The 144,179-nt window shown below is 35.6% G+C and overlaps 1 pseudogene; it reads right to left on the reverse strand.

Annotated features, from left to right (window-relative positions):
* Positions 1-12,317: 12,317 nt before the first annotated feature.
* Positions 12,318-113,364, reverse strand: LOC149544383 (uncharacterized; annotated as a pseudogene).
* Between the last annotated feature and the right edge of the window lie 30,815 nt (positions 113,365-144,179).

Consider the following 144,179-nt stretch of genomic DNA (forward strand, 5'->3'; position numbering starts at 1 on the left):
CATAGGGATATGTATATATATAAATTTATATTTAAATAATAATCTAATAAATACATGAAAATCAAAAGAAAATGAGAGCAAAGAAAGAGAGAGAGGAACAAAACAAAATCTAAGCTACGAGTGTAGGATTATCTTGGAGGAGATGCATCATTTCTAAAGAGCAAGGAATTGACTCCATCTACCCCCAAGTTTACTAAGCGGTCCACTATTTGGTTACCTTCCCTAAAAATATGACAAATCCTATAGTCTTCAAGCTTATCTAGTAAAATGAGGACTTCTTCTACTTGAGAATTGAGAACCTAATTAGGGGTAGATCATTTTCTGATAGCATTTAAAATAATTTGTGAGTCTCCTACAATTACAACTTTATATAATTTAAGCATGAGGCATAGTTGAAGACATTGATACAGAGCTTCAAGTTCTACTAGATTGTTAGAAGTTGGCTTGATATCCATAGCTTTTTTAGCTATCTAATGTCCAAAATCATCATTAATGATACATCTAATACCGACTACACTTGGATTGCCATAAGCAACTCCATCAAAATTTAATTTGACCCAGCCATTTGGTGGCAGTGCCCATGTGCAATTCTTTCTCGCCTCTTTATTATTTTTAATATAGAACAGTGGAAGATTGATCAAATTGGACCAATGCTTCTTCATTAGCCTATCCCAACTTGAAAAGGATCCTTCCTCTAATCATACATTCCTAAGGTACAAATTGGTCATTTTAGTAATACTAGCTTCTATTTTTGGGATTAAATCTTTAGATTTCATTTCCAAGTTGCAAAAAATGCAACGATTCCTTTCCTTCCAGATTTCCCAGGCCACAATGGATGGAGAAATATTCCATAACTTCTTTTATACATCCTTAACCAAATTCAAGGGCCTACCTTTTAAATAGATTAGATAGGGATTTTGGGAAAGGGGTAGACCAACCCAACATGCACTTGAGCCATTCACAGTAATTTTGGGAAAAAGGATAGCTAAATAGAATGTGATCCGCATCTTTGAAATATTTTTTACATAAAACACGCCTGGGAGGACCCTAAATACCAAGTTTAAATAACCTATCCATGGTTAGGATCCAATTTTGGATAGCTAACCATAAAAAGAATCCAACTTTTGGAATGCATAAAGTATCCCAGCAGAGCTTTAATGGGATATCCACTTTCTCCAATTTTTGGGATTCTAAAATAACCCTATATCCATTTTTAACATTATACTTACCATCATTAGATTAATACATCTCTCTTATCTAATTTTTTAGGCTTCCTATCTTCTAGTAACTTCTTAAAGCTTTGACCATCTCAACATCCAAGCCCAAACCTTCCAAAGATTTCCACATCCATCTAGGGGTCCCATCTATATACCCTACGGTCTTGTAATCCCTGAATTTTGTTACCCCATAGATTAATCAACTTTTTTTTGAAGTCTAAAGGGATATTGCTTTGAATAAGGGGAGGTTGTCCATCCCAAGAACCCTCTCAGAAGAGGGCCTCATCAGCCTTGCCTACAACCCAAGTTAAATATTTTCTAATCAACTTATGACATCTTATCATAAAGTTTCAACTTTTTGATCCCTTAGGTGGGTTGATTACTCTAAAAATTGAGAGAGGATCATAAGGATTAATATATTTATTGTAAAGAATCTTAGCCCATTTGTGCTCTCTTTCATTATATAGGTGCCAAATAAGTTTCTCCCCAAGGGCTTCATTTTGCCATTGTAAGTTATTGATCCCTAGTCTGCCCAATTCCTTGGGTTTACATATTCTATCCCATTTGATAAGAGCCAACTTATTTTCCTCTTCACAATCCCTCAATAGAAAATTTTGCATTTTGGAATCGAATTTATGGAGGTTCTTCTTAGTTAAAGGAAGACAAGATAAAGGGAAGGTTGGAATGGCAAATAAAATTAATCAAATCTTGGTACATTTACTAGTCTTTGTTAGCCATTTATCCTTCCAAGAACTGAGCTTAGAACCCAACTTTTCTAGAGTATTATCCTAAACCTTACTTGATTTTGTTCCTTTCTTGAGATCAATACCTAGGTATTTGCAAGGAAAGACAACTTTTTTTGTAACCCACTACCTTGCATATTTTTTGTTCTATGATTGGACTAGGATTAATGAATAAAATCTTAGATATGAGCTCATTGAGTTTTTTTCTAGAGGATTCCATATACATTTTTATGATGTTTTTTAGACTAAGAGGCTCTTTGATCGAGCTTTTCCTAGGTAAGATAGTGTCATCAGCAAATTGTTGATGAGTAATGTTTGGCACATTTCTGGTAATTACTACTCCTAAAATCCTTTTCTTTTTATACGCATCTATCATTTCTCACCCAAATACCTCTACCATGATGATGTAAAGTAAGGGTGATAATGGATCTCCATGTCTAATGCCCCTAGATATATCCAAAAAACCTTTTGGCATACCGTTAATAAGAAGAGAAATTTTAGGGGTTGATACAAATTTGAAAATGAGGTTGATCCATTGATGGGAAAACCCAAAGGCTTCTAAAGTATTACACTAGATCCTCCAATCGACCATATTGTATGCTTTTTGAATGTCCAATTTCATGAACATGTAGGCTTCTTTATTCAAGCAAACTGAATGAATAGTCTCTTGGATGGTAATAATACCATCAATAATAGATCTACAAAGCATAAATCTAGTTTGTTCCTCAGAAATAATTTTAGGTAGGATACCTTTAAGCCTATTCACTAAGACCTTGGAAAAAACTTTGTACACAATATTACATAGTGTAATTGGTCTAAAATCACTTGGGGTCTCAAGATTAGACTTCTTAGGGATCAACATAATAAAAGAAGGTTGATTTTCAATAGAAGAGCACCCCCATTTCTGGATGCTTCAATTTATTTACACATATCAGTACCTATAATATCCCAACATTTTTGGAAGAAGAATGCTTGGAATCCATCTAGACTCAGAGATTTATCTAGATTCATATCAAATACTACCATCTTAACTTCTTCCAAGCTTATGGGTTTGTTTAAACTCTTATTATCTTCATGAGTAACAATTTTAGGAATTACTTTTGGAAGATTTTCTTACACTATTCTATTCGAGCCTTCATGGTTATTTAAAATATTTTGAAAGTGTTTAATGAAGGTATCTACAATTTTACCTGGTTTATCAGTTAGAAGACCCAAATGATTTTTGACACACGTTATTCTGCTCCTTGATCTATTATATAACGTGGATTTGTGAAAAAAATTTGTGTTACGATCCCCTTCTACTAGCCATCTTTCTCTAGGTTTTTGTCTCCAAAATATCTCCTCTTTGCATAGGATATCTCCTTGCCTTGCCAACAATTCTTTTTCTAATAGATAACTATCATTATTCATGCCTTTCCTAATTACTTCAGAATTTAAATCTTTCAATTATTTTTCTATATCCAATTTTTCTTTAAACATGTTATTGAAATGTTCCTTATTCCACCTAAGAATACATTCTGTAAGCATTTTCAATTTGGTGACAAAAACAAACATCTTTGAGCCTTTGCAATAATCTTGAGCCCACCCTTCTTTGATATTATTGATGAAATTTAGATCTAAGAACCACATTTTCTCACACTTAAATGGGTTCCTAGCTAGCTTGTGGGGCTCTAAGAATTTGAATCTAACTAGGAAATGATCAGATCTAGCTATAGGCATAATAGAAGACTAAATATTTAGATTGTTAACATCTAGATCACCCTTTATCATGAACCTATCGAGATTTTCTATAATATATGCAAAATCATTTCTCCTATTATTCCATGTATATATTCCATTATTAGTTGGGGTATCAATCAAGTTATGCATCATGCACCACTCTTTGAAGTCTTTAGATGCTAGTGATAGCAACTGAATACCACCTACCTTTTCATCAATATTTAAGATTGTATTAAAGTCACTTCCTAAAACAAATAGATTTTTCTTATGTCTATTCATAAATGAGCCAATGTCCTTCCAAACTAATTTTTTCCCAAAATTGCTAATTAGACCATAAACATTGATGAGAGTAAATTTAAGATATGATTTTCAGCTTTGAATACTACCACTAATTTAGTTACTACTATTATGTAGAATTTTTATATAGACCTTCCTAGGATCCCAAAGAATACCTAAACCCCTTGAAGCCCCTATTGATTCTAGAAACATAGAAAGCCATACTCCTAGCATCTTATCTATTTTTTCTTCTTCTAACTTATTTAATTTAGTTTCTTGAATTAAAACAATATTAGAATTAAAGGATTTGAGGTTATGTTTTAATAACCTCTTTTTTCTAGGGGTGTTAAGACCCCTAGCATTCCAAATAGTGATCTTCATACCTACTTGGGAAGGCACTTCCCCTTCTCTCTACTGTGGTCATCTGCTTCCTTGAGTTCCTTTAGTTATCTTCTTCCTCTTTTTCCCTTTAATTTGCTACATATAGGAGATTTGAGCCCTTCTTGAATCATATGAATACCCAGCTAATCTAGATTAGATTCTGCCTTCTGAACAATGGTAATCTTCTTTGCTGAATTCTATTCATGTTCTTTATTTTCAGCATCTATAGAAATCTGATTTAAGGGATTGGATTTCTTTTCTAGTTCTAAGTCATTTCCCACTTTGTTGTCATTGCTATTACCACTACTCTTTAGCTCCATATCTAAACCAGACACTATCATCTGAGATTTTCTTACATAATTATCCTCCTATTCAATATTTAATATGTCTTTTTTAAAATCTTCACAAGTGTAGTTTTTCCCACCTAATTTGAGGATCCTCTATATAAATTTTTCCTTATGAGCATATGTTATTTGGTCAATACTTTCAAAACAAAACATTTGGATTAGTTCATCAGAGAGATGGTCAAGGTAAACTTCTTCTGATTTTGATATGCTCGAATCAACCATTACTGGATCCAAATTACTTTCCTTGTTTAGGAATTTGAGAAGTTCCTTAATTGGTAGCTTATTTGTTTTCTCAATATACCTTTCCCTATTCTCATGCTTGCTGTTAGGTGTAAATGGTGAGCTAATTGTGGCTGCAAGGGTTTTCCAAAACTTATTTTTTATGACCGGGGTTACATGTTACAATCTAACACTTGAGGCTAATAAGATTCTAGTTGGTCTGAATCTTTCTGAATAACTCTCTTTACTTTCCTTATTGGATATAAACAACATAAAGTTTTCAATCTCCTCTAGCTTGCTTTCTTGATTATCTCCTAGATCATTTGCTTGCTAAAATTTTGAATTCACTTCATGATTATCAATTTCACATGTATGATTTAACTTGAGCTCTATATCTTTATCATTGGGAAACTCCTCTATCTTCTTATGATTGGCTAATGTAGTATTGGGAGAAATTTTTCCTTCTTCCATAGGTACCTACTATTCTTGTGGGGACTAATCTTCTCTACCCTTGCACTTCCTTCTTTTATTTTTCCTATCTTTCTTTATCTATTTCTTGTTATCCACAATAATGCTCTAAAGCCTAGGTCTACTACTTATTTTAGGAGACTTTTCTTTATCCACAACAATATTCTCTTGTCTAGGTACTTCTTGTGGAGATGAAGTGGATTTTCCACTGATTGTAAGATTGACCCTGTCTGACTAGAGATTCCAAGCATCACATTTTGCTTATCTGACCTAGTGACACCCTTCCTTTTTCCATGTTTTGTTATCTTTCTTTTTAGTGTTTTCTTTTGGCATTTCTAAATCATGTCTTATAAATAAATCATCTAAATCATGATCTTCTCTGGTCAACCTGAGTTGCCTTCTTCTGATTAGAGGTAAAAGCCTATTTAGATCTAAAGTCTTTGATGACATGTTGAAGGAATGCCTTCTCTTATCATCAAATATGACGATATATGATATTCTACCCTTATGAACTTTTAAGTCATATTTAGATCTATTTGTGAAGATTTTTAAATATTTATGATTCATTTTATTTATTTGGCAATTGATTAAGAGATTAACATCATTTCTTCTTTCATATGCCAAATCAAAACTAATCAACTTACCTAATGATCTACCAATCCTTTTTAAAATACTAATGTGATTTAGTTTTGGAGGTAGTGATTTAACTACAAACTAGGTTGTAATTGTAAATTGTAAATTTCCTTCATTGCAATTAGGTACCCATATCAAGAAAATATACATCATGACCTCTAAACATACAAGCAGTAACCCTAAGAAATTCCTTTTTAACCAATTCATCACTACAATGAATGAAGAGAATTCTATCAGAATAGTGAGAAATGCATATTTGAGAGCCACATAAATCCTCAAAATAGTAAATCAATTTGTGCATTTTTTCTATGGGATGATTCCAAAAAGTGAAAAGACCTACCTCTTGGCATTCTTCCCATTGCCCTTCACTATCTTTATTGTTGATGATGAGGACTATGTCTTCATTTTTTGCCATAGAGTGGTGGGGAATTTTTGGGGACAAAGGATCCAAATGAGGAAGCATAGACTCTCTACAATGAGGAGGGATGTAATAGGATGGGGATAATAGTGGATGGAAATTCAACGAATGCAATTGAACATTTGTGCATGGGTAGAGAGTGAAACCTACTTGCCCTAAGTGAAGATGATTTAGGTTATGACTAGCATATTTGGTGGAGTTAAACACAAAAATTTGCTTATCCAGGTTGGATACTGAGTATATTTTGGTCAAACCCATGTCCCTACCTTCCACATATGAGCCCCAGTCAGCACCTAGTGTTGTTCTTTCCATCCTTTTAGATTGCAAATCTATGAACAAAGTGAAAAATTTGGAGGTACAAACCCCTACATTGCCCGTGTAACCTGTACCCCTCTTCCTTTTCTAAGTTTGAGGGCTTCACGACCCCTGGGAAGAATGTTTGGTGGTTTGCACTCATCCATATGCAAGCCACTCTGCATTTTTGTTTGTGAAGGGTTTAGAGAATTTTGCATGTTTTCAAAAGTTCACTTTTTCACAAATTTTCATCTGGTCACCATTTTTCCATTCTAAAGTAACATAATAAACTTTTCAATATAACAAAATTACCAAAATAAATTTAATAAAAATAAGTTTTTAATAAAAAAATGAGAATTGGGATAATACCAGGACCAAGTACTCGAACTTTGGCACCAAAACCTTCTTGAATTGACTTTATTGTTGATCCTTGCTTTCCTATTAAACTTCTAGACTATGTCCCAAGTAGCAAAATCCGAGTTGAAATTGACCCCCCAACACCTTATTGCCCTCTACCAGAATCTATAATTCCATCTATGCCCTCTATTATGTGCTTATGAACCTTAAGCATGCCATCCATAGCTGGGGAGACAACTACATCAACTTCATCCTTTGCTAAGATCATAACCTTAAATATAGCAAAAATCAACAGCATTTAATACAAATTAAGATCTGCTATTAAACATCATTTATTAGTTTTTAAAATACAAGACTACAATAGTTTAAATATTAGATTGAAATACATGCTGGAACCAAAAAAAAGCAACAGAATTCACCAAAGTTGTAGCACAAGAGCACCATTGTTTAGCTTGCATTAAAATGTGACTAATAAATAAGATAATTTAATTTTTAAAAGATTTTTTATTAAGCTAGATGAAAATTTAACTTACAACATGATCAGGGATGCCTAGCACTCCATCTATAATTTTGATGCAAGACTTGGTCTCCTCACACATTTTCTTCAGAAACTCTCCTTTGTGACTAATTATCCCACCAACCTTCCAACTAGTTATAAGCAATTAAAATACACTTTCTCCAAGCTAGCTAGGCCATATTTTATCCACACAAGATTAAGTTTGCTCATGTATTCATGTAATTAAAGATGGCTTCCAAGAAAAGTTGTTTACCATTGTATTCTAGATAACTTACCGCCAAGCATACACTGAATAAAACCCAATATGTCTTTCACAGTGCAAAGACCCCAAATAGAATTTCATTAAAAATATTCCTCAATACTATGAAGTTAATCTATTATTTATGCTTTCACATGTAGACAAGGCAATCCATAAGCTGAAACTCTAGAGTTAATGCTTCTCCTGAGTTCACAATTTCCATTAGAAAAAATAGGTTCAGTGAAAATAAATTGAAACACTAATAATTGGAAAAATTTAAACTAGTTCAGGAAGACAACATAGACACCATAGGTTATACATTGGATGTCTACTATTAGATTTATACAAGCCATTACACTTTCCTCAATCTCAAATATGGTATACTGCAAGTGAAGATGCCAAGATTGCAAATTTCAAAAGAAACTACCCATTTTATCACTACTTTGAAAGAGGGAATCAATTCTTTTATAAGAACATGAACTAGAGAAATAGGAAAATATAAAAATTAAATACAAAACAAAGATGACACGGTACAAACTTTGAACCAATAATGAAGTTAAATGTTAGGAACATGTAAATGTTGAAAAATATTCAATATCATAAACATCCCAATAATATTTAACTTTGTAATGGCACCTATGAAAGTAGAGGAATCATACTATACAAGAGAAAAAATACATCCTACCTATGGATACACTATATGATTCCTAAAGATATTACAAAATTTCAAGAATTTTAGTAGTCTTGTTGCATTGACATCAACTTGGGTAATGTGCAAATCAGTCTAAATAAGCACCCAAGCCATTTCAACTGCATTCAACATCCAAAACCTTCTCAAGGTTCCCTAAAAAAAAGAATAAATAGTCAATTTAATTTCTTCTCCATCTAATATCAATAGCTACTATAGGGAGAACCATAACCCCTAGTAGAAAGTCCAAAACTTGGACTATATCCTCTAGTTGGGGCCAAGTGACCAACACTTGGACCATAACTTCCAGTTGTATGAAAATATCTAGTACTTGGGACCATAACCTATAGTTGGGCTAGAATGCACATCACTTGGACCATAACCTCTAGTGGAATGGCCACCATGCCATGTATCTTGCCATGGGGAAGTGTACATAGAGCTTTGACTGAGATAAGAATTAGATCCTTTATCAACAATGTTAAATGGATCTGTAGGTGGCCCTAAAGCCTCTGCCATGAAGTTCTATGACAAGTATTACATAAACATTCTTAGAACTACTTTGTAACCCATATGAAAAACCAAATTATAAAATTCATTAACAAATTTGATAACATTTTTAGTACAAGTTAAAAGTATGATAAATTAAGTTGTATGCATGACTTATTACATCTTAAAAAATTGATAGCTCCAATCCATACATGGATCAATGAGTTTGACTCAAGAATTACATAGTTGAATCTTGATAGCAATATCACAATTTGACTTGTTGAGGAAATATCTCATACTTATCAACTGATGAGCATAAGGAGCTTTCTAATGATTGGTTCATAAGGCACAACACTTGGTGTAGGTTTTGCAAATGGGTTTGCAAGCATAGTGGATTTAACCATAGAGGAAACTCCATAGTATGCATGCTCAAGCTCACAAGAAATCTTGATGCTCCACCTCTATGAGCATCACCTAGACCCAATGGGTGCTAATACTTCCATTCATTCTCATGAGAGATGGGTTAGGTGTGAATTGTGAACTACTACTCATGAAACATCGATCAATGAGTTTGAATCAAACTACATAGTTGAATCCTTATAGCAATATAACAATATTAAATTTTCTAATGGGAGGATATCCAAGGGGATGACCCTATGAGATAAATAAACAAAATCCCTAGAAATATTGCATCTAAGGTATTCATGTTGTTCATGTATGATTATTTAGTGGCTTCTCTTTTTGATGTGGTTACTGTGCTTATGTTTGACATGGAACTCACTTACCCAATAAGGCACATATGCATGTTCTAATTGTTGGTGATGTTTTTATGTGGCTCTAATGAAGCTTTTTTGGTATGAAAAGTAATACTAGTTTAATGTCCACAATCAGGGGATTGCATTTTGTATATATGAAAAAATGTGACCAAAATAAGGCATGCCTATGTCCCTACATACTCTTTATTCAAATGTTGCCTAAATTTAATAAGATTGGGATTATTATCTTGTGTTGTCCATTTTACTTGTCATGGCATCAGGAATTCTACAACTACACTTTATTAGATTGTCTATAGGAACTAAGATTTTCATTAAATGTATCCATTCAAGATGGTTCATTTCTCAATCAAGTGAAGCCAAACATATGAATAATGAATGATTTTATGTTGCCAAAGAAATTTATTATGTACTTACAGATCATACTATCAAAAGATGAATTTATTGATTCATGATGTAATCTATGGTCTGAATTCCGAGAAGAAAGTTGTAAAATGTGGAAAAGAATTGACTTGTTTTGCAGTTGAACATTTTGTACTTCAAAGGCAATCCAAAAGATAGAGTCCTAATTAGACTTGGACCTGAACTAGTCATGGAAGTACTTTAGGAGTGTGTTAGCACTTTTAATGAAGTTCATTTTCTTAGTTGCTTCGATTATGCACTCTAGAAGAAATGTCTAATATAAAAGAGTTGTGATAGGTGAAGACCAACTTCACATGCTACATCCTAATCACTTTATTGAAAAATAATCAGGCCAAAGAGAAATTCTACATATTAAAAATAATTCTCTTCATTGTAGCTATGAACTCATAGTATTTGCATTCTTGATGGATAACATTGTTATAGTATTTCATTAGCTCCTTCAATGCCAATAGTGTGATAGTGAATAAAATTGGCCAAGTGCATCTATCAAAGATGCCTTTTTAAATAGGCAGACAATGTAGCCAACAAAATAGATTTCATCAATAATGTATGTGTGTTCTCAATAGTAGGAATTCATTCTATTCTTCAATGTCAATGGTGTGATGGTGACCAAAATTAACTAGGCACATCCAAGATGCCTTATTTATAGGTCAAATTGATAGATAATATAGCCAAAAAAATATATATCATCATAATGTATGTATAATCTACATGTAGAAATGAATCTCTACGCCATACAAAGTACATCTTCCTAGGTGAATAGACTACACCGTGGCATGAATTGGTTGTAACAAAAACTTTGTAGCAGGTTGAGATGACCAACTTGTCAATCTAAATCATACTAATAGAAAGTGTGTGGACAAAGGGTCCTTGGATCATCCAATAGGTCTATGCATAACTTTCTCTATTGATAGAAAATAAAATAATTTTCAATTTATGGTGCATGTTTATATTTTTTCATCTGGTAAAGCTATAGGATGAATATGAAAGACATTTATATCAATGATTTAATGGATGTGAAGTGGTCCATTTAAAAGTGTTTTAATGAATTGGCTAGGAGTTGAACCAAGGGTCTTTTTTTTTTTGCTCGGATGCTCACCACTAAGCTACCAAACCTCTTGGTGACCATTCCATCCATATGTATTGAAGGCTTTTAGTATTTCCTAGCTTTGGTTGACCTAGGCTATGATAGCATATTAAAATTTTCCTTTACCAACTAGTAGGTAACCTTAGGGCCTTTCATTTACTACTGGTGTCCTCTATAACTGTGGCGAGTCCTTTTGGTGACTAGGCCATCTTTGTTTTAGGTGTGGCTTTTTTCCAACATCCTAAACATCAAGCCCACTCAATCCTAGTCCTAAAATGACATGTAGCCATTTTTATAGATCATCAATCAATTTAGGTAAATCAAATCAATTTTTCAAAATAGAAGTCACAAAAAAAAAAGTTAACACCACCAAAATGCAGACTAACACTCAAAACCTAAATTGTAAAATTGATAATTCGACTAACCTTTAAAAAATTGGAGACAGAATCATATTGAAAAAGAAAAATCTTAATTCCAAGTTGCCCTACCATCAAAAATTTGAGAATAAAATCCAATAAATGATAATCCAATAAATATTCAAGAACTTGTAACATAAGTCTTGGGTACACCTCTATTTCTAGTTTCATTTATATTTAACCAACATGTATGATTTAATGTTTGCTATCTTAAACCCTTTTTTTTCCTTTTGTAAGGAAGACAAAAACACCTAGCACAAAGGATCAAGATAGAAGCTATGTTGAAGTTTTGGCAATTTTACTTCACATATTCATCTGGTCTAGATAAAGGGTCAAGATAGTCCAATGTTTACCTAGAATATGCCATACACCTGGATAGAGAAACTAATTATTTTTAATCAAGGTCGTGATTTTATTGAGGCTCATAACAAAAGCATTCACATGTCAGTAGTAAGATGCAAGTATCAGCATGCACTCTACCTCCAAAGAAATCTTTTACTGGGTACCTATCTTCTCAACCAAAAATCATCTGCTGCTACCATTAAAGCCTTCCACACAACCCAATTGATCAATCACAAGTCCCCTCAAATGCCCTTCCCTTATGAAATCACCAAAGTTTAGCCAAAATCACCAAATGTTGTTCTTTCTATTGCCTCTATAGCTACTCATTCTCTTTCCTCTGTAGCTGCCCTTTCCCTTGCCTCTGTAGCTATTTTCTCCATAGCTACTCGTTATGCTCTTTCTCATGCTTTAGCAACTACCCTCTTATGAGCCTCTCTAGTTTACCTCTCAACTACAACTCTTTGTGCCTTTTCACATGTGTCAATAGCTACTCTCTCACGAGTCTCCTTTGTTGCCTTCTCCATAGCTATTTTGTTTCTCTCTCTCTCCCCTTTTCTATTATGATCCTTTCTCTTTCTCATTCCTCTTTTTCTCTCTCCTCTCTCTCAATGAACCTCCCAAGATGCCCTTTCCACCCTTTCCCTTTCTTCATGCTCAACAACCTCTTCTACTACTCTTTCTTCTCTCTCTTGCTTTTCACTTTGTCTGGCCTTGACCATATCTTCTTGGTTTTCCTTCCCTCTCACTTTCCTGGCAACTTTTAGTTTTTCTTCAGCCTTGTCCATGCAATCCTTTATTGTAGCTACTGCTGAATTTCTACCAATGTCTTCTTCATATGATGATTTTTCCTCTCTTTGTTGAGCATAACCTTGAGACCTGCCCATTGCAAACTCTTCAAGTTCATCGATTGAAGATATGACATATGGTTTTCTAGAACCAAATTCTTCTCTATATGATTTTGAGGGCCCCTACTTGATCTCTAGAGGAGGAGGTAGCCTTGATGGTGGTGGGGCTGATGTAGGTTGTATAAAAAGTTGAATGTCATCTACAATAATCCATTTATCATAGACAATCTCTAACCTGTCATTAGGCTTTTTGGGAAAAGATGCCTCCTTTGATATCAAGTTACTAGAAAATATAGAGTCTTCATGCAAAGAATAGTTATTTGTATTTGAAGAAGATTTTATGGAAGCATCGACAATGCCACTTGGTATATCAAATCTACTAAAGGGTCACTTGAATATATCTTGGCATGATTTTTCTCTAGGTTATCTGATAAGACTTTCTTTAGAGATTTTCTTTCCATAGCATCTCTACTATCCCGAGTTTTAGGACTTGAGAATTGATTTTTCTTCAATGGGTTTTGGTCTTTACCAAAATTATGATAGGAGATGAGGCTGGGGGAATAGCTTGAGAAAAGCCATCAAAGATATCATCAATTTCAATAGTTCCATTGCTGGAACTTTTTCTCTCATTCATACTAGCAAACTTGGTCAGCATGCCAAATTCTTCAAGAGGGTCCTAAAATGTAGCTAATGATGCATTTGAGGAAAAAGAATCTTCTTCTAAAAATACAACAAAAGGATCAGTTGTAGGCTTCAAGGAAGAATCATTGGGCTGTTGGAGCTTAGTCTTGGATGTGGCCCTACAACAAAATGCAAGATTATTTTCCTAAAATGACTTATTCCATCAAAACATACTATGTGTCTCCTATATAGACATAAAACTAGTAGGTGTTAAATCCATGATTAGACATTTAAATAATATATATAAATGAATAAAGGAAGATCTATGTGAAAATAATTGAGGTGTTTGATTAGAGAGCCATGTAGTAAAATTTTGAAACTGAATATGTATTTGTAAAATTCACGTAATATTTGTAGATGATCAAAAACACAAATCCACTAAAGCTTTTAGTTCAAAGATTTCTGGGAGTTTGAGATTGGTGCTTGTAGTCACCGTGAAGATGAAAGATTAATTTTTTTCTTAAGAGAATAGTGATCACTATAGTATGATTTTATTGTAGCAGGAGATTGTGGAAAGCTTAGCATTTGCGACATGATTATTCATAATAAAGGTAATACCATGGATGTAGCGTAGCTAGAATATTCTTGGGTTTGGTTTGAAAGGAAGTTTAGTTTGGAGTCATAGTTCATGGGTTCAAGAAAGGTTGATCCACACAAAAAGGCAATCAAAATTGAATATCATTGTTAAAGATTTTGATGAAATATATGGAGAGGCAAAATAGAAAAGAGGTCTCATGCCATTCAAAGCTCAAAAAAATTGAAGTATTTGATGAACATGAATTCGAAGTTGTCGAAGAATACGAATGCAAATATTAAAAGAATGACTTTGCTATAAAAATTAGGTTATTTAGTTAGACATTGCAACAAAGAACAAAGGTGTTATATTTTAAACACCCACAAGTGTATAAAGATAAATCACAAGTTCTAGAAATTTGTTGTGTTTGTTTGAAGAGTCTACTCTCATGAAGCTATATATAAATTGAATTAGAATGTCCAATTTTTTCTTGGAAAGTTCTTAATAGTATGAAGGCTATAGAAAATATTTGGAGTTTGTATGAGTATGTATCTAGGTTAAGGATCATGGAAGGTTTGTGTAGGAGAGTACATTTCAAGTCTATAGATCAAAAGATGAGGAGAATAGTTGTTTGGAATTGTGAAAAATAAGTGAAATCATCAATTGATAAGGAAGGAATATGGTTGAATACCAAAAAATTATTTATGTAAGCATGTTTGAAGCTAGAAGAACACATTGGAATACCAAAATATATGTAGTGTGATTCTATGGAAGGTCTTGATAAAATAAGAGAATCACACATGAACGAACAATGTAATAGTAACCAAAAGGTGAGAGCTTTTGGGTACAACATCTTAATGGCAATGTGGGTGTAAATTTTCCCAATTAAACTCTAGTGGTGATAGTACTTTAAAAAGTACTAGAAACCCAAAACAAAAGTGACAAACAAAAGCAGCTGACAAAATATGAACCACAACAAATTTTAAATGGAAGCTGGTACATTGTTCAAATTCCCATCATAATAGTTTCATAAACACCATACAAAAAAAGAAAGGCTTAACACCTAAATAATTAACAACAATACATTATGTTTCACATTACCATTCCAAATACACATATCAAAATATTTTTTCAAGGTCCCATGACATTGTAGAAAGAAACTAACGATAACACATATTTTCAAGGTAGCATGCCATTACAACAAAGGTTTCCTATTGGTAGGAAGTAAAATTATTTATAGAACTACTCAAAATTAAGCCAAGCCTATAGAAAGTTAATATTAATAGAACTATTTATAATTTGGGCCAAGGCCTATGCTTGAGAAAGTGCTACAACTTTCCTTTGAAGCTTATCTTTCTTAGCACCAACAATCTTCCTGATTGCCTTTCCATCTTTAATGAAGATGAAAGTTGGCATTGCCTGCACTTCCCACTCTGCAGTCACATCCTGCATAACCACAAATTGTGATATATTTCATTAACCTTCCAATCCATATGTTTTCTCTGATGCCAATTAGTAATCAGAGCAAACATATGGATTGGAAAAAGGGTATGATAGAGAAATTTGACCAACAAACTCGAACACTCAAAAAAATAAATTAAAATCAACAAATATTGACAGAATGAAATCTTAAATCCCTATTAAGCTCAAATAGAAAATCAAAGCTAGCAATAAGAGGAAGGTAAAGTATTAGTGTATTTGGCTTGTCTAAACTTTGTGTCAAACTTCCAACCAATACACACTTATACCCACTTGACTGAAATATATGCCCTAAAATTTATGTTTTCTAATATTGATAATATTGCAAGTCCAACACTGTTGAGGACAAAAAAATAGAGGAAACATACCGATTAAATCTATGAAATGCACAAGTAGGATTAAAAATGGGCTTGTTTGAGTATTTACTTTAATAAAATCTAAATTGTGCTACTTATAGCGATCGATCATGACCCCAATATTACCTATGAAGCTGCAATATCACCCATGAAGCCTCAATATCACCCTCAAATTTCCATGCCTATGCAAGAATGAAAAGATAACATAAAAGTATCATGATATAACTATAAGCCTGTGCAAATATATCAATTTTAACATATGTTTTGACCAATTTACTTTTAGCATATTAAGGTTATGACATGAGTTGGTCAAAATTTCAATTAACTTAGGGAAAACAAAGGACATTTTTGACCAATACAGGGATGGAAACCAAAAAAAAAAGAAATCATACCTTTGGTTGAAAGTTTTGGTAGAAAAATGAGTCCAAATGTACTAGTGAGCATAGGGCATGGTTGAATGCATGGATATGGAGATGAGGAAGAGAATTGAGGTTTTGGAGTCTAGTAGGGGTATAAAATGATGAAATTGACCACTAATAGGCCTATAGAGTGGGTATGAGGGCCTAGGGTTTATTTTTTTGGAAGGAAGAGTAAGATGTTGTTACAAAACAAAACAAAACATTAGCATTCTCCTAAGAAGATTTTTAAAATCCTCCATTAGCCTCTACATCATGATCTCCAACACATATAAACTCCTCTAGGTCATTTGGTCATTTCCAAACCAACTTTTGCACTTGGTTGTGCATTCTTGACAACGTTTGTAAGAAATTGCAAAAATTGCACTTTGCAACTTTTTAACAAATTTTTGCACTATTATGCAATTTGAATCCCTAAAGATGACCAAAAATGATCAAATCCAACCTTGAGTCTACCTTTGAACAAATGTTGGCTATGTTTGACCAACCTAGAACAATCTAGACAAACAAACACTATGTGATTTTTCGGTCTCCAAATGAGTTCACCAACCTATCAATGCTCTTATCATGCTTTGTATAGTGCAGTTGGATGGTTAGTCACCCTTTAGGACTCTTGTTCAATGCTTTGCAACTTTCTTGCCAAAAGTTGCTCAAGAAACTTTTGAAAATTGCAAAGTTGCACCATGCAACCTTTCACCGATTTGGTCAAATCACCTTCCTATCATCTCAAACTTAAACACAAACCTTACCTAGCTATGATTAAAACCTCACCCAAACTCTTTATAGACCATATTGACCTTATCATGACATCATCATGTTTTGTGCTAATCAAAGGGCTAGTTTATGCCTAAAAAGGAGTGACATAGTGTAACAGCAAGGACATGATCCAAAACAACCCTATCCAAGATTTTCATATGTTGTCAAGAAGAAAAATGGGTATCCAAATATATAATTTATTTTCCTAATGTTTTGGGAAATTTGGGAGAAAAATGCAAGAGGACAACCATTTAAATCTATATAAGTTGAAGATAATTGAATGCTTTTTAAAGGATATCATCATACCCACAAAAAAGAGTTCAAGAGAAAAATTTATAACCAATTTATAACAATAATGTACAATATTTACATGTCTTATCAGTTTTATATACAAAATTTGGCATCTAAATATGCACATGTGACATCTCTTATCAAAATTTTATACAAAATATAGCATATAAATATGCACATGTTACATGTCTTTTCTTTTTTATATACAAAATTTGGCATCTAAATATGCATAGGTGACATATCTTATCGTAATTTTATACAAAATATGGCATATAAATATGCATATGTTACATGTCTTATCAGTTTTATATACAAAATTTGGCATCTAAATATGTATATGTGACATCTTATATTGGATTTTTACACAAAATATGGCATATAAATATGCACATGTTACATGTCTTCTCTTTTTTATATACAAAATTTGGCATCTACATATGCACATCGCTACAAAGTTGTAACATTTTGCATAACATATATACAAATTTTCAAAATTATTCTACCATATGTAGAATGATTTGGCTATATAGCACACATTCAATCAAGGAAACCTTCTAGATCAGCTATAACCCGTATTGTATCAAGTATTGTCTCATGATGAGATTCACGTACTTTTCACAACTTCTAGTTAAGAGGCCTACCATGATATGGTATCAATTGAATATTTGTTGAAACAATAAGGTTAGAGTAATGAAGAATATGTTTGTGTCTCAAAATCCTCAAATAACCACATAGTAGAATTCTTGATAGGTACCTACATTTAATTGTAAAGATAATTTAAAGAAAAAATTGATACATTATACATGAAAAATTGACTTAAAGAGATCTTCATGGTAGGGGGAAAAATATACTACCTTCTAAGCCATGTGCCTATCACAAGGACATATCCTATTGGGTACTCAACATCCTTACCATCAATGACTGTAGCTATCAATTTCTTTTCGGGCTCATTACATTGAAATAGAAAGTAATTTGTTCCTTCATCATTATTGTAATATGCAATAAATACATATACATGACCTACATTAAATAGAAGGATAAGTTAATCATAAAACTAAAAGTAATCTATTTTAACCAAGTATCAAATCAATAACTTAGTACCTGGTTCAACTAGGTTAGATACATGCTCAAAATCTATTGATGCTTCAACCTAGTTGATTTCTAGTGTTGTAGTTAGTTGATATGAATCAATTGGATGTAAAGGTATACAATACTATTGGTCAACCCACTCTTTTAATTCACATTCATTCACATAAATAATGCATACATGAAGAGCATAAGCATGCAAGCTTTCAAGTATGAATAGCTAGTAACAATGCATTTGAACTTTGAAATGAATGCATCTCACTTGATCCTATAAGTGTACAAAAATCTTGCAAATTTTCAATGTTAGGTTCATGTATGAACCAAAAATATTTTGAAACCATAGACTTACATGTATTACCTAGTCCCATTATAGAATTCCACCATTGAAAAATTGTTTCAACATTTTCTAATATTGCACCACCTTCGTACTTTATTTCCTCTCTACTAAGAGATATTTTCACACATGATCCAGCACCATCATACTCTGCCTTTCCATGCCCCACCTCAATAAAATTCCAAGAATGTTCCACTCCACTTGTCACATGCATGCTACTTAACCAATAGAACATCCTTGCATTCTTGAATTGTGTAGTACAATTGTCTGACCATATAATGTGTTGATTGTATATTTCATCTCTTTCCCTAAAATTTTTATAGAAAACTTCAAAACATCCTTGCACAAACTCTAATGAATGATTTTGATCACCACTAATATAGAAGTGATACACTCTTAATACTTTTATGTCATCCTCTATGCTATCATGTGCATGAATAAATGCTACGTGTACAAAAATTGACACTTGTATAGAGTTGTAATACATTTTTTGTACTTCATTTTGAGATTTTTGTGTATAGTTTTCAGCAAAGTAAAAAACTAACACAAATGTACCCAAGGGAAAAGTATCCTTAAACAACCTGAGTTGCTCATCTAACCATCTATCTCTATGTGTATGACCTATGTAGTCATAAACTATTTTCTCTTGAAACAATTTCATAAAATTAGCTACACATACACCACTTTTCACTAATTTGCACCTCTTTAATTTTTTTCCATCTTTAACACCATATACAACTAATTTGTACTTTCTAAGAGAAAATAGTGTCTTACCAATTTTATGTGTGCTCTCTAGATGTAGGAATCTATGCAACTTTTGCAATGCAAACCACCACATTGAGGTAAAAAACCTTTCAAACAAATGGTCTTATAATAAATGCACCCATCATCTCATTTACATAATACACTTGCAATAAATTCTCTTGGTGATTTAGGAGGTAATTATAGACCGCATTCCTGCAATATTTTGTGAGTATGCAAAGTACAACATATATAACAATAAACATCATAATGCATAGAAAACTCAATATGAACCTTACAACATGTAGTGTGTGTATGATTTTGTTGGAAATACAATAGGGAATGTAAAATCTAAGAGGGGGAATGTGAATCAATCCTTCAAAACTTTAACCATAAATTCATTCACCACACATCCATCTCATAATTTTCTTGTAAACTAAAATAGCTAGCTAAAGATATTCATCCATAGTATGAAAGAAAATAAAATTTAACACATATAAGACACAAGATATTTTATTACCTATAAATCCTTGAATGAGAAGGTAAAACTAGGGTGGGGATGACACCCACAAATTTCCACTACTGAAGTAATAAAGTGTATCCAATGAATTCTACAATGTTTGATCATAAACTATGATCTACCCTATGAAAGGTTGGCCCTATTAAAGGCTTACAAAATTGTTAGATCTTACCTTGTTAAAGGATTTCAACACCTTGTTAGAAGTGTGTTGATCTCAGATTAGTTTTGACAAGTGAGTGTCAACACACTCAAGCTATTTACTTAGTTCATGCCAAACTAGTAGTACATACAAAACACAACATGTAAATATTAGGCCATGTTGAGTCATAGTGAGTGTCAAGCCCCTCATGTGCCAAGAAGATAGACCATGCCAAGTGATTCAAGAGCTAATTAGATAGTGGATGCTAAGAAATATAGGTGCCAAGTCACAACAAAATGATTAGTGCATACTGAGCATCAAAGACTTCAGATGCCAAGTGACACATTTTTGACATATTTGTTTGTAATGACACAAACAACTATGTAAACCATTTTTTAGCTAACTTAAAGGTAAATTACATTATTTTTGAGATAAGAATGAATCTCTATTTGGATTCCCTATGTAATTACATGCAGCCAATTAGAAAGTGGGAAGGATTAAGCAAAAAAATAGATGAATCTTAGTTGTAGATTCATACCTAACCCTAAGCCACCAAATTATTCTTAAAGAGGACAAAAATCTAGACTATCTATTGAGTGTGTAAGGAATTGAAGGAGTGAAGAGGATAGTTTTCATGAGAAAATATAGCATTCATGGTGACTTAGAAGTTATAGAGAGAGAGTGAATTATAGAATTAGTTAGAGTAGAAAAGAAGATAGAGAAAATGATACAATATTGAGACATCTAATCAAGAAAGATCAAGAAGACATTGTTTAGAGGTGATCTTTTATTAGGAAAGAAGGTGCCAAATGTAGGATCTATGTTGAGACATTCTAACAAGTGATTTTAGTCAAATCTCTTAACAGGCTGTATGAAAATCCTTTAATAGGGTGGTTACTTAGTTCTAAGTTAAAGTCCTCTAACTAGAAACACTTCCAATAGGGTTTTGAAATCCTCTAACAAGGTGAGACCTGATAGCCTTTGTAAGCTTTTAATAGGGCGAACCTTTCATAGGGTGGATCAAGTTTCATGGTTAAGATATTGTAACCTTCATTGCATACACTTTATTGATGTAGTACTAAAGATTTGTGGGTGTCATACCCACTATAGTTTTACCTTCTCACTTGGAAGGTTTATGGATAATCATATTTGGTGTTATGTGTGTGAATGCTTACATGTTTACATGATTTAGATGTATATGTTTTATATGTTATTTCAGTTTACTCATTAGCTGCATGAGATAGATATGTGGTGAAAGTTTTATGGGTCCAAGTTTAAACTACTAATTCACCCCCTACCCAGAAGTTTACCTTTCCTATTGTAATTCCAACAATTAGTATCAAAGATTTGTTCTCTAAAAGAGAAGCTTTAAAACTTTGAGGAAAGATTTTGAAATGGAAGTCTACAAGTTGGGAAAGACCATTGAGAACTAGGAGATTGAAATACATCTTATACTACATCAACTAAATCAAGCAAGAGATGACCTAAAGAATTCCTTGAAGAGAAGGAAAGAAATTGCTATTGTGGAGAATGACACACAATACAAAGAGATAGAAACTACTAAGCTATTTGCATATGGAAACTCCAATGAATTTGATGTAGTAGTTGTAGATCTAATGGAAAATAATAGAGTCCAAGTTGAGGAAATCAAAAATCTCAAATTAGAGCAAGAATCACAAGCCATACTACTATGTGAAGTGGTTGAACAAAAGAAGAAAACCATGAAAGACAAAGCCAGAATTGAAGAAGACAAAAGAGTTATGGTCAACAAACTGGAAGAGAAGTCAATAGAGCTAGCCAAAATTTCCAAAATGCAATTGGATACTCTAAGTCAAATGATCAATGCCAACTATGAGTTAACTGTCAAGGACATTGAGATAACCACATTAAAGTTGTAGAATGAACAATTGCAAAGTGACCTAAAGAGAGAAAAAGAATTTTTTGAAAGTTTCAACAAACCAAATGAAGCCATCCAATACTTTGAGAAATTATTGAGATCCCCTAGATCCAATAATGATACATCTAGACTAGGATATACAAGCACTAAAGAAGGAGAATCATTATAAAATGTAGAAGAAAGGATCAACAAAGATAAGAACTCTAAACCTACTTGTCATAATTGTTGTAAGAAAGGATATACTACTACATGAGTAAGACTAGAAACTAGAATGTGATGTCGAAGAACATGGTTCACTACCATAAGTGCAACAAACAAGGTCATCAGGCACATGAATGCAAAACTAGGACCATGCATACATGAAGATTTAACGGGTATTGCTACAACTATCAGAAGTATGGACATAGAGCTTTTGAATGCAGATTCAAACCCATGTGGTCATCAAACAACCAAATAATTGTAAGGAACAATGGCAACTCTTATAACTCGGATAATAATACAAGATATAGCTATCATTATTGTCAAGAATATGGATATGTTCCTAAGAATTGTATTAGGACACACTTAAGAAGTAATTAGCAAAGGTGGTTGACTCAAACCACATGTTTTAGCTATTTGAAGATTGATCACATCAGTAGATATTATCTAACTAGGTCAAAGGCACCAAGTTGTGAATTTGATAAAAGCAAAGGCAAGGTAGATGTTAAACACATCAAAGATGAGATGAACAAGACATGGAAGAGAAAGGATTCTTACAACACATCAAATGGAGAAGGGATCGCTTCACCCAATGGGTCAGGTGATCACACCTCATTGAACTAGGAAATCAAGAGGAATGTGGGACTGATATTTAAAGGCTATATCATACATCAGTTCCAAAGGAGATAATATTGAAAAGATTACATTAGCATGAATAAAGATCCAATATGTTATTAGGAATTCAAGATAAATTTTTAAGTTTTTTTTATGTTGTTGCCGAGCATGAAATATTTCATATGTGTGTCGAGTGGAATTCTAGAAGATGTTGAGCTAGGAATCTGCCTAGTTGATGTCAAGCTCATAGTGGTTATAATGGAAATGTCAATGGATGCCAAGTGATCTTGAAATTGGTTGATGCTGACCTTATAGCTATGCAAGCACTTAGAATTTATTGCAAGGTTTTCAAAGGGTATTTGATCAATTTTAGCTCATTTTTCATCATTTCAAATTTGAGAAAGAGTGAGCAAAGTAGAAGGTGGTTTGGAAATTTGTTCAAAACTTTTGCAAAAGATTCTAGTAGTGATCTCATGTTAATTCATCAGATTTCAGATGAAGTCAAGCAGCCCATTTTTAAAGCTATTTTTGACATTGCTTACAAGCAAGACCCTTTTAGCACATTGTTGATAATTTCATCAAATGTAATAATGGTGCAAGATGTGAGAAAATGTTACAATTGTAAGATAGGAAGCATTGGGGATATGGAAAATGGGGAAGCATACAACAAACTTTTTGAAAATGGTGTTTTGAAAGAAAAGTTCAAAATTGTTGAGAGAAATAACACAAGCCCTAGATTTTCCAAATGTATTTAAGATAGAATGGATTAGAATAGTGCTTTTTTGAGTCCATGATGGTTCCTTATGGATGGAGAGTGGACCTATTAAATTACTAACAGAATAATCCATAGGGTTACTAGCTACCTAACCCTAGATCAACCTAAGACACTAAGAAGTGATTCAAAGGAAGTGATTGAGAAGAATACTAGAGCTATCTGGAATAAAAGAGGCATGACAATAGACACAATCACTAATCCTCTAATAAACTTTACTATAAGGGTTATATCACACAAGTTCTATCAATCTAGTAGATTGAATAGTTTACCTTGTATAGCTATGGATGTTGGATACAAGATTGTCAAGAAAGATCATACATATGATCTAATAGAGTTATAATTACAACAACTGATGGAGAACCATGGAGCAATCAGGTTAACTAAGAATGCAAAATGAAAATTTGGCTCTATGTTGATTTGTATATTTTTTTATGTACAAAACACATTCCCCTTATTTGGTACTATGGGATGGAAGACCAATAGATCAGTTGCAATATAGATAGGTGAGTATATTGAGTAGCTAGGAGAGAATTTTGAATCCTTAATAACTAGTTACTTTGAAGATTTCAAAAAGCCAATGAAGGAGAGACTAAGAGTACAAGTATCTTTAGTTGAAAAACATTATAATGATGTATCTTTTATTGTGGATGCTGATTATACATTTGCACAAGCTACCACACTAAGGGTAAGATGGTTGAGACCCTTAGGCTATGAGATAAATGTGGATGAAGCCTTTGTAGCTATAATAACTCTACTTGTAGAAGAGGTAGACAAAACTATAGAAGTTTTTGAAAACTATGAGATTGTTAAGTCCAAGATTACCATGGAATTAAAGACTTCCTCTACCATGAAGAAAAAGGAAAAGATAGTGAAGAAACTAAAAGCCATATTTGGAGAGGGTGTTGATGAGGAAGAGGAAGAAGAAGAAGAGGAAGAAGAGGAAGAAGAAACTCAAACATAAGCACCTCTAACTTTGACACAAGGTATGGGAGAAGATAAAGCAAAAGAAGAAACTAAAGGTGATGAGGGAGAAAAAGCTAAGGAAGCACCTACCCCTACTGAGCCAAAGAAGAGGAAGGCCAAGGCATAACCTATGGCAAGGACTAAGAAAATTGTCAAACCAAGTTAGCCAAAGCCCACTGCACCTATGAAAAGAGCCAATACATGTGCTACTACACAAAATTCTAAGGAGGAGACAAAAAAAATAGAACAAGTAAGACAAAGAAAAAGAGACCTAGAAGGAAGTATGTTGCACAACCAGATTCTAAAGAGAAGAAAATAGAGTCAGATGACAACAACCAATTTAAGGTGGTGAGTCACAACCCTCTTTTAGATCTTGAAAATTTATGTAAAAATGTTAGGAATATGCAAATCTATCAAAATTCAGTCACGTTGATTTTGATAAATTGGGTAAAGAAGAGAAAAACCAAGTGGAAGAAGCCCTATATGCCATGATGAAAAAATTCAAGACAGTAGCACTAGAATTTTCCAACTTCATACCTAAGAGTCTATATGACATAGTTGAGCAAAAATGGCATTATTTTCTAAATCTAGAAAGAAAAATTAGGGAGACCACACTAGCCCAAGTGATACCTAAATTAGCAAAGGCACAAATTGCTAAGGTTGTAAAGAAGTATGCAGTTTGGTTCACATCTAAATATAGAGCCTTTAGAATTTTACAAAATAATATTGAGGATGTTGTCAAGAAGTTAGCATAGATATGGAAACTCATTTATGGGTTAACCATAGTAAAGAAAGGAGACTTGAACCTTCTAAGGTCAAAGATGATGATGAGGAAGATAATGAAAAAGATAATATTGTTAGAGGAGGAACACAAATGAAAGAAGATGACAAGGCAATAGCTAAGCCTGAGCAACACAAAGAATAGAGTGTGCATGACACACAATTCCCGAGTGTGAGTCCTCCACATGAAACAACTAAAAGAGTAATTGTTAAGGATGTTTCTAATCTATTAGCTTAGAAAATCAATCCTCTCATTGAAGAAGATTTAAAGAAGATATTAAATCAGTCTACACTATAGGCCAAACTTTGTGGCAATCCTATTTTGGTAAGTGTAGATGAACTACAAAAGTTAGTGACTAATGTTGCAAGGGAAAAGGTGAATCCAAAAGAAACACCTTCTATCATCCCTTTAGTCACCAATGTACAACCTTTGGTCCAAATTCCAAAACCTACATCTACCAAGGTTGATACAATTGCCAAGATTGATACTATAAAGAAGAAGATAGCAAAAGAATAAGTCACCACTGCAAGACAATAGGAAATAGGTCAAATAGACTTATCTGTACATACAACACAAGGGAAAAGTGCAAGTCAAGTCATAGTGGTAGAATAGGGCAAGCCTAAAGAGAGTGAGCTGACACATAAGGTAAAGGAAAAAGTTTCCATTGAAGCTCTAGTAGTTTTACTAGCATTTGACACTCCTTCCACACAAACTCTTCAAAAGCTGAGCACAGAAGCTATTCCATTGCAAATCTTAGTGCCAAGCCCAAGTTCATCAAAGATTGAAAAGGTAATTCACTATGGAGATATAAACCTTGATGAAGAAAATTTTATACCCAAATATGACTATGACACTATGAAATTAGAACTAATAGGCATATTATAGTAGGCCCTAGAAGGAAAAAGCATCAAGAAATGCTTAAGAGAGAAGATAGGCATAAGCAAGCACTTCAAGACATTAAGAAAATCCTTCTAGATACATTTAGTCTATCAACTCTTGAAGAGACCAAGACACTAATGGAAAAATTGAGAGATATAGTGGGAAAGGTTAGTAATGAAGACCTTGATACTAATGTCAAATTATTAGAATGGTTAGAAAAAAAGTTCCAAAACAAGGTGAATGTGAAAATATCTAGTAAGATATCAATAACACAAGTTGCATTGGCAACTAAGGTTGAGGATGTGAAGAAGGTGCTTGAAAACATATTCTCATTATACATCAAATTGTGCAATCCATCACTCTTCACCCAAGAGAGTAGAAGTCACATCCTAAGTTTGGAGAGCCAAATTTTAGCATCAGGTGCAAGACTACCAACAAATCTAGTTCAAAATGAGAAGCCTTTTAGGACATTGCTTCAAACATAGAGTCAATTAGTTGTATTGACAATAGATGAGGCTTAACATAAGAGCAAAACTGACTAGCATACAAACAACCCTCACCCCACATATAGAAATATTGCACAAAGAGCTAGGCTATGCTGAAACTCTACTGAAGAAAGACCCCAATCTTTCTACTTTAGATGGTCTAGTCCACCTTGCTATCGAGCTTCCCATCCAAGTCAAGTCATTAGATGTTGCATGTGATAATTGGGATGTAGCCCTCAAGATAATATTGGATGTCCATAAATCTTTTTTGACAAACACACAATAAGTGTATAGTGCATTTGACATAAGTGTCAAAAAGGGGGAGAACGAGAAAAGGGGAGAATAAGAACCAAAGGGGGAGATACATCATTAGGGGAGATATTAGCCAAGGAAGAGCAAGTATACAAGAAGTATCAAATGAAAGAGTATTAGTAACATAGTGCATTGAAGTCAAAGTGTATCAGTAGAGACACATTTACTCAAAAGGAGCACATAATTTTGGTTATAGAATAGAGATATCAACTCAGGGGGAGTTATGAAATTTTGAGGTATACAAACTATTGTAAAATTTTGAAATTTTGAAGTTTTGTATATAAGTTGAGTCATGGGTATGTTATGCTCAAGAGATTAAGGATATTAAGGTATATTCAATTATTTTTGACACTCATGTCAAAGGGGGAGATTGTTGATCTCATATTGGTTTTGACAAGTCATGAGCATCAATAAACTTAAATTATTTACTTAGTTCATGCTAAACTAGTAGTACGTACTAAACACAACATGTAAATATTAGACCATGTTGAGTCATAGTGAGTGTTGAGCCATTCATGTTCTAAGTGATTTAGGAGTCAAGTGAATAGCGGATGTCAAGCAATACATGTGCCAAGTCACAATAGAAAGATTAGTGCATGCTGAGCATCACAGACTTCAGATGTTGAGTGACACATTTTTGACATTTTTTTGTAATGGCACAAACATCTATGTAAATCATTTTTTGAGCTGACTTAAATGTAAATTATAATATCTTGGAGATAAGAACATATCTCTAGTTGGATTCCCTATGCAATTACATGCAACCAATCAAAAAGTGGGAAGGATTAATTGATAAAATGGATGAATCTCAGATATAGATTAATACCTAACCCTAAGCTACCAAAGTCATCTTAAAGAGGATGAAACCATAAACTATATATTGAGTGTGTAAGGAATTAAAAGAGTGAAGAGGATAGTTTGTATGAGAAAATAGAGCATTCATGGTGACTTATAATTTATGAAGAGAAAGTGAATTGTAGAATCAGTTAGAGTAGAATAGAGGATAGAGAAAAGGATACAACATTGAGACATCTAATCAAGAAGGATCAAGAAGACATTGTTTAGAGTTTATCTATTATTAGGAAAGCAAGTGTCAACTACAAGATTCATGTTGAGACATTCTAATAGGTGATTTAGTCAAATATCTTAACAAAGGAGTCTTAATAGGATGTATGAAATCCTTTAATAGGGTGCTTACTTAGTTTTAAGTTAAAGTCCTCTAACTAGACACACTTCTAATAGGGTGTTGAAATCCTCTAACAAGGTGAGACCTAGCAGTCTTTTTAAGCCTTTAATAATGCAAAACTTTCATAGGGTAGATTATGTTTCATGGTCAAAACATTGTAACCTTCATTGGATACACTTTATTGTTATAGTAGTGAAGATTTGTGGGTGTCATGCCCACTCTAGTTTCACCTTATCACTTGGAGGGTTTTTGGGTATTCATATCTAGTGTTATGTGTATGAATGCTTACATGTTTACATTTAGATGTATATGCTTTATATGTTATTTTAGTTTACTCATTGAATGCATGAGATAGATATGTGGTGAGAGTTTTATGGGTCCAAGTTTAAACTACTGATTCACACCCCCCCTCCCCCCCCCCCAAGAATTTTACCTTTTCTATTGTAATTCAAAAAAAGTGTGTCTAATTAAAGGACTTAAATTTACAATGAAGTAAGCACCTACTTAAAGGATTTACAATAGCCTATCAAGACTACTCTGTTAAAAGATTTAACTGATTCACCTGTTAGAATGTATCAACAATGATCCTGTAGTTAGCACTCTACTACTAGATAACATATCACCTCTTTCTTGATGTGTACTTTATCCTCACTAATTAGATGTATCACTTCTATCCTCTAATTCCTTTCCTCTATTACCCTCTAACTCCTTTCCTCTGTCCTCCTCTAACTAATTCTATAATGTATCTCAATTCACAATTCCATAGCCACTATGAATACTTACATCTTTTAAGGTTTTCCCTCCTTAAGAAGACCTAGGTAACTAAGGGTTAGGTATGCATCAATGAATTTGATTCATCCATTTTGTCACTTAAAACATTTTTTCAACAAATTTTTTCCATTACAAATGACAATGTCCAAAACTTTTTACTCAAAACTTGAAGTGTTTGATACTTGGCATCCACTATCTCTTTAATTTTGTAACTCAGCCTTTGAATGACTTGACATCCACTGATCTCTCAATATCTACTATCTTCTTGGCACTTGAGTGACTCAACACTTACTAGTTACTCGACACATACTATATATCTCTCACTCAACATATAATATCTAGAAACTTATGCTTAGCATGAACTAAGAAAATGGCTTAAGTATATTGGCACTCATATGTCAAAACAAATCTTAGATTAACAATCTCCCCCTTTAACATGAGTGGAAAAAATATGTGGTCATGCATGAATATCCTTAGCTCTCAAGCATAACTTAGATAATATCCATTTAGTATGCATATAAAATTTCAAAAACTTCAAAATTTTGCACAACTTATGACTCATCAGTCACACCTCAAAATTCTATAATTCACCCTAAGTTGATTATTCTATTCTAATTATGAAACTAAATACTCCTAATTATATCAGTTGTGTTGGTTCTATTTCTATTTGGTCCCCCCTAAAACTTATCTCTCCTTTCATGCATTCTCCCCCTTTCTTCATTCTCTCTCCTTCTTCATTCTCCCCTTTTTAACACTTATGTCATGGGTTGTACATGAATTGTGTGTTTATCAATGAAAGATTTATGGACCTCCATCATTATCTCTAGTGATGCATCCCAATTGTCACATGCTACCTTTAGAGATTTAACCTTTATGTCTAACTATATCACCTAGTTTAGTAGTGTAACATGAATACTAGCTATTAAGGAAAGCATTAACAATACTAAAATGAGTAAACACTTAAGATAGGACTGATTTGTTATCACCACAAATGGAGGCAAACCAAGAATGGTAAGCTCCAAATGGTATAACACAATGATAAAATAGATTTTTCCCCAATTTAAGGTATGTGTGCTCACAAGTATAGCTCAAGTTTCAAATGGATGGATGGGGTGAGTGAAATAAGGTTGCAACAATGGAGTCATGGAGTGATTTTGCCATTATAATGGTATTTTGGTAGTGTGTGTGCTCTCAAAATATCATTATAACTTTGAAATGGAGGATGGATTGTTTTAGTGAAGGAGGGGGTTCAATTTATAGTTCAAGGGTTTGAAGAATGGAGGGCCAAGATGCAAGGATGGCAAGATGGTGAGGGAAGGCAAGGATGCACTCAAAGGGGAGCACATGGATTGTTCTTTTTTAGCACCAATAGGGAGGTGACACTTGTCACAAGGAGGATGAGTGTGAGAGGATAGGATAAGGGTTGGTCAAAGGCTTGATGAGGGTGGTTAAGTATGCAAGACTCATGAATGAAGTTGTAAGAGCCATTAAGAGGAGTGTAAGAGATATTTGAGGGCCATTTATGTTGGAGGGTGAGGGGAAGACATTTGTTGACTTTAGCTTGGGTTAGCAAGTCTTAACCCATCTTTATGATTGTGCACATAATTAGAAGAGGTTTAGGATTAGCTTAGAAGGGGGGTTAGGGGTTAAGTGATTTGGCTTTGATGGGATGGGTTAGTTAGGAGGCTAAGTGAGTTTAGTATGGGTGAATGGGTTGGATTAGGGGTTAGGATAAGGTTTAGGAAGGCTTTTAGGTTTTTATATATTTTATGAAATGATTTATTCGATAAAATGAGAATATGGAATTAAATTGAATAGTTTTAATGACTTATTCAATTTAATAGGGGAAGAGGGATTTAATTTATAAATTGATTTTGGGTGATCATTTGATTTTATCAATTGGACTATAGTTAATTAAATTAATTAATTAACTAGGGGATGATGATTAATTAATTAAATTGTAAATACTTAATCAATAATGTCCTAGGAGATGACTAAATATGATTACTTATTGATGTAATCAGATTTAGGTGTCTACACTAACTTAGTAGCAAGGGTGACAAAGCCTCCACATGTAGAAAGATGGGGATCTTTCTTCAACAATGTCTCTGCATAGGCTAGTTCCTTATGTAACACCTCCATGTAAGGGGTTAACCTAGATTGGATGTTTTTTAGTGTAGCCCTAATATTTGCATCTTGAGCATGTAAAGTTTCTAACTAACTTTGTGCCAATAATAAATTCCTAAAATAAGACTGGCCTTGACTAGAAGATTGTTGTAGAATGTTACTTATTTTCTTCAGATCTCCCTCTAGATGGTCAATATGTCTTTGCATTTCTTGTGTGAATGGGGTAACATCAAATAGCTTGGTATAAAGAGAGAAAATGTGTAACCTATTATAGTGCAATGGGACTAGATATCTATTCATCCTCTTTGGTTTGAAATTTCTTCTTAGACCATTCCAATAATTTGACATTGGTATTTAGGTCTTCATCATTAATCTTCTCTATTTTATTTTACAACTACTCAATGATTGGCTTGGCTTCATCAAGTGTAGGGAGGCTAAATGCATCAAGAAATATGTCCTTGATGTCATGAAATTCTTGTTTCTATGTGTGCTCCCTTCTAAGCAATTCTTGGTGTTTCTTCCTTGCTAGAGCATACTACAATATGCTTATTTTCTCTATTGTAATTTTTGTAAGATCATACTTTGGTAACTCAATCACCTCATATAAGTTAATGTCACCATAGTATTACACCTCATCAAACTTAGATGTGCTAGGACTTGGTTGTGAGACTTGCAATGGTATAGCTTCAATACTCGGCCTATAAAGTTCTTGGCTAGGAGTAGGAGTAGGAATGTTTAGTAAGGTAACCAATATCTGTATAGTTATTACTTCCTCTAGCTTCATAGTCAAGAACAAATCTTCAATCCTATCCTCCTCTTTCTCTTTCATTTCTACTCCACCTTGTGCTTATGATGTAGGTGTACGACTAGCTTCCTGACCTATTTGGACTAGTGTCCCTTGTTTCTTAATTATTATAATTGCTGGTACCTTGGTGCTGACATGTGAAGGCACAGTTTCCTTCCTGTGGTATACTAAAATAGAAATTTTAGTTTGCACCTCTATAGATTGAGTGAGGGAAATTGATAATGCTTGTGTTATCTCCCTTATAGATGCCAATTCTACCTTCTCAATCTCATCCACACTCACCAAAATAGGATGATTGCATAATTGTGCCTTAATGGTGGAATCAGTCAATATATTCTACATATCCTCCCCTATTAGGGGATTGTTGTTATGATTGGTGCTATTAGACACATCCTTAACCTTTACTATATCTTCTTGAGGACTAGCACTTGGCATGTGTACTTTTGGTACATTTTGGTCTTGTTGTTGCTCTTTCTCAATTATTGCCTCAGTAGTCTTCCCCATGTACTTCCATCACAATACATCATTTGTTGCTTCCACTATCTCTTCTTCTACTTTGTCATCACCTACTTAATTAGTTTCTTTCTCAATAGCCTTTTGAGTTGTCAACCCATAGATCACATTCCATATTTGTGTGCTTTATTGAACAATTTATTGAACAACAACTTCAACTTTTTTTGTAGAATTTTAAAGGCTTGATATTTTGGAGAAAATATTCCCTTATACTTGTTAATTACCTTTGTCAGTTTAAATTTATCCAAGTTTGGCATCACTCTTGCAAGTGTAGTCTCTCTAATATTTCTTTCAATTGTTAGACTATATTGCCACCTTTTCTCAACTCTATCTTGTAGGCTCTTGGGTAAAGATTTGGAAATATCAGTTGGAGTCTTCTTAAAAATTGCCATCATGGCATATATAGATTATTCTACTTTATTCTTTTCTATCTTCCCAAGTGTATCAAACTCAACATGTGTAAATCCACTTAAATCAACATAATTTTTAATATTTTCATACAAGTTGTCCAAATTAGAAGAGGAACTATGACTTACCACTTTGAATTGGTTTTTGTCATCTGACTCGGTCCTCTCTTCATCTAATTCAGCTAGGGCAATATGCTTCCTTCTTTACTTTTGCTTAGGTTCTTCTCCTTGTGTAGCTATACTAACTCTCTTCCCTTTAGGATTCTAAACCTCCTGAGTCTTCTTGTTAGTAGCTCTTGTGCTAGCCCTTGTAATAGAAACTATAGGCTTTGGTTTCACAACCCTTTTTTCTTTTGTTGTTGCTTTCTTCTTTTCTTTTCTCTTCTTTTCTTCTATGGTAATAGGTGCTTCATTGGCTTCTTCTCCCTCGAAACCTTCATCAATTTTAGCTTCTTGTCCTTGGTACTCACCTTGACCTTGTGTGAGAGCAAGTGGCACTTGGGAAAGTGTATCTTCATAATCTTCATTATCTTCTTTCTCTTCATTTCCTTATTCCCCTTCACCAAATTGTTCTTTGAGTTTCTTTAGAAGCTTATTCTTCTTCCTCATCACAAAAGTTTTCTTTAAGTCCATTTTGATCTTTGACTTTGATAAATCATAGTTTCCAAAAGGATTAGCATCCTTATCTACTTCTTATGCCACTAAAGAAGTGATGCTGGTGGCTACCTCATCAACATTAAACTCATAAGGCAATGGTCTAAGCCATCTCACCCTTGGAATAAAAACTTGAACATATATGAAATCAACATTAACTAGATAAAAAAAATCATTGAAATGATTCTCAACCAGAGACACTAAAATCCTAAGTCTTTGTTTCATTGAATTCTTAAAGTCTTCAAAATAGCTAGTCACCACAATCTCAAAATTATCTCCAAGTTGCTCTATAAATTCACCAATTTGTACTGCAACTAATATTTTAGTCTTCTAAGCTACTTTCCCAAATGAGGGAAAAGTGTTTTGCACATAGAAAAATATACAAAGAAATATTGAACCAAATTTTCATTTTGCACTTTTAGTTTTCCTTATGGCTCCCAAGTTCTCAGATAACTACTAGAGTTGTAACTCAGCTAGGTCATAAGAATAGTCTTTCTTCACTATCTTGTAACTAAAATCCATACCCATATATGGTACACTATTTAACCTACTAGATTGAAAGAACTTATGTGCAATAATTCTCACTACAAATGAAATTGGGGTATCAAAAATTGTGCTTATGGTCATCCCTCTCTTGTTCTATTGTGCCCCTATATTCTTCTCAATTGCCTCTTTTACATCACTCCTAATTGTCTTAGGTTTGTCTAGGGTTTGATACCCTATCACTTTATGGATGACCCTCTTTTCAATTTTTATAGGGCCACCCTCCAACCATACATAATTGTCATGAATTCTATTATGTACAATCTTAATCCATTCTATCTTGAACACGTTTGGAAAATCTACAGCCCAGGTTAACCCTCTTCTCTCTACAACCTTGTATTCTTCTTTCAATACTCCGTTTTCACATAATTTTCCATAAACATCTCTTATCTCCATGTCTCCAATGCTTCCAACCTTATAGGTGTAGCAACACCTTACATCTTGTATGGTCAAAACTTGTGGTGGTATCATAGATAACACACCAGATGGGTCTCCTTTGTATGCAATGTTAGGAATTGCCTAGAAATGCAGTTGTTTGATCTCATTACTTATCAATTAAATAATAAAAAATTTCTTTCCTTCCTTAATTGTAGTAGCAGAAGAGCTAGATGCCATAACAACTAACTAGGATTTGCATAAATTCAAATAGCATAGCTTAGCACATGATAAATACCTTGAATAATTTGATGACTAGTGTTGAATAGAAGTTGAATTTAGTTTGCAAACACTTGAATCCTTTTCTCCAATTAACCTTCACCTATTTGTGCTCTCTTCAATCTTGAATAATTGCAAATGAGTCAAAAATCAACCATATAGCCTTTAAAACTTCATAATTAATGCTCAGTGCTTACATAGCTATAAGCTCAGCTCTAATAGCAATTTTGACTCTCTCAAATTACATGTAATTTCTTCCACACTCAGCAACAACAACAAGCTCAGCCAATACTATCACCTTCAATAGCTCAACAACAACTAACTTTCACTTGACAACCACAATGAAACTTGTCATGCTTGGTAGTAAAATAAAAAAATTAGATTTCTTCTAAGTTCTAACTAATAATTTGTATCTTTCTTCATGCATATATGATATTTTTAGAACTAAATCTTTGGAACTGATGTATAATTTGAACTTTTGAAATATTAGTCCCATACATACCTCTTGATTGCCTAGTTAGGGATTGTGTGATTACCTGATCCATTGGATGAAGTGATCTCATCTAAAATTGATGTGCTACAATCTTTCCTTTTCTTCCATGTCTTTTTCATCTACACTTTTACTTCTTCAACATCAACCTTTATTTTTCCTTTATTGAATTCATTGCTATGTTCTTTTGACCTTGTTGGACAATTCCTGCTTATATGACTAGTCTTCAAATAGCTAAAACATGTAGTTTGAATCAACCATATTTTGTAGTCACTTCTAAAATGTGTTCTAATGCAATTTTCAACATGTCTATACTCTTGAAAATAGTGACAACTATACCTTGTATTATAATCCTAATTGTACGGTTTGCCAATATGCTTTACCTTGGTTTTCTTGTTTGATGACTAGTTTAGCTTTGATCTGCACTCATATGCTCTATGTCCATACTTCTTAGAGTTGTAGCAATAACCTTCAAATATTTTTATGCTTGATGTCTTTGTCTTGCATTCATGTGCTTGATGTCCTTGTTTGTTGCACTTGTGGTAGTTACCTATGAATTTCTTCATAGGGCTCTAATTTGCATTGTTGCTCCTACAAACATTTGTTGTATGACCTATCTTTCCACAATTATGAAAAGTAGGTTTGTAGTTCTTACCTTTGTTTTTCCTTTGTTCACCACTTTTGGATGATTCTCCTTATTCATTATTGGTGTAACTCAATCCAATAGTATCATTGTTAGATCTAGGAGATCTTATCAATTACTCAAAAAACTTGATGAATTCAATAGGTCTATCGAAACTTTCAATAAATTATTTTTCTCTCTTCAGATAATTTCTATATTGTTCATTCTACAATTACTATGGTGTGATTTCAATATCTTTACCATCAATTATGATTGGCAATCATCATTTGATTCAATGTTTCTAGTGGCATGTGAGCAATCTTATTCACCTCTGATTGTTTTTCTTCTAGTCTGTTGGTTAGTATCCTTTTGTCATCTTCAACTTTCTTTTTCTGAATGGTCACCTTACATAGCAATAATGATTTGACTTCTTGTTCTATCTTAATATTTCTAACCTCTTTAGTTAGGGCTCCATTCTTTGTCGTCGGATTTGTAACTATTGGATCAAATTCACTTGTGTTTTCATCTACAAACAATTTAGTAGTGTCAATCTCTTGGTAATGTGTGTCATTCTCTTTGAAAGATATACCTTTCCTTCTCTTCAATGAGAACTTCATCTCATATCTTGCTTCATTCAGCTTATGTAGGGAAAGCTAGATTTCAATTATCTGATTGTCAATAATCTTTCCTAACTTGTAAACTTCCATCTTCAAGATCTTTCCTCAAAGATGCAAAGCTTTTCTTTCCATAGAACCAACACTCTGATACCTATTTTTGCAAATACAATAGGGAAAGTAAATTCTAATAGGGGGGATGACTCATTCCTTCAAAACTTTAACCATAAATTCATTCACCACACATCCATCTCACAATTTTCATGTGAACTGAAATAGCTAGCTAAACATATTCATCCATACTATGAAAGAAAATAACATTTAACACATATATGACACAAGATATTTGGTTACCTAGAAACCCTCCAACGAGAAGGTAAAAATCAAGTGGGGATGACACCCACAAATGTCCACTAGTGCAATAATAAAGTATATTCAATGAAGGCTATAATTTTTTATCATAAAATATGATCTATCCTATGAAAGGTCTACTTTTTTAAAGGCTTACAAGATTGTTAGATCTTACCCTATTAAAGAATTTCAACACCCTATTAGAAGTGTGTCTAATTAAAGGAATTTAACTTACAATGAAGTAAGCACCCTATTAAAGGATTTACAACAGCCAGTCAAGACTACTATGTTAGAAGATTTGACTAATTCACCTCCTAGATGTATCATCAATGATCCTACAGTTAGTACTCTAGCGCTAGATAATATATCACCTTTTTCCTGATGTATACTTGATTCTCACTGATCAGATGTATCACTTCTATCCTCTAATTCCTTTCCTCTATTCTTCTTTAACTAATTCTATAATGTATCTCAAATCATAATTCCTTAGCCACCATGAATGATTTATTTGCACTTGCAAACTTCTCTCTTTTCTCCTTCCAAACTTACATCCTTTAGGATTTTTCTTGCTTAAGAAAACCGACCTGACTTAGGGTTAGGTATGAATCAATGATTACGATTCACTCATTTTACCACTTAAAACATCCCTTCAACTTATTGTTTGCATGTACTACATAGGGATTCTCAATAAATATTCATCCTTATCATCTTAGAATTTCAAAATAATCATTAAGTCACCTCAAAAATGGTTTACATAGAATTTTGTGTCATTACAAACAACTATGTCCAAAACTATTTACTCAGCACTTGAAGTGTTTGATGCTTAGAATCCACTATCTCTTCAATGATGTAACTTGGCCTTTAAATGACTCAACATCCACTAATCACTTAGCATCTACTATCTACTCAACAATTGAGTGACTTGGCACTTACTAGTTACTTAGAACTTACTATATGTCTCTCGCTCGGCATATACTATATGGCAACTTATGCTCAGCATGAACTAAGAAAATGACTTAAGTATATTGGCACTCATATCTCAAAACCAATCTAAGATTAACAGATTTATCTTAACATAGAATGGGTTTTTCATCTGAAAAAAAATTTGGTTGATTTTAATTTGAGGAAATCTTTGAAGAAACATTTCACAAAATTTTGTTTGAGTCGTATCTAAAAAATGTTTTTCATGTGGCTCATAGTTTGTTTTTCCAATTCAATCTTTTGACAACGTCTTTTTGGTTTGGTGAAGCCCTTATGTTGTCATGCCAAAATTTTTCTATTAATGTTCTTAGTGCATCAACAATAACTTTATCCTTACATGGGAGTCTATCTTGGAATGACCAAAAAGAAGTCTTATTAGAATTTTGAATTTTCTCTCACCTCATGAAGGCTTTGAGTAACATTGTTCTACTCATCCTTAATGATTTACTTATTTTTCTTACCATACAATTTTTTTCCATTTTCTTTCTCATTATGGTTCATTTGAGGACCTATTGACTTGTATTGGCATCTTTCGTATGTTCTTTTGAACTAATAGATTTACGTGCATCAAAGATATGTCTAACAATGCTTCTTTCACTACTATTTTTAGATGTTCTTAACTCCAAGATTCTTGTTGTCTCTCTAAATTTCATATTTTTAACCATTTCAACAACAAGTTGGCATCTTCCAATTTGATTTAAATTTTCAAAATAGTTATTCCAAATATTTTGAAAAATTCTCTTGTAGTTTCATTGTAACATATTATCATGCATTAGCTTCAAAATATTTTCATCAACATCAATTAGAAACTTTGGTTTTCTATGAATAATTCTAGGAGATGTTGATGTATGCACATGATCTATATTTTCATTACTTACATCATGTGCATGTATCATTTCAACTTGAGATGTTACATTATGGGCATCAGGTGATACAAGTGTTTTTATCATAATCATTTCAATTTGGGTATGTTGAACATTTTCATTTGTCAAATTAGGTGCATTTACAACATCAATATCAATAGATATATTTTCATCACTTACATTGGGGGCATTTGATGATGTACTTTCATGTAATCTCTATTGTCACAAAATTTTGCACCCTTGTCCAAAGTTGTTACCTAAGGACAACCTTGTGAAACATGGAAACAACCTCCAAGCTGTGGGACTTGGATTGTGCAGTTGAGTCTCTAGAGAAAGTTGTCTTCCTTTGCTATTAGGATGAACCTAAATACTATTGGAGAGGGAAAGGGAGAAGGAATGAATAAAAAGAAAATATACCTATTCTAACCTAAGGGGGTGATGTACCAAAATAGAGTGTTTGATCTTATCTCTACCATAAATGTACAATTAACCAGTTATAACCTCAAAGAATACAGATTCAGACTTTTCCTAATTCAACAACCACATGTAGATTAGACAACAAAAGAATGTAATAGGAAGAGACTTCACTTAATATCATTCAAATGCCAAAAGTAGATACAATCATGCAAATGAAGAATATAGACAAGAACATTAACCAAAGGCAAAGAAATCTTGCATAGTGTGTTAATGGCTAAAATAGACTCAATAGAGGATTACAATGGCTTAGAGGCATAAAAAATTATAGTAGTATGCATAAAGGCAATACTAGAGAATCAGTGAAAGATCCACCTTGAGAAAGATTACACAATCTTCCTTTATAGTTTAGGCATAATTGAGATATTTTTAAACTAAAAGTTACTCCACAACCACTACCATTAAGTGCTCAAAAAATAATCAAGATGATACAAACAATAGATTCTATTTGGTACACTTGCAGATGCATGAAAATCATGGAACCCTAACTAGAGTAAACCTATAGAAACAGTGCCAATCAATGCCAAAATTCCTCAAAATGGAAAATCAGGTAGTAGAAAGAGTGCCTCTACATCATTTCTAGCATGCAATAACTCTGGATTGGTTGAAATCAATCAAAAACATTAGATCAGACAAGAAACTCAATCTTTCTTCATTCTTGGTTCATGAATTAGAAAAGTTAGTAGATCAACCTAGTCATGCAATAGGAGAAAACCACATGGACCAACCACGCTATTTCATTTTGCCACCTCATAGAGTCTTCACAAGTTTGATCATTTAAACCAACTAAATATGCCACCTTTCTTATTACTATTTTTTAATTATGGCCAGAAAATATTAACTACTACCACTGGCATTTCATTTTAACTATTTATGACTAACCTTTTGTGAATTGTGGGCCAACTGTAGACATGGCAACACCTCGCTATGTCTCTATAACTAAAGATTCATCATCTTCCTCTAGTGAAATTATGAGAGATGTTGATCTCCCACCATCTAACAGCTCCAAAAATTTAACAAACCTATTAGTGCATTGACCAATAGGAATGATGGTCTCATGCCAACTCATCTAACACCTTGTCTGCATCACTTGCAGCCCAAAAGGAAATAGGACCCACACCCATGTGTCAACTCATTTCTATTTTGCATGAAATAACTATCTTGCAACTCCACAAAGTGACAATTGTGGATGATCCTTGATTTGACGATGAGTAAAATGCACTAAAGGAATTGTCCCACACCTTGCATAGTCATCACTTGAGCCAATGAGAAACCAACAAACTGCTAACATATTTTGACAACTGCCTGGCTACTCTGATAGGAAAGTGTCCACCAAAATCCACATGTTGACTTATCACCATGTCACATGAAATAAGTCCCTTGCATCTCTTCATAGTAACATAATGATGAACATAGATCATGAAAAGATCATATGGTGGGGAAGTTATAGGCCTGCATAAATATTAAAGTGCATAGTCACTTAGGAATTAAAATATAACCTAAGGTTTTAGTATAAATTATTTTTCTACCCTATTTTATTTGAATTTTCAAATATTTGAACATTACTATGTTTGAATTCAAATATGGCAATTTTGGCAGGAAGGTAAAAATGACCAACAATCTCCTCATACTCTCCCTTATCAAGGAAGAATAATTAGAAGGAATAATAGAATTAAATTATGGATTATTTAATCCTATAGAGAAAATTAGTAAATGATTGGCCAAATTGATTAAATGAATGCAACAGTATCCTTTGATGAAAATGTGATGATGATGGATATGGAATAAGATGATGACCAGTAGATCAAAGCCATGATTAGATTGATTGATTGAAGTTGATAACATGCCAAGGACACATGACATGAATTGGTTGATATGTAACATTTAATCAACATTGTAAATGCTACAAGATTGAAATTGATTGATAAGGTTTGATCATAATAACATCAACGGACATTGTCAATGTTATTAAAATGGTTGATGATGCTATGATCTGACATTGAAAGCCTCAACAATGTCAAAGATTGGATGACATGAATGATAGTTTGACCTAGCACTGAGAGCCATGACAGTACTAAGGTAAAATTGATAAGATTGATAGGTTGATAGGTTTCCAAGGCACTGAAAGCCACAACAATACCTAGGAGTCAGACAAATGATGATTGATTTTGGATGTTTGATATGTTTTGGGTTGATTAGGATTGATTTCGAGTGATTTCGGGTTGATTTGGGGTGATTTTGAGTTGATTTGATATGATTCCAAGTTGATATGAAATTGATGTGAAAGAGGATACAAATGACAAAATATGGTCAATCTGGCCAAAAGATCAGAGTTAGTAGAATGAGAAAATGGGACAAATTAATATGAAGAAGTGATGAAATCGTAGATGCAAACCATTTTTGAGCATCGACATTTTGCCCCTCTTTGATAAAATGTGATTTATAGCAGTGTATCAAAGAATGCTAATGAAAAAGCCACAACATGCCCCAGTAGGGATGATATGTATAGGTACAATGTGATTTAGAGCATTGTATAAAAGAACGCTAATGAAAAAGCTACAACATGCCCCAGTAGGGATGATATATATGGGTGTCCCCTTGAGAAATTGACTAAGATAAGAATATGATAAGTCAATTTGTCAACAACAAGAAGAAAAAACCATAGAAATTGACAGATCGCAAATCAAAGCTAAGATGTGAAAGTTATGAGGTCTAAAGTGCAAAACAAGGTCAATCAAGAGCCCGAGAGTGATTGCATGGGTTACCACTCAAGAAAAACAAAAAATGATGAAAATGATATTTCATGTTGTCCATAACAAAGATAAAAATCCAACACAACTGATGGATTGCAAATCCAAGCTAAAACGCAAATGTTATGGGCTCCGAAGTGCAACATAGGGGCTAAGAGAGTAGTTTTGGGTATCCTAGGTCCCCAACTACACCCAAAACTCAACCAAGTGTGTCATTTATGCACTTGGTAAGCCCAAGTGCATCAATGATGTAGTTGGGAACCCCAACTATGCCCTGAAAGTGCAGATTGCACCCTAAAAAGCTCTGAGGCCCAGAATCAACCCGATTGGACTCAGAATGACCCAAAATTGTGTGTGCATGCCCAAAATGATGGAAAGATGTCATAACATGAGGGAAATCATCAAAAATGGTTATATTTGATCAAAGATGATGAGAAAAATGTTAGACTGAGGTTGAACTAGGTGGAAAGCCACAAAAAGTTGATTGACAGTGCAAGATGATGTAGAAATGCATGAATGCGAGATGAAAATGATTTGGTGAATTGGAAGACATGATTATGGTGATGGAAAATGAGATGAAGAAGAAATATGAGATGAGGATATGTTAATATGATGGAAAGACTTTTTCTTGTAGAAAGTGCACTATATGTCAAATGGAGCTTTATTTTAATATGGAAAATGGAATGCAACGCATCATGATATAAAGGGCCAGAGCACAAATGCAAGCCTTTTGTGTAAATAAGCATGATGTAGACAGAGAATGAACTTGTCCTTTCTAAGGCATATGTACATGCCCCAGACTCTCAATGGTACATTGTAACATACAAAAATACAAAAAGATGACCATGAACCATCCTGGCCAGTCTCATAGATTAGTTCTATATCATCGAGTGGCATAGGAACATCATCAAAGAAAAACAAAGCAAAAAATAAATCACTCACTAAACAACATTAGCCAACAACTATCCTTGTCCACTATTACTTTTCTTTTTAGTGTTTTAGGTGTTGAGATGGTGTTTGACATGTTGACAGTGTGATAGTTCTGGTTGTGGATTTAGTTGATAGGTTCATAGTGATATGTTGGATTGATTGTTGGTCACGTTGTCTAGATAGGGTGATTGTCTTGAAGGTGTAGTGCTTTGGATTTCATCCTAAAAAGTGCGAGTGTCTACGCAAAAGGGGTGGTTATCCACAGTGAGTATATACAAGGTTTATTGCAAATTTTTGATGGGTTTTTGAGGATATTTGATGTTTTTGCATTTTTCAGGATCATATTTGAATGTTTAGGATTTTTTCAGGACATTATGTGATTTTTAGTGATTTTTTCAGGATCGTATTTGAATTTTTAAGGATTTTTTCAAGACATTTGGCAATTTTTAGTGATTTTTTTAGGATCGTATTTGAATGTTTAGGATTTTTTCAGAACATTATGTGATTTTTAGTGATTTTTTCAGGATCGTATTTGAATTTTTAAGGATTTTTTCAAGACATTTGGCAATTTTTAGTGATTTTTTTAGGATCGTATTTGAATGTTTAGGATTTTTTCAAGACATTATGTGATTTTTAGTGATTTTTTTAGGACATTTTATGATTTTTAGGGATTTTTTCAAGATCGTATAAGCATATACAAGTGTTATCTCCAATCCGTTATGTGATAGGTCCAATGGATAGAAAGAACTTAGGGATATGCCCCTAGTTCAAATTCAAACTCATGCACCATGTAGGTAATATGCCCCCAGACAAGATGCAAACTATGTACAAAGGCCAATGATAGAGCGGGTGTGCAGACTGGTGATGCTTAGGTAAGGTAACAAAGGACATTAACCAGTTCATGAGCCATGGTCAAGGAGCCAAGGATGCCTTGCAATATGAAGGATATGATCAAGGAATGATGGAGGGGGAAAAGACCAGATGGAATCTTGATAGATTGAGGAGCAACATTGATTACACATGGCAACTATTTGCCAGGTTTTCACCATGGTACTTGCCCAAAGCGCCTGTTTGCTAGGTTTTCACTTTTGGATAGAATTTTTCTCTTGACTCAAATTTTTGTGCCAAGACACCTGTTTGCCAAGTTTTCATCGAGGCATCCATCTTTTCATGACTTTTTTCACTCTTTTTCTTTGCTTTTTTCATGACTTTTTACTATTTTTTTGATATTTTTTCAAGACTTTTAGATGAAATCAAGAATGTCACTAAAATGTTGAGAAGATATCTATTGTTTGTGCTGCTAGCTGATGAGCTCTAGATCCATGACTGACCATAACTATATAGGAGTCATTTTGAGTCTGTAGCTAAAATCAAACCACTAGAAAGGCCTCGAGAGATACCGTCGTGTACTGTATGTGAGACAATGTCTATCTCTTGTGAATCAAGGCATTTGAGGATAATTAGGTCAATAGATGTATCATGTGGGATGTCACTAATGATGATATATGCAAAGGCTTGTTGGATAAATGATTGATTTTTGTTATTGGACAAATTAGGTAGCTGGATTTGGGGATAAACAAAGGGATATAAGGGAGGGTTGAGACCAATGACCTTATGCATGAATGCTGATTGAGAGAGCTCCAAAAGAATTTGTGGCATGTTGAAAACTAGAACACTAATATTCATGGCATCATATTTTTAATTTTGTATCATTGGGAGCTGCTTAGCTTTTGATTTTTTATGGTCTAATGGTGCTATTTGGTTTTCACCAAGAGACCTATGCTTGCTATCTTTTTCTCTTTTTGCTTTGTAACTAGAAAGTGGAGTTGGCTCCCCAAAATATGTCAATGTGTTCTCTTTAGGAGAAAATGCTTCTTTATGATCTTTAGTCATAATGCCTTCAAATTCTATTATAAGAGTATCATCATTGTTGAATCGATCAAAAATTGGTGGTCCATGTTGGTCCCAATCCAAAGGTTTAGGATAACTTGAGGATATGTCATCATCAGTGTTGAATGGGCTTTGGTTGAAGGTAGATATATGGGTAATTGATTCAATTGGGTCATTGGGGTTATGCTCAGAGGCTAGGGGATTGTTGGTTTCAAGTGGATATCCTCAGTTGCCTTTTCATCATTCGAAACATCCATAGTCTTACATGTAGGTACCGTGGTACTAGGAGGACCTATTCATAAATGTTTAAAACCAAGCCCCAAACTAGGAGGTTGTCCTTCTGTAATGATAGGTTCAATGATTCCTTGTTTTTGAGATCCAAGATCACTATAGCCATCATAGCTTTGTTTCTACATGATGGTAAACCCAAGTCCATACTTGCTAGGAGATATCAAAGTGGGTTCTCGTTTTGTTTTTGCTTTCTCAATACATATGGATGTATTCTCATTGATAGAAGTATCATTCTTTGTACTAATGGGAGAAAGTGGTGACTCCCTAATGTGAGAGACTTGAGACATAAAGTACTCTCCACACCCATTGTCTTCAATCTTCATCTTTTCCTTGGCTTTACTGAGCAGTATATTGGCATCCACATACCTACAGGGATTTGTGGATTGTGCTTCATTGTTTGTTGGGATTTGGAATGTAGTAGCATCTCTTAGATTAGCACAAAATTGGAAAGGATCTGGATCATCGGGGATGGTAACCTCTATGTTGTCATAGGAAAACTTCAAACATTGATGATATGTAGAAGGGACTGCTTTCATAGCATGAAGCCAAGGGTGTCCTAGTATCCTGTTACAGTTCATTTCTATATCTAGGACATGGAACAAAGTATTTTCAATAGTTGGACCAACTCTGATAGGTAATGTGATGATTCCCTTGGAGAAGTGTTCATCGTCATCATAAGCTTTTATTATGATTCTTCAAGAGGGATCTACATCATCTTCAGAATAACCAAAATTGTTGACAACATTAAGAGTACAGATGTTTAGTCCTGCTCCTCCATCTATTAAGACACATTTGACTTTGGCATTATGGATGAAGACTTTGAGATAAAGGGGATCATTATGGTTAGGTTTGTCCTTAGGAATATCTCAGGGTGAAAAAGTGATATGTTGTGATGCGGATAGGTTCCCAACCATGGCTTGGAACTGGGCAACATCCATGTTATCTGGGACTATTGACTCTTTAAGGGCTTGCTCCAAGATCTTTTGGTGTTGGGGGGATGCACGCAGTAGGTCCAAAATGGATATTTTCCAAGTTGTTCAACAAGGCTATAATCAGATGAAGCAGGAGTAGTAGGTCTACTTGGGGGTGCAGGACTAGTAGAAGCAGTAGGTCTTGATGGGGCTCCAGGTAGGGTGATCTTGCTACAACGTGTAGTGACAGCACAACGAGGGTCTTTAGTCTTCAATGTGAATGTGGATATGCAGAAGTCAGACTCATTAAAGCAATTGATGGTGTAGTCATAGCCTGTGTATGTGTAATTCACATTACCTTGTGAGTTTGAGTTTGAACTTGAATGTTTGTCTTTGTCATGATTACCCAAAGGATCTTTGAAAATAGTATGATCAGAGTTGGATGCTAACAGTGATGGATCAACTGTGATTACACCATCATCAATAAGGTCTTGTATTGCATGTTTCAATTGGAAGCATGATGAAGTCTTGTGTCCTTTGGTGCGATGGTAATCACAATACTTTTTGTCATCCCACCAATCTGCTATAGTTACTAGTTCATCTTTGATTGGGGATAATTGTAGGAAGTTATTACTCAGTAACTATTGCAATGCTGTCTCAAGAGGTATCCCCAATGGTGTGAATTTTCTATCCTTGGTTCTAGGATGTCTTTTGTCTTGCATGGAAGTCTTAGTTTTCTATTGTTGAGGTGTTGTTTGATTAGGAGTTTGTGAATTTGTAGGGTTTACACCTTTCAAAGTTAGTTGAGGTTGTGTTGTGCTAATCGTGCAAGTGTCCATAATACCATCATTAGTCACATTCTTGTTTTTGGAGAAAAAATTTTCCTCTTCATTAGACAAGTTGGTGTTTGTGTTTTCTTTGTTAATCTTGAGGATTCCCTTATGGATAAGAGCATCTTCAATACTAGCCCCTTTTTTCATTAGTTTAGAAATGGTGCTTGGACTCTTGATTTTGAGTTCATACATTAAGTCCGGGACTAAGTTTTCAATGCACAGGTTTACTTGTTGTTCTTCAGGAATGTCTAGTGAGCATTGACTAACTAGGCTTCTCCAACATAGTAAGAATGTGATGAATGATTCTCCTATCTTCTATTTAGTTGAGCACAAATTAGAAAGTGTCACCTCATTTGTAATGTTCAAGGCAAAGTGGGAGATAAACTTGTCTGCTAGCTCTAAACAAGATTTTATATTACCAAGAAGTTTGGAGTACCATTCAAGTGCAGGCCCACCTAGAGAACGAGGGAACAATCTCATAAGGTATGTGGGCTCATCACTGAGTTTGGTACACGAAGCACAAAATTCTTGGATGTGATCAATAGGGTTTCCTTTTCCTTGGTATTTTTCAAACCTTGGAGCCTCAAAGTGTCTTGGGAATGGAGGCATATACAAACTTTTATCGAATGGGTTAGGATGTAGGTCCCTTTCTGTATATAGAGCCTATTTCTTTTGGACTCCCAATGCCTCAACTTTTTTGGAAAGTTGTTTGAATTTTTGTAATAGTTCTTCATTGGGATTTTGCATGATGGTCTTTCCTTCAAGTCTTTTGTGTCTGTGAGTAGGCTGTTTGCAATGGCGAGAACTATGTCTACTTGGTTCTAACATTTCTATGTCTGATGAGTTTGATGAAGTGTCGCTAGGTGGTGGAGGTATGTTGGTACCTCGAAGACAAAAAGGTCCCTATTGTTGGGGAACTTGTTGTGGTATTTGATGTGGCACTTGTTGTGGGATTGATTGCGATTATTGTACCATGTGTTTTTGTTGTGCCATGTGTTGTGGTTGTTGTTGGGATACCTCTATTGGTTGTATCTGAGACCATGTGCATGCTTGTTGTTGTAGAGGTATTTGTTGAGGTTGTTGTGGCACATGTTGTTGTTGTAACAAATGTTGCTGGTATGCAATTTTTTTCTCAAGACATATTTGGTATTCCAACTGTTGCTTGAGTTGCTCTTGTTGTTTAGCAAACATTGCTTGTTGTTGTTGGAATTGCTGCTGAAATTATTGTTGATAAATTGTGTGTAAGTCAAGTGGGTTCACATGGGATTGCGTATTAGGAATGTTGGATGTTTTCCTCACTTGTGGTTTTTGTCATTGTGGTTGATGTTGTTGTTGATATGTGGGATGTGTGTCAAATGGATGTAGACTTGGTTGTGCCTTGGAAGTGTTGAGTCCTTGTACCATTGTAGGTTATTGTTGTCGTGGGGGTTAACTAAGTCCTTGAGAATTGAATGTCATGTTTGGATTGTGGTTTTGGTACCTTTGTGTGTTAGATGTTCCTATTTGTGACATCATATTGACTTGACTATGATATTTTTCCCTGTAGGGAATGGGCATAATGTCAATACGACTTTTCCTTTGTGTGTCTGTAGGGATGTTTGCACTTGATGTTTCACATGTTGTATTTATGAGAGGCTCCATAGAATTTGATGTCATAGCACTTGGTAAAGTTAGGAGCAAAGGTGTACTTTGTTGATTTACCTCCAAAGGAGGTGTGTTTGGCATCCCTAGAGCACAAGTCCCTTTAGGTGCATCTTGTTTTTGCATCATGTGACTTAAATTGAGTCTTAATGTCCTTTTGGGGTGTTTAGAGATTGGTGGTATTTTGTCAAACAAGGGATTAACATTGATGTGTTCAAATGTACTTTGGAGGATTTTGATAGTTGACTCTTGATGGGACCTTATAGGTGCCATTATTGTGTTTGAAAATTCCAAAGGTTGTTTCCCCTTGTCTAAGTCCAAATTTATCATGGGTTGTATGTTTTCAATAGTTGTGTTGGTTTGATGTTTGGACTTAGGACCTTCCAAGTTTGGGTTAAATTTGACAATTTCTTGGGCTTCCAAACGTTTGAATTTCTTGCGAAATTTTTTGTCTTGACATGCCCTAGCCATTTCTTCATTAGTGATGCCATAATCAGTGTTAGAGTCATCACTTAGGTGTATAGTACCTTGTTGTATGTTTGATGTGTTAGGTTGGCTGAATTCAAAGGAATGTGATTGTTCATCTTCAGGTGTTGTTGGTACACTTCCTCCTCCTAGTGGTATTGGCACGAATATAGGTTCAAAGTTAGGACTCCATTGAACCATCCCATGTGTGGGGGAAGTGTTTGGAGGAAATCTCATGGTAGGTGCATTGTTCAAGGTTTTTTGTGCCATAGCTTGATTATGAGGATCTTGCGGATACATGTTCAAGGGGTCTACTAGTAATGGTTGTGATGCCTTGAATTGGTCTTCATCAAAGGTTTGTTGGGTTTTCTTGCTCTTTTTCTATCTTGGGCGTGGTTTTGGTTTTTCTTGTGCCTTAGAAAAAAAAGGTTGATAGAGTTCCTTGGGTCTTTGAGCTGATTGTGTCCTAGTAAGTGCTGGCATGATACCTAAGAGTGCAAATGCAATGGAATTTTTGAGTGTTTTGGGTGATTTAGAGTGGTGGGTATGAAAGATATGAGTTTTCTTAGGATTTTTAAGTGTTTAGGAATGTTATGCAATGTGAGGAAATGCTAAATGAATTATGGTTTCAATGTAAAAAGTGAAAATGTCCTAGGGATGTAGTGCAAGTGCAAATATCATTCTTACTATCATGGCATCACTTTCCATTAGCTCTAACTAATGAGCCAATTATAGAGATGGGAATTCTAATGAAATTGGAAGCCTTTCTTCCCTAAAATATACCAACATAAAGGGTGAATTTCTAATTGCCCTCTTAGGAGTTATTCTATCAGCCCACAATGTTGTCTTCAACTTTTGATGCCAACACCTCTAATTATCCTCTATAGTCCTTCTCATAATCCTGATTAGCTTTTCGTTAGATGACTTAGCCAATCCATTTTCCTAAGGATAGTAGTTCAAGGATGTGCTCAAGTAGATATTCTAATCAACTACTAATGTAAAAATTTGTGCTCCTACAAAAGATTTTTCATTATCTAAAATAATTGTTGAAGGGGTACCAAACCTAGTAATAATTTCATCAAGGAATTCAATAACTAAAGATTTTGTGGCATACTTCAATGTTATTTCCTCTATCCATGTGGTAAACTAATCCATAGTATCTAGAATCCATCTATGACCAGAATTGGAAGGTGGATTAATACGATCTATGAAATCTAATTTCCATTGAGCAAAAGGTTGATCTACCTAAATGGGATGAAGTGGAAGAACTTTAAGCCTCTATTTACCTAAAAAGAAAGCACATTTTTCACACTTCCCTACATACTTATGACAATCATGGAACAAGGATGGCCTGTAGTAACTAGCTCTCATGATCTTCATTGCAATTGTCCTTGCTAAAAAGTGGCCACTGGTAGGACCATCATGAAGCTCTTTGATCATTTTTTCAGCTTGGTCTATATCAATGCATCCCAATAGGGCTCCATTGAAATCTCCCATAAATAAGGTACCATCAACTATAGCATAGGGGATTGACTGCAACTTGTACTATCTCCTTTTAGTTCTATTTAGTCCTTGAGGATATCCATTGCCTAAAAGGAAGGCCATCACGTCATCCATCGAATTCCTTGGATTATCATTTCTTGGTTCTTGTTGTTCTATCAATACCATAGTGACTTCCTCATTTGACTTGTGAGATGAGATTATTCAGTTTACACAATCCCTTCCCTCTTATCAAGTTGGTAATCTAGATGTCCAAATCATACTCCATTACCTTAGTGATCCAAACTGCTCTCTTCTCACTAATATATTTTTTCAAAAGAAGGCCCTTCACATTAGCATGGGATACTAACAAATAGATCTTGTTATGAGAAAAAAGGTGTTTAAATTTCTTCACAAATCTTATGACTGCAAGGGATTCCTTTTCTATATAATTGTATTTGTCTTCATATTCCTTAAGCCCTTCACTAAAGAAGGCAATAGGTTTCTCTTAATTCTTATCATTTGTTTGAATCAAGACAATAGAATTTCTTGACTCACCACCTAAGGTATAAAGAATTAAATCCTTCTCAAAATTTGGATTGACAAGAGTAGGGGTTGAGGCTATGGCTACTATGATCTCTTCAAAACTTACCTTCCCTTTCTTTGTCCATGTAAACACTGTATTCTTTTTAAGCATGGATGTAAGAGGTTTTACTATGGTAGGTAAAATAGGGATAAACCTTTCTTATGACTGAGAAGGGAGAGAGGAAGTATTGCCTTTGTTCTTTTTGATCAATGGTTGAACCATCCTTAGATACAATGTGTCGTAACAATTTTCCTTGATTAGTAGAAAAGAAACACTTTCTTGGATTCAAGGATACTCCAAACTCTCTACATCTAATGAACACTTGTCTGAGATGACTAAAATGATCTACTATATTCTTTGAGTACACTATGTTTTCATCAATATAGATCAACACAAACCTTTCAATCATGGTTTTGAAGGCCATCTCCATTGCCTTTTGAAATGTGGCACCTACATTTGTTAGCCCAAAAGGCATTTTACTATAAGCATAGGTGCCCCATTTGGTGGTGAATGCAATCTTGTATCTATCAAACTCTTTGACCAACACTTGATTGTAACTAGAGAATCCATCAAGAAATGAGAATCTCTCTATGACATAGGAGCATCTTGGGTTGCCTTGTTATCTTGATCATTTTTGTTCATTCTACATATGGATGTTGAGTTTTGTAGCTCTAATGGATGCTAAGTTACTATAGCTCTAATAGATGTCGAGTTACTATAGCTCTAGTGGATGCTAAGTCACTATAGATCTAGTGGATGTTGAGTTACTATAGCTCTAATGGATTATGAATTACTATAGCTCTAATAGATGCCAAGTTATTGTAGCAATCTAGTGTTGACTGAGTGTTCCTTCATGTGTAGAGTTACCCAATGTATGCCAAGTGACTCTTCATGTGCTTACTGAGTTACCCAATGTATGCCAAGCGATTCTTCATGTGTTGAATTACCTAGTGTATGTTGACTATCAGCATTTGGATGCGATTTGTGCAAGTCAACTTGCAAGATTTATTTTGATCACGACATTTATGTTAAATCTTTTCTTGGGATGTGTCCAAATCATTGTTGGGTTGGCCTTCCTCTTATGTATGTTCTAGAATAATCTGTAAGCCATTTTGGCAAGTATATATAGAGTGTTTAAGCTAAGAGTTAGGCAAGGTTTTGGAGAAGTAAAAGTTTTTGAGGAGAGGAATTCTAAGAGTAGAACTGAAAGTGTGAATTTGTAGTTGCATCTTGGAATGTGAATGTATTTGTATTTGGTTGTAACCTAGAAGGCCTTACAACTGGGAATGTATGAAAATATTTTGATGAATCAATAAAAGTATTTCACTCTTCTTCCTACTTTGGTTGTTGTTCTTTATGCTTGTTTCTATTGTGTTAACTCTTGTAAGGTGGTTTGGATAGTTGGGTGAGCCTTTGGCCCTAGTTATTCACCTTTTTTCTGCATCAATTGGTATCAGAGCTTGAGGTTCATCCTTGTGGATATTGGATCATGTAGAACCCTAATTTGGATTTTGTTGTAGGGTGGAAGATCTATGGATTTGACCTATAACTTGTAAAGGGTTGTGATCTTGTAAGAACTTGATTTGTAAAGATGGTTCATGGTATAAGAAATGTTAATGATGCTATATTGGATCAATTGAGACAAATTGTAGCTAGATTAGATTCTATAGAGATAGACCAAAGGAGAGGAGCACATCTTGATGATGTAAGTGATGATGAAGTAGAAACACCAAACTATAATCTAAAACCTGAAGAAGATCAAGATGAAGAAATATTGTTGCGAGTGTTGTCTAGGGTGAATTCAAATCCTACTATAGAAGTTGTTCCTTATGATGGAAAATTGGATACCAATGTTGTGTTGGATTGGATCTTTGATATGGAGAAGTTCTTTGAGTATGAAAACATTCCTAATAATAGAAATGTGAAGATTGTAGCCACTAGGTTGAAAGGTCATGCATCACTATGGTGGGAGCACTTGCAAACTGATAAACAAAGGAGAGGAAAGGAGAAGATCAAAACTTGGCCAAAGATGGTGAACAAGGTAAAGAAAAAATTCCTCCTACTAATTACTAAGTTAGCCTATTGAGAAAGATGTGAAATTTGAAACAAAAGGATATGACTGTGACAGAATATATTGAGGAATTCTATAGATTGGACATTAGATCTAGACATGTGGATGATGATGTTGAGAAAATTGCAAGGTACATTAATGGATTGAGATCTAGAATTCAAAATGAAATATGTTTTGTGAATTTGGAAAGTGTAGAAGAAGCATATCAATATACCTTGAAAGCTAAGGAGATCTTAATAAAGAAGCATGAATAAAGACAAAGAGGTAGAGGTGGTAGATTCTAGAGAGGCCAAGGTAGATCTTATGGAGAAAGTGGAAGATCTGATAGTTCTATGTAGGATTAAGACAAATTTGAATGGAAGAATGATGACAAAGGAAAGACTAAATGGAAAAGTGGTAATTCTTATCAAGGAGGAACTAATTCTTATCGAGGAAGAGGTAATTCCTATTCTAGAGGTGGATTTCATGGTAATTCTTTCAAATGTGGTAAAGAGAGACATCGATCCTTTGAATGTAGATCCTCTAAAAGTAGGCAAGGTAACAGAAATGTTGTGATTCAAGAAGATGATGAGGGTTCACCAAGTGCACTTGAGGCTGGAGAAAATTTGGTGGTGAGACGAAGCTTATGTAAAAGGGAAGTGATAAGGAACCTATTTTAAGGAGAAGTCTTTTCAAGACAAGATATAAGATGGCTGAAAAATGCTACAAAGTGATCATTGATAGTGGAGCTTCTACAAATCTAGCATTAGAATATTTGGTTACCAAGATGCAACTGTAAAGGCTAAAACATCCCAAACCTTATCATGTTTCATGGATCAAAGATAAGCATTAGATATTGGTAAGTGAGCAATGCCTTGTGAAGTTCAAAATTGAACATTACTTTGATGAAGTTTTGTGTGATATTACGCCCTGGATTGTTGTCATATTTTTTTGGGTAGACCTTGGAAATATGATAGATATGTTGTACATGATGGAAGATTGAATCAATATACTCTTTGTGTAAATGGGAAGTAACAAATAGTGTTGCCTTTGATTGAAAGTCCAAATGAGGTTAATTGTACTGCTATAAAAATTTGCATGGTTAATGGGAAATAATTTGAAAAGGAAATGAAAAGGAATCAAGTCTATTTTTCCATAGTTCCTAAAGGACCGAGTGTTGGTAGTAATGGCTAAGCAGCAAAAGCTAATAATGGCCAAGTGAAAATAGATAGTGATAGCCGAGTACCAATAGAAATTATAGAATTGTTGAATGAGTATAAAGAGATTATTGCTAATGATATTCCTAATGGTTGACCTCTAGTAAGAAGCATAAGTCATTGTATGGATTTGATTCCTAGAGCTAGTTTTCCAAACAAAGCAGCATATAGATTGATAGCTATAGAGAATGAAGAACTTAATAAACAAGTGCATGAGTTGTCACAGAAAGGTTTAATCAGAAAAATCTTGACTCCATGTGTTGTACTTTCTATATTAGCACCTAAAAAGAATGGAGAATTGAGAATGTGTAATAATTCTAGAGCCATGAACAAGATAATAGTGAAATATATATTTCCTAAGCCAAGGATGGATGACATAATAGATTCTTGGAGTGGAGCAAAGTATTTTACCAAGATTGATTTGAAGAAGTGGAGACATTATTTGATTCCTAAAGAGTTTGTACTATATACTAATCATAAAGCTTTACAATACTTGGGAAGTCAACATAAATTGAATCAGAGACATATGAAGTGGGTTGAGTATTTGTAGAGTTTTACATTTGTCATTAAGCATAAGAGTGGAGTTACTAATAGAGTTGTTGATCCATTAAGTAGAAGACATTCCTTCTTGACAAAAATGAGGGTTGAAGTTCTTGGTTTTGATGAAATGAAAGAGTTGTATGATCTTGATCCTAATTTTTATTAGGCATAGCGAGAGTGTAGAGCACCAAATCTAATAGATCACATAAGTAAGTATGATGAGTATTTTATTCAAGAAGTTATGCTATTCAAAGGTATTCAATTGTGTATTGCTAGAAGTTCTATGAGGTTGAATATAATTAAAGAAAAGCATAGTGGTGGATTGGTTGGACATTTTGGAATTGATAAGACATTGAGTTTATTCAAAGAGAAGTATTATTGGCCATAAATGTAAAAGGATGTTCAAAAATTTGTAAAGAGTTTTGGATTTTGTCAAGTTGCAAAGGGAGTGATTCAAAATACTAGTTTATATACACCTATTTCTATTCCTAAGAAACCTCGAACTGATGTTAGTATGGATTTTGTTCTTGGATTGCCTAAAATAGTGAAAGGGTATGATTCCATATTTTTGTAGTGGATAGATTTTCTAAGATGGCTCATTTCATACCATGTAAGAAGACATCAAAAATTGAGCATGTTGCTGAACTTTTCTTTAAAGAGATTGTGAGATTGCATGAATTACCAAGAAGTATTATTTCAGATAGAGACAGTAAGTTTACTGGTTATTTTTGAAAGACTTTGTGGAAGAAGATGGGTACTGAGCTGAAGTTTAGTTCTACATTCCATCCAAAAATAGATGGACAGAAAAAGGTTGTCAATAGAAGCTTGGGGAATTTGGTAAGATGTTTAGTTGGGAATAAGCCAAGTAATTAGGAGATGGTATTGGCATCCCCAGAATTTGCATATAACAATTATGAGAATAGGAGTACAGGGAATACACCTTTTGAGATTGTTACTAGAATGCATTCTAGAGGTATATCAGATTTGAGAGATGTTGCTAGTGAAGAAAAGAAAAGTGCTATAGGAGAAGAATTTGCTAATTTTATGGAGTCTTTGCATAAGGAAGTGAAGTTGAGGTTGGAACAAAGTAATCAGAAGTATAAGGAGAATGCTAATAAGTCTAGAAGACACCATGATTTTTAAGTTGGTGATGAGGTGATGGTTCATCTGAAGAAAGGAAGATTCCTAGTTGGGACATACAATAAGCTAAAGAAGAAGATATTTGGAACTTGTAAGATCTTGAAGAAGTTTGACAGTGGAAATGCTTATGAAGTTGAGTTACCTAATGACATGGATATATCTCCTATATTCAATATTGCTGATTTGTAAAAGTATCATGAGTCAGATGATAAATTTGTTGTATCAGAAGATTATCCTAAGAAGCAGACTAAAGGAGTTGAATAGATATTGGATTAGAAATGTTGCAAGAGCACAAGAGGAAAAGATCACTATGAATATTTGGTGAAGTGGAAGAATAGGCCTATTGAAGATGCTTCATGGATTTCTCAATCTACATTGGATTCAACTTAGATTATGACATCTCAATGATTTAGGAGAATCATTTCTTTCAACTTCGATTGTTTGATGCAGGAGCATCCTAGGTTGCCTTTTTATCTTGCTCATTTTTGTTCATTCTACATATGGATGTCAAGTTCTATAGCTCTAATGGATGTCGAGTTATTGTAGCTCTAGTGGATGTTGAGTTACTATAGCTCTAATGGATGTCGAGTTACTATAGCTCTATTGGATACCAAGTTACTATAGCTATAGTAGATGCCAAGTTACTATAGCTCTAATGGATGTCGAGTTACTGTAGCTCTAATGGATGCCAAGATGCTATAGCAATCTAGTGTTGACCAAGTGTTCCTTCATGTGCTGAGTTACCAATGTATGCCAAGTGACTCTTCATGTTCTAAGTTACCTAGTGTATGCCGACTATCAACATTTGGACATGATTTCTATGAGCTAACTTGCGAGATTTATTTTGATCATGACATTTATGTTAAGATCTTTTTTTTGGATGTGTTTAAACCATTATTGGGTCAGAATTCCTCTTATGTATGTTCTAGAATAATCTGTAAGCCATTTTGGCAAGTATATATAGAGTATTTAGGCTTAGATTTAAGCAAGTTTTTCGAGAAGAAAAAGTTTTTGAGGAGAGGAATTTTGAGAGCAGAACTGAAAGTGCAAATTTGCAATTGGATCTTGGAATGTGAATGTATTTGTATTTGGTTGTAGCCCAGAAGGACTTATAGCTGGGCATGTATGAAGATGTTTTGATGAATAAATAAAAGTATTTCACTCTTCTTCCTCCTTTGGTTGTTTTTCTTTGTGTTTTTTTTCGTTGTGTTAACTCTTGCAGGGTGGTTTGGATATCTAGGTGAGCCTTTGGTCCTAGTTATTCACCCTTTGCCTGCACTACTTTGAACACTAACCTTGGAAAATATTTGTTCCATGGAAGGGAGAGGATGATGATCTTTAAGGGAAGCTTTCTTAAGATCCCTAATATCTATGCATAATCTAATTTCTCCATTCTTCTTCTTGACAGGGACATGGTTTGCTACCCATGATGAATTTTTGATAGGGAAAATTATATTAGCCTCAGTTAGCTTGGATAACTCTTTTCTCCTTAATGGTTAAATCTTAGGATTCACTAGTCTTTGTTTCCTCCTTACAAGTTTCACATTATAAATTAAGTCTACAGTATGCTGAAATAAACTTGGGTCAAAACCCTTTAAATCATCATATGTACAAGAAAATACATTATTAAATTCTTGACATAGATAAATAAAACTTTCTTGCTCAATTTTAGAACATACCTATATCATGTTTAAGGCTTTTTCATTAGCAACAAAAACTAGTGTATAATCATCTTTGTTAGTAGCTAGGTCCATGCTTCTATTTCTTGCTTGGTCATCAGGGTTGAAGACACTCTCTCAAGTAATGAAACCCTTAGGCAATTTATTAGACTTGATATTAATGATCTGATACCCATACTAACCATGCAACCTAGATTGGTTTCTCTCTAAGAATTTTGCTTCATTCTACAAGAAACTTTCAATTTCTACATCAAATTCAAACACTCGATAGAAAATATTAACTGTTAACAATGGTATTTCATTTTAACTATTTATAGCTAACCTTTTGTGAACTATGGGCGAACTATACACATGGAAACACCTCACTATGTCACTATAACTAAATATCAATCATCTTCCTATAGTGACATAATGAGAGACATTGATCTCCCACCATCTAACACCTCCAAAAATTTACAAAACCTATTAGTGCATCGACCAATAGGAACATTGGTTCCATGCCAACTCGTCTAACACTTTGTTCACATAACTTGTAGCCTAGAAGGAAATAAGACCCCACACCCACATGTTAACTTGTCACTATGTCACATGAAATAACTACCTTGTAACTTTGCAAAGTGACAAAGCAACAACCATGGATGATCCTTGATCTAATGGTGAGTAAAATGCACTGAAGGAATTGGCCCACACCTTGCATAGTCATCACCTGAGCCAACAAGAAACCAACAAACTACCAACGCATTTTGATAACTACCTGGCTACTCTTACAGGAAATTGTCCATTGAAATCCATGTGTTGAGTCATTGCCATGTTGCATGAAATAACTCCCTTGCATCTCTTCATAGCAACATAATAATTACTATAGATCATGAAAAGATTTGATGATGGGGAAGTTGTGGGCTTGTGAAAATATTAAAGTGCATAGTCACTTGGGAATTAAATTATAACCTAAGGTTTTAGTATAAAGTATTTTTGTACCCCAATTTATTTGAATTTTCAAATATGTGAATGCTACTATGTCTTGGGTGGTCATTTTGCATGAGGTCAATGGTAGGAATCCACTGCACAATTCCTCTCCTCAAAAGCTAACCTTTTGGGGATCAACTCTAAGGATTAGTATTTGTCTTTCAACATACCAAAATTTACTCAATTGAAGATAAATGTGATTGTTCATGAGGAGGCCTTTGCTGGATCTACTATGGTCTTAGAATAAAGTAAATCTATTTTCTATCTCAAAAGAACAATATTTTTGTATTTTCTAATTTTTTCAATGAATGCAATTATAATAGTGCAACTAAAATGAGTTCTTATTCTAACAAGGTGTTAGCAAAGAAAATAACAAAACTAAAAGAAAACAACATGAAATTGAAATCATAAATGGACATAAGCTATTGAAAACAACACACTGTGACTTGAACTTTTGAAAAAATTGGTAGGAAACCAATGAAAATAGGAGCAATATGAACATATAATCCACTGATGCAATCATCGATGGGAAATTTCAATAACTAAATGATGTTTCACTCTTCACCAAATTGCAAGGCCATAGAAAGTGTGCTCATGTGACACAAAGAATTATGTAGGCACAATTTTTGATCTCTCCTCATGCTTGTTACATCAACAAAATTCTTAAATCTATAGCAAACACTAGAACTAAAAGATTGCACAACCGGAAACAAAGCAATAAAGCTTTGGATCAATCACAATATCATGAATAAAATCCATAAAAATATGATACATTCAAGCAAGAATGACTACACTCCAAATGTGAGCACCAAAAGAATAATTTTATTGCATAATAATGGCGGCCCTTGTTACATTTTACAATGAGGTATTTATAAGAAATTGTCTCCTCAATTTGTGTTGAGAGTGAGAGATATCTTCATGCAATAAAATGCTTTTAAAAAATTAAAACAAACTAAATATATATAGACTAACAATTAATCCTTACAGGGACTCCATCCATATTTTATTCATTAATTGGATGCATGAGCCCTTTACATGTCAAAAATAGAGAAAACATGAGAGAGAAAGTAGGAGGAAGCCATCAATCAAAGTCAAAGTTCATGGAGGTATCAAAAATAGAAGTTGGTCCTTCACTAGGTGTGTGTCAGAGTTAAACTACCGTCAGAATGTGCTCCTGATGCATGGAAGGCGCTATTTTTGGAACTCGTAGTTAACTTTTGGTGCACCTCTGAATTTCAAAGCTATGGACCTATGTACCTATGGAGCTATAGACCTAAAAAGCTACAAGAAAATGTGAAGTTTTAGGCTTGTGGAGCTGCATAACTACGGACCTCAATTGGGTTAAAAAATCAAAATTTTACTAAGTGCCAAAATTGAAATTTTGTTATCTAGGATTTGTTCTTCTTCATCCCAAAGCTATGTTTGGATGTTTCTCTTTGAATTTCTCTATCATCTTAGTAATTTTAGCCACATCTAGAATATCTAAAGCCTCATTTTTATCCTTTACCTTCTATCTATAATTTTCCACCTCAATTCGAGTCTCTGTATAACCTTTGAGTTTGGTGTCCAACTCTAACAGTGCTTCCTCTATCCTAAAGCCTTGTCTAATATCTTCATCACTGGATGCTTCCTCTAATGTCTTCTTGAAATTCTCTACTACTATCTCAACTAGCAATAGCCTCTCTCATTCTTCATCTTCAAAAATGTCGAAGCATGCATCTCTATACACCTTTTTTGCTTCCAAAATTTTCTCTCAGGCTTGGTCCTTGAGCTGATGGATCTCTTTGTGTAATATTTTCATTACTTTATTACCGCCCACTATCTTCTCTATCCAATCATCAATCATGTCTAACTCTTCTCCGATATATACATTGATCAAAGTGTGGTACCTTTGCCCTTTTATGGCTTGTAGAGTCTACAAATCCTTGCTCCATGCCCGTACCTCATCCATATTACTAAAGTCCTATCTCAAAATTTCTAAGATCTTATTCACATTCTCCTGTGTAGCATGTAGTAACTTCAAATTCCCTATGATTGTGGTAACACCTCTATCCTCAAGGCTTTCTCACCATTCTTGACAAGCTTTCAAAAATGGATTGAGCCATACACCTTACCCTTTAAGAATGGTATTTAGAGTCTACTCATGGCACTCAAGATCAAGAGGACTAACAACTTTAGCTAAATATCCCTTTAGTATCTCAACTTGCCTTCAAAGAATTTAGAGTTCAATCTCATCCTGTTCCATGTGCCTGAGAACCTCTTTGACTGCCATAGTCATCATCTATCAGGTTGAATCTCATGTAGGCCTTCCTAACATAATATCCTTTACTTCATAATCCTCAAGACTAAAAACTTCTACTTTTGTACCTTCAGGAGTGACAACCACTTGTGCAAATAAATCTTGGTTTTGTATGGTAGTGACAAACACAAATGGCATTGCATCATGTAATGAAGCCTCAAGTTTGTTCAAGATCTCTGAAATATCACAAATACCATCCTTTGAAGCATAGAATTGAGGCTTAGCACTTTTCATTATCTCCTTTCAGAACCATCTCAAGATGTGTTTCTTTGTGACCTTGGCTCTTGATGATGAAGGGGTGTGTTCAACTACCTCCTTCCCTTTATCACTCTTTCTCAGAGTCATCTCCTATTGTAAGGATTCTCCTTCCATAACTTCAATCACTATAGATCTTGTAGCTTGCTCCTTAGCATCTTGGGAAGGTTGTTGTACATATTCTATCATCTATCCCTCTTTTGACAATTCATCAATAGCCCTTGGATTTGGTTGCTCTTGTGGTGATGGTTCCTTTTGAACTTGTTCCTCTTCTGAACTCAGAGGTGGGGGAGTTACTAAACCCTTATCTACCACCATAATATATGGTGGAGGTGGAGGAGTAAGATCAGGACCCTATATATCTAGTAGCATTTGCATCTAGTCTTCCTATTGGAGTTCACTTCTAGGGGTGTCTCTAATCTTATCTCCAACCAACTTTGTACCCACAGGCATGAAATCAAAATCCATCATGGAGAAAACATCCTCACCTCCTCCCCTTTGCTCATTCACCTAGTGCTATACTTTTTCTTTCAAAGAAGAGAGTTCTAATAGTTTTTCTTGGGTGAATGGTAAGGTACCCATGGCTTTTTCTAATCAAGTTATTATTTGTAGGGGTACATATTCCTCCTCCTCTTCTGATTATGTTTCTTGCTCATCCTCTTCTTCCTCTAGAATAGTTTTATGAATAGATGGATTAGGTACTAATCTTCTACTCATACTTTTCCTTTTCTTCATATTAATCTTGATCGTCTTATTTTTCTTGGAGATGCAAGGAGAAGGGGGCTCTTCTTGTACAAGAGGAATGGAGGCTTCTAGAATTTCTCCCTTTTCTAGTTGGCTTGGCACAACAAGAGGCAATTGAGGTTCATCCTAGATTTGAGTAGCTCCAATACCTTGGGACTCTTATGAGCTCCATTCATGCTGCTAGGAAGACACATGTTCTTATTGAACCCTCTGAGTAGAGGTCCTCTTTCTCTTATTCTTTCCCTTCCTTTCAAGAGGGTGATAATATCCCACTGGATGATCAACCTAGTAGACTGTCTCTAGCCTAATAGGAGATTGGAGTGCAAAGATTAGAACTATGAATTTCCTTCCTTTACCCCTTTCTAGGTGAGCATGTGCATGGAAGATTATAGTGTCAACAATTGGATCAAGTGGAAAGGGTTTCTTGATCCAATCCTTTGTCATTCTAATGACATGTCTTGCTCAATGATTGATGTCATCTCCTTCCTCTCTGTCAACCTCTGCATTCAGAATAGGCCTTTCACTAACTTTATCTACATTGAACAGGGGATCCAATAATTCTTTAGTCTTGGAGCCTTATCTCATCAGTGATATTCAAATGGAGAGCCTTTTTTGCTAGATACAAAATCATCCTACAATAGTCCCTAATGCAAAAATCATGGTCATTTGTGGCATTCATCCAATGATCTTCAATGGCATCCTCATGATGGAAGTCCTTTCCTACTAGGCTTTCCACTTTACCAACATTGTCAAAGTATGGCTGAGGAGAGTTGTATTATTCAAGAGGATAGTTCTCCCATTCCCACTTGAAGGTAAAAATATCCTATTTTTTCTTCACCTAATATGACCCAATGACCAATAGTCATTCCCAGTAGGGTCTCCATTGCCTCTTTATCTTCTCATAGGTTGACTCAATTTTCCTAGAGATTTGCAATAGTACTAACTTGTCACATGGGTATCTCAGAAGCTTCTTAGGATTGATCTATGCACAACCTACTTGAAGATACATGAATATCTTGAACTAGATGAAGTAGGCTCTGAGAGCTATGATCTGTGCTTTGGCTTCATTGGCTAACCTCTTCCCATAGTCTCCCTCAATGAATTGAATGATCACAACAATAAATGCATCATTCATGATTTTGTACTCCTTTCTTTGTGCTGAGAGCTTCTTCTTTACCAACTAAGGGTAAACTATGTAAGGTCAGGCATTAGGGTCCTACATACTGCCTTTCTTGTACAAACTAGGATAGTTCATTGCCTTCACTAAAAGTAAGTACACCATATAAGAAGTCATATAAAACTTCTTCTTATCCTTGACCATACTTAGTTGCTCACACAATTTTTCACCTAGTATGGTGGCCCAATCCAATGGTATCCTTGCATATCTGATGGTCTTAATGAAGTTGACCATGAATGTAGTGAGATGACCTACTGCAGATAAGCCCATGAATCTACTTAGGAGAATGATAGAGTATCCAATGTCATCCATCATGTATCCTCAATTCATATACACTTTACTAGTTATCTTTCCATGAGGAGGCTTCTCAATGAGGTACAAGGATTGTATAATGTCAATGGCCTCTTGTTGATGCTCCTTGTACCATATCGCGACTGCTTCATAGGAAAGTTGAATGAATTGGTCTACTTTTGGTAGGTGGAAAACCTTCTCAATGTTATTAGGTTGCAAATCCAATACCACTTCCCCTGGATGCTCTTGACCACCCTCTCATCAGGAACAAAGTACTATGATAGTGCCATGATTAGTTTAGTCGACTATACTGACACAGGATGTGATGCTACACTCACTAATCTAGAATGGATCAATGCAGATACCAAGGCTGACCTCTCCATTGGCTTGTTGTAAATTTTGAAGAAATCTCCTAAATTCGTGTGTCCGAGGTCAGTATCTCTAATCTTAGCATAGTCATCATGGAATCTTGATTTTGAAGGTATACCTTAGAACTTGAATATGACCTGCTTGAGTGCTACTTTGGATATGGACACCATTTGGTTATGTTACCTACACATTGCAAGAGAAAACATTATTAGTCCAAAGATAGTGTGAAAGTTTAAACAAAAGCACAAGTAAAAAAAAAGGTCCCCTTTGGGTGATTTTATTTTTAAATTTTTTTAAAAACATTTAATCATTTTTTTAAAATTTTAAAACATTTAATTTTTTATTATTTTTCATTAAAATATTTAAAAATTAAAATTTGCAAAATAGAAGAAAAAAAAGGTGTACGACGTGCGACACAAACGTGTGTGTAGCATCAAACCTCATAGCTAAGCAGAGCACAGGCACACATGTACCAAGTGCACATAGCATGGGTTCACGGTGCCTAGAGCACAACACAAGCACAGTGCTAGTGTGCACAGTGTTGAGCATGTGGCACCCAACGGGTGCAACGTGGGTGCATAGAAGAAAATGAGGGAGTGTTCACCATTTGTTGTGAAGGAGAATGGAAATATGATAAGGGGTAAAGTGGGGAGAAGGCTTTTATAACCCCTCCCTCCCCCCGTTCACTAAGCAAGATGAGAGCCACAACACAGTGCATGTGCCAGAGTGTGGTGTGCACCTCGCTCACACACATGTAGGATGACCACCAAATTTATTATTAATTAATTTTTGTTGAAATTTCCTTTTAAATTTTATAAATTTTTAAAAAAATTTTGTGATTTTTTTAACTTTGTCATTTTTTTGTGTTTTTCGATTTCTAATTTTTTTGTTATTATTATTATTTAAAAATAAATAAAATGTTTTTTTCAATTTCTGTCTCTAAAATTCTAACTTTAATTGAATTTTCTTCTCGCGACTCTCGAACTGTGAGTCCAAGAGTTGAAAAAAGTAGGGGGTCCCCATTCCTAGTGAGGAGTGGGGTGTGTGTTACATGGATACCACAACAAATAGCCCCAGAAAAGGAAGAAATGACCAAGGCATTTCTTCATTAGCAAACATTCCTCCAATGTGTGTCAAACACCAACCAAACTTTGAACATCTCAAGCGTCTTTTAGATGACTCTTCAATCAAAATCTCAGAACTCAAAACCTTTAAACTCAATGTGTGTGTTGTGTATTCATTCCCTTTGATGTGCCAAGATGTAGTTAGTCAAAGTTTTGTGACAACTCAAAACAATCTTCCACTCCTCCCAGCTCATTCATTAGAAAACTCCACAAAGGTTTTTTACCAATCCATTACTTGACCAGATGAGAGAATTAGTTTGAGGGCTCTTGGTGGGATGCCACATTCTTTTAAATTTTTGGCTATTTGAATAATTACTCCACGTCATTCAAAATATTACTTTTGATGAAACAATATTTTGATTACAAGATACTCAATTTTGAGAACATATCTTTTTCCATTTCAAATTATTTAGAATCCTTCAAACTTAACACCATATTTCCCCCCTTTTTTTTCTTTTTTTTTTTTTTTTTTTTTGTTATCTTGACTACACTTAGACTGTATAGTCAAGACATCGGCATTGTTTTTCAAATTTGATCTCTTTTGAACATCCCTTGTGTTCCTGTTTTAGAACTTTTGGGAAAACTCTCATGCCAAACAATGATCTTAGCAACCTTTCGGGAGACCGTTCCTATTTGAGCCAGTCAAAGTTTGGATCATGTCTCATCATCTTTGACTTCAATTCAAAAACACCTAAAACAATCAAATCTTTCAATTTAAAAAGTGTTGAGAACTTGTTGGTCTAGGCCTTTAATTTCTAGACTAAAAATCTCCTATTTCCATAAGAAATATCTATTGCTTGGTTGGTACAACACACACAATTCCAAATGTTTTGACAAAGAAATACCTCTTCCTAAAACCAAAACCAAAGAGTGGTTAGTGAAATCTTTATGAAAATCTCAAGTACACCTTACCCCCCAGGACTGACACAACTTTGAAAGGAAACACATGACTAAAACAAAATGCACAACATGAAAGCAAACACACTTATAGAAATAAACACACTTTCTGGAATGAAAATCTAAGCTAAATGCAAAAATAAAATCTAACTAATTTTTTTTTGTGTCTTTTAGGCTTCAAGATAATGCTTTAGAAATTTCCCATTTATGAGTAAGGGAAGAAATTCTTCTGTAAGAAACTGAGCCTAAAAGTGTTTTCTCCAAAAAATTTCATGATTTGATAAGGGCCTATCCACAAGCATTGAAACTTGGTATGACTGTTCACCTTTTCTTTCACCTTATCCTAGAGTAGAACAAGGTTAGAAATCCTAAATGATTTGATCGCGGCTCTCTTGTCAAACCATATTTTCACAACAACTTGATGTTTAGCCATGTGCTCCAATGCAACTATTCACTTTTTATCCATCTCTAAAAGATTCATAAATCTAATTTATACTTTGTCAGCATCTTCAACATACCCACTCATGAATTTCAAAATGGGAATTCTGAGGTTGAGTGGAAATATTGGTTCTTGTTCATAGACAATAAATATGGAGAAGTCCCCAAGGCATTTTTGACTCTCACTCAATCTATCCATAGGGCATATTTTAGTTGTGTATGCCAATCCCTAGGATTCTCTTTCAACAATCATTTTATTATTGTCATCAAGTTCTTGTTTGTACATTTCGCTACCGATTTCCTTATGGGTAGTAATTTGAAGAGAACTTGATAATGATTTTGTTTTCAAATGCCCATTGGGTCAAGAGTGTGGATGTGAAAGTAGACTGGTTATCACACACAAGGGTGAATGCCATTCTAAACCTAGTAACAATGCGTTCTTCCAAAAAAAATCACCACCTTAGCAGTACAATTTCTAAATGTTTTTGCTTCTATCCATCATGTGTAGTAATTTGTAGCTATGAGAATAAATGCAAGTCCAGTTGATGATGGTGGGTTGATTGGACCAATGAAATCCAGCCCCCACTTTGTGAAGGGGTGTATCTCATACACAGGTTGTAAGGGCATCACCAGATTCCTTTCTCTGTTGGCACTGCTTTGAAAGATATGACAAGAGCATACATGCTCGAAAGTGTCTTTGACTATTGAGGGCCAAAAGTAACTTGATCTTAGAATCATGTGGGCTATTGCTTTTTCTAAACCATGTCATGTACCATACTTATCATGAAAGTGTTCCAAAACTCCTTTTTCTTCCTCATGGCCTCGACACTTTAGATAAATCCCTTCATAGTTTCTCTTGTACAACTTGTTGTCATGCAGCATATAATATTCACACTTCATTTTAAGTCCCCTATGTTGTGAACTATTCATCCACTTGGGGCATTGATCCTATAGGAGATAATAAACAATGTCTTGATACCAAACATCTATCACCACTGCTTGATTAATGTCAACTTGTCATACAACCATCTTCTTTTGATCATCCTCATTTGTTTCATTGTCAAACTTGAATTCCTTTTCATTTCCATCCTAGTTATTAGCTATCATTTTTGACAACCCTTGACCTCTAACTAATCTCATAGAATGAATCTCGAGATCAAATTCTTGAAGTATCGCCATCCACTTTCCTCTCCTTTTGCCAAGTTCATTCTGCATCAAAAGTGTCTTTACTATTGGATCAGGTACAATTGCATACACCTTACTTCTCAGTATGTAGTGATATAACTTCTTTACTTCCTTGATCAATGCAAAAGATTGTTTATCAAGGTTTGAATAATTCAACTCTACATTCTTCAAAGGACAACTCATAAAAGTGATTGGTCTCTCATCTTCCTTTTCCCTTTTCTATATCAAGATCCCTGCAGAAGAATGTTTGAAAGCAAAGGAATAGATCTTGAAGGGTAACTTGTAATCTAGACTCACCAAAACTAGGGCCATTGAAATGGAAACCTTGATATCTTCAAATGATTTCTTTATCTCAAAACCCCATTTTGTCTTAGCCCTCTTTTTGAGTAAATCGTTAAGGGGATGAACTATCTCTCCAAATCCACTTATGAATTTTCACACAAAGTTTATCTTTCTAAAGAAAGACTTCAATTCATTTTGACTATGTGGAGGTGCTAACTTCATAATAGATTCAACTCTATCAAGATCAATGGAGATTCTAGGCTCAAAAATAACATGTCCTAGTAACACCAAATGAACATTTCTTGGGACTGAGAGATATGTCATATTTATGACATCTATTGAATACCTGCCTTAGATCAGCAATGTGGATATTTTGATCTTTTGAAAAGATAGTCAAGTCATCCATGTAGATAACTATACACCTGTTGATCAATCCTTTGAAAGCTTCATCCATCACATGTTGAAATGTAGCTCTGGCATTAATTAGTCCAAAGGGCATCCTTCTATAGGAAAACATTCCCCACTTTGTTGTGAAAGCCATCTTTAGCCTATCTTCTTCATCAACCATCACTTGATTATATCTAGAGTAACCATCCAAAAATGACATAATTTTTTAACCATTAATAATTTGCAAAACCTCATCTAGTGAGGGTAGAGGATAGTTGTCTTTCTGAGATGCTAGGTTCAAGTTATGAAAGTCAACACAAAGATGAATCTCTCTTATCTTCTTCTTCATGAGAACCAAATTTTCCACCCATGTGGAATGGAAGATGGGAAATATGATCTTAGCATCTAGTAACTTCTTTACTTCTTTCATGATCAATGGTTCAATGAGATGATTTATCAATCTTTGTCTTTGTTGTAATGGTTTAGCATCGGGCTTCAGTGGGATATCATGCATGATAATCTTAGGGTCATAAGTCTTTAGCTCTTCATAGCTCCAAGTGATAACATCCTTATACTCAGTGAGTAATTTAAGCATGTCATCCCTTTCTTATGAGTTGCATGTTTTTCCTATCTGTACCATTCTTGGCTCTTCATCAATACCCAAATTGTATGAGTCACATTCTTCAATTCCTTTCACCTAAGTTTCCCTTCTATTGAGTGTTGATTCATCAAGATAAAAGATATGTTCAAGTTCAACCATTCCCTTTGGAATAGTGTTAGTTTTTAAATTCAGAATCCCATCTTCATCTTCAAGTCCATCATCTTTAGGTTTGTTGTCTAGTGTATCATCAATTTCTTGTCCCTCAAAATGGCGATTGCACGTGATAAACTCAAGTATATGTTGATAATCTTGAAAGACCTAAAAGTTGGTGATATTTTTAGGGATGGATGGAACAATGACCAATTGTACTAAAAATCTTTTCAACTTGGTTGCTTCAACTAGTTGTAAAGCACTTGCTACCATGTTCTTTCTTCTTGGGATGAATTCAATGTTTAAGGCTTCAAAGTCATCCAATATATCCCATACCATTTTTCTATAAGAAAGTAATCTTTTATCATTGCAAGAGTATAAAGATTTTACTTGCGGTATGACCAATTAAGAATCCCCTTCAATTTTGAGAGCTGCAACTCCTTTCTCTAGTGCAAAGAGAAGTCTTTAAATTAATACATCATATTCTGCAGCATTTTTAGTGCATCTAAATTGCAAATGATAAGCAACATAGAAAGACCTACCTCTTGGGTTGACCAATTTGATACCTGCACTGGCTCCCATCTTGCATCTAGAACCATCAAAGTGAAGTTTCCAAATTGCATTTTCCTTGGGTTTTCTAACTTTATGCTTATTCATCCTTAACTTCTCTTTCACCTGAGCCTTGAATAACTATTTCTTAGGAACCCATTGTAACTTTCCTCGTGTAGGACTTGATGAGTCCCCTTCATAGTTTGTAGATAGAAAAAGTGTATATTTTTCTCATTGATCTTGAATTTTCCTTATCAGGTTTTTGATTTCGTCAACTTTAGGTTCAAGATGAATGACTATTGAAGTCCATTCTTTACCTTTCACATATCATCTTCTTCTTTGGACTTTAATCATCCCTGGAGGAGGAGAAGACAAACCTCCACCATCTAAAGAGGTATCATTGTATGAAAAATTTAAATCTTCAATTTCCTCTTCAATCTTTTCAACAAGGTTAGATGAGTTCATTGAATTTTGGCTTTTAGTGGGTTCATCTATTGAGGTGTTTTTATTCTTGTTTTCCATTATGTGTGTTAGTACTTTCACTACTGCTTCTTGGAAAGATGAGCATTCAAAATCAGAGTGACTAACTTTATGCAACAAACAAAATCCAAGGAGGAGAATGTTGGGATCAACTTCCTCTCCTAAACATTGTAAATTAGTCACCATACTATCTATGAACTATGTCATGGTTTCAGTTTTGGGAACTAGCACCTTAGGTTCTACTTTCTAACCTTGAGGTGATTAGCTGGAATCATATCCAATACCATTACTTTGTATGAACCCATATCCAATGGTAAGAATGCTATCTCATTTGGGGCATTGTAATTTATGATCATTGTTTTCAATTTGGTTTCAACATCTATCTTGATTTGATTATTCAATCCTTTCCATGGAAACCGTAATTGAGTGAAGTCTATAGAAAACCATCCTCTCAGGCATTTCATCCATTCTTTGCTTAGGAGCAACCCATATGTTTCTAGAATATCAACCACATGTATGTTGACAACATCCTAAATCTAAGGTTCAATTATTAACTATATCCACAAATCTTTAAATACTCTAATGACTTTCACCTCTATTTTATCCAACTATATCACCACTCAATTAGAGGGTTGAGGACTAACTCCTAGTCTTTGAGCTAGTGACAATGACATTACATTACATGAAGCTCTTGAATCAATGAGGCAATTGTGAAGATTCTTCCCATATATCCTGATGCTAATAAAAAATGGGGGTACCTCAAATTTGTCTTTTAACATACTAGGCATTGCTTCTACAACATTTACTTGTTGTGGGACTATCTTTTGAGGGACATGATTTGTATTGTGGGAAACCTTTGTATTGTCCAATGTCTTCATGAGTGGTTCTCTTTGTTGTTGAAAATTATATAACATGTCAAACATGGACATATTGGCTTTAGTTTTCTTCAAATCTTTTACTGCATTGTACTTTTCAGTGGACCAAGCAAGATTCTTCAGTATTGTTGGTCCATTAATTGGGTTTTGATTCTTTGTCCTCCATACACTAGTCTTACCAATGGTAGATTGTTACTTTCTCTTGGATTAGGTGGAGTTGGTTGCAAACCTAGAGGAATCCCATTTGTTAAGGGATCATTTCTATTTCTAAGATTGTACATATTCCAATTTTCATTTCAAAAGGCAAACATCTCATCATGTTGAAGGTTTGGTTCTTGGCTGAATGGGAATGAGAATTCCTCACTTGTTGGTTGTTCCATTTGTGTATTCTATGTAGAATCATAGGATTCCAATAGCATAGCATTGAATTGTATTGGAGGATTATTGTCATTTACTTGTGAATTTTGATTCACCTCCTGATTACCATTATAGTACAAACCATCATTGTTAGGCACATTTTGGCTATCATCATACTGATTGATAACAGCATATTAAACATTGTTGTTTTTGTTATCAGAAGGAATGCTTCCATTACTTAGTTGAGTGTTCCATTGTTAGTTTTTTCTTTGGAAGACATTGTTGCGATTAGGAGGATGGAAGTTGTTTCCTCTGCCATTGTTGTAATTATTCCCATTAAAGTTCCTATTGTAATTTTGACCAAAATTGTTGTTGTAGGGGTGAGTATTATTTCTTTGGAAGTTGTTATTTTTTCCTTGTGACAATCTAAGATGTGTCAGCTCATTTTTCATTTGTGACATAGTCTTCTTCATTTGACCAACTTTTGAAATAAGATTGGTATCCATTTCCATAGGAATCATTGCTTTCTATTCAAAGAATTCTTTTTTTGGAGGCTCATACCCCAAATATGTTATCGCTTGAGTTTATGGAGCGAGTGCTTGCTATAATGGAATTGGGTTCATAGGTATGAACTAGCTAGGCATGGTGGGTGATCCCATAGGGTATGTTGGTATCATAGGGACTGCTTGTGCTGGAAGTATCATTCCTCCTCCATTAGGATTGGCTTGCTTCATGAACATGATCACTTTTACAAAGACTTTATCCAATGTGTCAATATTTTCTACAAGAAGTCTTCTCAGAAAGAATGCAATAAGATGATCCATAGCATTCCAATAAATCTAAATAGTGGCTTCAATCGATATGGCGTATGACATTTCCAACTTGTGGTAGGCCATATGAAAATGATGGTTAAAGCGTGAAACTATCTTAGCTAGGTCCCTTTTTATTGATATGAATTGTTGATGTATTATAGCTAAATTGATGAATGTTTTGAATTATTCCAAGAATAATTTTTTGAATGTATCCCAATCTCCAATGCATCTAGGTGGCAAATTGACATACCAATTAAAGGCAATTCCCCCCAAAGAGTAGGGGAATAAATGAAGAACCACATCCTCATTAGTAACTTGTTTGCAATTGGAAATTTCATTGAATACCTTGACATGATCTTCAACAGTTTGAGTCTCACCATAAATGAATCTGGGGCAAAACTTCTCAAGATTTTTAGGGAGGTCATGGAATGCACCTCTCAAGTTTATTGGTGAATTCACAATGTTTGTGAGAAAGGCCATTGGAGGGTTTGGTGGACCTAATGGTGGTTGTTGAGGAGTAGCTAGTGGAACGTGTGGTGGTTCACCAAGGGTTGGAGTGGAGGTGGAGTTGAAGAAAATGATTAAATTTTGAATGGAAGTGGTTGTACTCAGGATGTTCCCTTGTCGCTATGTGGATTATAGAAGTCGGTAAGCTCGAGAAACTCATGTGCACTTGGCGTAAACATTAATGCTCACTAAAATGGAGATTTTGGATCAATATCCTCCAGCTTGCATCAATTCTAGAAAAATGCACCTCTCTACGAAAGTATACTTTCTCACTTCTCTGAATTTTGTGCACTATAGAGTTTTGCATACCTGTGAAGCTATGGATCTACAGACCTGCATAGTTACAGACTTGTGGACCTGTGGAGCTGTAGACCTAAATTTTTCAAAAACTCAACAAATTTTTTCTAAACTTTGTGATGCATAGATTATTATAGAAGTGAAAAATTATGAAACTTAGACAAGTTTTCTTCCTTCTCGAGAGTCAAAAGGGGCCCTATTCTAGCACCACTTTTTTTTGGTGGTCATTTTGCACGAGGTCAATGGTAGGAATCCATTGCACAATTCCTCTCTTGAAAAGCTAAACTTTTGGGGATCAACTCCAAGGTTCAATATTTGTTTTGTGATGTAACAAAATCCACTCAGTTGAAGATAAATGTGATTGTTCATGAGGAGGCCTTTTCTGGTTCTACTATGATCTTGGAATGAAGTAAATCTATTTTCTATCTCAGAATAACACACAAAAGAACAATATTTTTGTATTTTCTAGATTTTTCAATGAATGCAATTTTAATAGTGCAGCTAAAATGAGTTCTTATTCTAACAAGGGGTTAGCAAAGAAAATAACAAAACTAAAAGCAAATAACATGAAATTGAAATAACATGAAACTAAAATCTTAAATGGACATAAGCTACCAAAAACAACGTACTGCTAGTTAAACTTTGAAAGAAATCAATAGGAAACTAATGAAAATAGGAGCAGCGCTTCCTAGAATCTACTAATGCAATTGCCGATGGGAAATTTCAATAACTGAATGATGTTTCACTCATTATCAAATTGCAAGGCCATGGAAAGTGTGCTCATATGAGACAAAGAGTTATGTAGGCACAATTTTTGATCTCTCCTCAAGCTTGTTATGTCAATGGAATTTGTAAATCTATAGCAAACACCAGAACTAAAAGATCACACAACTAGAAATAAAGCAATAAATCTTTGGCTCAATCACAATCTCATGAATAAATTCCACAAAAATATGACACATTCAGGAAAGAATGACTACACTCCAAATGCAAGCACCAAAAGCATAATTTTATTGCATAATAATGGCCACCCTAGTTACATTTTACAATGGGGTATTTATAAGAAATTCTATCCTCAAATTTTGTTGAGAGTGAGAGATATGTTCATGTAATAAAATGCTTTTAAAAGATTAAAAAAAACTAAATATATACAGACTAACAATCAATTTAGTGCTTAGAGGGACTCCATCCATATTTTATTTTTTAATTGGATATATGAGCCCTTTACATGTCAAAAACAAAGAAATTATGAGAGAGAAAGTAGGAGGAAGCCATCAGTCAAAGTGGAAGTGCATGGAGGCATAAAAAATAGATGCTAGTCCTTCACTAGGTGTGTGTTGGAGTTAAACTACCATCAAAATGTTCTCTTGATGCATGGAAGGTCCTATTTTTGGAAGTGGTAGTTAATTGTCAATACACCTCTAAACTATAGAGCTATAGACTTGTGTACCTATGGAGTTGCAAGAAAATGTGGAGCTATAGACTTGTAGAGTTGTGGACCCGTGGACCTCGACTAGGTGAAAAACTCAAAATTTTACTAAGTGTCAAAATTGAAATTTTGGCATTTGAGTTTTGTTCTTCTTCATCCCAAAGCTATATTTGGATTTTTTCCCTTGAATTTATCTATCATATTAGTAATTCTAGTTGCATCTGGAAGATCTAAAGCCTCATATTTATCCTTTACCTTTTGTCTATAGTTGTCCACCTCAGTTTGAGTCTCTACAAAATCTTTGAGTTCGGTGTCCAAATCTAACAGTGCTTCCTTTGTGCTGAAGGCTTGTCTAATATCTTCATCACTGGATGCTTCCTCTAATGTCTTCTTGAAATTCTCTACTACTACCTCAATTGGCAATGGCTTCTCTCATTCTTCATCTTCAAAAATGTCCAAGCATGCATCACTATACAACTTTTTCGCTTCCAAAATTAACTCTCAGGCTTGGTCCCTTAGCCAATGGATCTCTTCATGTAATCTTTCCATAACTTTATTACCATCTACTATCTTCTCTATCCAATCATCAATCATGTCTAACTCTTCTCGAGTATATACATCAATCAAAGTGTGGTACCTTTTCCTTTTTATGGCTTGTAGAGTCTACAAATCTTTGCTCCATGCTCGTACCTCATCCATAATACTGAAGTCCTACCTCAAAATTTCTATGATATTATTCATGTTCTCCTATGTAGCATGTAGTAACTTCAAATTCCCTGTGATTGTGGTGACACCTCTATCCTCAAGGCTTTCTCACCATTCCTGACAAGCTTTCAAAAATGGATTGAGTTGTACACCTTCCCCTTCTCTAAGAATGGTATTTAAAGTCTGCTCAAGTCACTTAGGATCAAGAGGACCAATAACTTCAACTAGATATCCCTTTAAGATCTCAACTTTCCTTCAAAGCATTCAGAGTTCAATCTCATCTTATTCCATGTGCCTAAGAACCTCTTTGACTCCCATAGTCATCATCTATCAGGCTGAATCATGTGTATGCCTTCCTAACATAACATCCTTTACTTCATTATCCTCAAGACTAATGGCTTATGCTTCTGTACCTTTAGGAGAGAGAGCCACTTGTGTAAATAAATTCCAATTTCATATGGTAGTGACAAATATGAATGTCATTGCATCATGTAATGGAGACTCAAGTTTGTTTAAGATCTCTATAATATCACAAATATCATCATCTAAAGCATGGAACTAAGGCTTAGCACTTCTCATTATCTCCTTTCAAAACCATCTCAAGATGTTTTTCTCTATAACCTTGGCTCTTGATGACAAAGGGGTGTGTTCAACTACCTCCTTCCCTTTATCACTCTTGCTTGGAGTCATCTCCTATTGTGAGGACTCTCCTTCTATAACTTCAGTCTTCGTAGATCCTATAGCTTGCTCCTCAACATCTTGGTAAGGTTGTTGTGCATATTCTATCCTTTGTCCCTCTTTTGAAAATTCATCAATAGCCCTTGGCTCTAGTTTCTCTTGTGGTGATGGTTCCTTTTGAACTTGCTCCTCTTCTAAACTTAGAGGTGGGGGAGTTACTAAACCCTTATCTACCATTGTAATCTATGGTGGTGATGGAGGAGTAAGATCAGGACCCTATATATCTAGTGGCATTTGTGTCCAATCTTCCTATTGGAGTTAACCTATAGGGGTGTCTCTAATCTTATCTCCAACCAACTCTATACCCATGGGCATGAAATCAAAATCTATCATGGAGAAAACATCCTCACCTCCTTCCCTTTGCTCATTCACCCAATGCTGCACTTTATCTTCTAAAGAAGAGAGTTCTAGTGGCTCTACTTGGGTGATGAAAGGGTACCCATGGCACTCTTTCTTCTTTCTAACTTTGTAGCTTTTGCTAAATGGGTTCTTCTTTGTAGGGGTGCCTGTTCCTCCTCCTCTTCTTGTTATGTTTCTTCCTCATCTTCTTCTTCCTCCAGAATAGTTTTAGGAATAGATGGATTAGGTACTAATCTTCTACTAATCCTTTTCCTTTTCTTCATCTTAATCTTGATCCTCTTATGCTTCTAGGAGATGGAAGGAGAAGGGGGCTCTTCTTGTACAAGAGGAATGGAGGCTTCTAGAATTTTTTCCTCTTCTGGTTGGCTTGGCACAATAGGAGGCAACTGAGGTTCATCCTAGATTTGAGTAGCTCCAATACCTTGGGACTGTTGTGAGCTTTGTTCATGCTATTGGGAAGACACATGTTCTATTTGAACCCTCTGAGGAGAGATCCTCTTTCTCTAGTTGTTTCCCTTCCTTTCAAGAAGGTGATAATATCCCACTAGATGATCAAGTTGGTAGACTGTCTCTGGACTAATAAGAGCTAGTATACTATGTAAGGCCAAACATTAGGGTCTTGCATACTACCTTTCTTGTAAAAACTAGGATAGTTCGTTGCCTTCACTACAAGTAGGTACACCATATAAGAAGTCATATAAAACTCCTTCTTATTCTTCACCATCCTTAGTTTCTCACACAAACTTTCACTTAGTGTGGTGGCCCAATCCAGTGGTATCCTTGCATGTCTAATGGTCTTAATGAAGTTGACCATTAATGTAGTGAGATGACCCACTACAGGTAAGCCCATGACTCTAATTAGGAGAATGATAGAGTATCTGATGTCATCCTTCATGTATCCAAGAGTCATATCCACTTTGCTAGTTATCTTTCCTTGAGGAGGCTTCTTAATGAGGTACGAGGATTGTATAATGTCAATGGCCTCTTGTTGATGCTTCCTGTACCATCTCTCAGTCACTTCATAGGAAAGCCAAATGAATTAGTCTGCTTTTGGTGGGCAAAAAACCTTCTTAATGTTATCAGGTAACAAATCCAATTCCCCTATCATGCTCTTGATCACTCTCTCATCAGAAACAAAGTGTTGTGATAAGGCCATGATTAGTTCAGCTGACTGTATTGACATGAGATGTGACACTGCATTCACTAATCTAGAATGGATTAGTGTAGATACCAAGGCTAACCTCTCCATTGACTTGTTGCAAATTCTCAAGAAATCTCCTAAATCTGTGTGTCCAAGGTTAGTATCTCTAATCTTAGCATAGTCGTTGTGGAATCTTGATTTTGAAGGTACACCTTGGAACTTGAATACAACTATCTTGGGTGCTACTCCAGATGTGGATGCCATTTGGTTATGTTACCTGCACATTGCAATAGAAAATGTTATTAGTCCAAAGATAGCATGAAAGTTTAAACAAAAACATAAGTAAAAACAAGGTCCCCTTTGGGTGATTTTATTTTTATTTTATCTTCCCCTTTTTTTAAAATTTTTTGTTTTAAAACATTTTATCATTTTTTTAAATTTTAAAACATTATATATATATATATATATATATATATATATATATATTTATTTATTTTAATGAAAACATTATATATTTTAATGAAAACAAAAGGAAAAAAAAGGTGCACATGTGCCAAGGCACAAGAGGTGCATAGTGTGTGCCCACATCGAGGTGCTCATAGTGCCAAGCACATGGAGCAGGAGCATGCGATGCCCAATGTGCAATGTGGGCATGGTGCCAACATGCATAGGGTTGAGCATGTGGCACCCAGTGCACATAACATAGGTGCGTGGAAGAAAATGAGGGAGCACTCACTATTTTTGTGAAGGAGAATGGAAAAATGATAAGGGGTAAAGGGGGGAGAAGGGTTTTATAACCCCTCCCTCCCCTTGCACATCGAGTAAGATGGGAGCCATGCCTCGGTGCATGGGTGAGATGAGCACCAAATTTATTATTAATTAAATTTTTATTCTTATTTTTTATTTTTTCTTGAAATTTCCATTTCAATTTTATAATTTTTTAAATGTTTTTGTTATTTTTTCAACTTTGTAATTTTTTTGTGTTTTTGGATTTCTAATTTTTAATTTTGATATTTTTTTTTTAATTTTTTGTTTTTTCAATTTTTGACTCTAAAATTCTAACTTTAACTAAATTTTCTTCTCTTGACTCTTGAACTTTGAGTCTGGGAATCGAAAAAAGTAGGGGGTCCCCGTTGCTAGTGAGGAATGGGGCATGTGTTGTGGATACCACAACACTATGTTTGAATTCAAATATGAAAATTTTTGCAGGAAGGAAAAAATGACCAACCATCTCCTCATACTCTCCCTTGTTTTTGCCTTTGCTACCTCTCATTTTTCTAACATTCCTTTCTTGTTCTTTCCCATGATTGTAGATGCAAATTACCCTACAAAAATAACATGAATAAAATAAACAATAAAACACAAAACTAAACATATTGGTATGATTATTTTATGTTCAATCGCAAGATACTAACATAAATTAAGATTTTGTCACATGAAAAATATAGAATTTAGCATTTCCAAGCACAAAAAACCTTACACTTGCATTCCTGGTATAGAAATACAAGTGAAATAGTAGTAGAATTTAGTGGACCACAGTAAAACAACATAACAACCATTAACATGTTGTTTTATTTATATTTTTCAATAACCTAATTAGGTTATTGAGTTCTAACTACATTATACATATGGACTAATAACCCAATCATTTTTTTCTATAACCTAATCAGGTTTTATATCAGTACTACACAAAGGTAGATTGAAGAGGAATGGAGTAATGGAGAGAATGTGTGAGAGAGGGTGAGGATAGGATAAAGAGAGAGAAGGGGATATGAAGAGGGAGAGGGAATAAGAGAGAGGGAGAGGGAGTGGAGGTGTGTGAGAGAGAAAGAAGAGGATAAGAGGGGAGGGGGGAGGGGGGGGGGGGGGGGGGAGAGAGAGAGAGAGAGAGAGAGAGAGAGAGAGAGAGAGAGAGAGAGATTAGGGGATAGGATAAAGAGAAAGTGATATAATGCAAGGTAGGAGAATCCCCAAAGGAGATTTTGTAGCCCCCAACAAATAACCACACTATGGAAACACAAGAATAAAGTAAGATCTAGTACCAAATCACAACACTTATTCATAAATATAATTATTTACATGCAATATGCTTGGTTGTAAGGCCTTCTAGGTTACGGGAAAATACAACATCAATTACAAAATAGTTCTACAAGATCCCTCAAGATCCAATCCAAGCCCTTGCTAGTCTAGATTCACTCTCTAGTACAATCCTCCAAGGAAGATCTAAACTTGTGCTTGCAAGCCCGCCAAGCAATCTTCTAGTTTTCCAAGCCTTAGCCACTAGCCCTTCAAATTTTGCTCCCACACTTCATCCTCTTCTCCAAGCTAGATGATAATGACTAAAGATTCCACAAGACCCCTTACTTATACCAACTAGGCCAAAAGTCAACCTAGCAATTACAAAATAAACAAAACCCCTTTCATTAAATGCACATTAAAGCCACAAGTCAGCTCACAACAAACATTAAATACAAAAATGTTAACCCTCATGTTAACCATAAAGCCCCGAGTTTACAACCATGATTAAATACACATAGGAGAGATAACAAAGACCCAAATAGGTCCACACAAACTCCCAGATCAATCCATGTCATGATCACATGCTATATGCATTAAATGGACCAAGAACTCTAGTCAACACCATCATGCTATTGAGTGTCAGCAAGCTCCCAAGAATTTCCAAGCAACCAACACATGTCAAGAAGAAAATACATCTCGAGAAGCTAATACATGTCGAGTAACTAATACATCCTGAGCACAACAATGAGTGCTAAGAAATGGTATCTAATGAGCTTATTAGCAATTGAGCCCCTCCAATGATTGAGCACCTCGGCCAACACTACTTTCAATAGAAACTAAGCACCACTCTTTGGTGACCGAGTGGATAACTCCAAAGCCAAATACCTCCAACATGTAGGATTGTAAGCAAGCCTAGGTTGCTCCTACATCAGAAAGAATGAGAGAGAGAGAGAGAGAGAGAGAGAGAGAGAGAGAGAGAGAGAGAGAGAGAGAGAGAGAGATGATGGGATAGAGAAAGGATTATGGGATAGGAGAAAGAGGGAGAGAGAGAGGGGGGGGGGATATGAGAGAGAGAGAGAGAGAGATTAGGGGATATTGCAAGAATTTGGTATAGCTCTGATACCATGTAAGAATTTTCCTAAGGCAAGAATGAAATGTTGAGATCTAGAAGCTCAAGAGATAGCACGAGAGAGACAAGATATGATCAAATGAGAATGGATTAATTAGATAATTAGATGAATACATCATAGAAGTTCCTTATATATAAAGGAAATCAAGATGACTATGAGTCATGTAAAGAGGTAAGTATACCAACCAAGCACATATCCACCAAAAGTGGATTATCCTCCACTGTGCATGAATTTATTTGCAACAATGAGAGGATAAGAATGTAAAAGTGTATCTCATAAAGAGATGTTGTAGACAACATGTGCTCAATTGGAGTTCAAACTACTATGTTGTCTACATGACAACTCATATGAATATGCAAACTCCTAGGTGTCTACATGAAAATTATTATGAGAATGAATTATTCTAAGTAAACTTAAGTAAAGTGTAAATAGTAAATACTTATTTACACCAATAGATATGATAGAAAGAGTGAGAGAGATGGAGATAATGAGAGAGAGAGAGAGAGAGAGAGAGCGAGAGAGAGAGAGAGAGGATGGGATGGAGATAATATTAGATAATATGATAGAAAGAGTGTGAGAGAGAGAAGGGGATAAGAGAATGAGAGAGGGGGATAGGGGAGAGAGAGAGAGGGTGAGAGATCGAGAGAGGGTGAGAGAGAGAGAGAGAGAGAGAGAGAGATTAGGGGAGATTAAGGGATATGATAGAAAGAGTGAGAGAGATGGAGAGAATGCATGAGAGAGAAGGTGATATGAGGGAGAGAGAGAGAGAGAGGGGGGGGGGGGAGGGAGGGGAAGAGAGAGGGAGAGATTTGGGGAAAGGATAGGAGAAAAAGAGATGGTGATATGATAAAGAGAGAAAATGAGAGAGAGCGAGTGATGGAGAGAGGGAGAGAGGGGGGGTAGAGAAAAGGATTGGGGGATATGATAGATACTTGTTTAGTATCATACATAACCTTCTCTCTCTCTCTCTCTCTCTCTCTCTCTCTCTCTCTCTCTCTCTCTCTCTTCCTTTCTCCTGGCTAAAATTTCTTGGTATGCCTAAGAGGGCTTGAGTTTGGCTTTGTGAAACTTTTGTTTGGGTTTGGGTTGTTCTGACATAAAATCCTGAATCTGTTTGGCTTTGAGAGGTTGTGATTGTTTTACTTCAACTTGTTCAACTTCTAAAATAGGCAGTGACTATGCTAAGTGTGCCCTAAGCTAGGATTGACCAAATTTGACAAACATTCATTCAACAAGTAAAAGATCAAGCAATAGATAGGAACAACTAGATAGAAGTTTTTTGATTCTCAGAATGTGATACATGCGCCAAGGAGTGTGTATGTTTTACAAATTTCTTGATCAGTCACTTCAAAAATATTAACATCCTAGATGATTGTCTGCAAGGCTGATAGTTGGTTTAGCTAGGGAGTCCTCGATATACCCAAGGTACATGAGGCCCAAATCTATAGATGAAACCAAAAAGATGTCACGCAGCCAAGAGGAGCGGTAACCCACTTCTCCTCTTTCAATTCTCAAGGGTATAAAGTTCCTTGAGGCTTAGCCCGAGTGACAAAATCTTGATCCCAAGAGAGGTGCCTTTGGATTCACCTCTTGATCTTTATACTCCATCAGAATGCTAGAGTTGAGGTTGTCCCAAGGGGTGATGAAATCCCCAAGTAGGCCTCCTAAAACTTAAACAAGATTTTGGATCCTAATCTTATGCACCGAAGATGAACTCGAAAGATGAAAAGGGGAGAGAAGACTTGGATGATCTTGGGCTAAAAGACAGAGTTCTTTTCCAAATGATGCTTAAGTTTTCTGATCTAGACCTTGCAAACACACATGTTTAGGATGCAAATGTACAATTATAACTTGAAGCATTAACAAAAGTAAAATTGATCGAAGAATGCAAGCAAGAAGAAGAGTTAGGGTCAACAAGAAAATAAACCCGTGTGCTCGAAGGCCCTCCACGTCAAGTATCGATTGATTTTATTTAAGGCATTCAAGATTGAGTGTGATTTTGTTTTAAGTCCAAAATAAAGATGTGTGTAAAATATGATTGTCAAGCATGCACTCAAAGGACCTCCACGTCAAGATTTGTTCAATTTTTTATGCCCACATGAAGTGTTAGCGAGACTAATGTTCATTCAAGAAATATTTTAACTTAGAAACACCAATAAAAATGCAAGTGAGTCGAGTTTGATTTTTGTGGAGCACTTAACACCCTCTTAGGTAGACCCATCCTCATATATGGCACTGAGATTGCAACCAATAGTTAGAATGATGGGTGATTAAAGAGGGTGAGTCCAACAACAAACTCACTCAAAGTGTCTTTATTTGTTTTTATAACTTAGAAAGTTTCTAAAATGTGGATTCTTTTTATGCCCCAAAAGATGAAGTGTGATGTATAATAATGATTAATTGATCCTTTGCATTCAAGATTGTGTTTGTTGTTTTAAGCATACATTCAAAGAAAAACTTGATTTTAATCCATGTCATTCAAGATTGTGTTTGAGCAACATTCATTCAATGAAAAATGTTTAAACATTCAAGTTCATTTTGGCAACATGCATTCAAAGAAAAGTGTTTAAAATTTCAAGTTCATTTTCCAAGAGCATTAAACCATGTAAGGAGAACTTGCAAGAAACATGGTTAGTGGTTTCATAGATGCTCCAATCTGCAAAGCTACAAAAGCTTCACATAACCTGATTGATTGGATTTCTTGTTCTCTTTTAAGCTTCCTTACTTCTTCCTGCAGAGAACCATTCTTTGCTAGGAGTTCCTTGATTGCTTCATTAGCTTCATTTGAATTGCTTGATGGTAAAAGATCTTTAGTCTTTTCTTCAACATATTGATGATCATTCATTTGTCTTGCAAGTTCCTTCCTTCTTTTTAGAGATTGAGAAAGATGCTCCTTTTCTTCTTTGAGTTGAGCCATTGCAGGGATTACCAAGCCACAAAGATGCTAAAACAAAAATGATGATGGTGTAGAAAGGCAAAAATAACTAGGCAAAGATGATAGTTAGCTAGGTGGAGATGCTAAACTGTGAAGACGCTAAACTACGGAGATGCTAAACTACAGAGATGACAGATGATCAAGTGGAGATGCTAAATGGTAGCATTTTTATAGTGAATTTTTGGAATCACTATCTCTGTGTCTAAGTCAATATCTTCAAGAATTTCCTTTCCAGTGATCAGAAGTCTTAATGGTTGCTTTTGTTTGACTTTTGTGATGACTAGTTTGACCTTAGGAATAGACATAGTAGTGGATATGGAAGGACTAGTAGAGAAAACTAGGATATGACTTGAGGATTGAGTGCCAATAGGAGTATTTACTGGATAAAAAACTAGAATACTTCCCAAAAATGAGGATACACTCGGTAATGTAGTATCTAAACTAATTGGATTTGAAGTAGATGCAGATAATGCTGACAAAATTGTAGAACAAGCTGGAATCAAAATTGTAGAACTTACTATTACACTGATTGGTGATGATGGAGTTGAGGAGACTAGCTTGGTAGCTAAAGAATAGGGCTATAGCTTTGTAGATGAAGTGGTAGACACTTCTGTCTTAGATACCTGGAGTTAGGAGGAGGCCAGTGAAGATTGAGCAATTGATGTGGCAATTGTGCTCACAATCTCACTTGTAGAAGCTATCTCCTTAGTGGATGAAACAATTTTTGGTGGAGAGTGAGGAAGGGATGCAAACACTGCTACTGCAATTTTTACTGGATCATCTTCCTCCTTATATTCCTCTTCATCTTTTTCCTCCTTACCTTCTCCCATTAATGCATGTAGCTCACCTGGTGAGACTATGATGGATGGAGTGCCATCAATATCTTCACTGTCATTGCTGTCATCATCCTTGATTTCCACCGGGGCCTCACTGGGCTTATGCAGATGATAGATGTTTTTCCACATGTTTGTAGCATCATTTACAACATGCTCAATGTCTTTGATCAAAATTAAACATGTGCAAGATCTTATCATCATCTTACCTTCATGGTTTTTCATTGCAATTTTTACTTCTGCTCCAATGAGACTTGGTTTAAGATTCTTCAAGGATTTCTAATAGATGTCTTTTACCATTTGGGTGGCTGATTCCCATCTTGATTGAAATCTCTCCAATAGTTCTTTTGAGATTTGGGAGGCAAGCTGGTCCAAGGAGTATTTCCATTTTCCCATCTTACTGAGTACGAGTTCCTCTATCTGCATTTTCTCAACATCTATTCTAGTTTCAAATTTCAATGCCTTGAAATTTGTGACGCCTACTCCTTCTTCCAATTGTTTAAGCCTTTGCTCAAACATGGGTGTAGCCCTGACTAGTATAGGTTCCTACTTACCTCTTTTGGTTCTTCTTCTAAATACGACAGTAGGCTTCTTTTTAGGTTTGGTAATTATTGCCTTACCTTTCTTCTTCAGAGATTCTGCTTCAGTTTCTTGCTCTTCTTTTTCTTCTTCTCCTCCTTCTTCTTCATCATCTCCTTTGTCCTCACCTTTACCTTCTGTTAGCATAACAGGGCCAAATGCAGTTTTCAATTTTACTATCTTCCTCTTGCCTTTGCTTATGGCCTATGATAGCTTGATTTCAAGCTCAATTCTAGCCTTTTCTTCATCATAGGTTCCAAAAATAGGTTGCCTTGGGTCTACTAGCTCATTTACCAGTGCTTCTATGATTTCTCTAGCTTCATCAATATTTACCTCATAGGGAAGAGTTTTTACCCATGCAACTCGAGGTCTGACTACTTCAATGTACACCTTATCACAATCAACCATGAAGCATACATCATCCCTGTAATCCTCAACAAGCTTAGGAGGAATCTTGAACCTGTTATTCATCCTCTCCTTGAAGTCTTCAAAATATTTGTCCATAATGCTATCAAAATTTTCACCCATCTCTGCTACAAACTCATTTGTCTAATACAAAATTGGAATGTCTTTTCTCCATACGATAGTTCCTTTAGATGGAAAGAATTTTTGAATGTAGAAAAATAAATAGATCAACAAAGAACTAAATTTAGAAGAGTTATTCTTGGAAGTCCTTATACTATCCATATTTTTATTCAATTGTTTCATCAATACCTCAGACAAATCAAATTCAAGGTTTTTCTTTAAAATCTTGAGAGCCAAAACCACAACTTCACAAGGTACACTATTCAATCTACTAGAACTGTATAATTTATATGGAATTACATGAATTCCAAATCTTAGTTTGACATCAGATATAGTATTTACCTTCAAACCTCTACCGTCCCACTTGGCTAGGGTTTTCTTCTGTAGATCCTCCTAACCTAGGGTTTTGGTGGCTTTTTCTTTACTGAGCATAGGGAGACCCATTATTTTATGAATCATCTTCTTTATGATTAGCACTGGTTTCTCTAACCATAATTGTCCATTATGCACCCGACTCAAGATATACCTAATCCATTTGGTTTGGAAGTTTCTAGGCATATGCGAGATATGATTCAAGTCTTTGGTTTCAAGATGCTTGAACTCAGGTTTCAAAGAGCCATCTACACTCATTTCACCTAGGGCACTATCCATTTCTAGGTTTCTAATTTCTTGAATAGAACATTTGAAATGAGTACGAATATCATTGATAAGAAGTACCTTAGGAGGTATTTGTGATTAAGCTCCAGTTGGGTTGAGTGATTCCGCAATGGTCGGAACAAGCTTGAAGTTGGGTGCTTTCCATTCTGTACCCTTTATCAACATTTATAAACCTCTTTTTGCCTTGGTGCTATTGGTGCTTGCGGGTGCCATTCCTGCTTGATAAGTATAATAAAATCTTGAACAAATTCTTTGCTTGAAAATTTCTTGAAATCGCCTAGAATTTTCTCTGGATTCATTGTAGATCTTTTAGCTCTGATTATTCTTAACTCGTGGTGAAAAATGAAATTGAATTCTACCCTTATTCTAGAAATACTATCATTAATGCTTAGTGCGAAGGTAGATGAGATGACATAGTGCTTGCCAATCTGTCATTGATTTACTTGATAAAACATTGCAACTCGATGTCCACACAAAATCTTTGATACTCCTGACCTAACTCGGTAAGGTCTTTAACCAACCTTGCTTGGTAGATGCAAAATGGTGAATGATAACTTTTCCTTGGTTCTTGAATCTGAAATACTGATTTGATCATTTGCACTCTTTTACACTGAAACTGCTTAAGATATGGCTAGAGGATGCAGTTCTTGATTCTTCTTAAATCTAATTGGAAATGGTGGAGTCACCCATTTCTTGAGTGATATGACCATCATTTGAACTATCTTGCTTGGTAGATTTTGGAATCCATTATTGTCTCATTTTCTTTCAAATGTTATTAGCTTTGGCTTTCTTTTCATCTTCAATTATTTCAGTATTCATGCAATTCTTGGCTATATGACCATGTTTAGTACATGTGTAACATCTTATAGTTGTATCCTTCTTTCTTAGGTGATGTCTTGCACAGTTTATCCCAATGTGTCCATATTCTCCACAATAGTGACACCTAAAGCAAGTATTGTAGTCCCAATCAAATATTGCTTTGATAAATTGTTCTGTTGGATTGAATATTTTTTATTTATATTCAGATACCTTGTGACCTTGTTTCTTGCATTTGTGACATTTGCCTTCAAATTTTGGTTTCTCTTTGCATTCATTAGCTTTGTGACCATGCTGACTATAGTTGAAGTAGTTGCCATTGAATTTTCCTTTTCCATTACTCCAAAATTTGTTTGATGTATGACCTATCTTGCCACAGTGATTGCGAGTGGGTCTTTGATTCCTTTGGGCACCTTGTTTGGAGGATTCACCTTCTTCCTTGTATCCAAGACCGGTTTTACCTTTTTGTCTATGAAGATTCTACTCATTTTGTTGATTCAATTGGTTCATGACTATTTGAGATTTCATCATTCTTTCATTGACTTGCCTTTCAGTGATCAAGTCATTTTCCAAAATTTCATTGATTTGTCTCTCAGATCTCAGATTACTTTGAAGCTTGCATTGATTTTTCTTTCAATGATTAAATCATTTCTCAAACTTTCATTTTCAGATCTTAGATTTAATATTTCTTCATTTGCATTAGATAGTTGACCTAAAAGATTTTCATGCTGAAGGAATTGATTATTCCTTACCTCTAAGTCTTCAATTTCCTTGTTTCTCTATTCCAAAGCTTCACATAGCCTAATTGATTGGATTTCTAGTTCTCTTTTAAGCTTCCTTACTTCTTCCTATAGAGAACCATTCTTTGCTAGGAGTTCCTTGATTTCTTTATTAGCTTCATTTGAACTGCTTGATGGTAAAAGGTCTTCAATATTTTCTTCAACATACTGATGATCATCCATTTGTCTTGCAAGTTCCTTCCTTCTTTTTAGAGATAGAGAAAGATGCTCCTTTTCTTCTTTGAGTTGTGCCATGGTAGGGATTACCAAGCCACAGAGATGCTAAAATAGAAATGATGATGATGCAGAAAGGCAAAAATAACTAGGCAGAGATGATAGTTAACCAGGTGAAGATGCTAAACTGCAAAGACACTAAACTGCAGAGATGCTGAACTATGAAGATGCTAAACTATGGAGACACTAAATTGCAAAGATGACAGATGATCAGGCAAAGATGCTAAATGGTAGCATTTTCATAGTCAATTTTTGGAATCACTATCTCTGTGTCTAAGTCAATATCTTCAAGAATTTCCTTTCTAGTAATCAGAAGTCTTAATGGTTGCTTTTATTTGACTTCTATGATGAATGGTTTTACCTTAGGAATAGACACAATAGTGGAGATGGAAGGACTAGTAGAGAAAACTGGGATAGGACTTGAGGATTGAGTGCCAATAGGAGTATTTACCATATCAAAAATTGGAATACTTCCCAAAAATGATGATACACTCGATAATGTAGTATCTAAACTAACTAGATTTGAAGTAGATGCAGATAATGTTGACAAAATTGTAGAACAAGCTGGAATAAAAATTGTAGAACTTTCTATTACACTGATTGATGATGATGGAGCTGAGGAGACTGGCTTGGTAGCTGAAGAAGAGGGTTGTAGCTTAGTAGATGAAGTGGTAGACACTTTTGTCTCACATACCTGGAGATGGGAGGAGGCCGATGAAGTTTGAGAAATTGATGTGGCAATTGTGCTCACAATCTCACTTGTAGAAGCTATCTCCTTAGTGGATGAAACAATTTTTCGTGGAGAGTGAGGAAGGGATGCAATCGCTACTGCTACAATTTTTACTCAATCATCTTCCTCCTTATCTTCCTCTTCAGCTTTTTCCTCCTTGCCTTCTCCCATTAATGCATGTAGCTCACCTGGTGAGATTGTGATGGATGGAGTGCCATCAATATCCTCACTGTCACTGTTGTCATCATCCTTGATTTCCACTTGGTCTTCACTAGGCTTATGCAGATGATAGATGTTTTTCCACATGTTTGTAGCATCATCTACAACATGCTCAATGTCTTTGATCAAAATTAAACATGTGTGAAATCTTATCATCATCTTACCTTCATGGTTTTTCATTGCAATTTTTACTTCTGCTCCAATGAGACTTGGTTTAAGATTCTTCAAGGATTTCTAATAGATTTCTTTTACCATTTGGGTGGTTGATTCCCATCTCAGCTATAATGTCTCCAATAGTTCTTTTGAGATTTGAGAGGCAAGCTGGTCCAAGGAGTATTTCTATTTTCCCATCTTGCTAAGTACCAATTCCTCTATCTACATTTTCTTGGCATCTGTTCTAGTTTCAAATTTCAATGCCTTGAAATTTGTGATGCTCGCTCCTTCCAATTGTTTAAGCCTTTTCTCAAATTTGAGTGCAGGCCTGACTAATATAGGTTCCTGCTTAGCATTTCTAGTTCTTCTTGTGAATACGACAGTAGGCTTCTTTTTAGGTTTGGTAATTATTGCCTTACCTTTCTTCTTCGGAGGTTCTTCTTTAGTTTCTTGCTCTTCTTTTTCTTCTTCTCCTCCTTCTTCTTCATCATCTCCTTCATCCTCACCTTTACCTTCTGTTAGCATAAGAGACTCAGATGCAGTTTTCAATTTTTCTATCTTCCTCTTGCCTTTGCTTATGGCCTGTGGTAGCTCAATTTCAAGCTCAATTCTTTTCTTTGCTTCATTATATGTTCAAAAAATAGGTTGCCTTGGGTCTACTAGCTCATTTACCAGTGCTTCTATGATGTCTCTAGCTTCATCAATATTTACCTCATAGGGAAGAGGTTTTACCCATGCAACTCAGGGTTTGACAGCCTGTATAACACATTATCATAGTCAACCATGAAGCATACATCATGTCTATAATCCTCAACAAGCTTAGGAGGAATCCTGAACCTATTATTCATCCTCTTCTTGAAGTCTTCAAAATAATTGTCCATAATGCTATCAAAATTTTCACCCATCTCTGCTACAAACTCATTTATCTAATACAAAATTGGAATATCTTTTCTCCATACGACAGTTCCTTTAGATGGAAAGAAATTTTTAATGTAGAAAAATAAATAGATCAACAGAGAACCAAATTTACAAGAGTTATTCTTGGAAGTCCTTATACTATCCATATTTTTATTCAATTGTTTTAGCAATACCTTAGACATATCAAATTCCAGGTTTTTCTTTACACTCTTGAGAGCCAAATCCATAGCTTCACAAGGTACACTATTTAATCTACTAGAACTATATAATTTATATGCAATTACATGAATGCCAAATTTTATTTTGACATCAAATATAGTGTTTACCTTCAAACCTCTACCATCCCACTCAGCTAGGGTTTGCTTCTATAGCTCCTCTCAACCTAGGGTTTTGGTGGCTTTTTCTTTATTAAGCATAGGGAGATCCATGATTTTATGAATCATATTCTTTGTGATTAGCACTAGTTACTCTAAACATAATTGTCCATTATGCACCCAACCCAAGATGCTTGAACTCAGGTTTCAGAGAGCCATCTACACTCATTTCACCTAGGGCACTTTCCATTTCTAGGTTTCCAATTTCTTGAATAGAAAATTTGAAATGAGTATGAATATCATGGATAAGAAGTACCTTAGGAGGTATTTGTGATTAAGCTCTAGTTGGGTCAAGTGATTTTGCAATAGCTGAAACAATCTTGAAGTTGGGTTCTTTCTATTCTGTACCCTTTATCAACATTTCTGAACCTCTTTTTGCCTTGGTGCTGATGGTGCTTGTGGATGCCATAACTACTCGATAAGTATAAGAAAATCTTGAACAAATTCTCTTCTTGAAAATCACTTGAAGTCACTTGGAATTTGCTCTGGATTCATTGGAGATATTTTAGCTCTGAGTATTCTTAAGTCGTGGTGAAAAATGAAATCGAATTCTATCCTTATGATGGAAAAACTATCATTAATGCTTGGTACAAACGTAGATGAGATGACATAGTGCTTGCCAGTCTATCATTGATTTACTCAATAAAACCTTGCAACTTAGTGTCCAAACAAAATCTTTAATACTCTTGACCTAGCTCTATAAGGTCTTTAACCAACCTTTCCTAGTAGATGCAACACAGTGAATGATAAATTTTCTTTGGTCCTTGAATCTAGAATACTGATTTGATCGTTTGCACTCTTTTACACTAAAACTGCTTAAGATATGGCTAGAGGATGTAGTTCTTTATTCTTCTTAAATCTAATTGGAAATGGTGGAGTCACCCATTTCTTGAGTGATATGACCATCATTTGAACTGTCTTGCTCAGTAGATTTAGGAATCCATTGTTGTCTCATCTTCTTTCAAATGTTATTAGCTTTAGCTTTCTTTTCATCTTCAATTCTTCTAGTATTCATGCAATTCTTGGCCATATGACCAAATTCATTACATGTGTAACATATTATAGTTGTATCCTTCTTCCTTAGGTGATGTCTTGCACAATTTATCCCAATGTGTCCATAATGTCCACAATAGTGACACCTATAGAAAGTATTGTAGTCTGAACCAAATATTGCTTTGATAATTTGTTCTGCTAGATTGAATGGTTTTTATTTCCATTCAGATACCTTGTGACCTTATTTCTTGCATTTGTGACATTTTCCTTCAAATTTTGGTTTCTCTTTGCATTCATTAGCTTTGTGACCATGCTGATTGCAGTTGAAGCATTTTCCATTGAATTTTCCTTTTCCATTACTCCAACATTTTTTTGATGTATGACCTATCTTGCCACAGTGATTGCAAGTGGGTCTTTGATTCCTTTGGGCACCTTGTTTGGTGGATTCACCTTCTTCCTTGTATCCAAGACCAGTTTTTCCTTTTTGTCTATGAAGATTTTCCTCATTTTGTTGATTCAATTGGTTCATGTCTATTTGAGATTTCATCATTCTTTCATTGACTTGTCTTTCAGTGATCAAGTCATTTTCCAAACTTTCATTGATTTGTCTCTCAGATCTCAGATCACTTTGTAAGCTTGCATTTATTTGTCTATCAATGATTAAATCATTTCTCAAACTTTCATTTTTAGATCTTAGATTCAAAATTTCTTCATTTGCATTAGATAGTTGACCTACAAGATTTTCATGTTGAAGGAATTGATTATTCCTTACCTCTAAGTCTTCAATTTTCTTTTTTCTCTATTACAAAGCTTCACATAGCCTAATTTATTGGATTTCTTGTTCTTTTTTAAGCTTCCTTACTTCTTCCTATAGAGAACCATTCTTTTCTAGGAGTTCCTTGATTGCTTCACTAGCTTCATTTGAACTACTTGATGGTAAAAGGTCTTCAATATTTTCTTCAACATACTGATGATCATTCATTTGTCTTGCAAGTTCCTTCCTTCTTTTTAGAGATTGAGAAAGATTCTCCTTTGCTTCTTTGAGTTGAGCCATGGCCATTTCTAGATCTAGCTTTTCATTTTTAATAGATTTGTCAAGTCTGAATATCTCCATTGTCCTTGATCTTTGCTCAAGCTGTCAAACTTTTATCTTGAGAACCACAAAGCTCTGATGCCAATTGTTGGAAATATTCAAGATAAGACATGTTACTAAGAGGGGAGGGTTGAATCAGTAACTTATCAAACTTTCAAACAATTTAGCATTTTAACTATTCAACATTCATTAATCTAATCTACTGCATAACTGAAAGAATAAACATTCATTGCACATGTACATAGAGATTTGGTGACCCAAAAAACTTCCAAATAGAAAGTAAAATTGGGGTGGGGATGATGCCCAAAACTTCAATACTACAGTATAAAGTTGGCCTGTTAAGGCTTACAATGATCACTTTTGGTGATCTTCCCTGTTAGGAGCAAGTAGGACTGGTAGATCCACCTTGTTAGAGGATTTACAAACATACAGTAAAGTATGCACTCTCTTAGGAGATTGATAGAAAGACTATTAAGTCTACACTGTTAAAGGATTTATAAATTGATTCACCTATTAGGATGAAGCAGTGGATCTTCTTATAACTATTTGTTGATAAGATCCTTTTTGCATTGATCACCTGATGTGATAGATATAACTTTTCTGCTCCTATGTTGATCTTGTTGAATCCCTTTTATTTTTCTACTAATTTGCAATTCCTTCTTTTCATGCGAACATCAATCTCTTCCTTTTTATATATTTTTCACACCCCCCATATATTTTACAAATGATATCATATATTACATATATACCATTCCATTATTTACAACTACAAGGTTAGCCAAAACATAAGTGAACAAAACATTACTGAGTCGACTAGATAGTAGAAAACTCGGGTTCCTCAAGCTGACTCGGTGACCTTCTAATACTCAGCATCCACTACATTACTCGGCATCGTCATGCACTCGGTAGAAGTAGAGGCTCAATTCATACTAGCCACACAACACTTCTTGGAACTTGGTAACCATTGGTGACTCGGTAGATATAGTGGCACTCAGTAGAAACTAACTTCTTCATTTACCTTGCTTTGCTCGGTGAACACTAAGTTCTTCATTTACCTTGCTTTGCTCGGTGAACACTGAGTTCTTCATTTACCTTGCTTTGCTCGGTGAACACTGAGTTCTTCATTTACCTTTCTTTTCTTAGTGAACACTAAGTTCTTCATTTACCTTGCTTTGCTCAATGACCACTGAGTTCTTCATTTACCTTGCTTTGCTCGGTGAACACTGAGTTCTTCATTTACTCGGTATCCTCTAAAATTCTTGGTGAGAACTATTTACCTACTGAACTTATAAGGTAACCACTGAATGCTCGGTATACACTATAGACTAAGTGATGAACTAGATAAGCATTCAGAATTGAATAAGTGTTTGCACTAATGACAAATATACCATAATTCCAATATAAAGAAATTAGTTAGGGTATTTTAAAGCTTAAGATATCTAACCTACTGTCAGATTTTAAGCAGGACAACATAAATGATGTCACTACACATCTCGACATGATGACTACAAAGAAGAGGCATGCAAAAGCTAAATCACGATTGGTCAAGTACTATCCTCATTTCCACAAATAGAGGAAAGATTGCACGTGCAAACTAGTAGCCAACCTAGAGAGCCAACATTTTCTAATTGAGTACATGAAGATAGATGGGGACAATGATTAGGTGTTCTTCATTGCTCAACATCGACCATGGGTCTTGAGATAAGGTATTCCTCAAGATCCTCTACAATTTTGAAATCATTATAATAATCAATGGCAAAACCAAAGCTATCAAAATCCCTCCCAGTAGTCCCAACCTTCATGGCCAAACTAGTATAATGGCTAGTGGTTAAACTAGTACAATCACTAGTGGAAAAACTAGCAAAATAATCAATGGAAAAATCAATAGAACAACTAGCAACCACCACAGGAAATTTGGTAGCCTAATAATCAATGGAGAGGGCCTTCACAATGGCCCAACCAAAATCCTAGTAACCCACAACTACCACCTCCAATTCCACCTCCTACAATAATGCCACCTCCTATAGCAACTAATGTTAACCGTAAGCCAACTTAGTTGTTCCCTACTCAACCTCAGCCAAATCCAAACAACAAGAAACCACAATAGCAAATGTACACTATAGATACTCAATAATCCCCTAAATATTCCTTAGAAGTATTTGATATACATTTAAGGTCAGATAAAACTTTTCCTACACTGGAATACCCTATTATAATGGAAGTTATAGATACTCCTATAGCACCCCTTCTAGATATCAACTTGCCAACTGATGTATCTAGCAAGACTATTGACCATATCATAGTGAATCCTCCTTTTCCACATAGGCTAGATAAAGAGAAATCTATACTCCAAAAGGAAGAGACATTTGACATTATTGAGTAGCTAAAAAACATGCATGTTCAAATTCCTTTGTTTCAAGCTATCAAGGATGTCCCTCTTTATGGAAAGGCTATTAAGGAAGCATGTTTTAAGAAGCTAGGTTGGAAGTAGCAAGACCCTAAAATAGTTCATGTTGTCAAGCAACTAGAAGATATCATGTTAGGGAAGGTAGTAACACCAAAGTATTTAGACCCTAGTAGTCTAGTGGTTAACTTGATCATAAATGGATAGGCTGTTAAAAATGCTTTAGTTGATCTTGGAGTAGCAATCAATGTAATGAGAAAAGATATAGTACATAGGTTATGAATGGAGGGCTTAAGGAAAACTCCCACAGTGTTACAACTATCACTCCAGATCATCTCATAGAAGATGTGATAGTGACTTTAGATTCATGAGAGTACTCTGCTGATTTTCTTATCCTATCACCCAAAGTCAAACTTGTTGGCTATCTTCTCATATTAGGAAGATCCTAGTTAGCCACTACTAATGCAAAAATTAGTTGCAAATCAAAAAATATGACAATTTAAAATGGTCAAAACATAAGGAAGCTAGAGCTATATCCACGTGCCCAACCCAAACCAAATTTGGGACAACCTATTTGGCTAGATTTAGGAGATGAAGAGGAAGAATTGAATTCTATAGCCCAACTCATGATGTTGCACAAATAATATTTTCTAAAAAAATAGGAAGAAGATGATATAGTACAAAGCATTCTCACCAATGAGTGTATAGTGGCCAAAGACATTGATGAAAGTTATTTTTTACAAATATGTACCTATGAAGACTGTGTTTATCCAGCAACTCCTAAAATAATTGACTAGCTATTTCCAAGAGAAGTATCTACAAGACTAGTACCAAAAGTGTTAATGGTGGAATTAACAACTACTGTGGAACTTTCCCCTAGTCATAATATCTATGTAAACAATAAGTTGTCCATATCCCAATTGGAACCATTAACCAAGCTCCTCAATTAGCATGAAAAAGCCTTTTCTTGGGATTATAAGGATGTGGTAGGATTATGTCCTAAACTTTGTACCCATAGGATATACATCAATGAAGAAAGCTTGCCACTCTAATAGCCTCAAAGGAGAATAAACCTAGCATTGCATGAAATAGTTAAGACAAAGTTGCAAAAATTGTTGGATGTTGGATATATCTATCCAATCTCTAATAATAAATGGGTACCACCCTTAGTTATTGTACCTAAGAAAGGAATAAAGTGGTGGATCTATGTAGACTACAAAGAATTAAATAATACCATAAAGAAGGATCACTTTCCTTTACCTTTTATTGATAAGGTTTTGGATACTTTGGCTAGAAAGAGATACTTTTCATTTTTAGATGTATACTGTGGATACAACCAAATAAGCATTCCTCTAGAAGATCAGGAGAAGACCACATTTACATGTCCTTGTGGTACTTATTATTATTCTATATTACCATTTGGCTTATGTAATGCATGAGCTACTTTCTAGAGAGCTATAATTAGCATCTTTGCTAATATATCACATGACGGCATGGAGATATACATAGATGACTTCACTACATTTGGTGGCACATTTGAGGAGGCTTTGAAGAACTTGGAGAAGGTACTCATTTGATGTAAAGAGCACAATCTATCTCTCAACAGTAAGAAATGCTTCCTAATGATGTAGGAAGGAGTAGTATTGGGACATTTTATCTTTGAAGCTATAATCCAAGTAGAGCTTGCAAAAGTAGAGGTAATTGTCACACTCCCCACTCCTATAAAATAGAAAGAAGTCAAATAATTTTTAGGACATGTTGGTTATTATAGAAGATTCATTAATGATTTTAGTTAAATAGATAGTCCTCTTTATACCCTACTTACCAAAGAGGCTAAATTTACCTGGACAAAAGAATGTGACAACTCCTTTCAAAAGCTTAAATCATTGTTGACCACTACACCAATACTTAGGGATCCTGATTGGAATTTGTATTTTCACATACATATAGATGCTTTTGACTATGCCATAGGCATAGTTCTAGGACAAAAATCCCAAAATCTTGAAAATACAATCTACTATATTAGCAAGAGCCTTCATGGACTAGAATTAAACAACATTGTGACTAAAAAAGAACTATTAGCAGTAGTTTATGCTTTGAACAAATTTTGTCATTACATAACTGACTATCCCATATTTGTTCATACTGATCATGTAGCAATTAAACACCTAATGAATAAACATGTTATTATAGGAAAGTTAGCAAGATGGCTACTATTGTTGCAGGAATTTGATATCACCATCATTGATAAGTCAGGGAGAGCCAATGTGGTAGCTGATTATCTATCAAGAATCCACCATGATGAGAATGAGACTACTCTAATAGATGATGCATTTCCAGATGAGAATTTATTTCATAATGGTTTCCAAACTCCATGGTATGAAAACATTGCTAACTACATTGTAGCTAACAAAATGCCAGCACATTTCTCTTATAAGGAAAAGAAGTTGCTTGTAGAGAAAACTTTCCATTTCTCTTGGATTGATAATATCTTATTTTACACTAGACCTGGTCAACTTATGAGGAGATGTGAGAGAGAGGATGAGATATATGACATTCTACATGCATGTCATAATGAACCATGTGGAGGACACTTTGCTATTGGCCCACGCTTCATAAAGATGCAGCCAACTATACACAAAAGTGTGATAAATATCAAAGGATGGGCAGAGCAACAAGAATAGATGAAATGCCTCTCAATCCACAACTAGCATTAATACCATTTGATAAATGGGGCATGGACTTCATTGGTCCAATCGATCCTCCATCCAATGGGAAATCATATATCCTTGTGTGCACTGACTATTTGATAAAATGGGGTGAAGTCAAAGCAATGAGGCATGCTTGTGATCACAAAGTTGTAGAAGTTTTGTATGAGGAAATATTTACTCGCTATGGTGTACCCAAAGAACTTGTCACTAACCAAGGTGCTCAATTCACTTCTAATCTAATCATGAAACTTATGAAACAATATAATATCAAACACAAGAAATCAAGCCCATATCACCCTCAAACTAATCAACAAGTAGAAGTCAAAAATTAGGAGATAGAGGCCATTTTAACAAAAATAGTTCATTTGCACTGAAGGGATTGGAATAGCAGACTACCAGAAGCTATTTGGGCCTATAGAACAACATGAAAAACTACTACAAGATTCACACCATTTGAGCTACTATATGGGAAAGTAGAAATGCTTCCCATTGAATTTGAACATAAAAATTTAAGAACAACATTGGAGTTGAACACTGAACTTCTTATAGAAGAGAGAGAACATCTTCTACATATTAATTCTTTGGATGAAATGCACAAGGCTACTCTGGAATGCACCAAAACTATATAGAAGCAAAGGAAACAATGGCATGACTCCCAAATTAAGAATAAATAATTTCAAATTGGTGAATGGGCATTACTGTATGATTCTAGATTTAAAGATATGTCAGGCAAGCTGTAGACATGATGGTTGGGTTCCTATGAAATAAACCATGTATTTGCAAATGGAGCCATCTAGATAAGTACCAATGATCCAGTGCCTTTTAAATTCTTAGTCAATAGCCATAGACTAAAGTTATATAAATGGACCAAAACAAAAGAGGATTTCTCATAGCAATTTCAATGGCTAGCTTCAAATGAACAATAGGTAACCCTTCCTATAGTAGAAGGTGTTGACCTCCTACTCGTAGCTCTTCAATACTAATTTATTCATGCATGCCAATAATAAAAACTTTATCTCCACATAAAGTTCAAAATTCTCCATTCACTTTCAAATTTCTTCTTTTCCAACTCATCTCATTTCTTTATCTACCACCTACCCACCTTCCATGTCATCATTTTACAATGCTTTCAATAAACACTACAAATTTTCTAATGTATGTTGTCACTGTTGATGTATTTTTTGCCACCTTTTGTTACATGAAAAAATCATTTAATAGGTATAAGCTCTTCAAATATTTATTCATTTATAGTACATAGATTTCATCGCTTATATCTAGTACTACATTATTTATATTATTATGACATTATGCTAGTTCCATACCCCATGTTAAGTATGAAAAATATGGACACTTGTCCATGTTTCATAGGGGGTAGGGAAGGTTATTAAAACCCAATGACATTCTTATTTATTCATTAAGATTTTTCAAATCTTTACATTCCCTTTATTGCTTAAATTTCAATTACTATAAGTATGCAAGTGTCTAGGTGTCATACCCTTATTCCTGAATGATTCCTTACTATTAGGCTATGATGTGACCTAAATTTACTTTTCAAGTGATCGAAATTCAATTCTCAAATGATTTTCACATATCTATGATTTACTCTCATTAAACTACATTATTACTATTCATAACAAATTGTTATGACATTAATTAACTAAAAAGAGTGTGAAATGTGAAAATGGGTCTATAAAAAACAAAAGAAAGCCTAAATTCATAGGAGGGAAGAGGAAAATAGTGCAAGCAAAGTAGAGAGTGAAATTGTCAAGAAGAAATTGGTGGACAATTGTTGTGACGAGAACTAGTGGAGCATACTATTTTACTCTCGGACATAGAGGCAGTGAGAAGATTTAATGCATGTGGTTGTTTAGGGTATTTCTTAAGTCTAATAGTGTTTGATGAAAAAGTAGCCATAGAATTTACAAGAACATTTAATGAGGGAGAAGCTACTACATGGAGATTGATGATTATTACTATAGAAGAGTGAATATCAAAAGTAATTGGGTTACCAATAGTAGGAGAACATTATCCTCATACACATGATACAAGATCAACCAGGGCTTAGTTTATCACAACAACTAATCCTCGGCTAGATATAACCATGTAGGGTTGCAAAAGGGTATCTCTTTTGCCACCAGACAATTAGCTAGTTATGCACATTATTAGGTACCTCACCTATGAAAGAAGATTTTTATATTTTCATGCACACCATTTTAAATTGGTCAGTTACATAAGGCACAATTATCTAGTAAATGTTCCCAATTTCTTGTATAACATGTTATGCATTAGTGCTGAAGAAACCCAAAAGGGGAAGGACAACTCTGTCACCCATCATGCCCTAATAAAATTTCTCATAGAGAGATCACTTAGGGATGCCTCTCCCATGTCATGGGTAGGTTTTGTCCAAGCTAAAACCCTATAACCCTAGGCTGTCCTTAATAAATAGCCCAATGAAGAAAATGTAGCTCCCATTGATGAACCTATTGAGAAAAGAAATCAAGATGTTGAAGCCAAAAATGTGTAAGAAAATGTGCCCTTACCTATTCAAGAGACTAAAATACCTAACTCTACCTGAGGAAAGAGAAAACAAAAATTACAAGAAGAGACCTCAGCTTCAGTAGTAGAAAAACCAAACCCTGTAGTTGCAAAGAAAAAGAAAACTAAGATAGGTCCTCCAGTAGTCACCCCTATAGTAGAGACACCAAAAGGAAGTACTAAGAAGAAGGCTATGATACTTGAGGTGAACCCTATGAGAAGAAGTCCTGGAATGAGGGGACAAACTTCTAAAGTGTTAGTAGAAGCTCAGTCTACTTCATCCAAACCATCCACTAAAAAATCCCCAGTAGAAATTGTTCTACATGACTCTCCTCCTCACCATGAAACTTCAAACATTCCTAAAACCCTAATGAGGAATGTAGGGTTGAAGTAAATGAAAATCAAAATGATTCCCCAATAGGCCAACAAGGTACTCCAAGCTGTAAAGATGAAATAGTTCCCATAATGCATGACTTAGTTTATTCAAACATGGCCTAGTTCCCTACAAGCCAACATGGCTTACAAATTTCTTAGAGTGGTCATGGAGGGAACAAAGGAAAAAGAAAAATAACTATGAAGAGGACAATAGTTCTATTACCCTACAAAAAACTTCTTTTCCAATTGTATGGAAAACATATGCTTGTTGTAGCCCTATGGGAAGAGGAGAAGAAGAAGATGAAGAAAGTCATAGTGTCCCAAGGTGAAGAAATTACAAATTTGAAAGAGCAATTGGAAAACCAACAAAAAAGGATGGATCATGCCCTCAAATTAGCTGATCAAGCACTTCCTTACACACCACCACCTCAAATTTATGTTATGTGTTTAAAGAAACAATTCCTTTTATTCCAACTTATTCTAACCCTCAAGAACATAAATAAAAAATTCCAATTAGCTCAAGAATTCTATGGTTTATACCAGAATTTTCCATCCTTGCAACAAAACTTTCTCTATGAGTTATATGTGCACAATTTTATCATACCAATAGAAACTCAATAGAATCCTTTACTCTACATAAGAGATGTACATCCCTTAGATGCATAATGAAGCTAATTATGATAGATAATTGAATAATTATAGAGATGAGGAAAGAATAGAGCCCTTATTATTGAGAGCTAAGAGCAGTAAACCAGAGGAAATTCTTAAGGATTGGTTTAGATTGACTTATGGGGATAAGCACAAGGAGATAAGGGATAGAATCATCACTGATAGAACCAAGGTCTATGCAGAATATGATAACCTACATTACTTTACCTTTTAGAGAGCCATGGTGTTAAAAGTAGGTGGGGTAGATTACTTGAGATACTCACTCAAAAGATCAGAGCCACACAATCCTATCAATTTAGAGGCCACCCTTCATCGAGTTCCAAAGTATATACAGTTGGGGAAACAAGCTAGGCTAGAACTATGATGCCCAGTTATAATGCAACATCCAATGATCATGTGGCCCCTGTATGATATTAATGTTGATAGACTTGGCAAGCTACAAGAGGACAATAGAAGGAAATTTTGGGAGAGAACACGAGAATTCTACTACACCTTCAAAAGTAGCAGGAGAGGAAGGACTAAAGTTGGAGAATTTAGATAACTAACAAAGAAATGATATGCTTGAGGACAAGCATCAGTTTACAAGGAGGTAGATGATGCAACTAATTATTGCCTCTATTTTAACACTTTTTTTTAATACCACTGAGACATTTGTGAACTTAGGTTTACTTGAATTAATGATTAAAGTCTAGAATAGAACCATTAACGTATGAGTAGATAGTATGTCATATTTTGCCAATATTATATATATAATGTAGTATTTAAAATAACCATCAGAATTTGTGTCCTAATATTTGGGTTTAATTTGATCATGCTTATTTGCAAATATCTCTACATTATAACTAAATTGTTAGCAAAGGAAGCCGAAGATGGTTAGAAGCATTCAAGAGGAATGTTGAAGATGGACTATGGCATTCAAGAAGAAAATGTTAAGGTTTAGCTATGGTGGAGTAGAAGAAGACATAATAGTACCAAGAGACATCATTGCTACCAAGGAGGAGCTATGAAGAATTGCTATATTTTCCCTACATTTACTATTGTGTCAAATCAGTTGTCCAAACTTCATTACTCGTACCATGGCTATTATCTTTCCTTTCTTTTCTCTGATGGATTTGTAGTCAGTTTGTTTGCTTTCCTTTTTTTGAATAAGTGTCATCCTCTATTTATAGGGATCAAATCAATGGTGTTAGGAGGTTAGAAGAAAGCTTATGAAAATAAATTGTTGACTCTTGTAGTGAGTTGTTTTTATAGTTTTATGTATCATTCTCATGAAAGGAATTTTTGGAACATAATGAAATAGCTCTTGGTTTATACTTTATGTTAGTAGATTAACAAAAGCTGACCAAGGGGCCCCACTTGGGAGGTGGATTAGATTAGAGTAGTATAGATTTGTTTTTAGTATTTCTCTTATTGTAGGTAGAAGTTATAAGTTTCTTCCTATAGCATCATACTTTGTGAGTTTTCCTATAGTATTTTTAAGAATAGTTATAGTAGATGAATTGAGTTGGAATATAAGTTAGTATTTAATTGTAATTCCAACATTAATTTTAGTGAAGAGTTAAGTGTGTTATTTTCCTGTAGCACTGGTGTAGGTTCTTTCCTTTCATTTTACTTTCCTAAAGCATAAGCATAATGAATCATTAAGAAACCTAGTGCACATATCATGCCAACCATTTCAAGTATATATCCCTAGGTTGAAAAATTAAGTGCACCTCATTGTGGGGAAAGTAGTCCTTAGATTGAATATACTATTCCTAAGTATGGTCTTGGGCATGATTATTATACACCTATTGTGAGGTAGATCAATAGTAACTCCATACTTTGAATGCAAACATTTTACTAGGAACCCTTAGAAAAAAATGTTATGCCAATTTCTACATAGGTGTCCATGAGGCATACCTAAAGGTGATCAGACTGTATAATACCAGTTTACCTTCCATTTGAGAAACATTTGAGTTTTTCTTTTTCAAAGTACTCACAGTATTTTTGTGTGATTGAACAACAAGAACATAAAAAAAAAATGAATCATCATTTCTTATGCCTATATTGATAGCACAAAAGAAATTATCACAATTTTGTATGAACAACAAATCTTCTTAATGTCATTATTCATTAACTAAAAACACTTCAGAATATTCAACTTTAACTTGACAGAATCATAGGGAAACCATGAAAATTTTTTCCAATAGGATCGTAATTCCTCATAGAATAATATATCAAAAGCCCCCAAAAATAATTTACATTGAATCATTGTTCCTTGAATACGAAGATTGTTCATAGTGGATGCCAAGTTAGGGTTAACAAAATGAGACAAAGCTCTTTGTTATCCATTAAATAAAATCCTTAATGATTTCCCAAAACAAATTGAACTCCATTTGAAGTCCTCCATAGGATGTCACAACATAGGTGATCATTAACCATGTTAAATATAAACCATAGTCAATGGTTTAACTCAAGTTTTGATTGTGGTCACAATAAAACCTTTATGATGAACTTGTCACATTAGGCTTAGTCAACATTTGACTATTCAATATAAATAATAATAATAACCCAAGTTCAAACCCTATCATCTTTATTGAATAGATTTGCATCAAGGATTAAAACAACTCCAACAAATTTTATATTACATCTATAATTTCAAGAGTTTGTTATTGTTTTTATAGACTTCCTATGGACTTATAGAGAGTACTATAGAGACTACGATACAAGAAAAAAACACTTGGAGGCTACATAATTAGAGAATTGTAGAAATTGCAATGAATGCTCAACTAGTGAGCACTATACATAAACATTATTCTAACAATATCAATATGAAAATAAGGGGGCACACTTGGTGTAAAGAGGTCAATGCAAGAGGGTCCATTGGAAAATGAGGCTACAAGGTCTTCATTAGTTCAAGCATGTCAAAGTTCATAATAGGTTAAATAGTATTTGTTAAAATCTAGAAAAATGAATGGTGTCCTCAATCATTCTCTTCATGCTCTAAGAAATCATAAGTCAATTAGATAAACATAGGACAAATTAAATAGAATTATCTACCTTTTTGACCTCAAATTTCTAGAATTCAAAGCTAATACATTCCACTTGTTTGTTGTGACTACACATGACCAAATCTATTAGGTTTCCACAATCCATAAAAATGAGATTTTTTATTTCTAGATTTGACTATGTAGATTTTTTTTACCACCAATGTTTTGGATCATACTACATGATCCATCATCAGGATGCAAGAAAAAATGAAGTACAAAAATGATAGATTGCAGATCTAGCACACCACATAAAGATAACATAGGGGTGAGGAGAGAGAAAAAAGTACAATAGTGACAAGATAAGACTCCAACCTAATAATAATAATTTTTTTAAAAAAGGAATTTGTGAGGAGACAAAGATGCAAATTTGATGCTTTGCTATGCAAACAACTTGGATCCAATGCTCTTCATCAACCAACTAGTCATGTACTTGCTTTGAGAATGGGGGGTCTTCACTCTCTTTACCAAGTCTCTCTTCTTCCCACACCCACTTCCATCCTCAGCTTCATGATAGGCAACCAATGTCTAGGGCACATGGGCTAAATAGCTTAGCAAATGCCCAACCAAATGTGCCTCTCACTACTATCTCTATGGTTGACTCACTGCTCTCTCATGCTCCAATTTGGTTACATCCCAATAGCACCACCTCATATACCACCTCCTTATTGCAATTTCACTCCTCTTAGCTTGTGCCTACCCTCCACATGGTAACTAGTGGTACAGTTGATAAGCACCATGTGTGATCAGATCTCCCTAGTAGCCTACACCCATCAACAGAATAGCAATGGTCAATTCTCAATAGATACCACTCACTACTAAGTATGTGCTCTCAATCTCTTCCTTTGAAAATTGTTGACAATATTAATTGTAAGTTTTTGTATGGGTCATCTTCTTATGTAGGAGCATCTAGTGGTGTAAGGGCAATCCTATATCACCCAAAAATGTGCTTAGTGTTAGTTTCTATTTAATGTGTTTTCATTTTTGGATACCCATTTGGGTCAAATAAAGATTTTGACTCTCATAGTTTCGCTATTGATTTTTTGGATTAGAGTTTTTGAGGACCTTGGGATACATGCAAATGTAGCAAATAGGTTTTTTTTAATTAAGCTATAATTATAATGTGTTAGAGAGTGTAAGTTGGAGGGATGATTATACTTTTAATTTAAGAACTCTAAAAAAAAATAGGTCAAAAGGCTTGACGGTTTGAAAGTTATTGTAGTTTTAAGTTTCTTGGAGACCTCCTAATAGCACTTCAAAGTTAGATTTGCAGCACTAAATGGCCTCGTACGGGCCTAAAAAATAGGGGATGAGAAAATCATATCTATGGTCTAATTGAGCTATAATTATAATGTGTTAGAGGGTGTAAGTTGGAGGGATGATTATACTTGTAGTTTAAGCACTCCAAAAAAAGAATCAAGAATAAAGGCTTTACGGTTTGAAAGTTATTATAGTTTTAAGTTGCTTGGAGACATCCTAAGAGTAGTTCAAAGTTATATTTGAGGCACTAAAAGGACTCGTACAAGCCTAAAAAATATGGGATGAGAAAATCCTATCCATAGAGCATTTAGAGAGATTTCTAGAAATTTAAATAGTTCATCAATCAAAGTCCTAGATCAAAAGTTATGCCTCCCAGAAGTTGGACTACCATTTTTGGATTCTTCTAATTTTACACTGACATTTGATGTGTTTTCTAGAACCTTCTATTTTGTTGATGGATGGGAAATGGCATATTCTAAAATTAATTCTTAACCCTAAACCTAATTTGGTTTACTTAAGGGCATTTTTGGTATTGTAAAGGCATTTTTTTGGTTGAGTTTGGGAGAAAGTACTATGAGAAGGATTTTCTCCGAAATCTAATAACATTGTAAGCCCATAGGGAATGTCAGGGAGTCTATTTTTTTTGTACTAAACATAATAGCATATCATTTCTAATAATAATATTCACCTTTCCTATTGTGTTCTTTTTTGTCTTGGATTGTGCCCTCATCAAGTGGTATCAAAGCAAGTTTTCCTGAGTGTGTAGATAGAGCACCGACTATGAGGCAGTTTTCACCAAGACTATGTGGTTGGGGATTTTGATACAAGAAGATACCTCCACAAAGGGAGTATGGTGGAAGGGTTAGAGTTGTTACTCCTAAGGTTAGAGCCCTCTAGTAGGAGGATATCTGTAGAGGGATGAATGTTGTTGTAGGTGATGAAAGTGAGGAAGAAAATGAAGAAGAAGGAAATATTGGGCAGGAAGGGGAAGAAGACAAAGAAGTACTAAACCAGGTGGAGGAGAAGTTTTTTAGGGCCATTTCCAAGCTTGAAAAAAGACCTAAAATTGACGTCAGCATGTTTTCATGAAATCTAAACCTGGATGAGTTGATTGACTGGATCAATAAGCTAGAGGAATATTTTGAGTATGAGGATATTAGGGACCCTGATAGGGTTAACTTTGTGATGGCTAAAATGAAAGGCCATGCTAAAATCTAGTGGCAAGAGATTCAGTTGGAAAGAAATAGAAGAGGAAAGGAGAGAATCACAAGATGGGATCACATGGTGGAAAAACTAAAGAAGTAGTTCATTCTTGTTGATTACAAGCTTGATTTGTTTAAAAAGATGCAAGGGTTAAAGCAAGTGGGAAAATCTATCTAGGAATACACTAAGGAATTTTACCAAGTCCTTATTAGGGTAGGGCATGTAGAAGCAAACAAAGAGAATGGTGTTCATTACATTAGTGGGTTAAGACATAGCATTCAAGAGGAGTTAACTCTGGTTAGCATGACTAACATTGAAGAGGCATACTAGTTTGCCTTGTGAGTTGAGGAGAAGCTAAACGGAAAGTTTTTTGGAAGGAAAAAAGGGCACAGTCAAGTAGGAAGGGGTAGTGGTAGGTCATTTGGAGGCTGAAAGAAAACCAAAAAAAAATTGAAGATGTAGGTACTAGCTGAAACCAAAGGAATGAGGATTTCAACTGCTCTTGTGATCAAAACTTTGGAGATCAAAGAGGAAGAGGTAGCGGATGTCAAAAAGGTTCAAGAAGAGGAGGCTTTCATGGAACCTATTTTTATTGCAATGAAGAAGGTCATCATGCCTTTGAATGCCCTCAATGCCAAGGAAGGATAGATAAGAGAGCTAATTGTCAAGAAAAGGTTGCTTATGTAGATGACAATGCATAGTCATCACATTTAGATGATGTAAAAGGAGTAGAGGTTCTAGTTAATGAAAGGATCTTACTAAGTGGTGAGATTGAACCTAGACAAAGGAGGAGTTCGTTTCATACTAAATGCAAGTGTGAGGGTAAATGTTGTGATGTGATTGTTGATGGTTGAAGCATTGACAACTTGGTGTTAGAGGAGATGGTCTCAAAGCTAATGAACAAGAGGGAAAAACATCACTAACCCTATCAGATTGCTTGGGTGCAATATGATCATAAGGTCACGGTTAGTGAGTAATGTTTGTTAAAGTTAAAGATTGGAAGTTACCATGATGAGGCTCTCTATGACATCATTCCTATGGATGTCTACCATTTATTGTTGGGAAGGCCATGGTAGTTTGATAGGCATGCTATACATGATGGTCTTGCAAATACATACTCTCTAACAAAGGATGGAGTTCACCATAAATTAAAGCCCTTGATAAAGGAAGGTGAAAATGTATGTAGTAGTGCTATGGTATGTCTTGTTGATGGAAGAATTTTTTTGGATGGCATGACACATCAGCATATGTGTTATTCTTTAATTCCAAGAAAAGATAAGGAAGGTAGTAGTGAAATTCCACTTCAAGTTTCAGGTCTATAAAGTGAGTATGGAAATGTCATCTCTGATAATGTTCTAGAAGGGTTACCACAAATAAGGTAAATTAGTAATCAAATAGATTTAGTCCCTAGAGCTAGTTCAAGAGAGCCTAAATGCATGTGCAAAACCTACAATACTAGCACCAAAGAAGGATGGAGAGTGGATAATGTGTATAGACTCTCAAGCCATAAATAGAATAAAAATCGAGTATCACTTTCCTTTCCAAAGAATGGATGATATTATGGACTATTTGAGTGGAGCTCAGTACTTCACAAAGATAGATCTAAAGAGTGGTTATCACCAGATATGGATAACAGAGGGAGATGAGTGGAAGACTACATTCAAGACCAAGAAGGGTTTATATCAATGGTTAGTCATGTATTTTGGATTGGCCAATGCACCAAGCACCTTCATGTAGCTTATGAATGAGGTACTAAAGAAATTTTTGGGAAAATTTATTATTGTCTATCTAGATGATATTTTTATTTTTAGTAAGTCTTTGGATGAACATTTATTGCACATTTGTAGTGTCTTTGAAAGGTTGAGGGAAGATAAATTGTTGATTAATTTGAAGAAGTGTAGCTTTTTCAAAAGTGAGTTAGTCTATTTGGGGTTTGTTGTATTAGTTAAAGGTCTCAAAATGGACCTAGAGAAGGTGAAGGTCATCTTGGAATGGCCTACTCCAAGGTTTGCCACTGAGGTGAGGTTATTCCATGGTCTAGCTAGTTTTTATAGGAAGTTCATTAGGAATTTTAGTAGTATATGTGCACCCCTAACTAAAACAATGAGGGGGGATAGAAAAGAGTTCAAGTGCACTACAGAAGTTGTAAGGAATTTTGAATTACTAAAGAAGAAAGTGACAGAGCAACCTATGTTGGCACTTCTTGATTTCAACAAAGTGTTCCAAGTGGATTGCAATGCTAGTGGCAACACTATTGGGGCTGTGTTGAGCCAAGAAGGTAAACCTATTGCCTATTTTATTGAAACATTGAATGATGCAAAGAAGAAATATTTTGTTTATGATTAGGAGTTATATGCAATAGTTTAGGCCTTAAAGTAATGGAGACATTATTTATTGTTGTCACTTAGGTTTGCACCCTTGTCCAAAGCCTATGCATGAGGACAACCTAGTGAAACATGAAAACCTCCAAGCTATGGGACTTGAATTGTGAGGTTGAGTCTCCAGAGAAGGCCAACTTCCTCTTACTATTAGGGTGCACCTAACTACTCTTGGAGAGGAAAAGAGAGAAGGAGAGCATGAAAGAAAATCTACCTAATCTAATCTAATGAGGTGATGCACCAAAATAGAGTGTTCAGACCAATCTCTGCCCATATATGCACCATTGAACCAGAATGAAACTAAGGATATACACATTCAGACTTGCTTTAATCTACTAATCACATGAAAATTAGAAGACCAAGATGAATGACACAAGGAAGAGAGGTTCACTTATATTAGCATTCATAGACTAGGGGGATACAATCATGAAGATTACTGATTTCCACAAAACACTAGTGGAGGCAAAGAGCTCTTGCACTTCACACCAATGGCTGAAGGAGATAAGATAGAAATCATATAGGTCAGAGGCATAGGGGATTTTACACTAGAGTTGTAGAGCAACAATAGAGAACAACAGAGAATGATCAACCTTAACAAAATCTACAAAATTTTCCTTTATAGTTCAGGCATAACTGAGATTTTCCCTCCAAAACTATCCTGCAACCACTACCATTAAGTCATGCAGAGAAAAATCATGGAGATCTAAAGAAATTAGATCTAGAGGTAGATCTAGATGCAATGATATCAGAATAGTGCCTCGAGAAGATAGAAATGGTGCCATAAATCATTCTGAGTAGGTATATAGATTGGATCAAGGGGGTGGAGTGTTCTTCCTTGTTTAGCATTCATTTCCTGGTGGTTGGAATCGATCAAGAAGATCAAATTCGCACAAAAACTCAATTTCTTATCATTCTTGGTGCATGAATCAATAGGATCAGCAAGTCAACCTATCCTTGGCACCAAAATGAGCCACATGGACCAATAGTCTTTTATCTTTTTGCCACCCTACAGGTCTCCCCATAGTTGACCGTATTTATTCACTAATCACGTTGGCTCCTCAAAATCTAACTGCAATGGTCACATTAACTATTAGCACCCCTAACTATTAATCTTGGCTGAGCCTACAAAGACATGTGTCACCTAGGCGCTATGTCGCTATGGGTAATGTTCTCGCAGCTTTCCATAGCGAGATAGTGCCTGCCGTGGATTTCCCTTTATTCAACGATCATGAAGACTCACTGTATTATTGTGCTTGCCTCCATAAGGTTTTTGGTCCACAAATCCACTTGGCAACCACCTGGCACAACCTGGCATCCTGGACCCACTGATCCATATGGCACAAGGGCACCATGGTGCTATATGTATCATCCTTGTAGCTTCTAATAACACAATAGCACCTACCATCAATTAGATCACATCGGACGGTGAGGGCTCATCAAGTACCTTCTTACGAAGAGGGTAGGAAAGTGACATCATTTGGGACACGTGCCCTCCACCTGCTTCCACACATTTTTAAATTTTCTTGCACTTCCGTAATGTGGGAAAGCACTGATCATTGATCTCCACGAGATCAATGATCGAGAAAGTCCTTCATGTACTTTGCTTGTTCCTACCCTAGACCCATCACACCTTGTGCCACCTCAGCAATTTGTACCATGCCTGGCAACACATGACATCCCACAGAGAAATTGGTCCTACAAAAACACATGGCAACTACCTACTTTCTCAGATGTTTTAATTTCCTTGTATCTTGATAATGTGGGAAAGTGCTAGCCTTTGATCTGCCTGCATTGGACCGTGATCATAACTTGTACTTTCTAAACCTCTAAGAATATTTTCCATGACATCACCTAGGACACATGTCACTAAACTACTTCCCTACAATATATAATTTCCTCACATCTTGATAATGCAGGAAAGTGCCAGCGCTTGATCTTCTTAGATCTGACGATGATCAACAAAATGGTACAACTACACACTAAGTTGGCTGAAAGGACCAATGGAAAACCACCATGTACTATGACCCACCTAAAAACTGCCACTAAGGACAAGTTGTACTATCACTTTGGAGAAGGGCAGGCCCATTAAGTCATCTATGCCATGCGTCACCAAGGTGCTATGTCACTATTGTTAAAATTCTTGTAGCTTCCCATAGCAAGATAGTACCCATCGTTGATCTAGACTGATCTAATGGTGAGCAAGATGGATTTTTCCTATTAGTGTACCAACCAATGAGAACTGGCCATGTGCCAACCTATCTGACAACCCTCATTTGTGGCCTACCAAGTGAAGCAGGACCCACATTCCATGTAGTCATACTTTAGCCAATGAAAAGATTGATCAACTGCTAATGTGTCTAACAAATCTTTGTTGATATCTGATGGGGCATACTTGGGACCCACTTGACAACTGGCATTGCCGTAGTAACACTTTATGTCTATGTGCTATGTCCCTATTGGCAAGAGCAAAGATTTTTTGATAGTGCCATGGTGCCCACTGTGGATGGAACAAAACTTGGCACCAGAGAATAATGAGGAAAGGGAGGATCCACTGGACACGTGAAAAAAGGGTGCTATGTCACTAACGCAAAACAATGAGTATCTTTCCATAGCAACAAAGTGCCAACTGTTGATCTAGGGAAGATCTAAAAATTATGAACTTGTGCTCTTTGAACTTGCATAACTACACTCTATGACACCATCTGGATGTGTGTCAACAACCCACTTTCTCGCATTGTTAAAAGGTCTGACAAAGCTCAAAATGTAGGGAAGCGAGCACCAATAGAATTTCCAACTTAGCCAGCCACCCTGTCCAACTTGTGGCCCATAGAAGGAACATGAATAGACATACCATGCATCACAAAAAGTCTTTCCCACATTATTTAAGGGTCGTGCATTTGGAAAATGTGGGGAAGTAGGGAACCATAGATCATGGAAGATCTAATGGTGTGAAAATTTACAGGTTGATGGAAATAAAACATTAGGTTTCATCGTTCAAATTTTTGATATTTCCATGCCATTAAAAATAATATTAACTCTAGGAACTAGCTGTTGGATAGGCTGGGCATACAAATTTGAATTTTTGGCAGGGGCACAAAAATAAGAAACATTTCTAGCAACTCACGGGGGATGCGAGCCTACTACGCATATGACTAGTGGCTTAAAGCATCCATTGGGCTATAGAGGTGAAAAGATGCAGATCTTGAGCACTGAGAAACCCTAACCCTACCTTTGAGAAGAAAACCTTGAAACCCTATCTCTGCAACTGGAACCAAAAAACAAAAAACCTTCATCTGCAACCACAAAACTTCAAAACTTGTTGTCTCACGGGGACAACTATGCTCGTGCACTTCTTTGAAAAGTAGGAAACTAACAAAAAGAAAAACTACTCTAATATGTACAAATATTTACAAAGAGAGGGGTCAAACAAACCCATTGACTGGTTTGCTGAAATAGTTGCCCTTCCTTATCAACTAGTTTCTTGTTCCATACAAAAGGACAACCAAATCGATCAGCAGGTATGACAAGCACACTGCTACATGAAATATCTCTTTCCCAATGCTAAAAATAGTGAAGCATTTTAACATTGGGGTGTTACCTTGTGGAGCAAAACATACCTGCTCCTCCTTGTGATAATCTTCCTCATGCTCTAGAGTTAACATGACTGGGGGCAACTTGCTGATTTTTTGTAGAGATAGATACCTTAGAGGGCATCCTCTTGATGGTGTAGGGCCAGAGGAATCATCCTTGAGCACTTGACTATGCTCTACAATGATATTCTTCAACTGGTTTGGAAGTGGCTCCTCCTTTTGATTTTTTTCCACATCTTGTTCATGCTACCCATGAACCACTTCCTTTGGGTCTACTAGTATGGTGTGACCTTCCACTTGTTGCTATTGTGGAACATGCTCCTCATATATAGGAGATACTAATTTGATATCCATGGAAGAGTAGAGGGCATCCAACTCATCCAAAAGATCATCCTCATCATTGATCTCCTCCATTGTAGTTTCAAAGATATGCATAGGTTGGGAAAAAACCTCATGTAGGTTAGCATATTCCTCCTCAAGGACAAAGCTATCCTTGAGGCCTTCTTGTCCATCCTCCACATCATAGAGGGCTATCTGCTGCAGCAAATGATCCTCTTCCTTCCCTAGCAGTAAATCCTCATTCATTAGCAAGGGCTCAAAAGCCATGACTTGCTCCTCAAGAGGAGGAACATACATATTGTCTTCTTCTTCTTCTTCCTCAACAAAAGAGGGAAGCTCTTTAGATAAGAGGGTTGGGTCCTCTTCCTTTGGCTCGGCAACCTCCTCTTTGTTCTCCTCAGTAGACTGCGACTTCTCACATGGAATCCTTGTGGGTTTGGATTCACTCTCCCAAAACTCTGTATTTGGTCCATCAAAAGTCCATACAACCTACCCACCTAGAAATAATCTAATAGTAATAGGTTTAGGAGGTTGATGACTAGTCCAAATCTCTCTTATAGTTGATGGAGGGGATACAATAATAGGATCTTGTGAGGGAGGGGGCTTCCTAAAGCTTGGGATGACATATTTTGGAGGGGGTATCTACCTCCTTGGCTTGAAAATGAGCTGATTGGAGCCTCATTTCCTGTCCTCTTGCTGCAACAACTTCCCTTGCAAGGTTCTCCTCAAAATGTCTCTATTTCTCTCTCTCTTCTTCTTCTTGTTGGAGATAGGACATCTCCTCCTGTTGTCTGTCAAGTTCTTGTTGCCTTGCAACCTCATCAAGCTGGTCATCCATCTCCTCAAGTTGTCTATCCCAGGCCAATAACTGCTCATCTCGTTCGTCTATCTTCCTATCCCATGAATCCATCCTTCTTTGAAATTCCAACAATATATCTTTAAGTTCTTCAACTGAGGATGTTGGGGCTAATGGATTAGACGTAGGCAGAAGGTCAAAGTTTTGCATAGCTTGGCTATAAATAGCTTGGGGTGGAGATTGAAATGGGCAATATGAGGGCTAAGGAATAAAATTTTCATGATATGGGGGGGAATAATGACTATTTCTATGAAATGAATCCATAACAAAGTTTTCATAAAAGCTACAATTTCATAGAAAACTTGAAAATCACAAAAAGATCAAAGGTGATCTTTACATACCAGCACTATTTCTGCTTGAAACTAGTAGATTTGCACTAGAGTCACCATGGTATTTGATTGGATGCCTCCAAAGGCTAATGGCACTAAAAATAACACCCAAATTCTTAGTGTATCAAGATCAACTAGCTAACCAGTGGACTTTAAATCTTCTGACTAGCATTCCACCAAGCATGCCAAAAACTATTGTCACTTAGGTTTGCACCCTTGTCCAAAGCCTATGCATGAGGACAACCTAGTGAAACATGGAAAAAACCTCCAAGCTATGGGACTTGAACTATGAGGTTGAGTCTTCGGAGAAGGCCAACTTCCTCTTACTATCAAGGTGCACCTAACTACTCTTGGAGAGGAAAAGGGAGAAGGACAGCATGAAAGAAAATCTACCTAATCTAATCTAAAGAGGTGATGCACCAAAATAGAGTGTTTAGAACAATCTCTGCCCATATATGCACTATTGAACTAGAATGAAACTAAGGATATACACATTCAGACTTGCTTTAATCTAATAATCACATGCAAATCAGAAGACCAAGATGAATGACGCAAGGAAGAGAGATTCACTTATATTATCATTCATAGGCCAGGGGGATACAATCATGTAGATTACTGATTTCCACAAAACACTAGTGGAGACAAAGAGTTCTTGCACTTCACACCAATGGCTAAAGGAGATAAGACAAAAATCATATAATTCAAAGGCATTGGGGATTTTACGCTAGAGTTGTAGAGCAACAACAAAGAACAACAGAGAATGATCGACCTTAACAAAATCTACAAAATTTTCCTTTATAGTTCAAGCATAACTAAGATTTTCCCTCCAAAACTATCCTGCAACCATCGCCATTAAGTCCTGCAGAGAACAATCATGGGGATTTGAAGAAACCTGATCTGGAGGTGGATCCAGACACAATGATATTGGAACAGGGCCTCAAGAAGGCAAAAATGGTGCCATAAATCATTCTGACTAGGTAGATAGATTGGATTAGGGGGGTGGACTGTTCTTCCTTGTTTAGCATTCATTTCCTAGTGGTTGGAATTGATCACGAAGATTAGATTCATGCAAGACCTCAATTTCTTATGTTTCTTGGTGCATGAATCACCAGGATCAACAAGTCAACCTACCCTTGGCACCAGAATGAGCCACGTGGACCAACAGTCTTTTATCTTTTCTCCACCTTGCAGGTCTCCCCACAGTTGACCATATTTCTTCACTAACCTTGCTAGCTCCTCACAATCTAACTGCAACGGTCACATTAACTATTAGCACCCCTAACTATCAATCCTGGTCGGTCCCAAAGAGACACGTGTCACCTAGGTGCTATGTCACTATGGGTAATGTTCTTACAACTTTTCATAGCGAGATAGCACCTACCATGGATTTCCCTTGATCCGACAATCGTGAAGACTCATTGTATTATTGTACTTTCCTCCATAAGGTTTCTAGTCCATGAATTCACCTAGCAACCACTTGGCACTGTATATGAGCAATGTTAGTATGCTAATAGAAACCAAATTTAAATAAAGCTTCTACAAACTAAACAAAATTCATAAACTTCAAGAAGACTAAGATGAGCTCTCAATTGAGAATATGAGCCATTAATGGACTCTCTCAATAAGAAGCTCTCTTGTTGAGTAGCTTTGTCTAAATGGATAGGATGTATGCTCAATATGCTTCCAAAGGCTTCAATGGATGTTTGTGGATTTTTGATGTGGATAGATGGCTTTAGTATGGATTTGGCTCTCAAAATAGCATTATAACTTTACTTCATGGATTGTGTTATTTTGCAAAGGGGAAGGATCCAATTTATAGGCAAGAGGCTTGAGGGTTTGAGGGCAAAGATGCAAGGATGGGAAAAAGCTTATGGAGGGCTCAGATTACATGAGAGGAGAGCACATGGATTGTGCTTCCTTATAGCCAATCAAGGAGTGACACATGTCACATGGTGAGAGGATGGAGGAAAGGGGAAGGATGAGTCAAAAAAGGAGGCTCAAGGGATAAAATCTTCATAAAGACCCTCATAATGACTTGTAAGAGCAATAAAAGGGCTTGTAAGAGTCATTTATGACCTAGTGGACTTCATAAAGTTTTATGGTTGAGATATTTTGAAAGTGATGAGAGAAATTTTGACTTGGGCTTGATTAGGAAGGTTCTATGCTTGCTTAGGCTTGTGCAAATGATTAGAGGATGGATTAGGATGGTTTAGGATTAGCTTAAGGATAGGCAAGTGGATGGCATTTAATGAGGGTGGGTGAAGGAAGAGATATTTGTTAACTTTGGCTTGGGTTAGTAAGTTTTAACCCATGTTTAGGGAATGTGACAAGGTTAGGAGGGGATTAGGATTAGGTTTAAAGACATCTTCTAGAAGAGTCTAGATTTTGGATGAGGATAAAGACTTTCTAGAATAGTCTAGAATTTCCTAGGATGAGGATGAAGACTTTCTAGAAGAGTCTAGAACTTCTTAGGGGGAGGATAAATTAGATTTTTAGGAAATAAATAAAGTTTTATTTATTTCAAGGGTTTGGGTTGAGGAGATATTTATTAAAACTTTTTTAATAAACATGAGGATTAATATTTAATTTTAATTAAATATTTTGAATTGGGGTTAGGGCTAGGAAATGATGAGATTAGCCTTTAATCGAAATTAAAGAAGGATTAGAAGATTTTGGAAGAGGTTATTGGTCATAAGGAAATTGGCCAAGTTTTGGGCAAAAAATAAATTTTTTATTTATTTAAGGATTTTTGGTCAATTTATTAATTAAATAATTAATAAATAAGAAAATAATGTTTAAATAAGATTCAAACATTTTTGGGAGGGATTCCTTAATTAAATATTTTTAATTAAGATAAAGGGATTTAATGGCATAAAAATTAATTAATTAATTAAATAATTAATTAATTAATAAATGATGATGTCATAAGGACTTTTTCAAAAAATAAAAATACTTTATTTTCTAAAGGTTTTTAGGTGTTTACATTTTTCCCCTCTTTGATGTGATGCCGCAAGTGGCATGGCATCAAAGATAAGAAAATAAGATGCCCAAGGCTAGAGCAGAAGAGGAGAGAATGGACTGTGAGTTGCCCCCTCAAGAAGGTAGCGAGGAGAGAAAGCAAGGCTCGATGGCTTCTTGAAAAGTACAAGAATTTGAGATGAGCAAGGAGACTCAGATTGACAAAGAGAAGGGGCTGAATTAGCTCAAACTCTCACTATGGGAGAATGATAAAGGAGAATCAGATGCACAAGACGAAGCAAGCTTAACACCTTAGGGAAGGTGGAGGATGAAGGAGCAGAGCGCTATAAAAAGGAATCCAGGATAGGGAGATGGATGAGGGGATTATAAAGCTGATGCAACAGGATTTCAAAGAGTCAGATTTGTGGAAGATGGGTTTTGGAGATCCCTAGGACTAGGATTGTGGATCTCGAAAGATGAGGCTTGGTGGATTGATTTGGATTGGTGGATCCCTAAGACTAGGATTGTGGATCCCTAAAGCTAAGAGTGATGAGTGATTCAAAGAGATACTGATGCATAAGTTGGGGTAGGAGAGACAAATGCTAGATATGGATGGGGGATAATGGAGATTAAGGAAAACCATTGAAGCTTTTTGAGCGGGGGGATACTTCAAAGAGAAGTACCACCATGTAGTTGAGCACTAGATTTGCTATAGGACTATTGGAACAAGAAGACGTTTAGAAGAAAAGTTATGAACAATGGAATCAGACATAGCAATCTAATTGTGTGAGTGAAGATTTTGTCTTTATTGGTGTATAATGTCAGGGTTCTTTGTTGTAATCTTTGAAATGTTCTTGGTTCCTTGAGGGTGTACCAGCCTATTGTGAATCCTTTGAGTTGAACTAAGATTCCTTGAAGATAAATACAGAGGGCTCTGCACCAGATGAGGTACTAACAGACCAAGATCAGACATGAGGAAAGCTATATCCTGCAAGGACCTATCGGAGAGCACCTAAGCTAGTGGATTTGGATGAGTGATGTGTCTGGCAAGCTAAACTAAGAAAGATAACACTTTGGTGATAGGAAATCTAGCTAAAGGATGCATTGGAATATCTAACCAAACTGTGCGATGTGTGCAAGATGTTGACCAAGGACGAACTGACACGAACGCTGGATAGATACAATGGTACTAAGCTAAAGAGGATGTACAAGCTGATGGACCAAGATATGTTACAAATGTACAAGTTTTTTCATGTTTTGGTTTTTGTGAGATGGAAATGTTTGTGAAGGATGGGATGTCTATAATAGGTGATAGGTGGATAGGTAGATGGTTTGCGAAAAGATTAAGTGAAAATGAGGTTTTGTGTGTGCACATGATAGTATACAAGCTAGGATACAAGATTATTTATAGGCTGGAATATGGTACAAACCTTGGACAAGATTCGGATAGACAAGGTATGGTACAAGATTTACAAGGTATAATACAAGCTTTGGTACAAGATTTACAAGCTGTACAGGAGGTATTTACAAGCTTCATCAAATTTTGGATATTTGGTTGGAACACCAAGGGAACAAGCAAGTGTGTCTTATGGGATGGTGGGTAAATGGATGAGGGATATGATAGTGATAGATAATGGATTAGTCTTTAGTACACAAGGTGCCTGAATTACTAGGTTTTCACCAAGGTACCTATCCAAGGTGCTTGAATTGCCAAGTTTTCACCATTGGACGCTTATTTCTCTTTACTATTTTTTTCTTTTGTATTTTTCAAAAGCCTGGTATACCAAGGATCTTCAAGCATAGAACTTCTTGAGATGAATGATGTTAGTAGGATCATTCAAGAGTTATCCTTCTGGTGTAGATAGCTGATAAGCTCCAGAGCCAAAGGAAGCAGTGACAACATAAGGACCAAGCCATGTAGGTTCAAACTTGCCTTTCTTTTCTCGATCTACTTGGACTTTCATGTTTTCTTTGAGGACCATGTCACCTAGCTGAAAGTGTCGTGGAAGCACCTTCTTGTTGAAATTTCTTTTGAGACGAGTTTGATAGACTGTGAGATGATCATAGGCTTGTTGCCGCTTCTTGTCTAAGAGATCTAGCTGGGTGAGTCGAGCTACTCTATATTCTTCATCTGATATTTGCCCTTGCAAAGATATGTGCAAGGAAGGAAGTTCAACCTCTATAGGTAGTACCGCTTCGACACCATAGACTAGGGAGTATGGAGTTGTGCCTGTGGATGTACGAAAGGAAGTTTGATAGGCCCATAGGGCTGGATTTATTTGTAGGTGCCAATCACGGCCGGAATCATTGACAACTTTCTTTAGAATTTTGAGGAGGGTTTTGTTAGTTGCCTCTGCCTAGTCGTTACCTTGTGGGAAATATGGGCTAGAAAAGTGGTGATGGATCCAGAGGGAAGTGCATAATTCTTCCATGTTGAGATTTTCAAAGTTACCTCTATGGTCAGTGAAGATGGTGGATGGGATGCTGAAGCGGCAAACAATGTGGTACAAGATGAACTTGGAGACCTGAACTCCTGTAGCTGAGACTAGGGGGACTGCTTCCACCCATTTAGTGAAATAGTTTGTAGCTGTTATTATCCATTTATGTCCATCAAATAAGAGGGGTGTGATAGTTCCAACTAGATCAAGGCCCCAACAAGCGAAAGGCCAAGGTGGTGCAATAGGCTGTAGATCCTATGCCGGAGCGTGCACAAGATTTGCATGCTGCTGACATGGGAGACACTTTTTGACAAAGTCACAGGAGTCTTCTTCAATGGTAGGCCAATAGTAGCCTGCTCTAAGGATTTGTCACGCTAGGACAATACCACTTGTGTGGGCACTGCAAAGTCCAGAGTGTACTTCCTTTAACACCATCGCGGCCTCATTTTGGTCTAAACATCAAGAGAGAGTATCGTGATAACCCTGACGATATAGGGTATTGGCTATGATAACATAGCGGGATGATTTTTGGATGAGGTTCTGGCATTGGGTACGTGTGAGGTGAGGGGATATGATACCATCGTTAAGGTAAGCGTGAATCTCATGGTACCAAGGGGATTGGGGACCAACCAAGATACAAATACGGTTTGAATCCTCATTCGCATAGGCGGGTGTGAAGAGCTGCTCCACTAAAAAATCATACTGTGTAGCTACTTGGGGAATTTCCAAGAGCGAGCCTATAGTAGCCATAGCATCTGCTGCTTTGTTCTGTATTCGAGGCACTTGTGTAAACTGAAGCTTTGTAAAATGTTGGGTTAGCTGATCAACCAGCTCTTTGTAGGGTAATAGCTTTTCATCTTTGGTTTGATATTCATTTAGGGCTTGCTTGATGATGAGCTGAGAATCGCCAAAGATTTGTAGCTCAACAATGTTCCATTCTGCAGCTATCTTTAATCCTGCTATGAGGGCCTCATATTCAGCTATATTGTTGGTGCTAGGGAATTGTAGCTTGAAGGCTTTTGGAATGTAATCTCCTTGAGGTGTGACCAACAATATTCCTGCCCCTAATCCATGAGATGTGTATGAGCCATCAAAATAAAGTTTCCATGGGGGCTATTCTTCAATTAGACAGATATGCTCATCTGGAAATTCTATGATCAATGGATAAGCATCTATTAGAGGTGCATCAGCTAGGTGATCTGCTATAGCTTGCCCTTTGATTGCCTTTCTATCCACATACTGGATGTCAAATTCACTAAGGAGCATAACCCATTTGGCCAAACGGCCTGTAAGTGCTGTTCTAGAGAGCATATACTTGAGAGGGTCAATCTTGGAGACTAGTTGGATGGTATGACTTAGCATGTAATGGTGAAGTTTTTGAGTTGAGAAAACAACTGCCAAACAAGCTTTTTCCATAGGAGTGTAATTGAGTTCATAACCAACTAGGGTTTTACTGATGTAGTAGATGGCTCTTTCTCTGTTGTAGTCATCAAGTTGTGCTAGAAGTGCCCCTAGAGCAGTAGGTGTTTCTGATATGTACAAAATTAGGGGACGACCAGGAACTGGTGGAACCAAGATAGGGGGGTTGATGAGATACTTCTTGAGATGGTCGAAGCTGCACTGACATAAAGGATCCCACTTAAAGTTCTCATCCTTCTTTAGTAAATGTGAAAATGGTGTACACTTATCTGCAAGCTGGGAGATGAAGCGCCGAACAGATTGGAGCTTTCCTTGCGAAGCTGTCGTAGTGTCTGGGGAGGAGGCATGTCTAAGATAGCCTTGACCTTCTTGGAGTCGATCTCTATACCTCGTTTAGAAACTATGAAGCCTAGAAGCTTGCCAGATGTGACCCCAAAGACACATTTCTTGGGATTCAGCATGAGATGATATTTGGCTAACCTATCAAAGACTTTCTCCAGGTTAGCAAGATGATCCATGAAGGTATGAGACTTGACCAAGATATCATCCACATAATCCTCCAAAATGCTATGAATGAGATCATGAAAAATGGCTGTCATAGCTCTTTGATAGGTAGCCCCAGCATTCTTTAGGCCAAAAGGCATCATGTTGTAGCAAAAGGTTCCCCAAGGGGTAGTGAATGTTGTCTTATGCTAATCCTCTTCTGCAATCTTGATTTGATTATACCCAGAAAATCCATCCATGAGGGACAAAATTTCATGTCCAGTTGTAAGATCTACAATCATATCTATGTTGGGCAAGGGAAAATCATCTTTTGGACAAGCTTTGTTAAGATCTCTAAAATCAGTGCAGATTCTGATGTCACCGGAAGGTTTAGTGACAGGGACCATGTTGGAGATCCACTCTGAGTAGTCGATACATCGGATAACCTTAGCAGCTAACATTCTTTCTAATTCAGCTTTGACCAATAATGCCACCTTGGGGTGCATTTTTCTAAGCTTTTGTCTGACGGGCTTGATCTTTGGATCAACTGCAAGATGATGAACTACAAGCTTTGGATCAAGTCCTGGCATGTCCTGATATGACCATGCAAATTGGCCAATGTTCTCTCTTAAGACCTCAAAGAGGAGGTCAGCTTGGTCTTGTGATAGGGATGCAACAATGTGAACAAGTCTGGGGATCTCTGAAGAACCGATGTTGACTTCTTGAGTATCCTCAATTAGAATAGAAGACACCTCTGGTTGATTATCTTGAGGAGGCAATGCTAAATCCTCATGTTCTTCTGGATTTTCTTGCTGAAGGGTTCTCTTCGTTGCCTTAGCTAGTCTTAGATTCACCTTAGTTCCAGTTTTGGGTGTATCGAAACTAGGTTGGGGATTTTCTCCAAAATACCCCTTGGGATCTAGCTTGTAGATATAGGTAGAATCTGGCTTTGTCTTCTTGTGAGGAGTTTCAGCTCCCATGAATCTTAGAAGTCCTCTGATGTGAACTCATCGATGTGTATGAAACTTGGTTGGTCCCAATCTATGAGTTGTGGATGGGCGAGTGGTAGGTCAATGAGGTGGATGGATAGTTCTTGGAGAATAGAGTCTCCGAGGGAGATTTGGTCTAGGATATCGTCATAGGCTCTCTTTTCAACTTCCTCAGGAATGTCTTCGATTTTGACAAGGTTGCGATGAATGTTTAAAAAAGTGTGACCATTCTCATTGGTGCCCCCAATTGTGGGTATGCCAAAGCCAAGACCTGACTTCGATTCCCACTTGTGTGCGTCGATGGGGCACTGCATGCCTCTTTCTTCTGGTCCTACACCACCACCTTGATAGTTCCATTTTTTAGTGATGAGCTAATGTTCTTGGGGATACTTTTGGCTGAAGTGATCAAGGTGTGCTTGATTTCTTTGAGGTGCATCCTTATGTAACCATTTGTTGATATCTGGAGTGAGCTCATCATGAAGAGGGATTTTTGAGGATACAAAGGTTGTTGGGCCAAACTGTTTGTATCGAGGAGGTGGAACCTCCTTAGCTTTGTGATATGTCGGTCGTCCATGGGTATGTGGATCAAGTGGGAGTGCCCCGACAGCAAATGCATCTGACAGACTATACTCTCCACAACCTTTGTTATTGATCTTCACGGTAGACAGGGTAGAGGCGAGGATGGTTTCTGGGTCATTATAAGTGTGGGATGAGCTAGTGATGGATGTGTCGATATCAATTCCAGGGCAATGGTTTGTATATGAAGCTTCAACTGCATTGCAGTAAGCAAAGGGTTCTGGATCAGCAGGGATGGTTACCTCAGTGCCTTGATGTAGAAATTTGATGCACTGATGGTAAGTGGATGGAACGGATTTCATGGCATGAATCCATGGGCACCCAAAGAGGATGTTAAATGGTAGGTTTAGATCAATAACATGGCAGAGTGTCTCTTGGATGACTGGCCCAACCTTGATTGGCAGCAAAATAGTTCCTTCTGTGGTTCTTTCCAAGTTGTCATAAGCTTTTATGGTGATAACCTCACTGATGATATCTGCCTCAGTATACCCAGCTTGTTTTATGAATTTTAGGGTGCAAATATTCAAGGCTGATCCATTATCTATCATTACTCTTTTTACAGCAAAGTTGGATACCATGATGGCTATGCAAAGTGGAAGGGTGTGATCTAGCTCGACCACGGGTATGTCGGTGGGTTTGAATGATAGGGCACATGAGGATGAGAGGTGTCCAACAAGATTACAAAAATCAGTACCATTGATATCAGAAGGGACACGAGATTCTATGAGAGCACTTTCAAGGATTTTCTTGTACACAGGACTAGTGCGAAGAAGGTCTAAAATGGAGATTTGGGCTGGCATGTTTCCAAGGTGTTCCAAGATATTGTACTGGCTTTTTGATGGAGCTGATGGTGTTGGTGTAATAGGTGGGCCTACGATGTTAAATCGCGCTCTTTGAGTGGTGACTGCACACTCATGGTTTGGTCCTTGGATATTGATAACATTGACGGAAGGCTCTTTCTCGGATATACAACCTATAAGGCTACCATAATCTATATAGGATGAAGTGTGGTCATTGTTCTTCTCATGCTATTGGTTTGGCTGACTGTTGTTGGTGTTGTTGTTGTTGGTTTGGATAGGTGCTTTTCTAGGATTTTGGTTGTGGTGTGGAGGAAAAGCATTTTGATAGATCTGTAAGCCTGCATTGGGAGAGGTTTGGGCACCAACAGTGATTTCCTTCCGATCAATGAGGTCCTGCACATAGTCTTTTAGTTTCATGCATCTGAGGGTAGTGTGACCTTTTACCTTATAAAATTTGCAGTACTCATTATCTTTGTACCATGCAGCTTTGGATTGGCTTGGGCCAATTTGCTGGGTAGGAGGAAATTTGATGAGGTTTTCTTTGACTAATTTCTCAAAAATGACATCCAATGGTTCACCAAGGGGTGTATAGTTTCTAGGTGTAGGTTGGAATCTAGGCTTTTGTCCTGCAGCTACATTGATGGCATTAGCTTGATTGCTAGACCCTTGGAAGTTGGGTCTTGGATTGTGGTTTTGATAGCCTTGGTTATTCTGTTGTTGGTAGTTGATAGCTTGTTGATTTTTTGGTTGATATGGTGGGTTGGACTGGTTGTGAGAAAGACCAACAATATTCACATGTTTGGTGTCAGTGACGCCATCTGTTGCAACGTGCTTGTTTTTGTTCCAATACCTAGACTTGTCATTGGAATGTGATAGATTTTGGTTGGCTTCCTTGTAAAGCTTGACCACACCATCTTTAATGAGTCCTTGCTCAAGGATCATTCCTTTCTCTTTTATATCTTTGTAGGTTTGCAAACAGTTCATGGTCATGTGGTGAGCCAAGCTAGGATGGGCATTATCAATAAACATTTTCACCACATGGCGTTCTGGCAAGGTGCAGGATATGCAGGTGGTAAGGGTTTGCCATCTTTGCAGGTATTCGGCAAGGCTTTCTCCACCTTTTTTCTTGGTGTGGACAAGATCAACTATTGATAGCTTTGTTTCAACAAGATGGGCATATTGGGCTACAAATGCCTCAGATAATTCAGCAAAGTTTTTAATTGTGCCATAGGGGATTCTATAAAACCATTCAAGAGCTTGTCTAGCTAAGCTTTTGGGAAAAAGGTGCAAGAGGAAGAAATCATTGTATGCTACGTCCTGGCAGTGCATGTAAAATTCTTTGATATGTGTGACAGGGTCTCCTTTTCCTCTGAATTTGTCAAATTTGGGTACCTCAAAGTGTTTGGGAAATGGTGTCATGGTAATGGCTCTGTCAAATGGGTAAGGACACACATTCTCAAACTTGAATGTCTTCGGATCATTCCCTTCTTCGATGGCTTTCAGAGCTACCTTCATTTGCTCCCATTCTGAATTGATAGGTGATGGCTGGGGTGCCCCCAATGTAGGAGTGCCTTGAGGTTGGTATGTGCTAGATGGGGCCACTGAATATGGATGGCTATGAGGGATTTGCTGATAGGGATTGTACATTGTTTGGGCAGCTGCATGGTGGATGACAGGTTGTTGAGGGGGAGGTGGCGCATATTGCTGCATGTGCTGTGAGGCTTGCAGTTGATATGGGATTTGAGGTTGGGATTGAGGAACATAAGCTGGCTGTGGGATAAATGGATTGCTTTGTGGAGGTAAGGTATAAGATGGTTGAGAGGCTTGGGGAAAGGATCGGGGGGCTTGTGGGGTTTGACCAATATATGTGGGTTGTGCCCCCATTTGGGATGGTATCTGCAAATAATTGGTGGTTGGCTGGGGTGGTGGATTACCTCCTAGAAGTGGCATTGAAAAGTAGTTGGTAATTGGAGGTAATGAATTAGTTGGTGGTGGAGGTGGTGGGAATTGAAAGCTTGGGAATGGAACTGATGGGGTTTGATAGCTTTGTGGTTGGATTTGGAAGCTTGGTAGAGTGGTGGCAGGGGCTGGGGTCACTTGGGAGTTTGGTAGAAAATTGGTAGTAGCTTGTGGGATTTGATAGCTTTGTGGAGTGAGGGTAGTAGCTTGTAGATTTGTGGCTAATGGTATTGAGCTCCCACGACCTAATGGAAATGATGGGATTGTGCTTTGGGCTGCAGTGAACAAGCTGGGGGTGATAAAAGGTTGATTACTTGGCCCCATGGGTGGCATCCCTGTTGTATATTGCCAAGGTTGGCCAAAGATGCTAGCACTGATTTGGGAGATGGGTGGATTTGGAAGGCTGGGTTGGGGAGCAGCAGCAACAATAGTGAAGGGGGTGAACGGTGAGCTATTTTGGGTAAAGGGGGTTTGGAGCGGAGAGGTATGAACCAAGGATGGAGTGGTGGTGGGTGGGTTGGCTTGCGGCATGGAGATTTCAACTTGGGTGGATGATGGTATGTTTGGGTCTGTTGGATCATATGGATTGGCTGGAGGCTCTTCTTTTGGCATATATTGAGGATAATTTGGATCATAAGAGCCTATGGGTGGTGGTAGCTGCCCAAACAATGGGTGAGATGGATCTGATAATGGAGGGGGTCTTCCAAAGTCAAAGGTTCCTACATTTTCCCTTCGAAAATTAGCCATGATTGTCTCTTTGTTCTTGTCTATAATGGCATTTACCAATACTACATTTCCTAGTTGGTTCATGAAAGCTTCAATGTCAGTACATGATGGCATAGCTTTCTCTGGGCTGAAGGATGGCTAAGTGCTCAAGGGGGTTGAGGTTGTTCGATCCAAATGATAGGGCTCCATTTTTTCTTTCTTCTTGCCTAAGCGAGTGATGGGTGGCATGAAAAATGCTCCTAGGGATGAGATGCAATAATGCTGATGGATGCAAAAGGGGGAAGGCTTCTCTATGCAAATGATTTCCTAGGTTAAGGCAAAGCTATATGAAAAAACCTAAGGAGGATTGGGTTGGAGATTCTAACTTCAAAGATATGTTGCCAAAGCATGAAAGGTCTGCTTTCCTATGTGCAAGCTTGGTGGTGATTGTGTCAACTTAAGGATAGACTGATGATCCTTTAGGAAGAACACGAGATTGACCACTTGTGGATCCCAACCTTTAGCTCAAGGTGATGAGGGATAACAAGTGACAAAGCTGGATTACCCTAGACAAAGCTCTATCAAAGGGATAACCTTGGTGACATTGATGGATTTGGAAGATTTTAGGAGTGGCAAACTTTTGGCAAAAGTGACAACAATTTTGAAGGCTTGGATGTGAGGTTTTGATTGCTGGCTAGATGGTTTGATTCTAAATGAGATGGATGAGCTAATAATTCTTAAGGGGATAACCTAAGATGGCTGGCTTTTCTACAAAGATGACTCTAAAGTGAAGCTAATCCAAGAAGATGTGGAGAAACAAGGGTGTCTAATCATAGAAATCATGCCTAGTTGGTAAGGCATAAGCAAGATTAACTCCTGGATGTTGGCTAAATTTGATGGTGTGCTCTAACCAGGCCTCTTGAAGTGCTTCGTCAGTAGCTTTGTCCTCTGCTTTGTGGAGTTTGGCAATTCGTGGGCTTGGTGTTATTTCTTTTCTCTTGGCTAAAAGTTCTCGGTATGCTAGAGATGGTTTGAGTTTAACTTTGTGGAACTTCTGTTTGGGTTTGGGTTGCTCTGACATCAATTCCTGAATTTGCTTGGCTTTGAGAGATCTTGGTTGTTTTGCTTCAACTCGTTCAACTTCTGGAATAGGTAGTGACTACGCTAAGTATGCCCTAAGCTAGGATTGACCAAGTTTGGCAAACATTCATTCAACAAATAAAAGATCAAGCAATAGATAGAAACAACCAGATAGAAGTTTTTGATTCTTAGAAAGTGACACTTGCACCAAGGAGTGTGTATGTTCTACAAATGTTTCGATCAGTCACCTCAAACACATTAATATCCTAGATGGTTGTCTACAAGGCTGATAGTTGGTTTAGCTAAGAAGTCCTCGATATACCCAAGGTACGTGAGGCCCAAATCTGTAGATGAGACCAAAAAGATGTCACACAGTCGAGAGGAGCGGTAACCCACTTCTCCTCTTTCACTTCTCAAGGGTATAAAGTTCCTTGAGGCTTAGCCCGAGTGACAAAATCTTGATCCCAAGAGAGGTGTCTTTCGATTCACCTCCCAATTCTTATACTCCGCCAGAACGCTGGAGTTGAGGTCATCCAAGGGGTGATGAAATCCCCAAGCAGGCCTCCTAAAAAGAAACAAGGTTTTGGATCCTAATCTTATGCACCCAAGATGGCCTCGAAAGACGACAAGGGGAGAGAAGACTTGGATGACCTTGGGCTAAAAAGCACGCTTATTCTTTTACCAACTGACTCTTATGTGTGCTAATCTATACTTTGCAAGCACTCATGTTTAAGAGACAATGTTCAATTCCAACTTGATAGCGTCGTTAGCATAATGGAAGTCGAGAGATCGTCAACATAAGAAATGTGAGTGCCATTGAAAATGCATCAAGACCATGCGATGTTCATTGATTGTTAGGCATTCAAGATTGAGTATGAGTTTGTTTTAATCATGCATTCATAAAAAATAAAAAATAAAAATGATTTTAATCCATGGCACTCAAGAGTGATTTTAGCAACATGCATTCAAAGACAAGTGATTAAATATTCAAGTTTTTTTTTTTTTGAGCATTCAAGATTGAGATTTTGTGTGTTGTTTTAAGAACTTTGAAGTGCTTTTTTTTAACCTTAGATCATTCAAGATTGTTTTGGACTCAAAAGTGAAAATGACTCTTTGGACTTTGCTTGTCATTCAAGATTTTGTGTTTTAGTTTGCATGTTTTAAGCCCAAAAATGATATTCCTAGATTGTTTTGATGCATGAAAAACCTAAGAAACGTTCAAGATTTTGCAACAAGACATTTGTTTGGAAAAAATAACAAAGCTTTTAGGAAAATTTTTGGAAACCATTTAGGACTCTTAGTTTTCATAAGATTTTTAAAAGAACTTTAAAATATTTGCAAATGAGGTTCATTTTATCCTTGATTGATGCTTTGAGTTTGATTTAGATTTTAGTGTGCACTTAGTGTTGATTTTGAACCTTTTGAAATAGAAACTTGAAGTTCTTTTTAAATTCCCAAAAATGAAGTGTTCCTAACTTTGCATGAATGCATCTAAAACTTTGATGTTGCAAGGATGCAAATGATTAGATTGGTTTAGTTTCACTTGTTAAAAGATTTTTTCTTTTTTGCAAATTTTTAATTTTTTAATGGATTTAAGTATGATTTGGGGGTTCATTTTAAGCACTAAAAAGAAGTGTGTATGATTTTTCTTCCTTAAAAAAAAATGGCCAAGATCTCCCACAAGAAGAAGAAGAAGAAGTAGATGGAATAAGAAGAATATAGACAAGAAGAGGAAGAAGAATTTCAAGTTCTTTGTCCACCTATAAGCTTGAAAAATCTGCAAACACTATGAGATAGATTATGAGTTCCTTTGTCTTCTTCATGCTCATGTGGACCTACAAAACCAATTTATACAATCCTACCAATCACAAAAACAAGAAAAATTAGCCAAAATCAGCAAATGGCATACAAAACTTGACTAAAAAAGCTAATGAAGATGACCCATGCGGGGTCCCAACGGGCGTGCCAAAATGTATATGAGCAATGTTAGTATGCTAATAGAAACCAAATTTAAATAAAGCTTCTACAAACTAAACAAAATTCATAAACTTCAAGAGAGACTAAGATGAGCTCTCAATTGAGAATATGAGCCATTAATGGACTCTCTCAATAAGAAGCTCTCATGTTGAGTAGCTTTGTCTAAATGGATAGGATGTATGCTCAATATGCTTCCAAAGGCTTCAATGGATGTTTGTGGATTTTTGGTGTGGATAGATGGCTTTAGTATGGATTTGGCTCTCAAAATAGCATTATAACTTTACTTCATGGATTGTGTTATTTTGCAAAGGGGAAGGATCCAATTTATAGGCAAGAGGCTTGAGGGTTTGAGGGCTAAGATGCAAGGATGGGAAAAAGCTTATGGAGGGCTCAGATTGCATGAGAGGAGAGCACATGGATTGTGCTTCCTTATAGCCAATCAAGGAGTGACACATGTCACATGGTGAGAGGATGGAGGAAAGGGGAAGGATGAGTCAACAAAGGAGGCTCAAGGGATAAAATCTTCATAAAGACCCTCATAATGACTTGTAAGAGCAATAAAAGGGCTTGTAAGAGTCATTTATGACCTAGTGGACTTCATAAAGTTTTATGGTTGAGATATTTTGAGGGTGATGAGAGAAATTTCGACTTGGGTTTGATTAGGAAGGTTCTAAGCTTGCTTAGGCTTGTGCAAATGATTAGAGGATGGATTAGGATGGTTTAGGATTAGCTTAAGGATAGGCAAGTGGATGGCATTTAATGAGGGTGGGTGAAGGAAGAGATATTTGTTAACTTTGGCTTGGGTTAGTAAGTTTTAACCCATGTTTAGGGAATGTGACAAGGTTAGGAGGGGATTAGGATTAGGTTTAAAGACATCTTCTAGAAGAGTCTAGATTTTGGATGAGGATAAAGACTTTCTAGAATAGTCTAGAATTTCCTAGGATGAGGATGAAGACTTTCTAGAAGAGTCTAGAACTTCTTAGGGGGAGGATAAATTAGATTTTTAGGAAATAAATAAAGTTTTATTTATTTCAAGGGTTTGGGTTGAGGAGATATTTATTAAAACTTTTTTAATAAACATGAGGATTAATATTTAATTTTAATTAAATATTTTGAGTTGGGGTTAGGGGTAGGAAATGATGAGATTAGCCTTTAATCGAAATTAAAGAAGGATTAGAAGATTTTGGAAGAGGTTATTGGTCATAAAGAAATTGGCCAAGTTTTGGGCAAAAAATAATTTTTTTATTTATTTTAGGATTTTTGGTCAATTTATTAATTAAATAATTAATAAATAAGAAAATAATGTTTAAATAAGATTTAAACATTTTTGGGAGGGATTCCTTAATTAAATATTTTTAATTAAGATAAAGGGATTTAATGGCATAAAAATTAATTAATTAATTAATTAATTAATGATGATGTCATCAGGACTTTTTCAGAAAATAAAAAAACTTTATTTTTTAAAGGCTTTTAGGTGTCTACAGGCACAACCTGGTGTCCTAGCCCCACTGATCCACCTGGCACAAGGGTGCTATGGCACTATATGTATCATCCTCGTAGCTTCTCATAGTGCGATAACACCTACCATTGATCAGATCACATCAGACGATGAGGGATCATCAAGTACCTTCTTGCGAAGAGGGCAAGCAAATGATGTCATTTGGGACACATGCCCTCCACTTGCTTCCCCGCATTTTTAAATTTCCTTGCACTTCCATAATGAGAGAAATTGCTAATCGTTGATCTCCATGAGATCAATGATCAAGAAACTCCTTCATGTACTTCGCTTGTTCCTACCCCAGACCCATTACACTTGGTGCCACCTCAGCAATCCATACCACACTTGGCAACACATGGCATCCCATAGAGAAACTGCTCCCACAGAAACATGTGGTGGCTACTTGCTTTCCCACATTTTTTAACTTCCTCGTATCTTGATAATGTGGGAAAGCGCCAACCTTTGATCTGCCTACATCAGATGGTGATCATAACTTTTACTTTTTGAACCTCTAATAATATCCACCATGATATCACCTAGGACACATGTCACCAAACCACTTTCCCACAATATTTAATTTCCTCTCATCTTGATAATGTAAGAAAGCGTCGACCCTTGATCTTCTTAGATCTAATGATGATCAACAAAATGGTATAATTGCACACTAAGTTGGCTAAAAGGACCAATGGAAAACCACCATGTACTATGACCCACCTAGAAACTACCACTAAGGATGAGCCATACTATCACTTTGGAGAAGGGTAGGCCCATTACATCATCTCTGCCATGTGTCACCAAGGCGCTATGTCGCTATCATTAAAATTCTCATAGCTTCCCATAGCGAGATTGCACCCATCATTGATCTAGACTGATCTGACAAGTAGCAAGATGGATTTTTCCTATCAGTGTACCAACCAATAAGAACCAGCCATGCACCAACCTATCTGACAACCCTCATTTGTGGCCCACCAAGTGAAGCAGGACCCACATTCTATGCAGTCATACTTTTGCCAATGAAAAGTTTGATCAACTGCTAATGTGTCTAACAAATCTTCACTGATATCTGATGGGGCATACTTGGGACCCACCTGACAACTAATGTTGTTGTAGTAACACTTTCTATCTAGGCACTATGTTGCTATCGATGAGAGCAGAGATTTTTTGATAGCGCCATGGTGCCCACTGTGGATGGAACAAAACCCGATGCTGGAGAACAATGAGGAAAGGGAGGACCCACCAAAGATGTGGAAAAAGGGTGCTATGTCACTTGGAAGGCTTGTAAAGAACCTATTACTCTAGACAGGACCAGGTGGCTAGATTACATGATTTAGGATGGTATGTTATTCAAAGGCAGTCAATTGTGTATTCCAAGGAGTTCTATGATCGAGAACTTGATCAAGGAGAAGCATAGAGGAGGGATGGTAGGACACTTTGGTCAAGATAAGACCATTTCCATAATTAGAGAAAATTATTTTTGGCCTTATTGTCATAGGATATGAAGAAGTTTGTGCAGAGTTGTCAAGCATGTCAAATAGCCAAAGAATTTAGTCACAATACTTTAGCCATTGCATGTTCCATCAAAGCCTTTGGAGGACATAAGTATGGATTTTGTTCTTGGATTTCCAAGGACAAAAAGGGGTAATGACTTAGTATTTTTTGTGGTTGATAGGTTCTCCAAGACAGTACATTTCATTCCATGCCACAAGCCTCATAATTTAGTGTATATTGTAGATATGTTTTTTAGAGAGGTGGTGAGGCTACATGGTCTCCCAAAAAGTATTGTTTATGATAGAGATACTAAATTTGTTGGGTATTTCTAGAGGACTTTGTGAAAGAAGTTGAAGACAAAATTAAAGTTTAGTATTGCACATCATTTGTAGACTGATGGACAAATAGAAGTAGTGAATAGAAGTTTGGAAAAATTGCTAATGTGTTTGGTAGGAGATAAACCCATTCTACCACAAGAAGAATTTGCTTACAATAATTCTTTAAATAGGAGTACTGGTAGATCACCATTACAAATTGTGTATGGGAGTAGTCCAAGGACTACACCAGATTTGAGGAAGATGGAGCAAGGGAGAGGACAAGTGCTAAGGTAAAAGACTTTGTTAAACATATTAAGAACTACGTGAGGAGGTGTGAGAACACATTACCAAGATGAACCTATAGTATAATGCTAGGGCAGATCAAAAGAGGAGACATAAGGAGTTCTAAGTTGGAGATCAAGTAATGATATATTTGAGAAAGGAATGATTTCTAGTGGGTACCTACAACAAGCTGAAGATGAAAAAATTTGGCCCTTGTAAAATTTTGAAGAAACATGATTTAGGGAATACATATGGGGTGGAGTTGCCAAATGGGATTCACATTTCTCCTATTTTCAATATTGTAAACTTTAAAAAATATCATGATGATGGTGCAGATGAGGAGTTGATGCTAGAGCCATGTCTAATTCCTACTTTTGCAAGGGAAGAGATTGAAGAAATTTTGGATAGTTGTATGGGCTGGAGTACTAGAAGTAGGAAATATGAAGAATACCTAGTGAAGTCAAAATTACAACCGATATAAAACTCAACTTGGATATTCACAATGGAAGTTGTTCATTTCGGTTTCCCTCTACCAGCTATAAAGTGATAGGGTCACTTTTCAATCTACCCTAGGTGTCTCATGCAGGAGCATCTAGTGGTGTAAGGACAATCCTGTATCACTCAAAAATATTCTTAGTTTTTTTTTTTTGTTTAATGTGTTTTCATTTTTGGATACCCATTTGTGTCAAATAAAGATTCCAACTCTCATAGTTCCACTATTGGTTTTCTGGGTTAGAGTTTTTTAGCACCTTGGGCTATGTGCCAATGTAGCAAATAGGTTATTTGGTAATTGAACCATGATTATTATGAGTTAGAGGGATGATTATACTTGTAATTTAAAGTACCCCAAAAAAAGAATTAGGTCAAAAGGCTTACGATTTGAAAGTTATTACTATTTTAAGTTGTCTAGAGACCTCCTAAGAGCACTTCAAACTCAAATTTGAGGCACTAAGTGGCCTCATATGGGCCCAAAAAATGGGCATCAAGAAAATCCTATCCATAGGGCTATAGGGCACTTGGAGAGCTTTCTAGAAATATAAACAATTCATCAATTCGAGTCTCAAATCAAAAGTTATGCCTCTTGGAAGTTTGACTACCATTTATGGATTCTTCTAATTTTATACCAACTTCTGACATGTTTTCTAGAAAATTTTGTTTTGGTAGTGGATTCCAAATGGCATATTCTAAAACATATTCCTAACTCTAAACCTAATTTGGTTTACTTAAGGACATTTCTGGTATTGTAAATGCAATTTTTTGGTGGAGTTTGGGAGAAGGTACTGTGAGAAGGGTTTTCTCCATAATATGATAACATTGTAAGCCCACATGGCATGTCAAGGAGTCTATTTTTGTTGTACTAAATATAATAGCATATCATTTTAGATTATAATATTCCCCTTTCCTTCTATGTTCATTTTCCTCTTGGATTGTGCCCTCATCATCTTCTATCACCACTCACAGTAAGCTTTATGACCATCAAGCCCCACCCATCATTAATGATTTTTCTAATAGTCTAGATGGTAGCTCATTGGAGTGTACACCTAACCTATCTCCATCCTCCAAGCACATATCTTCTAGTGGGAGCACAAGCCTACTCCACAACTCTATGTTGTCATCTCCTTAATGGCATGACAAACCTGTCTCCTCTAGCTCAGCTTATGTCACTCTTCTTCTTCCTCAATCCTTGAGTCATCATCCTCTTCCCACCTCCACTATGGGAACCTTTCCATTTAACCCTTCTACAACCAAGGGTAAATTATAGAAAATTGGGAGGCCAATTTAGTGGTCAACATATCTAATGCCACCATTGACCCTCTCACTTTCAACTTTCTTAAGCATGGCCTTAATTTTTCCCTTTCTCCATAGTCCATCCCTCATGCCAATTTTCTTTTTGACATTGAGAACACTCTACACACTTTCCCTACTAGCATTGCTGAGGAAGCGAGATAGGATTTTGTTGTGGCTCTCAAGAAGGCTAATCCTCCTAAGTGAAATATCCCCAAAGCCAAGATAAAAGCCTTCAAAAAGCTTATTCACAACCATGATCTAGTTATTTCTAAGGTTGATAAAGGAAATGCCACAATGATTATGAACAAATATGGATACACTTCTAAGATGCTTGACCTTCTCTTAGACATTGGCAGCTACAAGGTTATTCCCCACAACCCTTGCACCAAAATCATAAAAAAGGTCAAAGCAACTATTAGCAATTCCTCTTTTGATGATGCCACAAAAAAATGTCTTTTACCCTCTAAGGAGCTAACCCCTTGAATTTATGGGGTTCAAAAAATCCACAAAGCCAACATTCCATTATGACTTGTAGTGGACACTATAGGTTCCCTAAGTTACAAGTTAGCAGCCTACCTGGCCAAATTATTATCCACGCACATTGGAAATTTTGACTCCTTTGTCAAAGACAAACCATTTTGTCCAATTCATTAAGGATGCTAGATATGATAGTAATGACATCTTGGTTAGCTTTGATGTCATCTCCCTCTTCACCAAGGTCCCCATTCCTAATCCATAGAGATTGTCAAGCACAAGATATATGATGAGGTGGCCTCTCTAGTGGAGTTGTGCTTGTGATCCACTTTCTTCTCCTTCCTTGGTGTCATTTATGAACAAGTTGATGGTGTGGCAATTATTCACTCTATTATAGTCTCCTATTTTTTGTCCCCTTTTCTTCTTTATGTTTTGTCAGTCCTCTCTCTTCTTTTTTTTTGCATCTTAGGCTTTGTTCTTACCCTCCTTTTAGTTATTTTCTAGTTGTCAAATTTTTAGGGTTCATATCTTTTTCTACTTATTGTATTGCTCTATCATCTTTTCTTAGTCTTATTTTATAATATTTTTTTTATTATTTTTCTTTATCTCTTATGTGTGTGTGTGTGTGTGTGTGTGTGTGTGTGTGTGTGTGTGTGTGTGTGTGTGTGAGTATATACCCATATACATATATGTAGGTAGAGGTGAATATATATATATATATATATACAATTATTGATGCAGGAGTATCCAGAGGTATAAGGGCAATCCTGTGTCACCCAAAAAAATGTACTAAGACTTAGTTTATTTTTCAAGTCTTTTCATTTTTGGATACCCATTTGGGTCAAATAAAGGTTCCAACTCTCACAGTTCCACTATCAGTCTTCTAGGATATTGAGGACATTGGGATATGTGTAAATGCCAAAAAAATAAGAGTATTTAATTGAGCCATAATTTTGGTGAATTAGAGGGTGTAAATTGGTTAGATGAATGTAATTGTAATTTAGAGCATTCTAGAAAAAGAACTAGGTCAAAAGGTCCCACGGTTTGAAAGTTATTTCAGTTTTTTAATTTTTGGAGACCTCTTAAGAATTCTTCAAAGTCAGGTTATGGGAATTAAATGACCTTGTATAGGGGCAAAAAATGAGGGGATGAGTGAGGCTTGTCTAGAGGGCTATAGAGCACTTCAAGAGCTTTCCAAAAATGTAAACGGTTTGTCAATCGGAGCTATAGTTCAAACGTTATGCCTCTCGAAAGTTCGATTACCATTTCTGAATTCTTCCAATTTTGTACCAACTTCTAATGCAACTTTTGGAGCCTTATATTTGGTCCTTTGATGCCAACTAGCACTTTATAGAATGTATTCCTAATCTTTAACCCTTTAGAGTCTATTTAAGGACATTTTTGGCATTGTAAAAGGTAGTTCAGAGTGGAGTTTGAGAGAAGGTACTGGGAGAAGAAATTATCTCCAGTTTCATGCTATTGTAAGCCCATAGGGCATGTTTTGGAGTTTTTTTCTCTGCACTAAGTGTACTAGCATATTTTTATAGTTAATAAAAAAATTTCTTTCTTGTTGTGTCCATTTTGTGGTTGGGTTGTGTCCCCATCAATTATATAGAAGTATACACTCATAGACATGTTAGAAATACAAGAGGAGTAACTGAGAGGGGAGGGATGAATTAGTTACTACAAAAATAAATCTTAGATCCCTTAGATGTCAATATAAAATAATCTTTAAAAACTTAATTCTATTGATGCTTGGTAAACACACTAAAAATGTTGTAACTTGGTAAATACTGAGAATACTTAGAAAACATGAAAATCTTAAGATGTTATCTATGTTTACTTAATATTTTAACTTAGTTTTAAACACATAAAAGAAATAGCATGAACACATTTGACACCAAGACTTAATATGGAAACCTAATTTGGGAAAAACCACCAATTGCAACTAGTTATTACTTTTCGCTCTTCTAAAGTGAGCCTTATTAGGAGCCAACCTTATTAAAGGTTATAAAACACACTATTAGGTGTGACCCTATTAAAGAATTTAATAACCCTGTTAGGAGTGGTTAGAGGTCTTTAGACATGTCAATAGAAATGTCACATTGTTAGAGAATTTAAAAATAGTTGTTAAGCCAACTTTGTTAAGAGATTTAGATCACTTCTATAAAGGTTAGAGAGAAACAATGACATGACCTAATTTGGATGCAACTAAATTTTTTGATTATAGATCTCAATTCTAGCTTATATACTTAATCCTTCTTGTTTGAATATATCTTTTTAGCTTCACAAGGATCTTCAACTTTATCATTCTAATTTGCTTCCTCTTAGCATCATTAAACTTTCAATTATGTTCCATGCATTCATTTTTCACACACACACACTATAACCCTCAACTTGACCTTTTATTTATATTTTTCATGTTGTCAAGTTGGCTAGAATACAACTTAGAATAATTAATATTTATCTCCTTAGTTGGCTAGAACCACTCAGATAAATCAATTGAACTCAATAAGCCAAAACAAGAAAATCTTTTGTTAATTGACCCCAATCAATAGACACTAACTCAAAAATGATTCTCTTATGTTAACCAAGTGAACTTGGTCAACATTGCATACTCACAAAGTTCCTTTGGTAACTGAGTGAGCTTGATTAGTACCAATTCCATCCAGCATTTCCTTCCTTAACCAAGTGAGCTCAGTTAACACTCATCTTCCATAAACTTTCCTTTGGCACTGAGTGAACTCGGTAGAAATTGTCTTTTGAACTAAAAAAACTTTGGAACACTCCATAGCCAAAGGAAACTATCATCAATGCCCAAGTGAGCTCGATATACAATTATTAATAATGATATGACATTTTCTATAACATCAAAGATAGTACAAAATTAATCAATTGTTTCAACAATCTCCCTCTTTGGTATTGATAGAAACACAACATGCCATAACACAATGAAATTTTGGAGCAAGAATAAAGTAGGGTATGTATCCTTTGTTTCATTTTGATTCTCATCCATGAGAACTCCCTCTATCAGTGTGAACTTTTTTATCTTCAACTTCTCCCTCTATCATAAAACTTATGTTTACTAGAACTTTTGCCAAGTTCATTCTCCCTCTTTGACATCTATATACAAATTTTCTATGAGATATGACAATAGACTACTCCCTCTTTGACATCTCATGTGAAAGACAATACTCGGTGAATATCAATGTACCTCAAATACTAATTCATTTGCAATATGTGCTTGTCAATATTGCACCAACTAATTGATCTTTAATATGCTTTAGTAGATGCATCACTAAACTTCATTTAGTGAGCTTTAGATAGGGGAATGACCCATAGCTTACCTCTTAGATATAGAGATGCATCCTTAGGTAATGGCTTGGTGGACATGTCTACAATTTGTTCTTTTGTATTCACATATTTCAATCTAACTTCTTCATCTTGTACCAATTCTCTCAAGAAATGATATTTTATAGCAATGTATTTTATTTTGGTATGCATCATTGGATTCTTTGAAATATTGATTGCACTAGAGTTATCACAATATATAACTATTAGATCCTTGATCTCTATCTTCATACCTACCAACAATTGTTTGAACCAAGAAATAATAGAATAATTGACTACTACCACATATTTTTCCTTTTCTATGGACTGAGAGATATAATTTTGTTTCTTGCTTGTCCAAGACACTAATCTTTTGCCAAGAAAGAATTCTCCACCATAGTGCTTTTTTTGTCATCAATACTTCCTACCCAATCAACATTCCAAATAGCCTCTTATTTTGTACCATAAACCATATTCTTCAATATCTTTCAGATATCTCATGATTCTTTTAACTACCATCATGTGATTTTCTTTGGCATTTGCTAAGAATCTTGCCACCATACTGACTGCTAATGCAATATTAGGCCTTGTGTGCACTACATAATATAATTTTTCAATCATTGATCTACATGTGGTTTCATCTACCTCTTTAGAATCATCATCCTTGGAAAGTTTATGTCCAGTAGACATAGGGGTTCCAACTAGTCTTGAATATTTTTTCTTTAGTATCTTCGTAATATATTTAGAGTGAGTAATGCAAATACCATCTTTCTTCTATTGAATCTGCAATCCAACAAAGAATTTTATCTCCCCAAACATAGAAATCTAATTTTTTTTACTCATTTCTTCTTAAAATGCCTTGCACAAGTCATCATTTCTTGTGAATAGAGTATCATCAACAAATATTTCTACAAACACAATCTTTTTGTCTGATCCTTCTTTGATATATAGGCTACTATTGTCATTAGTTCTTTGAAAACCAATCTATATCAGGTATTTATGAAGTTTTTCATACCAAACCCTTGAAGCTTGCTTGAGTCCATATAATTCCTTGTGTAATTTTTAGACCATGTCCATTTCACTAGGATCTAAAAAACCTTTAAGTTGTTCAATGTAGACTTCCTCATCAAGAATTCCATTCAAGAATGTAGATTTTACATCCATTTGATAAACTTTAAATCCTTTGTGAGCTACATATGCTAGTAACGTTTTAACACCTTCTAATCTTGCAACAGGAGACAAAGTTTCACCATAGTCAATACCTTTTTCTTAAGAATAGTCTTTACATACCAACCTTGCTTTGCTTCTAGAAACTTTTTCATTTTCATTTAGCTTGTTTCTAAATAACCACTTTGTGCCAATTACAATTTTATCCTCAGGTCTAGGAATAAGAGTCCAAGCTTTATTCTTTTCTATATATTTTATTTCTTCATTCATTGCTTCAATCTAGATTTCATTATCCAATGCATCATTAACATTTCTAGGTTCAAATTCAGAAAGTAAACATGTATCTTTCAATTTACTTCTTTTCATTGTTCCATCTAATTTGTCTCCAATGATCTGATCAAGTGCATGATGTCTTGTAACATATTTTTCTAACATGGGTTCTTTGGATTTGGAATGAGTTTCACTAATTTCACCATGAATTTCAATATCAAGCTCAAGTCGCATTGTCTATGACTTGGATCCTTTAGACTCAGTCTGAACTAGCTATTAGAAATGCTTTAGAATAACTAGGAGGGGGGGTGGTGAATCAGTTATTCAAGGTCCAAATGTCCTATTCAAACTTTTTCATCAAGTAAAGTGTGCCCATCAAACTTATACATGCATCCATGCTTAGACATTCCTAATCAACAAGTTAATGTAAATCAACATGCAAACATAACATATGAGAAAATCAACACATAACACAGTGATTTACGTGGAAACCCAATTTGGAAAAAATCACCAGTAATATGCTACTCAATTCTCACTCTTCTGAAGTGATTCCTTGTGAAAGGCCTACCCTATTAAAGGCTACAACAAACTGTTAAATGTGAATTGGTTAAAGGACTTTAGAACATTAATTTGGAATGTCAACCTGTTAAAGGATTTACAAATGGATATTAAATCAACCTAAGTCCATAGGATTTTTGTTTTACCCTAACTGATACAATTGCTATAGAGTAACAATAAGGGGTTTTGACCTGATTACAATTTACAACTTATCTTGTAGATCTTATATCACTCTTCAGCTCTTCTAATTGCCTAGCTTTCAATCTTTTGTAGTTTTGATAGCTTACCCTCCTTTCAAGCTTTTTCTCTTTCAGTCTCCATTCTCAATGTACTAGTGCAATCATCTCTTTCAAACCACTTGTCAAACCAGATTCTTTGTACTTCATTCTTCCTTCTCCTAGATGCCTTCTCTTTGACACCTCTCAACCACTTCACAGTTTGGCACACCAGCAGCTCTTGCTTCTTGGTCTGCAACTTCTTAAAGAGAAATCTAGAATTTCTTTTCCTACTCAATTCTTCCCTCCTTTAATTTCAATTCATATGGATTAGGTAGGATTCATTGAATCTAACCCATATTTTGTTTCTTCTAGAAACATCATGAAGAATTATCTTGAATTTGCTCAAAAATGATTTACATAAAATTATGTGCCACTAGCTCATCATCCTTATCCTCCAACTAGTTCACAAAATTCAAGGTAACAACTTTTTTGCCTTAAATTTTGTGAATCTTTGACATTTCCAATAATGTAGCAACTTGACACTATTGAAATTTTGGTGCTCAAAACATATTGTGTTACTCAACATCAACTGTGTTTTACTGATGCTCGGCACTTGAAGTTTACTTGGCACCTATTGAGATTTTTTGATGCTCAGAACCTATTTCTTTGCTTGGCACTTGAACTTCACACAACATCTAAAGTTTACTTGGCATTTGAAGTTCTCTTGGCACACACTAGATTTTTCATTTGCTCAGCTCCAACTAAAAATTTCTTGGCTTAAACTAGCTTGCTCGACACCCACTAATGAACTAAGTTTAAGCTTTGCATTCAACCTTTTTCTAACTTATACTTCTTATGTTTCAAAGTGTGACCATCCTCTGTGTCTTTGAATATGTTACCAATACATCATTTAATCAATGTCTTAATTGATCCTTGTACTTCATTACAAAACCATAACTCACATCTTGTTGATTAAATCCTCTTCATCAATCAACTAAGTGATAGTACTTGGACCTTATAAGAAATTATCATTCCTAAAAATAGCATGTTTAACATCAATGAAAAAATAATGATTGAAAACAATCTTTTAACAACAATCTCCCTCTTTCAATCAATCTTCTTCGTCAGTGATCTTTTCAATCAGATTTCTAACACTAGCTTGGTAGCCTTTGATTACAACTCAGGTCCTTCAGATTGTGACTTAGGTCGCACTATCTACAACTTGGTAAATATTGGAGATTTTGGGGACTCAAGAGGTGAAGCTTCCTTTCTTCTAGATAGGTTTGGCAAGGTATCAGATTCATAGTAAACAAATTTTTTGTAATCCTCTAGCTCTTTCCTGCTTTCTTCTTCACTCTTTTTTACAAACTCATCAATTCTCACATGTGCACTTTCTATGATTTTATGAGTAGACAAATTCAAACATTTGTATGCTTTAATTTTGCAAGAATACCCTAGGAATATGTATTCATCACCTTTGACATCAAATTTTCCTTTCCTAGATTCCTTTAAGATGTAACATTTGCTACCAAATACTTTAAAGTAACTTATATTAGGTTTGTAGTCATACCACAGTTCATAAGGAGTTTGATTTGAGTCTTTCTTTGGCTATACTCTATTAAAAGTATGGACTATAGTGTTGATAGCTTCTTTCCAATATTTGATTCCAACACTCTTTTCTATCATCAATGTTCTTGTACAATCCATGATAGATATGTTCCTTTCAGCTATGTCATTCTGCTGAGGTGTACTAGGAGCTAATACTTGCCTTTTAATTCCCTTTTCTATGCAAAATTCATTGAATTCACTAAAGATGAATTCACCACCTCTTTCTAATCTCAATCATTTTAACTTCTTTCTAGTTTCTTTTTCTACTCTTGCCAAGTACCACTTTAATTTTTTAAAAGCTTCTAATTTATCTTTTAAATACATTACAATCATCATTCTAGAATAGCCATCAACTAAAAAGATGAAAAAAATTTCTCCACTACAACTCTCTATTCCAATAGGTCCACATAATTCTATATACACAAGTTATAATACTTTTTCAAAATGATAGTTCTTTCTTTTGAAACTAGTCTTTCCCATCTTACCAATTTGACAATTTTTGCATAGACCCATATCACGTTTCATCAAGCTAGGAATTGTAGACACCTAAAATCCTTTATAAAATCATATTTTTATTTTCTAAAAAATTCTTGATGACATCATCATTTATTTAATTAATTAATTTATTTTTATGCCATTAAATCCCTTTATCTTAATTTAAAATATTTAATTAAGGAATCCCTCACAAAAATGTTTAAATCTTATTTAAACATTATTTCCTTATTTATTAATTATTTAATTAATAAATTGACCAAAAAATTCAAAATAAATAAAAAATTTATTTTTTGCTCAAAACTTGGCCAATTTCTTTAAGACCACTAACCTCTTCCAAAATCTTCTAATCCTTCTTTAATTTTGATTGAAGGCTAATCCCATCATTTCCTACCCCTAATCCCAACTCAAAATATTTAATTAAGATTAAATATTAATCCTCATGTTTATTAAAAAAGTTTTAATAAATATCTCCTCAACCCAAACCCTTGAAATAAATAAAACTTTATTTATTTCCTACAAATCTAATTTATCCTCATCCTAAGAAGTTCTAGACTCTTCTAGAAAGTCCTCATCCTCATCCTAGGAAGTTCTAGACTATTCTAGAAAGTATTTATCCTCATCCAAAGTCTAGACTCTTCTAGAAGATGTCTTTAAACCTAATCCTAATCCCCTCCTAACCTTGTCACATTCCCTAAACATGGGTTAAAACTTACTAACTCAAGCCAAAGTTAACAAATATCTCCTCCTTCACCCACCCTCATTAAATGCCATCCACTTGCCTATCCCTAAGCTAATCCTAAGCCATCCTAATCCATCATCTAATCATTTGCACAAACCTAAGCAAGCTTAAAACCTTCCTAATCAAGCCCAAGTCAAAATTCCTCTCATCTCCCTCAAAATATCCCAACCATAAAACTTTATGAAGCCCACTAGGCTATAAATGACTTTCCAAAGCCTTTTTATTGCTCTTACAAGCCATTATGAGGGTCTTTATGAAGATTTTATCCCTTGAGCCTCCTTTTTTGACTCATCCTTCCCCTTTCCTCCATCCTCTCACCCTGTGACATGTGTCACTCCCTGATTGGTTGTAAGGAAGCACAATCCATGTGCTCTCCTCTCATGCAATCTGAGCCCTCCATGAGTTTTTTCCCATCCTTGCATCTTAGCCCTCAATCCCTCAAGCCTCTTGTCTATAAATTGGATCTTTCCTATTTGCAAAACAACACAATCCATGAAGTAAAGTAATAATGCCATTTTAAGAAGCCATTTTACATCAAAACCATACACTCACACCCAAATTCCAACTCCATTTGAAGCCCTTTTTGAAGCATAAGATTGAGCATACATCCTATCTATTTAGACAAAGCCACTCAACAAGAGAGCTTCTTATTGAGAAAGCCCATTAATGGCTCATATTCTTAATTGAGAGTTCATCTTAGTCTATCTTGAAGTTTATGAATTTTGTTTAGTTTGTAGAAGATTGATTTAAATTTGGTTTATATTAGCATAATAACATTGCTCATATACATTTTGGCACGCCCAGTGGGACCCCGCATGGGTCATTTTCATTAGTTTTTTTAGTCAAGTTTTGTATGTCATTTTCTAATTTTGGCTAATTTTGCTTGTTTTTGTGATTGGTAGGATTGTATAAATTAGTTTTGTA

The sequence above is a fragment of the Cupressus sempervirens genome, chromosome 8 (assembly GCF_028749045.1).
Source record: "Cupressus sempervirens isolate cs-2001-9-10 chromosome 8, ASM2874904v1, whole genome shotgun sequence".
NCBI lineage: Eukaryota > Viridiplantae > Streptophyta > Pinopsida > Cupressales > Cupressaceae > Cupressus > Cupressus sempervirens.